General features: G+C 54.1%; 12 protein-coding genes and 2 long non-coding RNA genes across 14 annotated transcripts in view; 13 read left to right on the forward strand and 1 right to left on the reverse strand.

Annotated features, from left to right (window-relative positions):
- Positions 1-865: 865 nt before the first annotated feature.
- On the forward strand, positions 866-4,650 carry LOC135416749 (maestro heat-like repeat family member 5). The gene is made up of 11 exons (XM_064660069.1): positions 866-1,000; positions 1,221-1,408; positions 1,497-1,634; positions 1,761-1,875; positions 2,011-2,148; positions 2,404-2,580; positions 2,718-2,873; positions 3,031-3,132; positions 3,258-3,360; positions 3,612-3,656; positions 3,966-4,650. Exons 1-11 carry the CDS (start codon positions 866-868, stop codon positions 4,055-4,057), a joined length of 1,389 nt encoding a protein of 462 aa, XP_064516139.1. The 3' UTR covers positions 4,058-4,650.
- Positions 4,651-11,086: 6,436 nt separating this feature from the next.
- LOC135416750 (maestro heat-like repeat-containing protein family member 6) lies at positions 11,087-17,295 on the forward strand. Its single transcript, XM_064660070.1, has 19 exons — positions 11,087-11,095; positions 11,360-11,547; positions 11,636-11,773; positions 12,039-12,153; positions 12,214-12,462; positions 12,717-12,893; positions 13,048-13,185; positions 13,531-13,679; positions 13,956-14,103; positions 14,325-14,512; positions 14,601-14,738; positions 14,865-14,979; positions 15,115-15,252; positions 15,508-15,684; positions 15,822-15,977; positions 16,135-16,236; positions 16,363-16,465; positions 16,717-16,761; positions 17,075-17,295. Exons 1-19 carry the CDS (start codon positions 11,087-11,089, stop codon positions 17,164-17,166), a joined length of 2,565 nt encoding a protein of 854 aa, XP_064516140.1. The 3' UTR covers positions 17,167-17,295.
- An 8,717-nt stretch (positions 17,296-26,012) lies between these two features.
- Positions 26,013-30,615, forward strand: LOC135416410 (maestro heat-like repeat family member 5). Its single transcript, XM_064659541.1, has 13 exons — positions 26,013-26,139; positions 26,495-26,643; positions 26,920-27,067; positions 27,289-27,476; positions 27,565-27,702; positions 27,829-27,943; positions 28,079-28,216; positions 28,472-28,648; positions 28,786-28,941; positions 29,099-29,200; positions 29,326-29,428; positions 29,681-29,725; positions 30,037-30,615. The coding sequence occupies exons 1-13, from the start codon at positions 26,032-26,034 to the stop codon at positions 30,126-30,128; spliced, it is 1,659 nt and encodes a 552-aa protein (XP_064515611.1). The 5' UTR covers positions 26,013-26,031; the 3' UTR covers positions 30,129-30,615.
- A 3,789-nt stretch (positions 30,616-34,404) lies between these two features.
- Positions 34,405-63,649, forward strand: LOC135416751 (uncharacterized; the record flags this gene model as incomplete). The annotated part of the gene is made up of 6 exons (XM_064660071.1): positions 34,405-35,140; positions 35,382-35,446; positions 35,561-36,235; positions 62,778-62,914; positions 63,182-63,329; positions 63,551-63,649. Coding segments are annotated over exons 1-6 (1,230 nt in total), but the record flags the coding sequence as incomplete, so codon positions are not given.
- On the forward strand, positions 36,538-37,386 carry LOC135416412 (uncharacterized). The gene is made up of 3 exons (XR_010431572.1): positions 36,538-36,554; positions 36,826-36,973; positions 37,215-37,386. It is a non-coding gene; the product is annotated as an uncharacterized LOC135416412 (long non-coding RNA).
- LOC135416409 (maestro heat-like repeat family member 5) lies at positions 38,578-43,228 on the forward strand. Its single transcript, XM_064659540.1, has 14 exons — positions 38,578-38,748; positions 38,903-39,040; positions 39,386-39,534; positions 39,811-39,958; positions 40,179-40,366; positions 40,455-40,592; positions 40,719-40,833; positions 40,969-41,106; positions 41,362-41,538; positions 41,676-41,831; positions 41,989-42,090; positions 42,217-42,319; positions 42,570-42,614; positions 42,927-43,228. Exons 1-14 carry the CDS (start codon positions 38,644-38,646, stop codon positions 43,016-43,018), a joined length of 1,794 nt encoding a protein of 597 aa, XP_064515610.1. The 5' UTR covers positions 38,578-38,643; the 3' UTR covers positions 43,019-43,228.
- Positions 48,104-50,274, forward strand: LOC135416532 (uncharacterized). Its single transcript, XM_064659746.1, has 5 exons — positions 48,104-48,664; positions 48,907-48,971; positions 49,086-49,760; positions 49,943-50,079; positions 50,226-50,274. The coding sequence occupies exons 1-5, from the start codon at positions 48,559-48,561 to the stop codon at positions 50,272-50,274; spliced, it is 1,032 nt and encodes a 343-aa protein (XP_064515816.1). The 5' UTR covers positions 48,104-48,558.
- LOC135416408 (maestro heat-like repeat-containing protein family member 6) lies at positions 50,402-56,821 on the forward strand. The gene is made up of 19 exons (XM_064659539.1): positions 50,402-50,504; positions 50,731-50,918; positions 51,007-51,144; positions 51,418-51,532; positions 51,704-51,841; positions 52,097-52,273; positions 52,428-52,565; positions 52,911-53,059; positions 53,336-53,483; positions 53,705-53,892; positions 53,981-54,118; positions 54,245-54,359; positions 54,495-54,632; positions 54,888-55,064; positions 55,202-55,357; positions 55,515-55,616; positions 55,742-55,844; positions 56,097-56,141; positions 56,453-56,821. The coding sequence occupies exons 1-19, from the start codon at positions 50,436-50,438 to the stop codon at positions 56,542-56,544; spliced, it is 2,514 nt and encodes an 837-aa protein (XP_064515609.1). The 5' UTR covers positions 50,402-50,435; the 3' UTR covers positions 56,545-56,821.
- A 625-nt stretch (positions 63,650-64,274) lies between the features above and the next one.
- Positions 64,275-65,839, forward strand: LOC135416752 (uncharacterized). The gene is made up of 5 exons (XM_064660072.1): positions 64,275-64,352; positions 64,524-64,661; positions 64,916-65,092; positions 65,244-65,446; positions 65,737-65,839. Exons 1-5 carry the CDS (start codon positions 64,275-64,277, stop codon positions 65,837-65,839), a joined length of 699 nt encoding a protein of 232 aa, XP_064516142.1.
- LOC135416411 (maestro heat-like repeat family member 5) lies at positions 65,743-69,728 on the forward strand. Its single transcript, XM_064659542.1, has 12 exons — positions 65,743-65,873; positions 66,151-66,298; positions 66,520-66,707; positions 66,796-66,933; positions 67,060-67,174; positions 67,310-67,447; positions 67,702-67,878; positions 68,016-68,171; positions 68,329-68,430; positions 68,556-68,658; positions 68,910-68,954; positions 69,266-69,728. The coding sequence occupies exons 1-12, from the start codon at positions 65,839-65,841 to the stop codon at positions 69,355-69,357; spliced, it is 1,437 nt and encodes a 478-aa protein (XP_064515612.1). The 5' UTR covers positions 65,743-65,838; the 3' UTR covers positions 69,358-69,728.
- A 4,775-nt stretch (positions 69,729-74,503) lies between these two features.
- Positions 74,504-83,432, forward strand: LOC135416753 (maestro heat-like repeat-containing protein family member 6). The gene is made up of 15 exons (XM_064660073.1): positions 74,504-75,008; positions 75,251-75,315; positions 75,430-76,104; positions 76,286-76,422; positions 76,694-76,841; positions 77,083-77,270; positions 80,336-80,473; positions 80,600-80,714; positions 80,850-80,987; positions 81,243-81,419; positions 81,557-81,712; positions 81,870-81,971; positions 82,097-82,199; positions 82,450-82,494; positions 82,806-83,432. The coding sequence occupies exons 1-15, from the start codon at positions 74,903-74,905 to the stop codon at positions 82,895-82,897; spliced, it is 2,385 nt and encodes a 794-aa protein (XP_064516143.1). The 5' UTR covers positions 74,504-74,902; the 3' UTR covers positions 82,898-83,432.
- LOC135416413 (uncharacterized) lies at positions 79,371-80,095 on the forward strand. The gene is made up of 3 exons (XR_010431573.1): positions 79,371-79,413; positions 79,691-79,838; positions 80,060-80,095. It is a non-coding gene; the product is annotated as an uncharacterized LOC135416413 (long non-coding RNA).
- Positions 83,433-86,662: 3,230 nt separating the features above from the next.
- CCDC198 (coiled-coil domain containing 198) lies at positions 86,663-97,939 on the forward strand. The gene is made up of 6 exons (XM_064659543.1): positions 86,663-86,998; positions 90,275-90,351; positions 93,223-93,309; positions 94,323-94,421; positions 94,816-94,981; positions 97,184-97,939. Exons 1-6 carry the CDS (start codon positions 86,782-86,784, stop codon positions 97,426-97,428), a joined length of 891 nt encoding a protein of 296 aa, XP_064515613.1. The 5' UTR covers positions 86,663-86,781; the 3' UTR covers positions 97,429-97,939.
- A 19,199-nt stretch (positions 97,940-117,138) lies between these two features.
- The window catches only part of NAA30 (N-alpha-acetyltransferase 30, NatC catalytic subunit), an 18,144-nt gene continuing 171 nt past the window's right edge, over positions 117,139-135,111 (reverse strand). Inside the window, exons 2-5 of the mRNA XM_064659545.1 lie at positions 133,921-134,883; positions 126,472-126,595; positions 124,387-124,442; positions 117,139-117,509 (exon numbers count right to left, since the gene is read on the reverse strand). Of these exons, the coding sequence (XP_064515615.1) occupies positions 117,372-117,509; positions 124,387-124,442; positions 126,472-126,595; positions 133,921-134,880 (1,278 nt within the window). The 5' untranslated portion in view covers positions 134,881-134,883 and the 3' untranslated portion in view covers positions 117,139-117,371. The remainder of the gene's footprint in view (positions 117,510-124,386; positions 124,443-126,471; positions 126,596-133,920; positions 134,884-135,111) is intronic.

Raw genomic sequence — 135,111 nt, forward strand, 5'->3', positions numbered from 1 at the left:
GAGATGCAGATGCATCAGACCCTGGTGCTGTGGTTCTTCCTGCACTATGATGAGCACCAGTGCATGGCAGAGGTGAGCTCTTGTGGGCTCTGGGATCCCCGTGGCAGGGGCTGGGCTGCCTCCTGCCCTGGGGTTTTGTGGGGTCCAGACTCCTCCTGCCCAGGGACAAAGACCTGGCCACAGAAACTCAAGACAGCTGCCATTCCAGATTTTTATGGAGGGGAAAGGTGCCTCCAATCGGCAGCAAGTAAGCAGCCTGTGGCCAGGGCTCAAGTGCCCCAGGGGTCTCGTGGCCTCTCATGCCAGGTCTGCTGGCCCCTAAGCCTTTGAGGCCACACTGTGTGGTGGGAAGGGAAGCACTTCTTGGGGAAGCTGGGCAACCTGCTCCCTCTGGCACCTCTTCAGCTGTCCCCCACTGCCTCTCCAGGTGCCGACCATCGTGAGAGCCATGCACCAGTGCCTCACCTCCCACATGGCTCCAGGGGTCACGATGCACACCAACATCTGCAGGCTCGCTGAGGCACACCCACACAATGTGGTGATGACTCTCCTGCGCTGTGCCCCAGAGTGTGACAGGTACAGGGCCCAGCTGCCTTGCTGCCTCAGGGATCACCAACCCTTACAACCCCTCACCCTGGAGAGCCTGTCCCGTGTGGTCTGCCAGACAGATGGAGACTTCCAGGACGCTCAGGCCCCTCCATTTCCCAGCCTTGGCCTGTCAGCCCCCAATCCTACTGCCATGTGCCCTCCCTGCCCCTCAAGGCACTGTGGCTCTGTCACATGGGCCCCCACAGCTCCCCAAGCCATGGTGCCGAGCTGAGACCCCCCTGACCCAGAGCTCTGGCTCCACAGAGCTGCTGCTATGATGTGGAGAAGCATCGGCTCCTCAGCAAGAGCAGTGGAGAAGGTGCTGCCAGTACTGCTCCGAGTGATGGAGGATTGGCCAGTGCACGGAATGTCCACCTCTGATGGTGACAGCAGAGATGTCTTTGCCGTGACTGTGAGTTTCTAGAAGTGGCCTCTGCTCCTTCCCACGTCACCTCCCCCACCCCTGCATCTCCCTGCCTCAGGCCTTGGGCTACAAATGTAGCTGAGGGGCAGGTTCAGGGACACCAGGCTGGCTGCTCCCCCTGCCTCTCCCCGGCCTCTCCCTCCCACATTCAGGCCCTGACACATGGACCTCTTACACTGAGTGCTGTCTCCACGTGCTTTGATTGCAGGCAACCCTGGCACTGTGGCTGATCATCCAGGAGCCCAAGTGCCAGGATGCAGTGATGAATTACGTCCCCCGCCTGCTCATGGCTCTGCTGTTCCAAGTGTCCATGAGCACAGAGCAGGTGCCAGAAGAGGTGAACACCTTCTGGAGGGGATGCCTGGAGCAACACCGCCTCCCCACCCAGCCCAACAGGTGCTCCATCCCAGTCCTCTCTCCCTGCCATGCCCTTGGGGCTGGGGCCAGGGCTCCCAGCATGACCTGGCCTTTGCTCTGCACACAGGTTTTTGGTCCAGACCATCAAGGCCCTGCTGTGCCGGCTGCAGTGGGACAATGAGGTGGTGTCAGTGGAGCGCAAGTGTGGCTGGGACACGCTCCTCTGTGCTGACACCCAGCACTATGCAGTGGGGCTGCTGGCCAGGTGAGACACCCGCATCCCCACTGCCCCCGGCATCTCTGCCCTGGGCACGGGGCACCCCACACAGCCTGCTGGGGGAGCTTTGCCCACCCTGCTCAGGCTCCATGGTTCCTTCTTTCCCCCTGACAGGGAGATGCGCCACGTCTTGGTCCCTTTCTATTCCCTCATGGCAATCCACCTGCTGGGGCTGCTCAGCACTGAACACCCTCGTTGGGAGCTGCCTGCCCTGGCCTTCCTTGTGGAGGTGAGCCTGATGGCCAGCGCTGCCTGGCCTGCCTGCCTCCCCCTCTCTGCCCTCTGTGCTGCTGCCTGGGCCCAGCCCTGGCCAGCTCTGGGCTCCTGCTGCCCAGGCACCCCATCACTGCTCTCTGCCTTCCAGGTCCTGGACTTCCTGGACGAGAGTAAATGTCGTGACAGGGTCCTGCCCATCCTGTCGAGGAACCTGCAGAGCCAGTGCCCAGAGAGGCAGCGCCTGGCACTCAGAGGCCTCCTGGTGCTTGCTGTGGATCCCTCAATGGTGAGAAGGGGACACCTGGCTGAAGCCACATGGGTAACCTGGGGCTGGGGAAGGGAGGCGCTTGGGTTTGACTGTGCTTTGGGAGCTCTGACAGCTGCTCCCAGCTCTCCTGCCTCCCTCTCCAGCTGCCCAGGCCCTGTGGGACAGGCCTTTGGCCTCTGGGCCCTGTGGCAGCAGCGTGGGGTTGCACTGGCAGAGGGTTCTTGGTGGGGCAGCTGTTCAGGGCTTGACAGCACAGCACTGTGTTCCACACAGGCCGAAAGCATCTGCAGCCTGTCCCAACACCTCCTGGAGCTGCTGCCTGATGCAGATGGAGAGCTGGTCGTGATGACCCTCTCTGTGTTTGAGAGTGTGCTCCGGGATGAAGATATTCGGGCATTCATCTTCACTGCCCCCAAGCTGGCTGAGGCGCTCCGGACACTCTTTGACCATGTAAGGCTTTGTGCCCTCCACCTCCAGGCACTGAGTGCTACCAGGAAACTTTGCCCTGTGGATGTTCAGGCTTGTGCCTGTTCCTGGTGGGCCTGGAGCAGCCAGTGCTGAGGTCTTTTTCTCCTCTTTTGCCCCAGGACAACACCAACGTGCAGCTGCTCTCCATTCGCCTCTTCCGAGAGGTAATGGAGGTGCTGGCAGAAGAGGGAACACAGCTCTTTGAGACTCAGGTGCACCAGAGCCTGGTCCCACTGTTCATCCACGGGCATGACGAGAACCAGTGCGTGGCAGAGGTGAGCACTCGTGGGCTCTGGTGTCCCTGTGCACAAGGCTGGGCTGCCTCCTGCCCTGGAGCCTCAAGGGCTCCAGCCTCCTGCTGCCCTTGGAGCAGGGACACAGGGGCTGTGCCCTGGGCTGTGGTGCCATGTCCCACTCTCTGCTGCTCTGCAGGCCTCTCGGGAAGTGCTGCTTTGCGCTGCAAGGTTCCTCAAGAGAAGGGACCTGGAGAAGCTGCTGAGGAAAGAGCAGCACTTCAAGTTCTGCGATTGCCTGGTAAGGATGACCCCGAAGGCCCAGCCCCAGGCTGGACAAGCCCCAGGCCCCAATGCCCAGTGTGCGGGGCTGGGCCTGTGCCCCTGCCACTGCTGCAGCCACAGACACCCCCCTGCTCTCTGCAGATGGACAAGGACGTGAGCCGAAGGGCTGAACACCTGCAGCAGGCCCTGCCCTACCTGCAGAGCCCACAGCAGCCCCTGCGAGAGGCGGCCGTCAGGTTCATGGGTGAGCCACAAGCCCGCGGTCCCTCCCTCCCCACTGCAGCTTGGCCCCAGCCCCAGCTGCTCCAGAGGCAGCAGGATGTGGCCCAGGGATGTGCTGGGGAGCCCCGAGTGCCCTGGCGGCTGCTGCCGCCCTCTGCCAGCCACACCCTTGGGTGTCCCGATGCGGGAAGGCCCCGGCTCAGCCCTGCCAGGCCAGGAGGCCGTGGAGGGGTAGCTGTGCTGCTGGGGCCCTGACACGCTCTCTGTTCCCAGGGATTGCTGCCTGGCACATGCAAGACCTGCAGCTCCTCATGAGGGGTGAGTGAGGACAGTGGGCTCTCACTGGGGGCTGGCAGGGGAGTGCACAGACCCTGGGCAGGGAGCTGCAATCCCTGCCCTGCCTGCGCGGGGCTCTGCTCCCTGCACGGACAAGGGGCGCTGTGGGCAGAGCAGGGACACATTTCAGGGGCAGGGGGGATTGGGGGCCAGCACCTTCCCGCTCATCCTGTTGACCCCTGCTCCCTCCTGGCCACGGCAAGAACTGGCTGGGATGGCCCTGACAGGAGGGTCTCCTTGGGTTCCCGCACATCCAGGCTCTGACCGTGGCTCCGTTCCTCTCTCTTCCAGCCTTTGAAGCCATCAGCCAAGACGACTGCCCGTCCTACTGCACCATGCGGACTGAATTCTTGTCCGCTTTCAGACGGGCAGTAACAAAGTAATCTCCAGCCAGACAACCTGCGTCCCTCCAACAGCACCGGAAGACCAAGGGACGAGACCACTTCTCAGCGGAGCTGGAGATTCAGCTGATGCTGGGCCCAACTGAGCCAGCCGGCAAGGCCAGGCAGCTCCTGGCCTGCCCATCTCTACGGACAGCCCCTTCCCTTCCCAAACCATCCCTTCCCTTCCCAAACCTTCCCTTCCCTTCCCAAACCATCCCAATCCTTCCCAAACCTTCTCTTCCCTTCCCAAACCATCCCAAACATTCCCAAACCTTCTCTTCACTTCCCAAACCTCCCCTCCCCTTCCTTTCCTTTCCCTTCCCAAACCTTCCCTTCCCCTCCCAAACCATCCCAAACCTTCCCAAACCTTCTCTTCCCTTCCCAAACCATCCCAAACATTCCCAAACCTTCTCTTCCCTTCCCAAACCATCCCAAAAATTCCCAAACCTTCCCTTTCCTTCCCAAACCTACTCCTGCCCACACTTCATCCCTTCCTTTCCCCTTAGATTAATAAATATCAGCTCCCCTCCACCCCTTCCCTTCCCCTCCACCCCTTCCCTTCCCCTCCCTTCTCTTCCCTTCCTACCCCTAACCTTCCCAAACCTCCCCTCCACTCCCCTCTCCTCTTCCCCCCAAACCTTCTCTTCCCTCCCCTTCCCAAACCTTCCCTTCCCTTTCCAATCCTTCCCTTTCTAATCCTTCCCTTCCCTTACTGCCCCAAACCTTCCCAAACCTCCCCTCCCTTCCCCAAACCTTCTCTTCCCTCCCCTTCCCTTTCCAATCCTTCCCTTTCCATTCCTTCTCTTCCCTTCCCTAACCTTCCCTTCCCAAACCTTCCCTCCCTTTCCCTCCCCTCCCCTCTCCTCCCTTCCCCTCCCCTCCACATACCTTCCCAAACCTTCCTTCTCTCCCCTCCCCTTCCCAAACCTTCCTTCTCTCCCCTCCCCTTCCCAAACCTTCCCTTCCCAAACCTTCTCTTCCCTCCCCTCCCCTTCCCTTCTTCTGCCTACTCTTCATCCCTGCCTTTCCCATTACCTTAAGAAGCTTCAGCCCTCCCCTTACCCTTACATTAATAAACATCACCTTTCTCCCCCTGACCTGCATCTTTGTGGAACTCAATCGCCACAAACCTCAGCCCTGCAGCTCACGGGCCCGCTCCTGCCTTGCTTTTGCCCCTTGCCCCGTGGGCACACACACACAGGGACAAGGGCACTTCAGGCTGCCCCTGTCCCTGGGGTCTGGGACACATTTTAAACTGCTTTAGTACAAGTCCCACCAGCACTTGCTCTCCAGTGCCACGGGAGCCTGGCAAGCTGGGCACACACCCACTCAGCAAACCCCCACCAACTCTGCTCTGCCTCAGGCAACACCTCAGCTCAACCATTGCAGCTGGGCTGGGGCCCTTCTGTCCCACACTCACTCCCAGCACTGACTGTCTCAGAGACAACACCTTCAGGGCATCATCCTCAAGCCTATCCCAAGGGTACCTGAGTACTCCTGAACAACAACAAAAAGACCACCAATCTGCTCGACACCTATTCATCAACCCCTGCAAGCACCCCAAAGCACAAGCATCACACCTCAGCCACACACCCTGGCTGACAGCAGAAAGCACCAGCCATCTCCTTGCCATAGGATCAGGATGTTGATCTGTTCTCTACACACTCAGCTCTCCTTCCTCCTCACCTGATTTTATTGTGCTCGTTACCTGACCGCACACGCTGAGCTTCTTGGCCTCCAAATGTTTATAACCATCTTGGCCTCAAAAATTCTCATCTCCTCTGCACCTTCGCTCTTCAGAAGAAATACGGGGTTGTTTTCGGTTTATCTTTTTATTTTTTTTTTTTTCCGCCTAACTCCTACAAGCAAACTACTGTTTGGATCAATGGAATCATTTGCTCCTCCTTTACAGTCCTGGAAACAAAGGCCCAACTTTAGAGCCTGTACTCTTTTTCTCCCTTACCATAAGGGCTAAGGAGAGGACAAGCCCCCGCTCTGCCCGTCCCCTTCGGGAGCCTTCATTCCTTGCGAGAGGAGCCCGGCTCAGCTTCTCCCCCAGCACAAGCGGCTTCGAAGCTGTCCCGGGGGCCGGCGGAGCGGGCCGGGTGTGGGGCGGTGCCGGGCGAGGAGGAGCCGCGGGGACGGGCCCGGGCTGGGGACGGGCGGGCGCCCGGCTCGGCTCGCTGCCGTCCCGCCCCGCTTTAGCCCAGGCCCGGCCGGCAGGAGCCGGGAGCTGCCGCCGGGAGGAGCCGCTGCCCAGCCCCGAGAAGCGCGGCGGGGACACACAGCCGCTGCCAAGGCCGGGACAAACCTCCGCCCCGCCCGCCGGGCTCCAAACCCGCCGCTCCGCATCTCCCGGCCAGGGCTGAGCCTGCCCCTGCTCCGACCTGCGGCATCTCGGCGCCTGCACGGCCAGAGCGGTGACCCAGGGCAGCGCTGCCCCAGCCGCCCGCACGGAGGAGCACATCGGGATGGGCTGGCTCGGCCGCTGAAAACTTTCTTGGAACAGCTCTGCCGGTTGGGCATTAATGGCAGCTGATTACGGGTTTTGGCACTCGGCGTGCAGGCTTTGTTTTGGGGCGCGTTTCTTGGGGGCTTTGATGGCACCTAATAAAGTTGGAATGAAGAGAGTTGGAATTGCTTTGCAAAGTTCACAGCAAAATGGGGTGAACTGGGTAGGGAACAAGGAAGTCCTGCTTTCCCTGTGGCATTGTTTGGCTGACATGGTCGCAGAGAGGTTGCACTGCCTGACATGTGGTCTTTTGATTGTCCCCACTGCAGCTGGATGGTGCTTAGGCTGGCTGAGAGCTTGCAGACGTTTTTTGGTGTCTGATTCTTTCCCATTTTCTTTTCTTGTCATTTTCTAGACTACTCTTCTCACCTCAACCCTTCATCTTTCCCATTGTACTCATACCAGAGCAGAGTGACCCTGGTTTGCCACCCCCTTTCCTCCTTGCCCATGCTCTTTTCTTCTTCCAGAGCTCCAAGTTTTGCAGGAGCACCAAGCCAAGGCTCCTTCCAGCCTCAGACAGAGCAGGGGGCTTCCCATTGCCTCCTCTGGAGACAGCAGGTGGAACAGCTTCAGCAATGTTATCGTTCCTCACAGGGAAGCAACCCTTCTGCCAGAAAAACATGTAGAGTCTTTTAGCAGACTTCTGAGAGGGCTCCTTCCAAGGCTTTTAAGTTTCCTGGATCAGTCCCAATTAGCCAGAGAAAAGAAGTGTGGAAAATTTTTTGGAGCTCAGATAGGACAGGTCAGCCCAGGGAGGAACACAGGCTTCACCTTAGAAATTGCCAAAACATACAAAATCCAGCCACCACATGCTCCGAGATCTTGTGTCCAGCAGTGACCATCTCCAGACCTTTTAACAGCTTTTATGGCCAATTAAACACAGAGTCCTCCTTTCTCATCAAAGAGTTGAGGATTTAGTTCTTTGGGGGCTTTTGGATGAGAGAGGTGCTGGGGGTTGGGAGGGAGAGGGGTTGATGTTTCCTCCGAAATGCATTTTAGCACGAGCCGTGATCATTGTGGGTAGTTTTATTTTTCCCTGGTTTGAATATTCCTGCCTTCTTGGCTTCCTTCATCCCACAGCAGTGAGCTTGTCCAAAAGAAACATTTCTCTTTCTCCTCTGTGTATCTGCTCTCACTTCTGTGTCTTGTCACTCCTCTGCTATCACAACACCCACAAATGAAAAATCCCCTCATCTCCTCTCTCAAGAACATCACTAGTTGTCACTGGACATTTTAGTCCTCTCTCTCCTCCTTACTTAGAGCTGTCCCTTGGAGTCCATATGAAGCAGGGCAGAACCCACCCTGACCACCAGGGCCAACCCACAGTTCTTAGAAGACTTTACCAGGACTCCCTCATGGCTGCAGGCAAGATTTCAAGACAGCCTGAACTTTAAAGCACCTCACCCAAGTGTCCCTAGGATGAGTTGGAAAGCCTTAGAAAGGCTGGAGCACTTGCTCTCTCAACTCCAAATCATCCAATACAGATTTCAGTTTGTATTTTTGAGCCCTTCAAAACTTTCCTGGCCAGTCAGCTCTCTGCAGCAGAGGGAGGATCAGTGTTTTTGCAATATCCTCCCTTGTTTGGGGTGCTTTTGGAAGACTGAGGGAACTTTTATTCCTTGAGGACTTTTATCCCTTATCAGAACTATTCTATTCTTATCTCAGGTTTTTTTGCTTCTGTTTAGTTTTTGAAATTGACTCTCAATGGACCATTTGAAGGCAAATGAGTTGCTGCTGATTTCAGTGCAGCCGTGGCCAAAGGGGTCAGAGCAGCATTCGTGCCCTTGCCCACACGTTGCTCCTCTGTGTCACAGCCCCCTGTTCAGATGGCCACCAGCGAGGACTTCTCCCGAGGGGGCTCCTTCTGCTACCATGAGCAGGTGCAGGAGGGAAGTGTTTGCTCCTTTTTGGAGCCATTCCTAAAGTTCACATCCAGCTGTCTCAGATGCTTTAGGGAATGGATTCCTTCCAACTTGGGGCAGGTTGGCCAAGGTTGGGGGAGGCCTCAGGGCCCGTGGCAGTGTGTCACAGAGCCCTTTGTGACATGGTGACCGTCGCCAATGGGATGGGACAGGGCAGGGTGTCCAAGGGCCCTTTGTGACACATCCTGATATAGGTGTTGGGCGTCAACGCGGCCGCACCACAGTGCTCGGAGCACGCGTCTGGTCAGGACGGGACTGAGCGGTGCTGTGAGGAGTCTCCTCGCAGCCAACTCATTCGTTGCTGACCCGAAGCGATTCTGAGAGTTCTTTTTTGCGAAAGTTCCCTCGAGGCCAAACCCCAGGAGTTGGTGACCCGGAGGTTTTTCCGAGGCATCCACACTCCCTGTGGGAGTGGCCCTCGAGGCCAGGCCACGGGCCTTGGTGACCCGGAGCTTTTCTGGGCATCACCAGTGCCTGTGGAAGGTGCCTACGAGGCCGGACCACGGGACTTGGTCACCTGCAGTCCCTGTGGAAGGTGCCCTCGAGGCCAGACCACGGGACTTGGTCACCTGCAGTCCCTGTGGAAGGTGCCCTCGCGGCAATTTTTTGACATTTGCCCACCAGGGTTTTTTCTAAGGCATCTCTCGTGCAAGTTCCCTTGAGACCACACTGTGGGATGGCAGGGAGACGCTTCAGCCTGTTCAGGCTGTTCAGGAGGAAGAGGAACGGGAGAGGCCCTGGGGCGGCCCCAGCACAGCAAGCTGAGGAGCCCCTGCAGCAGGGTGAGTGCTGGAGCTGGGCCACAGGGCTGGTGGCTGCAGCCAGTTTGGCCCCTTCCTGTCCCCTGTGGGCACACCCAGAAAAAAAGGAGGGGGGAAGAGGGGCCCAGGCTGACCGCCCAGCATCCCTGCTCCATCCACTGGGCACCTCAGGGCCAGCCCTGCCTCTGGAGCACAGGGCTGGGCTGTGTTCCCTGGCCTCTCCTGCAGCCCCTCAGCTCTGCCTGCACTCCCTCTTTGACAGATCCAGGCCAGGACCGGACAGAGGAGCAGGACCGCCCCCATGGCCGCTTCCGCAGAGCAGTTCAGGTACCTGCAGCCATCCTCCCCTGGGCTGGGCCTGCTGTCCCTGCTCAGCCTGGCACTGCTGGTGGAACGCTCCCTCGGGCTTCCCTCTCTTCCCTGCCCTTTCTTCTCCTGCAGAGGTTGTTGAAAATCATGCGCATTCGGCGCAGAACACCCAGGAGCACACCACCCGAGCTCATGGCAGAGCCTGACACCAGGCCAGCTGAGCTCAAGGAGAAGACTGATGGCAGCACCGAGCCGATCGATCGCATGGCAACCTCTGACACCGCTGTGACCGAGGACACGGCCAACCCTGACACCACACTGGCCGATCTCATTGCGAAGGATGACACTGAACCCACTGATTGCAGAGTAAAGCCTGACACCACTTTGGCTGAAGATACAACCAGCTCTGACACCGCAGCCACTGATGTCATGGCCAAGGCCGACATGGCCCCGATGGCCATTGATGGCACATCACACTCTGAGGTGGCACCGATGGACGGCAAAGCAAAGCCTGACACCGCTTTGGCTGGTGACACAACCGGTTCCAACACCGATCTCGTGGCACAGGCTGACATCACACTGATGCCAACTGAGGGCACAGCAAGCTCTGATGAGGCACCGATGGATGGCACAGCAAACCCTGAGACTGCCATGACCGATGACACAACCAACACCGAAACCACAACAAGTGATCTCATCGCAGAGGGTGACGCCACGAGTGAGGGCATCGGAAACACTGACACCACACCAGCTGAGAGTGTGACCGATGCTCCCAATCTGCAGTTTTTGGAGGGGAAAGGTGTCTCCAGTTGGAAGCCAGTAAGCAGCCTGGGGCCAGGGTTTAAGTCCCCCAGGAGACTTGTGCCCTCTCAAGTTGGGTCCACTTGCCTTCTAAGGCTTTGAGGCCAGTAGAGTGTGGTGGGAAGGGAAGCACTTCTCAGGGAAGCTGGGCATCCTGCTCCCTCTTGCAGCTCCCCAACTCTCCTCCACTGCCTCTCCAGGTGCCGGCCATCGTTTGGTCCATCCACCACGACCTCACATTCCACGTGTCTCCTCACACTGACATCTGCAGGCTCGCTGAGGCACACCCACGTGATGTGGTGATGACTCTCCTGCGTTTGGCCCCAGAGTGTGACAGGTACAGGGCTCTGCTGCCTTGCTGGCTCAGGGATCACCAACCCTTACAACCCCTCATCCTGGAGAGTCTATCCCATGTGGTCTGCCAGACAGATGGAGACTTCCAGGACCCTTGGGCCCCTCCATTTCCCAGCCTGTCAGCCCCCAGTCCTACTGCCATGTGCCTTCCCTGCCCTTCAAGGCACCGTGGCTCTGTCACCTGGGCCCCCACAGCTCCCTAAGCCACAGTGCTGGGGCTGAGACCCCCCTGACCCAGAGCTCTGACTCCACAGAGCTGCTGCAATGATGTGGAGAAGCATCGGCTCCTCGGGAACAGCAGTGGAGAAGGTGCTGCCAGTACTGCTCCGTGTGATGGAGGATTGGCCAGTGCACGGAATGTCCACTTCCGATGGTGACAGTAGAGACGTTTTTGCCCTGGCTGTGAGTTTCTAGAAGTGGCCTTTTCTTCTCCCCACATCGCCTCTCCAGTGACTCTCCATCCTCCCCCACCCCTGCATCTCCCTGTCTCAGGCCTTGGGCTGCAAATCTGGCTGAGGGGCAGGTTCAGGGACAACAGACTGGCTGCTCCCCCTGCCTCTCCCCTGGCCTCTCCCTCCCACACTCAGGCCCTGACACATGGACCTCTCGCACTGAGCCCTGTCTCTGCGTGCTTTGATTGCAGGCAACCCTGGCACTGTGGCTGATCATCCAGGAGCCCAAGTGCCAGGATGCACTCATGAATTACATCCCCCGCCTGCTCGTGGCTCTGCTGTTCCAAGTGTCCATGAGCACAGAGCAGGTGCCAGAAGAGGTGAACAGCTTCTGGAGGGGATGCCTGGAGCAACATCGCCTCCCCACCCAGCCCAACAGGTGCTCCATCCCTGTCCTCTCTCCCTGCCATGCCCTTGGGGCTGGGGCCAGGGCTCCCAGCATGACCTGGCCTTTGCTCTGCACACAGGTTTTTGGTCCAGACCATCAAGGCCCTGCTGTGCCATCTGCCATGGGAGGATATTTGGATGGCAAGGAAGCGCAGGCTTGCCTGGGACCCACTCGTGAATTCTGACACCCATCACTATGCAGTGGGTCTGCATGTCAGGTGAGACAATCTTGTCCCTGCTGCTCCCATCATCTCTACCCAGGGCACGGGGCACTCCACACAGCTCCCGTGGGCGTGGGGCAAAGGGCCTTGGCCCCAAGGGATGGCCGAGCAGATTGCAAAAGGCTGCGGGAGGAGGAGGAGGAGCCCCATGCCATAGTGCCCACATCCCATCCTGAGCTGCTGGAGAAAGACCAGGACTCTGTGAGTCAGTACTGGGAGCTTTGCCCACCCTGCTCAGGCTCCATGCTTTTCCCCCTGACAGGGAGATGCGCCGCCAATTGATCCCCTCCCATTCCCCACTGGCAATCCACCTGCTGGGGCTGCTCAGCACTGAGGACCCCCGTTGGGAGCTGCCTGCCCTGGAGTTCCTTGTGGAGGTGAGCCCGATGGCCAGCGCTGCCTGGCCCTGCTGCCTCCCCCTCTCTGCCCTCTCACAGCCGCAGCTGCCCGGGACGGTGCCTGCGCCCTGTGCTGCTGCCTGGGCCCAGCCCTGGGCGGCTCTGGGCTCCTGCTGCCCGGGCACCCCGTCACTGCTCTCTGCCTTCCAGGTCCTGGACTATCTGGACGCAAGGAGATGTCACAGCAGTGTTGAGCAGATCCTGTCAAGGCACCTGCAGAGCCAGTGCCCAGAGAGACGTCGCCTGGCTCTCCGAGGCCGCATGGTGCTCTGGATGGATCTGTCAATGGTGAGAAGGGGACACACAGCTGAAGCCACATGGGCAGCCTGGGGCTGGGGAAGGCAGTCCCTTGGGCTTGGCTGGGCTTTGGAGCTCTGGATGCTCCTCCCAGCTCCCCTGCCTCCCTGTACAGCTGCACAGGCCCTGTGGGACAGGCCTTTGGCCTCTGGGCCCCGGGGCAGCAGCGTGGGGTTGCACTGCCAGAGAGCTGTTGGTGGGGCAGCTGTTCAGGGCTTGACAGCACAGCACTGTGTTCCACACAGGCCCAAAGCATCTGCAGCCTGTCTCAACACCTCCTGGAGCTGCTGCCTGATGAAGATGGAGAGCTGGTCGTGATGACCCTCTCTGTGTTTGTGAATATGCTCCGGGACAAAGACATGCAGGCATTCATCTCCACTGCCCCCAAGCTGGCTGAGGCGCTCCGGCCACTCTTTGACAACGTAAGGCTCTGTGCCCCCCAGCCACGGGCACTGGCTGCTGCCAGGAAACTTTGTGCCCTGTGGATGTTCAGGCCTGCGCCTGTATCTCATGGGCCTGTAGCATCCAGTGCTGAGGTCTTTTTCTCCTCTTTTTCTCCTCTGCACCCATGTGTAGCTGTCCTCCTTTTACTTCTTCCAAACGGTGATGGAGGTACTGGTGGAAGGGGGAACAAGGCCCTTGGAGATGCAGATGCATCAGACCCTGGTGCTGTGGTTCTTCCTGCACTATGATGAGCACCAGTGCGTGGCAGAGGTGAGCACTTGTGGGCTCTGGGGTCCCCGTGGCAGGGCCTGGGCTGCCTCCTGCCCTGGGGTTTTGTGGGCTCCAGACTCCTCCTGCCCAGGGACAAAGACCTGGCCACAGAAACTCAAGACAGCTGCCATTCCAGATTTTTATGGAGGGGAAGTGTGTCTGTAAGTAAGCAGCCTGTGGCCAGGGCTCAAGTGCCCCAGGGGTCTCGTGGCCTCTCATGCCAGGTCTGCTGGCCCCTAAGCCTTTGAGGCCACACTGTGTGGTGGGAAGGGAAGCACTTCTTGGGGAAGCTGGGCAACCTGCTCCCTCTGGCACCTCTTCAGCTGTCCCCCACTGCCTCTCCAGGTGCCGACCATCGTGAGATCCATGCACCAGTGCCTCACCTCCCACATGGCTCCAGGGATCACGATGCACACCAACATCTGCAGGCTCGCTGAGGCACACCCACGTGATGTGGTGATGACTCTCCTGCGCTGTGCCCCAGAGTGTGACAGGTACAGGGCCCAGCTGCCTTGCTGCCTCAGGGATCACCAACCCTTACAACCCCTCACCCTGGAGAGCCTGTCCCGTGTGGTCTGCCAGACAGATGGAGACTTCCAGGACGCTCAGGCCCCTCCATTTCCCAGCCTTGGCCTGTCAGCCCCCAATCCTACTGCCATGTGCCCTCCCTGCTCCTAGAGGCACTGTGGCTCTGTCACATGGGCCCCCACAGCTCCCCAAGCCATGGTGCCGAGCTGAGACCCCCCTGACCCAGAGCTCTGGCTCCACAGAGCTGCTGCTATGATGTGGAGAAGCATCGGCTCCTCAGCAAGAGCAGTGGAGAAGGTGCTGCCAGTACTGCTCCAAGTGATGGAGGATTGGCCAGTGCATGGAATGCCCACCTCCGATGGTGACAACAGAGATGTCTTTGCCGTGACTGTGAGTTTCTAGAAGTGGCCTCTGCTCCTTCCCACGTCACCTCCCCCACCCCTGCATCTCCCTGCCTCAGGCCTTGGGCTACAAATGTGGCTGAGGGGCAGGTTCAGGGGCACCAGGCAGGCTGCTCCCCCTGCCTCTCCCCTGCCCTCTCCCTCCCACATTCAGGCCCTGACACATGGACCTCTCGCACTGAGCCCTGTCTCCACGTGCTTTGATTGCAGGCAACCCTGGCACTGTGGCTGATCATCCAGGAGCCCAAGTGCCAGGATGCACTCATGAATTACGTCCCCCGCCTGCTCGGGGCTCTGCTGTTCCAAGTGTCCATGAGCACAGGGCAGGTGCCAGAAGAGGTGAACAGCTTCTGGAGGGGATGCCTGGAGCAACACCGCCTCCCCACCCAGCCCAACAGGTGCTCCATCCCTGTCCTCTCTCCCTGCCATGCCCTCGGGGCTGGGGCCAGGGCTCCCAGCATGACCTGGCCTTTGCTCTGCACACAGGTTTTTGGTCCAGACCATCAAGGCCCTGCTGTGCCGGCTGCAGTGGGACAATGAGGTGGTGTCAGTGGAGCGCAGGTGTGGCTGGGACACGCTCCTCTGTGCTGACACCCAGCACTATGCAGTGGGGCTGCTGGCCAGGTGACACACCCTCGTCCCCACTGCCCCCGGCATCTCTGGCCTGGGCACGGGGCACCCCACACAGCCTGCTGGGGGATCTTTGCCCACCCTGCTCAGGCTCCATGGTTCCTTCTTTCCCCCTGACAGGGAGATGCGCCACGTCTTGGTCCCTTTCTATTCCCCCATGGCAATCCACCTGCTGGGGCTGCTCAGCACTGAACACCCTCGTTGGGAGCTGCCTGCCCTGGCCTTCCTTGTGGAGGTGAGCCCGATGGCCAGCGCTGCCTGGCCTGCCTGCCTCCCCCTCTCTGCCCTCTGTGCTGCTGCCTGGGCCCAGCCCTGGCCAGCTCTGGGCTCCTGCTGCCCAGGCACCCCATCACTGCTCTCTGCCTTCCAGGTCCTGGACTTTCTGGATGGGAGTAAATGTCGTGACAGGGTCCTGCCCATCCTGTCGAGGAACCTGCAGAGCCAGTGCCCAGAGAGGCAGCGCCTGGCACTCAGAGGCCTCCTGGTGCTTGCTGTGGATCCCTCAATGGTGAGAAGGGGACACCTGGCTGAAGCCACACGGGCAGCCTGGGGCTGGGGAAGGGAGGCGTTTGGGTTTGACTGTGCTTTGGGAGCTCTGACAGCTGCTCCCAGCTCTCCTGCCTCCCTCTCCAGCTGCCCAGGCCCTGTGGGACAGGCCTTTGGCCTCTGGACCCTGGGGCAGCAGCGTGGGGTTGCACTGCCAGAGAGCTCTTGGTGGGGCAGCTGTTCAGGGCTTGACAGCACAGCACTGTGTTCCACACAGGCCAAAAGCATCTGCAGCCTGTCCCAACACCTCCTGGAGCTGCTGCGTGATGCAGATGGAGAGCTGGTCGTGATGACCCTCTCTGTGTTTGAGAGTGTGCTCCGGGATGAAGACATTCGGGCATTCATCTTCACTGCCCCCAAGCTGGCTGAGGCGCTCCGGACACTCTTTGACCATGTAAGGCTTTGGGCCCTCCACCTCCAGGCACTGAGTGCTGCCAGGAAACTTTGCCCTGTGGATGTTCAGGCCTGTGCCTGTACCTGGTGGGCCTGGAGCAGCCAGTGCTGAGGTCTTTTTCTCCTCTTTTGCCCCAGGACAACACCCACGTGCAGCTGCTCTCCATTCGCCTCTTCCGAGAGGTAATGGAGGTGCTGGCAGAAGAGGGAACACAGCTCTTGGAGACTCAGGTGCACCAGAGCCTGGTCCCACTCTTCATCCATGGGCATGACGAGAACCAGTGCGTGGCAGAGGTGAGCACTGCTGGGCTCTGGTGTCCCTGTGCAGAAGGCTGGGCTGCCTCCTGCCCTGGGGCCTCAAGGGCTCCTGCCTCCTGCTGCCCTTGGAGCAGGGACACAGGGGCTGTGCCCTGGGCTGTGGTACCATGTCCCGCTCTCTGCTGCTCTGCAGGCCTCTCGGGAAGTGCTGCTTTGCGCTGCCAGGTTCCTCAAGAGAAGGGACCTGGAGAAGCTGCTGAGGAAAGAGCAGCACTTCAAGTTCTGCGATTGCCTGGTAAGGATGACCCCAAAGATCCAGCCCCAGGCTGGACAAGCCCTCAGGCCCCAATGCCCAGTGTGCAGGGCTGGCCCTGTGCCCCTGCCACTGCTGCAGCCACAGACACCCCCCTGCTCTCTGCAGATGGACAAGGACGTGAGCCGAAGGGCTGAACACCTGCACCAGGCCCTGCCCTACCTGCAGAGCCCACAGCAGCCCCTGCGAGAGGCGGCCGTCAGGTTCATGGGTGAGCCACAAGCCCGCGGTCCCTCCCTCCCCACTGCAGCTCGGCCCCAGCCCCAGCTGCTCCAGTGGCAGCAGGATGTGGCCCAGGGATGTGCTGGGGAGCCCCGAGTGCCCTGGCGGCTGCTGCCGCCCTGTGCCAGCCACACCCTTGGGTGTCCCGATGCGGGAAGGCCCCGGCTCAGCCCTGCCAGGCCAGGAGGCCGTGGGGTGGTAGCTGTGCTGCTGGGGCCCTGACACACTCTCTGTTCCCAGGGATTGCTGCCTGGCACATGCAAGACCTGCAGCTCCTCATGAGGGGTGAGTGAGGACAGTGGGCTCTCACTGGGGGCTGGCAGGGGGGAACACAGACCCTGGGCAGGGAGCTGCAATCCCTGCCCTGCCTGCGCGGGGCTCTGCTCCCTGCACGGACAAGGGGCATTGTAGGCAGAGCAGGGACACATTTCAGGGTCACAGGGGGAGGACTGGGGGCCAGCACCTTCCCGCTCATCCTGTTGACCCCTGCTCCCTCCTGGCCACGGCAAGAACTGGCTGGGATGGCCCCGGCAGGAGGGTCTCCTTGGGTTCCCACACATCCAGGCTCTGACCGTGGCTCCGTTCCTCTCTCTTCCAGCCTTTGAAGCCATCAGCCAAGACGACTGCCCGTCCTACTGCACCATGCGGACTGAATTCTTGTCCGCTTTCAGACGGGCAGTAACAAAGTAATCTCCAGCCAGACAACCTGCGTCCCTCCAACAGCACCGGAAGACCAAGGGACGAGACCACTTCTCAGCGGAGCTGGAGATTCAGCTGATGCTGGGCCCAACTGAGCCAGCGGGCAAGGCCAGGCAGCTCCTGGCCTGCCCATCTCTACGGACAGCCCCTTCCCTTCCCTTCCCAAACCTTCCCTTCCCTTCCCAAACCTTTTCTCCCCTTCCCTCCCCTTCCCTTCCCAAACCATCCCAAACCTTCCCAAACCTTCTCTTCCCTTTCCAAACCATCCCAAACATTCCCAAACCTTCCCTTCCCTTCCCAAACCTTTTCTCCCCTTCCCTTCCCTTCCCAAACCATCCCAAACCTTCCCAAACCTTCTCTTCACTTCCCAAACCTCTCCTCCCCTTCCTTTTCTTTCCCTTCCCAAACCTTCCCTTCCCTTCCCAAACCATCTCAAACCTTCCCAAACCTTCTCTTCCCTTCCCAAACCATCCCAAACATTCTCAAACCTTCTCTTCCCTTCCCAAACCATCCCAAACATTCCCAAACCTTCCCTTTCCTTCCCAAACCTACTCCTGCCCACACTTCATCCCTTCCTTTCCCCTTAGATTAATAAATATCCGCTCCCCTCCACCCCTTCCCTTCCCCTCCACCCCTTCCCCTCCCTCCCCTTCCCTTCCTGCCCCAAACCTTCCCAAACCTCCCCTCCACTCCCCTCTCCTCTTCTCCCCAAACCTCCCCTCCACTCCCCTCTCCTCTTCTCCCCAAACCTTCTCTTCCCTCCCCTTCCCAAACCTTCCCTTCCCTTTCCAATCCTTCCCTTTCTAATCCTTCCCCTCCCTTACTGCCCCAAACCTTCCCAAACCTCCCCTCCCTTCCCCAAACCTTCTCTTCCCTCCCCTTCCCTTTCCAATCCTTCCCTTTCCAATCCTTCTCTTCCCTTCCCTTCCCAAACCTTCCCTCCCTTTCCCTCCCCCTCCCTCCCCTCCCCAACCCCTCCCCTTCCCAAACCTTCCCCTGCCCTGCCCTGCCCTGCCCTGCCCTCCCCTCCCCTCCCCTCCACATACCTTCCCAAACCTTCCTTCTCTCCCCTCCCCTTCCCAAACCTTCCCTTCCCAAACCTTCTCTTCCCTCCCCTCCCCTTCCCTTCTTCTGCCTACACTTCATCCCTCCCCTTCCCATTACCTTAAGAAGCTTCAGCCCTCCCCTTCCCCTTACATTAATAAACATCACCTTTCTCCCCCTGACCTGCATCTTTGTGGAACTCAATCGCCACAAACCTCAGCCCTGCAGCTCACGGGCCCGCTCTTGCCTTGCTTTTGCCCCTTGCCCCGTGGGCACACACACACAGGGACAAGGGCACTTCAGGCTGCCCCTGTCCCTGGGGCTCTGGCACACATTTAAAACTGCTTTAGCACAAGTCCCACCAGCACTTGCTCTCCAGTGCCACGGGAGCCTGGCAAGCTGGGCACACACCCACTCAGCAAACCCCCACCAACTCTGCTCTGCCTCAGGCAACACCTCAGCTCAACCATTGCAGCTGGGCTGGGGCCCTTCTGTCCCACACTCACTCCCAGCACTGACTCTCTCAGAGACAACACCTTCAGGGCATCAACCTCAAGCCTATCCCAAGGGTACCTGAGTTCTCCTGAACAACAACAAAAAGACCACCAATCTGCTCGACACCTATTCATCAACCCCTGCAAGCACCCCAAAGCACAAGCATCACACCTCAGCCACACACCCTGGCTGACAGCAGAAAGCACCAGCCATCTCCTTGCCATAGGATCAGGATGTTGATCTGTTCTCTACACACTCAGCTCTCCTTCCTCCTCACCTGATTTTATTGTGCTCATTACCTGACTGCACACACTGAGCTTCTTGGCCTCCAAATGTTTATAACCATCTTGGCCTCAAAAATTCTCATCTCCTCTGCACCTTCTCTATTCAGAAGAAATACGGGGTTGTTTTCGGTTTATCTTTTTTTTTTTTTTTCCGCCTAACTCTTACAAGCAAACTACTGTTTGGATCAATGGAATCATTTGCTCCTCCTTTACAGTCCTGGAAACAAAGGCACAACTTTAGAGCCTGTACTCTTTTTCTCCCTTACCATAAGGGCTAAGGAGAGGACAAGCCCCCGCTCTGCCCGTCCCCTTCGGGAGCCTTCATTCCTTGCGAGAGGAGCCCGGCTCAGTTTCTCCCCCGGAACAAGCGGCTTCGAAGCTGTCCCGGGGGCCGGCGGAGCGGGCCGGGTGTGGGGCGGTGCCGGGCGAGGAGGAGCCGCGGGGACGGGCCCGGGCTGGGGACGGGCGGGCGCCCGGCTCGGCTCGCTGCCGTCCCGCCCCGCTTTAGCCCAGGCCCGGCCGGCAGGAGCCGGGAGCTGCCGCCGGGAGGAGCCGCTGCCCAGCCCCGAGAAGCGCGGCGGGGACACACAGCCGCTGCCAAGGCCGGGACAAACCTCCGCCCCGCCCGCCGGGCTCCAAACCCGCCGCTCCGCATCTCCCGGCCAGGGCTGAGCCTGCCCCTGCTCCGACCTGCGGCATCTCGGCGCCTGCACGGCCAGAGCGGTGACCCAGGGCAGCGCTGCCCCAGCCGCCCGCACGGAGGAGCACATCGGGATGGGCTGGCTCGGCCGCTGAAAACTTTCTTGGAACAGCTCTGCCGGTTGGGCATTAATGGCAGCTGATTAAGGGTTTTGGCACTCGGCGTGCAGGTTTTGTTTTGGGGCGCGTTTCTTGGGGGCTTTGATGGCACCTAATAAAGTTGGAATGAAGAGAGTTGGAATTGCTTTGCAAAGTTCACAGCAAAATGGGGTGAACTGGGTAGGGAAAAAGGAAGTCCTGCTGTGTAGCTGACATCGTCCCAGTGAGGTTGCAATGCCTGAAATGTGGTCCTTTGAATGTCCCCACTGCAGCTGGATGGTGCCGAGGCTGGCTGAGAGCTTGCAGCCATTTTCTAGGCATGTGTTTCTTTCCTTTTTTCTTTTCTTCTCCTTTTCCAGACCAGTCTTCTCACCTCAACCCTTCATCTTTCCCATTGTACTCATACCAGAGCAGAGTGACCCTGGTTTGCCACCCCCTTTCCTCCTTGCCCCCTTGCCCATGCTCTTTTCTTCTTCCAGAGCTCCAAGTTTTGCAGGAGCACCGAGCCAAGGCTCCTTCCAGCCTCAGACAGAGCAGGGGGCTTCCCATTGCCTCCTCTGGAGACAGCAGGTGGAACAGCTTCAGCAATGTTATCGTTCCTCACAGGGAAGCAACCCTTCTGCCAGAAAAACTTGTAGAGTCTTTTAGCAGACTTCTGAGAGGGCTCCATCCCAGGCTTTTAAGTTTCCTGGATCATCCCAATTAGCCAGAGAAAAGAAGTGTGGAAAATTTTCTGGAGCTCAGATAGGACAGGTCAGCCCAGGGAGGAACACAGGCTTCACCTTAGAAATTGCCAAAACATACAAAATCCAGCCACCACACGCTCGGGGATCTTGTGTCCAGCAGTGACCATCTCCAGACCTTTTAACAGCTTTTATGGCCAATTAAACACAGTCCTCCTTTCTCATCAAAGAGTTGAGGATTTAGTTCTTTGGGGGCTTTTGGATGAGGGAGGTGCTGGGGGTTGGGAGGGAGGGGCATTGATGTTTCCTCTGAAATGCATTTTAGCACGAGCTGTGATAATTGTGGGTAGTTTTATTTTGCCCTGGTTTGAATATTCCTGCCTTCTTGGCTTTCTCCATCCCAGCAGTGAGCTTGTCCAAAAGAAACATTTCTCTTTCTCCTCTGTGTATCTGCTCTCACTTCTGTGTCTTGTCACTCCTCTGCTATCACAACACCCACAAATGAAAAATCCCCTCATCTCCTCTCTCAAGAACATCACTAGTTGTCACTGGACATTTTAGTCCTCTCTCTCCTCCTTACTTAGAGTTGTCCCTTGGAGTCCACAGGAACCAGGGCAGAACCCACCCTGACCACCAGGGCCAACCCACAGTTCTTAGAAGACTTTACCAGGACTCCCTCATGGCTGCAGGCAAGATTTCAAGACAGCCTGAACTTTAAAGCACCTCACCCAAGTGTCCCTAGGATGAGTTGGAAAGCCTTAGAAAGGCTGGAGCACTTGCTCTCTCAACTCCAAATCATCCAATACAGATTTCAGTTTGTATTTTCAAGCCCTGCAAAACTTTCCTGGCCAGTCAGCTCTCTGCAGCAGAGGGAGGATTAGTGTTTTTGCAATATCCTCCCTTGTTTGGGGTGCTTTTGGAAGACTGAGGGAACTTTTATTCCTTGAGGACTTTTATCCCTTATCAGAACTATTCTATTCTTATCCCAGGTTTTTTTGCTTCTGTTTAGTTTTTGAAATTGACTCTCAATGGACCATTTGAAGGCAAATAAGTTGCTGCTGATTTCAGTGCAGCCGTGGCCAAAGGGGTCAGAGCAGCTGCCCGTGGCAGTGTGTCACAGAGCCCTTTGTGACATGGTGACCGTCGCCAATGGGATGGGACAGGGCAGGGTGTCCAAGGGCCCTTTGTGACACATCCTGATATAGGTGTTGGGCGTCAACGCGGCCGCGCCACAGTGCTCGGAGCACGCGTCTGGTCAGGACGGGACTGAGCGGTGCTGTGAGGAGTCTCCTCGCAGCCAACTCGTTCGTTGCTGACCCGAAGCAATTCCGAGAGCTCTTTTTTGTGCAAGTTCCCTCGAGGCCAGACCCCAGGAGTTGGTGACCCGGAGGTTTTTCCGAGGCATCCACACTCCCTGTGGGAGTGGCCCTCGAGGCCAGGCCACGGGCCTTGGTGACCCAGAGCTTTTCTGGGCATCACCAGTGCCTGTGGAAGGTGCCCTCGAGGCCGGACCACGGGACTTGGTCACCTGCAGTCCCTGTGGAAGGTGTTCTCGAGGCCAGACCACGGGACTTGGTCACCTGCAGTCCCTGTGGAAGGTGCCTTTGAGGCCATTTTGTGAGATTTGCCCACCAGGGTATTTTCTAAGGCGTCTCTCGTGCAAGTTCCCTTGAGACCACACTGTGGGATGGCAGGGAGATGCTTCAGCCTGTTCAGGCTGTTCAGGAGGAAGAGGAACAGGAGAGGCCCTGGGGTGGCCCCAGCACAGCAAGCTGAGGAGCCCCAGCAGCAGGGTGAGTGCTGGAGCTGGGCCACAGGGCTGGTGGCTGCAGCCAGCTTGGCCCCTTCCTGTCCCCTGTGGACACGCACAGGGAAAGGGAAGGCGAAAGAGGGGCCACTGGGCACCCCAGGGCCGGCCCTGCCTCTGGAGTGCAGGGCTGGGCTGTGTTCCCTGGCGTCTCCTGCAGCCCCTCAGCTCTGCCTGCGCTCCCTCTTTGACAGATCCAGGCCAGGACCGGACAGAGGAGCAGGACCGCCCCCGTGGCCGCTTCCGCAGAGCAGTTCAGGTACCTGCAGCCATCCCCCCCTGGGCTGGGCCTGCTGTCCCTGCTCAGCCTGGCACTGCTGGTGGAACGCTCCCTCGGGCTTCCCTCTCTTCCCTGCCCTTTCTTCTCCTGCAGAGGTTGCTGAAAATCATGCGCATTCGGCGTAGAACACCCAGGACCACAGCACCTGAGCTCATGGCAGAGCCTGACACCAGGCCAGCTGAGCTCAAGGAAAAGCCTGAGGGCAGCACCGAGCCGACTGATCACATGGCAACCTCTGACACCGCTGTGACCGAGGACACGGCCAACCCTGACACCGCACTGGCCGATCTCATTGTGAAGGACATCACAGAACCCACTCATTGCACAACAGAGCCTGACACCGCTTTGGCTGAAGATACAACCAGCTTTGACACCGCAGCCACTGATGTCATGGCCAAGGCCGACATGGCCCCGATGGCCATTGATGGCACATCACATTCTGACGGGGCACCGATGGACGGCACAGCAAAGCCTGACACCGCATTGCCTGGTGACACAACCGGCTCCAACACTGATCTCGTGGCACAGGCTGACATCACCCCGATGCTGACTGAGGGCACAGCAAGCTCTGATGAGGCACCGATGGATGACACAGCAAACCCTGAGACTGCCATGACCGACGATGAAACCACAACAAGTGATCTCATGGCAGAGGGTGACACCACGAGTGAGGGCATCGGAAACACTGACACCACGCCAGCTGAGAGTGTGACTGATGCTCCCAATCTGCAGTTTTTGGAGGGCAAAGGTGTCTCCAGTTGGAAGCCAGTAAGCAGCCTGTGGCTAGGGTTTAAGTCCCCCAGGGGTCTCGTGGCCTCTCAAGCTGGGTCCGCTGGCCCCCTAAGCCTTTGAGGCCAGCAGAGTGTGGTGGGAAGGGAAGAACTTCTCGGGGAAGCTGGGCAACCTGCTCCCTCTGGCAGCTCCCCAACTCTCCTCCACTGCCTCTCCAGGTGCCGGCCATCGTTTGGTCCATCCACCACGACCTCACATTCCACGTGTCTCCACACACTGACATCTGCAGGCTCGCTGAGGCACACCCACGTGATGTGGTGATGACTCTCCTGCGCTGTGCCCCAGAGTGTGACAGGTACAGGGCTCTGCTGCCTTGCTGGCTCAGGGATCACCAACCCTTACAACCTATCACCCTGGAGAGACTGTCCCATATGGTCTGCCAGACAGATGGAGACTTCCAGGACTCTCAGGCCCCTCCATTTCCCAGCCTTGGCCTGTCAGCCCCCAGTCCTACTGCCATGTGCCTTCCCTGCCCCTCAAGGCACCGTAGTTCTGTCACCTGGGCTCCCACAGCTGCCCATGCCACGGCACTAGGGCTAAGACCCCCCTGACCCAGAGCTCTGACTCCACAGAGCTGCTGCAATGATGTGGAGAAGCATCAGCTCCTCAGGAACAGCAGTGGAGAAGGTGCTGCCAGTACTGCTCCAAGTGATGGAGGATTGGCCACTGCATGGAATGTCCACCTCTGATGGCGACAACAGAGACGTGTTTGCCCTGGCTGTGAGTTTCTAGAAGTGGCCTTTTCTCTTCCCCACATCGACTCTCCATCCTCCCCCACCACAGGGGGAGCCTCAGGCCTTGGGCTACAAATGTAGCTGAGGGGCAGGTTCAGGGACAACAGGCAGGCTGCTCCCCCTGCCTCTCCCCTGGCCTCTCCCTCCCACACTCGGGCCCTGACACATGGACCTCTCGCACTGAGCGCTGTCTCCACGTGCTTTGATTGCAGGCAACCCTGGCACTGTGGCTGATCATCCAGGAGCCCAAGTGCCAGGATGCAGTGATGAATTACATCCCCCGCCTGCTCGTGGCTCTGCTGTTCCAAGTGTCCATGAGCACAGAGCAGGTGCCAGAAGAGGTGAACACCTTCTGGAGGGGATGCCTGGAGCAACACCGCCTCCCCACCCAGCCCAACAGGTGCTCCATCCCTGTCCTCTCTCCCTGCCATGCCCTTGGGGCTGGGGCCAGGGCTCCCAGCATGACCTGGCCCTTGCTCTGCACACAGGTTCTTTGTAGAGACCATCAAGGCCCTGCTCTGCCATCTGCCATGGGAGAATATTTGGATGGCAAGGAAGCGCAGGCTTGCCTGGGACCCACTCGTGAATTCTGACACCCATCACTATGCAGTGGGTCTGCATGTCAGGTGAGACAACCTTGACCCCGCTGCCCCCATCATCTCTACCCAGGGCATGGGGCACTCCAAACAGCCCCCATGGGTGTAAAGCAGAGGGCCTTGGCCCCAAGGGATGGCCGAGCAGCTTGGAAGAGGCTGCGGGAGGTGGGTGCACAGGAGGAGCCACCTGCCGTAGTGCTCACATCCCATCCTGAGCTGCTGGAGAAAGACCAGGACTCTATGAGTCAGTGCTGGGAGAGCTTTGCCCACCCTGCTCAGGCTCCATGCTTTTCCCCCTGACAGGGAGATGCGCCGCCAATTGACCCCCTCCCATTCCCCACTGGCAATCCACCTGCTGGGGCTGCTCAGCACTGAGGACCCCCGTTGGGAGCTGCCTGCCCTGGAGTTCCTTGTGGAGGTGAGCCCGATGGCCAGCGCTGCCTGGCCCTGCTGCCTCCCCCTCTCTGCCCTCTCACAGCCGCAGCTGCCTGGGATGGTGCCTGTGCCCTGTGCTGCTGCCTGGGCCCAGCCCTGGGCGGCTCCACGCTCCTGCTACCCGGGCACCCCGTCACTGCTCTCTGCCTTCCAGGTCCTGGACTATCTGGACGCAAAGAGATGTCAGAGCAGTGTTGAGCAGATCCTGTCAAGGCACCTGCAGAGCCAGTGCTCAGAGAGACGTCGCCTGGCTCTCCGAGGCCGCATGGTGCTCTGGATGGATCTGTCAATGGTGAGAAGGGGACACACAGCTGAAGCCACACAGGCGGCCTGGGGCTGGGGAAGGCAGTCCCTTGGGCTTGGCTGGGCTTTGGCAGCTGTGGATGCTCCTCCCAGCTCTCCTGCCTCCCTGTACAGCTGCCCAGGCCCTGTGGGACAGGCCTTTGGCCTCTGGGCCCCGGGGCAGCAGCGTGGGGTTGCACTGCCAGAGAGCTGTTGGTGGGGCAGCTGTTCAGGGCTTGACAGCACAGCACTGTGTTCCACACAGGCCCAAAGCATCTGCAGCCTGTCTCAACACCTCCTGGAGCTGCTGCCTGATGAAGATGGAGAGCTGGTCGTGATGACCCTCTCTGTGTTTGTGAATATGCTCCGGGACAAAGACATTCGGGCACTCATCTCCACTGCCCCCAAGCTGGCTGAGGCGCTCCAACCACTCTTTGACAACGTAAGGCTCTGTACCCCCCAGCCACGGGCACTGGCTGCTGCCAGGAAACTTTGTGCTCTGTGGATGTTCAGGCCTGTGCCTGTTCCCGGTGGGTCTGGAGTATCCAGTGCTGAGGTCTTTTTCTCCTCTTTTTCTCCTCTGCACCCATTTGTAGCTGTCCTCCTTTTACTTCTTCCAAACTGTGATGGAGGTACTGGTGGAAGGGGGAACAAGGCCCTTGGAGATGCAGATGCATCAGACCCTGGTGCTGTGGTTCTTCCTGCAGTATGATGAGCACCAGTGCATGGCAGAGGTGAGCACTTGTGGGCTCTGGGGTCCCCGTGGCAGGGCCTGGGCTGCCTCCTGCCCTGGGGCTTCATGGGCTCCAGCCTCCTCCTGGCCAGGGACAAAGACCTGGCCACAGAAATTCAAGACAGCTCCCATTCCAGATACTTATAGAGGGGAAAGGTGTCTCCAATCAGCAGCAAGTAAGCAGCCTGTGGCCAGGGCTCAAGTGCCCCAGGGGTCTCGTGGCCTCTCATGCCAGGTCCGCTGGCCCCTAAGCCTTTGAGGCCACACTGTGTGGTGAGAAGGGAAGCACTTCTTGGGGAAGCTGGGCAACTTGTTCCCTCTGGCACCTCTTCAGCTGTCCCCCACTGCCTCTCCAGGTGCCGACCATCGTGAGATCCATGCACCAGTGCCTCACCTCCCACATGGCTCCAGGGATCACAATGCACACCAACATCTGCAGGCTCGCTGAGGCACACCCACGTGACGTGGTGATGACTCTCCTGCGCTGTGCCCCAGAGTGTGACAGGTACAGGGCCCAGCTGCCTTGCTGGCTCAGGGATCACCAATCCTTACAACCCATCACCCTGGAGAGCCTGTCCTGTGTGGTCTGCCAGACAGATGGAGACTTCCAGGACCCTTGGGCCCCTCCATTTCCCAGCCCTGGCCTATCAGCCCCCAATCCTGCTGCCATGTGCAATCCCTGCTCCTCAAGGCACTGTGGCTCTGTCACATGGGCCCCCACAGCTCCCCAAGCCATGGTGCCGAGCTGAGACCCCCCTGACCCAGAGCTCTGGCTCCACAGAGCTGCTACAATGATGTGGAGAAGCATCGGCTCCTCAGGAACAACAGTGGAGAAGGTGCTGCCAGTACTGCTCCACGTGATGGAGGATTGGCCAGTGCACGGAATGTCCACCTCCGATGGTGACAGCAGAGATGTCTTTGCCGTGACTGTGAGTTTCTAGAAGTGGTCTTTGCTCCTCCCCAAGTCACCTCCCTCACCACTGCATCTCCCTGCCTCAGGCCTTGGGCTACAAATGTGGCTGAGGGGCAGGTTCAGGGGCAACAGGCCGGCTGCTCCCCCTGCCTCTCCCCTGGCCTCTCCCTCCCACATTCAGGCCCTGACACATGGACCTCTCGCACTGAGCATTGTCTCCACGTGCTTTGATTGCAGGCAACCCTGGCACTGTGGCTGATCATCCAGGAGCCCAAGTGCCAGGATGCACTCATGAATTACGTCCCCCGCCTGCTCGGGGCTCTGCTGTTCCAAGTGTCCATGAGCACAGAGCAGGTGCCAGAAGAGGTGAACAGCTTCTGGAGGGGATGCCTGGAGGAACATCACCTTCCCACCCAGCCCAACAGGTGCTCCATCCCAGTCCTCTCTCCCTGCCATGCCCTTGGGGCTGGGGCCAGTTCTCCCAGCATGACCTGGCCTTTGCTCTGCACACAGGTTTTTGGTCCAGACCATCAAGGCCCTGCTGTGCCGGCTGCAGTGGGACAATGAGGTGGTGTCAGTGGAGCGCAAGTGTGGCTGGGACACGCTCCTCTGTGCTGACACCCAGCACTATGCAGTGGGGCTGCTGGCCAGGTGACACACCCTCGTCCCCACTGCCCCCGGCATCTCTGCCCTGGGCACGGGCCACCCCACACAGCCTGCTGGGGGAGCTTTGCCCACCCTGCTCAGGCTCCATGGTTCCTTCTTTCCCCCTGACAGGGAGATGCGCCACGTCTTGGTCCCTTTCTATTCCCTCATGGCAATCCACCTGCTGGGGCTGCTCAGCACTGAACACCCTCGTTGGGAGCTGCCTGCCCTGGCCTTCCTTGTGGAGGTGAGCGTGATGGCCAGCGCTGCCTGGCCCTGCTGCCTCCCCCTCTCTGCCCTCTGTGCTGCTGCCTGGGCCCAGCCCTGGCCAGCTCCCGGCTCCTGCTGCCCAGGCACGCCATCACTGCTCTCTGCCTTCCAGGTCCTGGACTTCCTGGACGAGAGTAAATGTCGTAACAGGGTCCTGCCCATCCTGTTGAGGAACCTGCAGAGCCAGTGCCCAGAGAGGCAGCGCCTGGCACTCAGAGGCCTCCTGGTGCTTGCTGTGGATCCCTCAATGGTGAGAAGGGGCCACCCGGCTGAAGCCTCACGGGCAGCCTGGGGCTGGGGAAGGGAGGCGCTTGGGTTTGGCTGGGCTTTGGCAGCTGTGGATGCTCCTCCCAGCTCTCCTGCCTCCCTCTTCTGCTGACCAGGCCCTGTGGGACAGGCCTTTGGCCTCTGGGCCCCGTGGCAGCAGCGTGGGGTTGCACTGCCAGAGAGCTGTTGGTGGGGCAGCTGTTCAGGGCTTGACAGCACAGCACTGTGTTCCACACAGGCCGAAAGCATCTGCAGCCTGTCCCAACATCTCCTGGAGCTGCTGCGTGATGCAGATGGAGAGCTGGTCGTGATGACCCTCTCTGTGTTTGAGAGTGTGCTCCGGGATGAAGATATTCGGGTATTCATCTCCACTGCCCCCAAGCTGGCTGAGGCGCTCCGGCCACTCTTTGACCATGTAAGGCTTTGTGCCCTCCACCTCCAGGCACTGAGTGCTGCCAGGAAACTTTGCCCTGTGGATGTTCAGGCTTGTGCCTGTTCCTGGTGGGCCTGGAGCAGCCAGTGCTGAGGTGTTTTTCTCCTCTTTTGCCCAAGGACAACACCAACGTGCAGCTGCTCTCCATTCGCCTCTTCCGAGAGCTGATGGAGGTGCTGGCAGAAGAGGGAACACAGCTCTTGGAGACTCAGGTGCACCAGAGCCTGGTCCCACTCTTCATCCATGGGCATGACGAGAACCAGTGCGTGGCAGAGGTGAGCACTCGTGGGCTCTGGTGGCCCTGTGCACAGGGCTGGGCTGCCTCCTGCCCTGGAGCCTCAAGGGCTCCAGCCTCCTCCTGGCCTTGGAGCAGGGACACAGGGGCTGTGCCCTGGGCTGTGGTGCCATGTCCCGCTCTCTGCTGCTCTGCAGGCCTCTCGGGAAGTGCTGCTTTGCGCTGCAAGGTTCCTCAAGAGAAGGGACCTGGAGAAGCTGCTGAGGAAAGAGCAGCACTTCAAGTTCTGTGATTGCCTGGTAAGGATGGCCCCGAAGGCCCAGCCCCAGGCTGGACAAGCCCCAGGCCCCAATGCCCAGTGTGCGGGGCTGGGCCTGTGCCCCTGCCACTGCTGCAGCCACAGACACCCCCCTGCTCTCTGCAGATGGACAAGGACGTGAGCCGAAGGGACGAGCACCTGCACCAGGCCCTGCCCTACCTCCAGAGCCCACAGCAGCCCCTGCGAGAGGCGGCCGTCAGGTTCATGGGTGAGCCACAAGCCCGCGGTCCCTCCCTCCCCACTGCAGCTCGGCCCCAGCCCCAGCTGCTCCAGCGGCAGCAGGATGTGGCCCAGGGATGTGCTGGGGAGCCCCGAGTGCCCTGGCAGCTGCTGCCGCCCTCTGCCAGCCACACCCTTGGGTGTCCTGATGTGGGAAGGCCCCGGGCTCAGCCCTGCCAGGCCAGGAGGCCGTGGGGGGGTAGCTGTGCTGCTGGGGCCCTGACACGCTCTCTGTTCCCAGGGATTGCTGCCTGGCACATGCAAGACCTGCAGCTCCTCATGAGGGGTGAGTGAGGACAGTGGGCTCTCACTGGGGGCTGGCAGGGGGGAGCACAGACCCTGGGCAGGGAGCTGCAATCCCTGCCCTGCCTGCGCGGGGCTCTGCTCCCTGCACGGACAAGGGGTGCTGTGGGCAGAGCAGGGACACATTTCAGGGGCAGGGGGAGGACTGGGGGCCAGCACCTTCCCGCTCATCCTGTTGACCCCTGCTCCCTCCTGGCCACGGCAAGAACTGGCTGGGATGGCCCCGACAGGAGGGTCTCCTTGGGTTCCCGCACATCCAGGCTCTGACCGTGGCTCCGTTCCTCTCTCTTCCAGCCTTTGAAGCCATCAGCCAAGACGACTGCCCGTCCTACTGCACCATGCGGACTGAATTCTTGTCCGCTTTCAGACGGGCAGTAACAAAGTAATCTCCAGCCAGACAACCTGCGTCCCTCCAACAGCACCGGAAGACCAAGGGACGAGACCACTTCTCAGCGGAGCTGGAGATTCAGCTGATGCTGGGCCCAACTGAGCCAGCCGGCAAGGCCAGGCAGCTCCTGGCCTGCCCATCTCTACGGACAGCCCCTTCCCTTCCCAAACCTTCCCAAACCTTCCCTTCCCTTCCCAAACCATCCCAATCCTTCCCAAACCTTCTCTTCCCTTCCCAAACCATCCCAAACATTCCCAAACCTTCTCTTCACTTCCCAAACCTCCCCTCCCCTTCCTTTCCTTTCCCTTCCCAAACCTTCCCTTCCCTTCCCTTCCCAAACCATCCCAAACATTCCCAAACATTCCCTTTCCTTCCCAAACCATCCCAAACATTCCCAAACCTTCTCTTCCCTTCCCAAACCATCCCAAACATTCCCAAACCTTCCCTTTCCTTCCCAAACCTACTCCTGCCCACACTTCATCCCTTCCTTTTCCCTTAGATTAATAAATATCAGCTCCCCTCCACCCCTTCCCTTCCCCTCCACCCCTTCCCTTCTCCTCTCTCCCCTTCCCTTCCTGCCCCTAACCTTCCCAAAACCCCCCTCCCCTCCCCTCTCCTCTCCTCTTCCCCCCAAACCTTCTCTTCCCTCCCCTTCCCAAACCTTCCCTTCCCTTTCCAATCCTTCCCTTTCCAATCCTTCCCAAACCTCCCCTTCCCTTACCGCCCCAAACCTTCTCCTCCCTCCCCAAACCTTCTCTTCCCTCCCCTTCCCTTTCCAATCCTTCCCTTCCCTTCCCTTCCCTTCCCTTCCCTCCCCTTCCCTTCCCTTCCCTTCCCTTCCCTTCCCTTCCCTTCCCTTCCCTTCCCTTCCCTTCCCTTCCCTTCCCTTCCCTTCCCTTCCCTTCCCTTCCCTTCCCTTCCCTTCCCTCGCCTCCCCTCCCCTCCCCTCCCCTGCCCTCCCCAAACCTTCCCAAACCTTCCTTCTCTCTCCTCCCCTTCCCAAACCTTCCCTTCCCAAACCTTCTCTTCCCTCCCCTCCCCTTCCCTTCTTCTACCTACACTTCATCCCTCCCTTTTCCATTACCTTAAGAAGCTTCAGCCCTCCCCTTCCCCTTACATTAATAAACATCACCTTTCTCCCCCTGACCTGCATCTTTGTGGAACTCAATCGCCACAAACCTCAGCCCTGCAGCTCACGGGCCCGCTCCTGCCTTGCTTTTGCCCCTTGCCCCGTGGGCACACACACACAGGGACAAGGGCACTTCAGGCTGCCCCTGTCCATGGGGCTCTGGGACACATTTTAAACTGCTTTAGCACAAGTCCCACCAGCACTTGCTCTCCAGTGCCACGGGAGCCTGGCAAGCTGGGCACACACCCACTCAGCAAACCCCCAGCAACTCTGCTCTGCCTCAGGCAACACCTCAGCTCAACCACTGCAGCTGGGCTGGGGCCCTTCTGTCCCACACTCACTCGCAGCACTGACTGTCTCAGAGACAACACCTTCAGGGCATCAACCTCAAGCCTATCCCAAGGGTACCTGAGTACTCCCCAACAACAACAAAAAGACCACCAATCTGCTCGACACCTATTCATCAACCCCTGCAAGCACCCCAAATCACAAGCATCAAACCTCACACACCCTGGCTGACAGCAGAAAGCACCAGCCATCTCCTTGCCATAGGATCAGGATGTTGATCTGTTCTCTACACACTCAGCTCTCCTTCCTCCTCACCTGATTTTATTCTGCTCATTACCTGACTGCACACGCTGAGCTTCTTGGCCTCCAAATGTTTATAACCATCTTGGCCTCAAAAATTCTCATCTCCTCTGCACCTTCTCTATTCAGAAGAAATACGGGGTTGTTTTCGGTTTATCTTTTTTTTTTTTTTTCCGCCTAACTCTTACAAGCAAACTACTGTTTGGATCAATGGAATCATTTGCTCCTCCTTTACAGTCCTGGAAACAAAGGCACAACTTTAGAGCCTGTACTCTTTTTCTCCCTTACCATAAGGGCTAAGGAGAGGACAAGCCCCTGCTCTGCCCGTCCCCTTCGGGAGCCTTCATTCCTTGCGAGAGGAGCCCGGCTCAGCTTCTCCCCCAGAACAGGCGGCTTCGAAGCTGTCCCGGGGGCCGGCGGAGCGGGCCGGGTGTGGGGCGGTGCCGGGCGAGGAGGAGCCGCGGGGACGGGCCCGGGCTGGGGACGGGCGGGCGCCCGGCTCGGCTCGCTGCCGTCCCGCCCCGCTTTAGCCCAGGCCCGGCCGGCAGGAGCCGGGAGCTGCCGCCGGGAGGAGCCGCTGCCCGGCCCCGAGAAGCGCGGCGGGGACACACAGCCGCTGCCAAGGCCGGGACAAACCTCCGCCCCGCCCGCCGGGCTCCAAACCCGCCGCTCCGCATCTCCCGGCCAGGGCTGAGCCTGCCCCTGCTCCGACCTGCGGCATCTCGGCGCCTGCACGGCCAGAGCGGTGACCCAGGGCAGCGCTGCCCCAGCCGCCCGCAGGGAGGAGCACATCGGGATGGGCTGGCTCGGCCTCTGAAAACTTCTTGGAACAGCTCTGCCGCTTGGGCATTAATGGCAGCTGATTAACGATTTTGGCACTCGGCGTGCAGGCTTTGTTTTGGGGCGCGTTTCTTGGGGGCTTTGATGGCACCTAATAAAGTTGGAATGAAGAGAGTTGGAATTGCTTTGCAAAGTTCACAGCAAAATGGGGTGAACTGGGTAGGGAACAAGGAAGTCCTGCTGTGTAGCTGACATCGTCCCAGTGAGGTTGCAATGCCTGAAATGTGGTCCTTTGAATGTCCCCACTGCAGCTGGATGGTGCCGAGGCTGGCTGAGAGCTTGCAGCCATTTTCTAGGCGTGTGTTTCTTTCCTTTTTTCTTTTCTTCTCCTTTTCCAGACCACTCTTCTCACCTCAACCCTTCATCTTTCCTATTCTACCCAGGCCAGAGCAGAGTGCCCCTGGTTTGCCACCCCCTTTTCCTCCTTTCCTCCTTGCCCATGCTCTTTTCTTCTTCCAGAGCTCCAAGTTTTGCAGGAGCACCGAGCCAAGGCTCCTTCCAGCCTCAGACAGAGCAGGGGGCTTCCCATTACCTCCTCTGGAGAGAGCAGGTGGAACAGCTTCAGCAATGTTATCGTTCCTCACAGGGAAGCAACCCTTCTGCCAGAAAAACTTGTAGAGTCTTTTAGCAGACTTCTGAGAGGGCTCCATCCCAGGCTTTTAAGTTTCCTGGATCATCCCAATTAGCCAGAGAAAAGAAGTGTGGAAAATTTTTTGGAGCTCAGATAGGACAGGTCAGCCCAGGGAGGAACACAGGCTTCACCTTAGAAATTGCCAAAACATACAAAATCCAGCCACCACATGCTCCGAGATCTTGTGTCCAGCAGTGACCATCTCCAGACCTTTTAACAGCTTTTATGGCCAATTAAACACAGTCCTCCTTTCTCATCAAAGAGTTGAGGATTTAGTTCTTTGGGGGCTTTTGGATGAGGGAGGTGCTGGGGGTTGGGAGGGAGGGGCATTGATGTTTCCTCCGAAATGCATTTTAGCACGAGCTGTGATAATTGTGGGTAGTTTTATTTTTCCCTGGTTTGAATATTCCTGCCTTCTTGGCTTTCTCCATCCCAGCAGTGAGCTTGTCCAAAAGAAACATTTCTCTTTCTCCTCTGTGTATCTGCTCTCACTTCTGTGTCTTGTCACTCCTCTGCTATCACAACACCCACAAATGAAAAATCCCTTCATCTCCTCTCTCAAGAACATCACTAGTTAGAGGACATTTTAGTCCTCTCTCTCCTCCTTACTTGGAGCTGTCCCTTGGAGTCCATATGAAGCAGGGCAGAACCCACCCTGACCACCAGGGCCAACCCACAGTTCTTAGAAGACTTTACCAGGACTCCCTCATGGCTGCAGGCAAGATTTCAAGACAGCCTGAACTTTAAAGCACCTCACCCAAGTGTCCCTAGGATGAGTTGGAAAGCCTTAGAAAGGCTGGAGCACTTGCTCTCTCAACTCCAAATCATCCAATACAGATTTCAGTTTGTATTTTCAAGCCCTGCAAAACTTTCCTGGCCAGTCAGCTCTCTGCACCAGAGGGAGGATTAGTGTTTTTGCAATATCCTCCCTTGTTTGGGGTGCTTTTGGAAGACTGAGGGAACTTTTATTCCTTGAGGACTTTTATCCCTTATCAGAACTATTCTATTCTTATCCCAGGTTTTTTTGCTTCTGTTTAGTTTTTGAAATTGACTCTCAATGGACCATTTGAAGGCAAATAAGTTGCTGCTGATTTCAGTGCAGCCGTGGCCAAAGGGGTCAGAGCAGCTGCCCATGGCAGTGTGTCACAGAGCCCTTTGTGACATGGTGACCGTCGCCAATGGGATGGGACAGGGCAGGGTGTCCAAGGGCCCTTTGTGACACATCCTGATATAGGTGTTGGGCGTCAACGCGGCCGCGCCACAGTGCTCGGAGCACGCGTCTGGTCAGGACGGGACTGAGCGGTGCTGTGAGGAGTCTCCTCGCAGCCAACTCATTCGTTGCTGACCCGAAGCATTTCCGAGAGCTCTTTTTTGCGAAAGTTCCCTCGAGGCCAAACCCCAGGAGTTGGTGACCCGGAGGTTTTTCCGAGGCATCCACACTCCCTGTGGGAGTGGCCCTCGAGGCCAGGCCACAGGCCTTGGTGACCCGGAGCTTTTCTGGGCATCACCAGTGCCTGTGGAAGGTGCCTACGAGGCCGGACCACGGGACTTGGTCACCTGCAGTCCCTGTGGAAGGTGCCCTCGAGGCCAGACCACGGGACTTGGTCACCTGCAGTCCCTGTGGAAGGTGCCCTCGCGGCAATTTTTTGACATTTGCCCACCAGGGTTTTTTCTAAGGCGTCTCTCGTGCAAGTTCCCTTGAGACCACACTGTGGGATGGCAGGGAGACGCTTCAGCCTGTTCAGGCTGTTCAGGAGGAAGAGGAACGGGAGAGGCCCTGGGGCGGCCCCAGCACAGCAAGCTGAGGAGCCCCTGCAGCAGGGTGAGTGCTGGAGCTGGGCCACAGGGCTGGTGGCTGCAGCCAGCTTGGCCCCTTCCTGTCCCCTGTGGACACGCTCAGGGAAAAAGGAGGGGGGAAGAGGGGCCCAGGCTGACCGCCCAGCATCCCTGCTCCATCCACTGGGCACCCCAGGGCCGACCCTGCCTCTGGAGCGCAGGGCTGGGCTGTGTTCCCTGGCCTCTCCTGCAGCCCCTCAGCTCTGCCTTCGCTCCCTCTTTGACAGATCCAGGCCAGGACCGGACAGAGGAGCAGGACCGCCCCCATGGCCGCTTCCGCAGAGCAGTTCAGGTACCTGCAGCCATCCCCCCCTGGGCTGGGCCTGCTGTCCCTGCTCCGCCTGGCACTGCTGGTGGAGCGCTCCCTCGGGCTTCCCTCTCTTCCCTGCCCTTTCTTCTGCTGCAGAGGTTGCTGAAAATCATGCGCATTCGGCGCAGAACACCCAGGAGCACACCACCTGAGCTCATGGCAGAGCCTGACACCAGGCCAGCTGAGCTCAAGGAGAAGACTGAGGGCAGCACCGAGCCGATCGATCGCATGGCAACCTCTGACACCGCTGTGACCGAGGACACGGCCAACCCTGACACCACACTGGCCGACCTCACCGCGAAGAATGACACCGAACCCACTCATTGCACAACAGAGCCTGACACCGCTTTGGCTGAAGATACAACCAGCTCTGACACCACAGCCACTGATGTCATGGCCAAGGCCGACATGGCCCCGATGGCCATTGATGGCACATCACACTCTGAAGTGGCACCGATGGACGGCACAGCAAAGCCTGACACCGCTTTGCCTGGTGACACAACCGGCTCCAACACCGATCTCGTGGCACAGGCTGACATCACCCCGATGCCGACTGAGGGCACAGCAAGCTCTGATGAGGCACTGATGGATGGCACAGCAAACCCTGAGACTGCCATGACCGATGCTGAAACCACAACAAGTGATCTCATCGCAGAGGGTGACGCCACGAGTGAGGGCATCGGAAACACTGACACCACGCCAGCTGAGAGTGTGACCGATGCTCCCAATCTGCAGTTTTTGGAGGGGAAAGGTGTCTCCAGTTGGAAGCCAGTAAGCAGCCTGTGGCCAGGGTTTAAGTCCCCCAGGAGACTTGTGCCCTCTCAAGTTGGGTCCACTTGCCTTCTAAGCCTTTGAGGCCAGCAGAGTGTGGTGGGAAGGGAAGAACTTCTCAGGGAAGCTGGGCAACCTGCTCCCTCTTGCAGCTCCCCAACTCTCCTCCACTGCCTCTCCAGGTGCCGGCCATCGTTTGGTCCATCCACCACGACCTCACATTCCACGTGTCTCCTCACACTGACATCTGCAGACTCGCTGAGGCACACCCACGTGATGTGGTGATGACTCTCCTGCGTTTGGCCCCAGAGTGTGACAGGTACAGGGCTCTGCTGCCTTGCTGGCTCAGGGATCACCAACCCTTACAACCCCTCATCCTGGAGAGTCTATCCCATGTGGTCTGCCAGACAGATGGAGACTTCCAGGACCCTTGGGCCCCTCCATTTCCCAGCCTGTCAGCCCCCAGTCCTACTGCCATGTGCCTTCCCTGCCCTTCAAGGCACCGTGGCTCTGTCACATGGGCTCCCACAGCTCCCTAAGCCACAGTGCTGGGGCTGAGACCCCCCTGACCCAGAGCTCTGACTCCACAGAGCTGCTGCAATGATGTGGAGAAGCATCGGCTCCTCGGGAACAGCAGTGGAGAAGGTGCTGCCAGTACTGCTCCGTGTGATGGAGGATTGGCCAGTGCACGGAATGTCCACCTCCGATGGCGACAGCAGAGACGTGTTTGCCCTGGCTGTGAGTTTCTAGAAGTGGCCTTTTCTTCTCCCCACATCGCCTCTCCAGTGACTCTCCATCCTCCCCCACCCCTGCATCTCCCTGTCTCAGGCCTTGGGCTGCAAATCTGGCTGAGGGGCAGGTTCAGGGACAACAGGCTGGCTGCTCCCCCTGCCTCTCCCCTGGCCTCTCCCTCCCACACTCGGGCCCTGACACATGGACCTCTTGCACTGAGCGTTGTCTCTGCGTGCTTTGATTGCAGGCAACCCTGGCACTGTGGCTGATCATCCAGGAGCCCAAGTGCCAGGATGCAGTGATGAATTACATCCCCCGCCTGCTCATGGCTCTGCTGTTCCAAGTGTCCATGAGCACAGAGCAGGTGCCAGAAGAGGTGAACAGCTTCTGGAGGGGATGCCTGGAGCAACATCGCCTCCCCACCCAGCCCAACAGGTGCTCCATCCCTGTCCTCTCTCCCTGCCATGCCCTTGGGGCTGGGGCCAGGGCTCCCAGCATGACCTGGCCTTTGCTCTGCACACAGGTTTTTGGTCCAGACCATCAAGGCCCTGCTCTGCCATCTGCCATGGGAGGATATTTGGATGGCAAGGAAGCGCAGGCTTGCCTGGGACCCACTCCTGAATTCTGACACCCATCACTATGCAGTGGGTCTGCATGTCAGGTGAGACAATCTTGTCCCTGCTGCTCCCATCATCTCTACCCAGGGCACGGGGCACTCCACACAGCTCCCATGGCCGTGGGGCAAAGGGCCTTGGCCCCAAGGGATGGCCGAGCAGATTGCAAAAGGCTGCGGGAGGAGGAGGAGGAGCCCCATGCCATAGTGCCCACATCCCATCCTGAGCTGCTGGAGAAAGACCAGGACTCTGTGAGTCAGTACTGGGAGCTTTGCCCACCCTGCTCAGGCTCCATGCTTTTCCCCCTGACAGGGAGATGCGCCGCCAATTGACCCCCTCCCATTCCCCACTGGCAATCCACCTGCTGGGGCTGCTCAGCACTGAGGACCCCCGTTGGGAGCTGCCTGCCCTGGAGTTCCTTGTGGAGGTGAGCCCGATGGCCAGCGCTGCCTGGCCCTGCTGCCTCCCCCTCTCTGCCCTCTCACAGCCGCAGCTGCCCGGGACGGTGCCTGTGCCCTGTGCTGCTGCCTGGGCCCAGCCCTGGGCAGCTCTGGGCTCCTGCTGCCCGGGCACCCCGTCACTGCTCTCTGCCTTCCAGGTCCTGGACTATCTGGACGCAAGGAGATGTCAGAGCAGTGTTGAGCAGATCCTGTCAAGGCACCTGCAGAGCCAGTGCCCAGAGAGACGTCGCCTGGCTCTCCGAGGCCGCATGGTGCTCTGGATGGATCTGTCAATGGTGAGAAGGGGACACACAGCTGAATCTACACGGGCAGCCTGGGGCTGGGGAAGGCAGTCCCTTGGGCTTGGCTGGGCTTTGGAACTCTGGATGCTCCTCCCAGCTCCCCTGCCTCCCTGTACAGCTGTCCGGGCCCTGTGGGACAGGCCTTTGGCCTCTGGTCCCTGGGGCAGCAGCGTGGGGTTGCACTGCCAGAGAGCTCTTGGTGGGGCAGCTGTTCAGGGTTTGACAGCACAGCACTGTGTTCCACACAGGCCAAAAGCATCTGCAGCCTGTCTCAACACCTCCTGGAGCTGCTGCCTGATGAAGATGGAGAGCTGGTCGTGATGACCCTCTCTGTGTTTGTGAATATGCTCCGGGACAAAGACATGCAGGCATTCATCTCCACTGCCCCCAAGCTGGCTGAGGTGCTCCAGCCACTCTTTGACAACGTAAGGCTCTGTACCCCCCAGCCACGGGCACTGGCTGCTGCCAGGAAACTTTGTGCCCTGTGGATGTTCAGGCCTGTGCCTGTTCCTGGTGGGCCTGGAGCATCCAGTGCTGAGGTCTTTTTCTCCTCTTTTTCTCCTCTGCACATACGTGCAGCTGTCCTCCTTTTGCTTCTTCCAAACGCTGATGGAGGTACTGGTGGAAGGGGGAACAAGGCCCTTGGAGATGCAGATGCATCAGACCCTGGTGCTGTGGTTCTTCCTGCAGTATGATGAGCACCAGTGCGTGGCAGAGGTGAGCACTTGTGGGCTCTGGGGTCCCCGTGGCAGGGGCTGGGCTGCCTCCTGCCCTGGGGTTTTGTGGGGTCCAGCCTCCTCCTGGCCAGGGACAAAGACCTGGCCACAGAAACTCAAGACAGCTGCCATTCCAGATTTTTATGGAGGGGAAGTGTGTCTGTAAGTAAGCAGCCTGTGGCCAGGGCTCAAGTGCCCCAGGGGTCTCGTGGCCTCTCATGCCAGGTCTGCTGGCCCCTAAGCCTTTGAGGCCACACTGTGTGGTGGGAAGGGAAGCACTTCTTGGGGAAGCTGGGCAACCTGCTCCCTCTGGCACCTCTTCAACTGTCCCCCACTGCCTCTCCAGGTGCCGACCATCGTGAGATCCATGCACCAGTGCCTCACCTCCCACATGGCTCCAGGGGTCACGATGCACACCAACATCTGCAGGCTCGCTGAGGCACACCCACGTGATGTGGTGATGACTCTCCTGCGCTGTGCCCCAGAGTGTGACAGGTACAGGGCCCAGCTGCCTTGCTGCCTCAGGGATCACCAACCCTTACAACCCCTCACCCTGGAGAGCCTGTCCTGTGTGGTCTGCCAGACAGATGGAGACTTCCAGGACCCTTGGGCCCCTCCATTTCCCAGCCTTGGCCTGTCAGCCCCCAATCCTACTGCCATGTGCCCTCCCTGCCCCTCAAGGCACTGTGGCTCTGTCACATGGGCCCCCACAGCTCCCCAAGCCATGGTGCCGAGCTGAGACCCCCCTGACCCAGAGCTCTGGCTCCACAGAGCTGCTGCAATGATGTGGAGAAGCATCGGCTCCTCAGCAAGAGCAGTGGAGAAGGTGCTGCCAGTACTGCTCCACGTGATGGAGGATTGGCCAGTGCACGGAATGTCCACCTCCGATGGTGACAGCAGAGATGTCTTTGCCGTGACTGTGAGTTTCTAGAAGTGGTCTTTGCTCCTCCCCAAGTCACCTCCCCCACCCCTGCATCTCCCTGCCTCAGGCCTTGGGCTACAAATGTAGCTGAGGGGCAGGTTCAGGGACAACAGGCTGGCTGCTCCCCCTGCCTCTCCCTGCCCTCTCCCTCCCACATTCAGGCCCTGACACATGGACCTCTCACACTGAGCGCTGTCTCCACGTGCTTTGATTGCAGGCAACCCTGGCACTGTGGCTGATCATCCAGGAGCCCAAGTGCCAGGATGCAGTGATGAATTACATCCCCCGCCTGCTCATGGCTCTGCTGTTCCAAGTGTCCATGAGCACAGGGCAGGTGCCAGAAGAGGTGAACACCTTCTGGAGGGGATGCCTGGAGCAACACCGTCTTCCCACCCAGCCCAACAGGTGCTCCATCCCTGTCCTCTCTCCCTGCCATGCCCTCGGGGCTGGGGCCAGGGCTCCCAGCATGACCTGGCCTTTGCTCTGCACACAGGTTTTTGGTCCAGACCATCAAGGCCCTGCTGTGCCGGCTGCAGTGGGACAATGAGGTGGTGTCAGTGGAGCGCAAGTGTGGCTGGGACACGCTCCTCTGTGCTGACACCCAGCACTATGCAGTGGGGCTGCTGGCCAGGTGAAACACCCTCGTCCCTACTGCCCCCGGCATCTCTGCCCTGGGCACGGGCCACCCCACACAGCCTGCTGGGGGAGCTTTGCCCACCCTGCTCAGGCTCCATGGTTCCTTCTTTCCCCCTGACAGGGAGATACGCCACGTCTTGGTCCCTTTCTATTCCCTCATGGCAATCCACCTGCTGGGGCTGCTCAGCACTGAACACCCTCGTTCGGAGCTGCCTGCCCTGGCCTTCCTTGTGGAGGTGAGCCTGATGGCCAGCGCTGCCTGGCCTGCCTGCCTCCCCCTCTCTGCCCTCTGTGCTGCTGCCTGGGCCCAGCCCTGGGCAGCTCCCGGCTCCTGCTGCCCAGGCACCCCGTCACTGCTCTCTGCCTTCCAGGTCCTGGACTTTCTGGATGGGAGTAAATGTCGTGACAGGATCCTGCCCATCCTGTCAAGGAACCTGCAGAGCCAGTGCCCAGAGAGGCAGCGCCTGGCACTCAGAGGCCTCCTGGTGCTTGCTGTGGATCCCTCAATGGTGAGAAGGGGACACCTGGCTGAAGCCACATGGGCAACCTGGGGCTGAGGAAGGGAGGCGCTTGGGTTTGACTGTGCTTTGGGAGCTCTGACAGCTGCTCCCAGCTCTCCTGCCTCCCTCTCCAGCTGCCCAGGCCCTGTGGGACAGGCCTTTGGCCTCTGGGCCCTGTGGCAGCAGCGTGGGGTTGCACTGCCAGAGGGCTCTTGGTGGGGCAGCTGTTCAGGGCTTGACAGCACAGCACTGTGTTCCACACAGGCCGAAAGCATCTGCAGCCTGTCCCAACACCTCCTGGAGCTGCTGCGTGATGCAGATGGAGAGCTGGTCGTGATGACCCTCTCTGTGTTTGAGAGTGTGCTCCGGGATGAAGATATTCGGGTATTCATCTCCACTGCCCCCAAGCTGGCTGAGGCGCTCCGGACACTCTTTGACCATGTAAGGCTTTGTGCCCTCCACCTCCAGGCACTGAGTGCTGCCAGGAAACTGTGCCCTGTGGATGTTCAGGCCTGTGCCTGTTCCTGGTGGATGTGGAGCATCCAGTGCTGAGGTCTTTTTCTCCTCTCTTGCCCCAGGACAACACCCACGTGCAGCTGCTCTCCATTCGCCTCTTCCGAGAGCTGATGGAGGCGCTGGCAGAAGAGGGAACACGGCTCTTGGAGACTCAGGTGCACCAGAGCCTGGTCCCACTCTTCATCCATGGGCATGACGAGAACCAGTGCGTGGCAGAGGTGAGCACTCGTGGGCTCTGGTGTCCCTGTGCACAAGGCTGGGCTGCCTCCTGCCCTGGGGCCTCAAGGGCTCCAGCCTCCTCCTGCCCTTGGAGCAGGGACACAGGGGCTGTGCCCTGGGCTGTGGTGCCATGTCCCGCTCTCTGCTGCTCTGCAGGCCTCTCGGGAAGTGCTGCTTTGCGCTGCAAGGTTCCTCAAGAGAAGGGACCTGGAGAAGCTGCTGAGGAAAGAGCAGCACTTCAAGTTCTGTGATTGCCTGGTAAGGATGTCCCCAAAGATCCAGCCCCAGGCTGGACAAGCCCCCAGGCCCCAATACCAAGTGTGCGGGGCTGGGCCTGTGCCCCTGCCACTGCTGCAGCCACAGACACCCCCCTGCTCTCTGCAGATGGACAAGGACGTGAGCCGAAGGGCTGAACACCTGCACCAGGCCCTGCCCTACCTCCAGAGCCCACAGCAGCCCCTGCGAGAGGCGGCCGTCAGGTTCATGGGTGAGCCACAAGCCCGCGGTCCCTCCCTCCCCACTGCAGCTCGGCCCCAGCCCTGGATGCTCCAGCGGCAGCAGGATGGGCCCAGGGATGTGCTGGGGAGCCCCGAGTGCCCTGGCGGCTGCTGCCGCCCTCTGCCAGCCACACCCTTGGGTGTCCCGATGCGGGAAGGCCCCGGCTCAGCCCTGCCAGGCCAGGAGGCCGTGGGGGGGTAGCTGTGCTGCTGGGGCCCTGACACGCTCTCTGTTCCCAGGGATTGCTGCCTGGCACATGCAAGACCTGCAGCTCCTCATGAGGGGTGAGTGAGGACAGTGGGCTCTCACTGGGGGCTGGCAGGGGAGAGCACAGACCCTGGGCATGGTGCTGCAATCCCTGCCCTGCCTGCGCGGGGCTCTGCTCCCTGCACGGACAAGGGGCGCTGTGGGCAGAGCAGGGACACATTTCAGGGGCACAGGGGGGAATTGGGGGCCAGCACCTTCCCGCTCATCCTGTTGACCCCTGCTCCCTCCTGGCCACGGCAAGAACTGGCTGGGATGGCCCTGACAGGAGGGTCTCCTTGGGTTCCCGCACATCCAGGCTCTGACCGTGGCTCCGTTCCTCTCTCTTCCAGCCTTTGAAGCCATCAGCCAAGACGACTGCCCGTCCTACTGCACCATGCGGACTGAATTCTTGTCCGCTTTCAGACGGGCAGTAACAAAGTAATCTCCAGCCAGACAACCTGCGTCCCTCCAACAGCACCGGAAGACCAAGGGACGAGACCACTTCTCAGCGGAGCTGGAGATTCAGCTGATGCTGGGCCCAACTGAGCCAGCCGGCAAGGCCAGGCAGCTCCTGGCCTGCCCATCTCTACGGACAGCCCCTTCCCTTCCCTTCCCAAACCTTCCCTTCCCTTCCCGAACCATCCCAATCCTTCCCAAACCTTCTCTTCCCTTCCCAAACCATCCCAAACATTCCCAAACCTTCTCTTCACTTCCCAAACCTCCCCTCCCCTTCCTTTCCTTTCCCTTCCCAAACCTTCCCTTCCCCTCCCAAACCATCCCAAACCTTCCCAAACCTTCTCTTCCCTTCCCCTCCCAAACCATCCCAAACCTTCCCAAACCTTCTCTTCCCTTCCCAAACCATCCTAAACATTCCCAAACCTTCCCTTTCCTTCCCAAACCCACTCCTGCCCACACTTCATCCCTTCCTTTCCCCTTAGATTAATAAATATCAGCTCCCCTCCACCCCTTCCCTTCCCCTCCACCCCTTCCCTTCTCCTCCCTCCCCTTCCCTTCCTGCCCCAAACCTTCCCAAACCTCCCCTCCACTCCCCTCTTCTCTTCCCCCCAAACCTTCTCTTCCCTCCCCTTCCCAAACCTTCCCAAACCTTCTCTTCCCTTCCCAAACCATCCCAAACATTCCCAAACCTTCTCTTCCCTTCCCAAACCATCCCAAACGTTCCCAAACCTTCCCTTTCCTTCCCAAACCTACTCCTGCCCACACTTCATCCCTTCCTTTCCCCTTAGATTAATAAATATCAGCTCCCCTCCACCCCTTCCCTTCCCCTCCACCCCTTCCCTTCCCCTCCCTCCCCTTCCCTTCCTGCCCCAAACCTTCCCAAACCTCCCCTCCACTCCCCTCTCCTCTTCCCCCCAAACCTTCTCTTCCCTCCCCTTCCCAAACCTTCCCTTCCCTTTCCAATCCTTCCCTTTCTAATCCTTCCCTTCCCGCCCCAAACCTTCCCAAACCTCCCCTCCCTTCCCCAAACCTTCTCTTCCCTCCCCTTCCCTTTCCAATCCTTCCCTTTCCATTCCTTCTCTTCCCTTCCCTAACCTTCCCTTCCCAAACCTTCCCTCCCTTTCCCTCCCCTCCCCTCCCCTTCCCTCCCCTTCCCTCCCCTCCCCTCCCCTCCGCTCCCCTCCCTTCCCTCCCCTCCCTTCCCTTTCCTTCCCCTCCCCTCCCTTCCCTTTCCTTCCCCTCCCCTCCCCTCCCTTCCCTTTCCTTCTCCTCCCCTCCCTTCCCTTCCCCTCCCTTCCCCTCCCCTCCCCTCCCCTCCCCTGCCCTGCCCTGCCCTCCCCTCCCCTCCCCTCCACATACCTTCCCAAACCTTCCTTCTCTCCCCTCCCCTTCCCAAACCTTCCCTTCCCAAACCTTCTCTTCCCTCCCCTCCCCTTCCCTTCTTCTACCTACACTTCATCCCTCCCTTTCCCATTACCTTAAGAAGCTTCAGCCCTCCCCTTCCCCTTACATTAATAAACATCACCTTTCTCCCCCTGACCTGCATCTTTGTGGAACTCAATCGCCACAAACCTCAGCCCTGCAGCTCACGGGCCCGCTCCTGCCTTGCTTTTGCCCCTTGCCCCGTGGACACACACACACAGGGACAAGGGCACTTCAGGCTGCCCCTGTCCCTGGGGCTCTGGGACACATTTAAAACTGCTTTAGCACAAGTCCCACCAGCACTTGCTCTCCAGTGCCACGGGAGCCTGGCAAGCTGGGCACACACCCACTCAGCAAACCCCCACCAACTCTGCTCTGCCTCAGGCAACACCTCAGCTCAACCACTGCAGCTGGGCTGGGGCCCTTCTGTCCCACACACACTCCCAGCACTGACTCTCTCAGAGACAACACCTTCAGGGCATCAACCTCAAGCCTACCCACAGGGTACCTGAGTACTCCCCAACAACAACAAAAAGACCACCAATCTGCTCGACACCTATTCATCAACCCCTGCAAGCACCCCAAAGCACAAGCATCACACCTCAGCCACACACCCTGGCTGACAGCAGAAAGCACCAGCCATCTCCTTGCCATAGGATCAGGATGTCGATCTGTTCTCTACACACTCAGCTCTCCTTCCTCCTCACCTGATTTTATTGTGCTCATTACCTGACTGCACACGCTGAGCTTCTTGGCCTCCAAATGTTTATAACTATCTTGGCCTCAAAAATTCTCATCTCCTCTGCACCTTCTCAGAAGAAATACGGGGTTGTTTTTGGTTTATCTTTTTTTTTTTTTTTTTTTTTTCCGCCTAACTCTTACAAGCAAACTACTGTTTGGATCAATGGAATCATTTGCTCCTCCTTTACAGTCCTGGAAACAAAGGCCCAACTTTAGAGCCTGTACTCTTTTTCTCCCTTACCATAGCGGCTAAGGAGAGGACAAGCCCCTGCTCTGCCCGTCCCCTTCGGGAGCCTTCATTCCTTGCGAGAGGAGCCCGGCTCAGCTTCTCCCCCAGCACAAGCGGCTTCGAAGCTGTCCCGGGGGCCGGCGGAGCGGGCCGGGTGTGGGGCGGTGCCGGGCGAGGAGGAGCCGCGGGGACGGGCCCGGGCTGGGGACGGGCGGGCGCCCGGCTCGGCTCGCTGCCGTCCCGCCCCGCTTTAGCCCAGGCCCGGCCGGCAGGAGCCGGGAGCTGCCGCCGGGAGGAGCCGCTGCCCGGCCCCGAGAAGCGCGGCGGGGACACACAGCCGCTGCCAAGGCCGGGACAAACCTCCGCCCCGCCCGCCGGGCTCCAAACCCGCCGCTCCGCATCTCCCGGCCAGGGCTGAGCCTGCCCCTGCTCCGACCTGCGGCATCTCGGCGCCTGCACGGCCAGAGCGGTGACCCAGGGCAGCGCTGCCCCAGCCGCCCGCAGGGAGGAGCACATCGGGATGGGCTGGCTCGGCCGCTGAAAACTTTCTTGGAACAGCTCTGCCGCTTGGGCATTAATGGCAGCTGATTAACGATTTTGGCACTCGGCGTGCAGGCTTTGTTTTGGGGCGCGTTTCTTGGGGGCTTTGATGGCACCTAATAAAGTTGGAATGAAGAGAGTTGGAATTGCTTTGCAAAGTTCACAGCAAAATGGGGTGAACTGGGTAGGGAACAAGGAAGTCCTGCTTTCCCTGTGGCACTGTTTGGCTGACATGGTCGCAGAGAGGTTGCACTGCCTGACATGTGGTCTTTTGATTGTCCCCACTGCAGCTGGATGGTGCCAAGGCTGGCTGAGAGCTTGCAGCCTTTTCTGGGCATGTGTTTCTTTCCTTTTTTTCTTTCCTTGTCCTTTTCCAGAGAGTGCCCCTTGTTTGCCACCCCTTTTCCTCCTTGCCCATGCTCTTTTCTTCTTCCAGAGCTCCAAGTTTTGCAGGAGCACCAAGCCAAGGCTCCTTCCAGCCTCAGACAGAGCAGGGGGCTTCCCACTGCCTCCTCTGGAGACAGCAGGTGGAACAGCTTCAGCAATGTTATCATTCCTCACAGGGAAGCAACCCTTCTGCCAGAAAAACTTGTAGAGTCCTTTAGCAGACTTCTGAGAGGGCTCCTTCCAAGGCTTATAAGTTTCCCTTATCTGTCCCTATTAGCCAGAGAAAAGAAGTGTGGAAGTTTTTTTGGAGCTCAGATGGGACAGGTCAGCCTGGGGAGGAACACAGGCTTCACCTTAGAAATTGCCAAAACATGCAAAATCCAGTCACCACATGCTTCGAGATCTTGTGTCCAGCAGTGACCAGCTCCAGACCTTTTAACAGCTTTTATGGCCAAGTAAACACAGAGTCCTCCTTTCTCATCAAAGATTTGAGGATTTAGTTCTTTGGGGGCTTTTGGATGAGGGAGGTGCTGGGGGTTGGGAGGGAGAGGCATTGATGTTTCTTCTGAAATGCATTTTAGCACGAGCTGTGATCATTGTGGGTAGTTTTATTTTTACCTAGTTTGAATATTCCTACATTCTTGGCTTCCTCCATGCCACAGCAGTGAGGTGGTCCAAAAGAAACATTTCTCTTTATCCTCTGCCTATCTATTCTCACTTCTGTGTCTTGTCACTCCTCTACTATCATGACACCCTCAAAAGAAAAAGCCCCTCATCTCCCTTCTCAAGAGCATCACTAGTTGTCACTTGGCACTTTTGTCCTCTCTCTCCTCCTTACTTAGAGCTGTCCCTTGGAGTCCACAGGAACCAGGGCAGAATCCACCCTGACCACCAGGGCCAACCCACAGTTCTTAGAAGACTTCACTAGGACTCCCTCATGGCTGCAGGCAAGATTTCAAGACAGTCTGAACTTTAAAGCACCCACATGAGTGTCCCTAGGATGAGTTGGAAAGCCTTAGAAAGGCTGGAGCACTTGCTCTCTCAACTCCAAATCATCCAAGTTGACTTTTTATTTTTGAGCCCTTCAAAACTTTCCTGGCCAGTCAGCTCTCTGCACCAGAGGGAGGATTAGTGTTTTTGCAATATCCTCCCTTGTTTGGGGTGCTTTTGGAAGACTGAGGGAACTTTTGTTCCTTGAGGGTTTTTATCCCTTGCCAGAATTATTCTATTCTTGTCCCTTAATAAAACACCCTTTGCAAACCAAACAATGCCAGGTTCTTTTGCTTCTGTTTAGTTTTTGAGATTGACTCTCAAAGGACCATCTGAAGGCAAATGAGTTGCTGCTGATTTCAGTGCAGCCGTGGCCAAAGGGGTCAGAGCAGCATTCGTGCCCTTGGCCACACGTTGCTCCTCTGTGTCACAGCCCCCTGTTTAGATGGCCACCAGCCAGGATTTCTCCCGAGGGGGCTCGTTCTGCTGCCATGTGCAGGTGCAGGAGGGGAGTGTTTGCTCCTTTTTGGAGCCATTCCTAAAGTTCACATCCAGCTGTCTCAGATGCTTTAGGGAATGGATTCCTTCCCAGCTGGGGCAGGTTGGCCAAGGTTGGGGGAGGCCTCAGGGCCCGTGGCAGTGTGTCGCAGGGCCTTTTGTGACACAGTGACCATCGTCAATGGGATGGGACAGGGCAGGGTGTCCAAGGGCCCTTTGTGACACATCCTGATATAGGTGTTGGGCGTCAACGCGGCCGCGCCACAGTGCTCGGAGCACGCGTCTGGTCAGGACGAGACTGAGCGGTGCTGTGAGGAGTCTCCTCGCAGCCAACTCGTTCGTTGCTGACCCGAAGCGATTCTGAGAGTTCTTTTTTTTGCAAGTTCCCTCGAGGCCAGACCCCAGGAGTTGGTGACCCGGAGGTTTTTCCGAGGCATCCACACTCCCTGTGGGAGTGGCCCTCGAGGCCAGGCCACGGGCCTTGGTGACCCAGAGCTTTTCTGGGCATCACCAGTGCCTGTGGAAGGTGCCTACGAGGCCGGACCACGGGACTTGGTCACCTGCAGTCCCTGTGGAAGGTGCCCTCGAGGCCAGACCACGGGACTTGGTCACCTGCAGTCCCTGTGGAAGGTGCCCTCGCGGCAATTTTTTGACATTTGCCCACCAGGGTTTTTTCTAAGGCGTCTCTCGTGCAAGTTCCCTTGAGACCACACTGTGGGATGGCAGGGAGACGCTTCAGCCTGTTCAGGCTGTTCAGGAGGAAGAGGAACGGGAGAGGCCCTGGGGCGGCCCCAGCACAGCAAGCTGAGGAGCCCCTGCAGCAGGGTGAGTGCTGGAGCTGGGCCACAGGGCTGGTGGCTGCAGCCAGCTTGGCCCCTTCCTGTCCCCTGTGGACACACCCAGAGAAAAAGGAGGGGGGAAGAGGGGCCAAGGCCACCCTCCTCAACATCCCTGCTCCATCCACTGGGCACGCCAGGGCCGGCCCTGCCTCTGGAGCGCAGGGCTGGGCTGTGTTCCCTGGCCTCTCCTGCAGCCCCTCAGCTCTGCCTGCGCTCCCTCTTTGACAGATCCAGGCCAGGACCGGACAGAGGAGCAGGACCGCCCCCGTGGCCGCTTCCGCAGAGCAGTTCAGGTACCTGCAGCCATCCTCCCCTGGGCTGGGCCTGCTGTCCCTGCTCAGCCTGGCACTGCTGGTGGAGCGCTCCCTCGGGCTTCCCTCTCTTCCCTGCCCTTTCTTCTCCTGCAGAGGTTGCTGAAAATCATGCGCATTCGGCGCAGAACACCCAGGACCACAGCACCGGAGCTCCTGGCAGAGCCTGACACCAGGCCAGATGAGCTCAAGGAGAAGACTGATGGCAGCACCGAGCCGATCGATCGCATGGCAACCTCTGACACCGCTGTGACCGAGGACACGGCCAACCCTGACACCGCACTGGCCGATCTCATTGTGAAGGACATCACAGAACCCACTCATTGCACAACAGAGCCTGACACCGCTTTGGCTGAAGATACAACCAGCTCTGACACCGCAGCCACTGATGTCATGGCCAAGGCCGACATGGCCCCGATGGCCATTGATGGCACATCACATTCTGACGTGGCACCGATGGACGGCACAGCAAAGCCTGACACCGCTTTGCCTGGTGACACAACCGGCTCCAACACCGATCTCGTGGTACAGGCTGACATCACCCCGATGCCAACTGAGGGCACAGCAAGCTCTGATGAGGCACCGATGGATGACACAGCAAACCCTGAGACTGCCATGACCGACGCTGAAACCACAACAAGTGATCTCATGGCAGAGGGTGACACCACGAGTGAGGGCATCGGAAACACTGACACCACGCCAGCTGAGAGTGTGACTGATGCTCCCAATCTGCAGTTTTTGGAGGGCAAAGGTGTCTCCAGTTGGAAGCCAGTAAGCAGCCTGTGGCCAGGGTTTAATTCCCCCAGGGGTCTTGTGGCCTCTCAAGCTGGGTCCGCTGGCCCCCTAAGCCTTTGAGGCCAGCAGAGTGTGGTGGGAAGGGAAGCACTTCTCGGGGAAGCTGGGCAACCTGCTCCCTCTGGCAGGTCCCCAACTCTTCTCCACTGCCTCTCCAGGTGCCGGCCATCGTTTGGTCCATCCACCACGACCTCACATTCCACGTGTCTCCACACACCAACATCTGCAGGCTCGCTGAGGCACACCCATGTGATGTGGTGATGACTCTCCTGCGCTGTGCCCCAGAGTGTGACAGGTACAGGGCCCAGCTGCCTTGCTGGCTCAGGGATCACCAACCCTTACAACCCATCACCCTGGAGAGACTGTCCCATGTGGTCTGCCAGACAGATGGAGACTTCCAGGACTCTCAGGCCCCTCCATTTCCCAGCCTTGGCCTGTCAGCCCCCAGTCCTACTGCCATGTGCCTTCCCTGCCCCTCAAGGCACCGTAGTTCTGTCACCTGGGCTCCCACAGCTGCCCATGCCACGGCACTAGGGCTAAGACCCCCCTGACCCAGAGCTCTGGCTCCACAGAGCTGCTGCTATGATGTGGAGAAGCATCGGCTCCTCAGCAAGAGCAGTGGAGAAGGTGCTGCCAGTACTGCTCCAAGTGATGGAGGATTGGCCAGTGCATGGAATGCCCACCTCCGATGGTGACAGCAGAGATGTCTTTGCCGTGACTGTGAGTTTCTAGAAGTGGCCTTTTCTCTTCCCCACATCGACTGTCCATCCTCCCCCACCACAGGAGGAGCCTCAGGCCTTGGGCTACAAATGTAGCTGAGGGGCAGGTTCAGGGACACCAGGCAGGCTGCTCCCCCTGCCTCTCCCCTGGCCTCTCCCTCCCACATTCAGGCCCTGACACATGGACCTCTCACACTGAGCACTGTCTCCATGTGCTTTGATTGCAGGCAACCCTGGCACTGTGGCTGATCATCCAGGAGCCCAAGTGCCAGGATGCAGTGATGAATTACATCCCCCGCCTGCTCGTGGCTCTGCTGTTCCAAGTGTCCATGAGCACAGAGCAGGTGCCAGAAGAGGTGAACAGCTTCTGGAGGGGATGCCTGGAGCAACACCGCCTCCCCACCCAGCCCAACAGGTGCTCCATCCCTGTCCTCTCTCCCTGCCATGCCCTTGGGGCTGGGGCCAGGGCTCCCAGCATGACCTGGCCCTTGCTCTGCACACAGGTTCTTGGTAGAGACCATCAAGGCCCTGCTCTGCCATCTGCCATGGGAGAATATTTGGATGGCAAGGAAGCGCAGGCTTGCCTGGGACCCACTCGTGAATTCTGACACCCATCACTATGCAGTGGGTCTGCATGTCAGGTGAGACAATCTTGTCCCTGCTGCTCCCATCATCTCTACCCAGGGCATGGGGCACTCCAAACAGCCCCCATGGGTGTAAAGCAGAGGGCCTTGGCCCCAAGGGATGGCCGAGCAGCTTGGAAGAGGCTGCGGGAGGTGGGTGCACAGGAGGAGCCACCTGCCGTAGTGCTCACATCCCATCCTGAGCTGCTGGAGAAAGACCAGGACTCTGTGAGTCAGTGCTGGGAGAGCTTTGCCCACCCTGCTCAGGCTCCATGCTTTTCCCCCTGACAGGGAGATGCGCCGCCAATTGACCCCCTCCCATTCCCCACTGGCAATCCACCTGCTGGGGCTGCTCAGCACTGAGGACCCCCGTTGGGAGCTGCCTGCCCTGGAGTTCCTTGTGGAGGTGAGCCCGATGGCCAGCGCTGCCTGGCCCTGCTGCCTCCCCCTCTCTGCCCTCTGGCAGCCGCAGCTGCCCAGGACGGTGCCTGTGCCCTGTGCTGCTGCCTGGGCCCAGCCCTGGGCAGCTCCAGGCTCCTGCTGCCCGGGCACCCCGTCACTGCTCTCTGCCTTCCAGGTCCTGGACTATCTGGACGCAAAGAGATGTCACAGCAGTGTTGAGCAGATCCTGTCAAGGCACCTGCAGAGTGAGTGCCCAGAGAGACGTCGCCTGGCTCTCCGAGGCCGCATGGTGCTCTGGATGGATCTGTCAATGGTGAGAAGGGGACACACAGCTGAAGCCACATGGGCAGCCTGGGGCTGGGGAAGGCAGTCCCTTGGGCTTGGCTGGGCTTTGGCAGCTGTGGCAGCTGCTCCCAGCACTCCTGCCTCCCTGTTCTGCTGCCCGGGCCCTGTGGGACAGGCCTTTGGCCTCTGGGCCCCGGGGCAGCAGCGTGGGGTTGCACTGCCAGAGAGCTCTTGGTGGGGCAGCTGTTCAGGGCTTGACAGCACAGCACTGTGTTCCACACAGGCCCAAAGCATCTGCAGCCTGTCTCAACACCTCCTGGAGCTGCTGCCTGATGAAGATGGAGAGCTGGTCGTGATGACCCTCTCTGTGTTTGTGAATATGCTCCGGGACAAAGACATGCAGGCATTCATCTCCACTGCCCCCAAGCTGGCTGAGGCGCTCCGGCCACTCTTTGACAACGTAAGGCTCTGTGCCCCCCAGCCACGGGCACTGGCTGCTGCCAGGAAACTTTGTGCCCTGTGGATGTTCAGGCCTGTGCCTGTTCCTGGTGGGCCTGGAGCATCCAGTGCTGAGGTGTTTTTCTCCTCTTTTTCTCCTCTGCACCCATTTGTAGCTGTCCTCCTTTCGCTTCTTCCAAACTGTGATGGAGGTACTGGTGGAAGGGGGAACAAGGCCCTTGGAGATGCAGATGCATCAGACCCTGGTGCTGTGGTTCTTCCTGCACTATGATGAGCACCAGTGCGTGGCAGAGGTGAGCACTTGTGGGCTCTGGGGTCCCCATGGCGGGGGCTGGGCTGCCTCCTGCCCTGGGGTTTTGTGGGCTCCAGACTCCTCCTGGCCAGGGACAAAGACCTGGCCACAGAAACTCAAGACAGCTGCCATTCCAGATTTTTATGGAGGGGAAGTGTGTCTGTAAGTAAGCAGCCTGTGGCCAGGGCTCAAGTGCCCCAGGGGTCTCGTGGCCTCTCATGCCAGGTCTGCTGGCCCCTAAGCCTTTGAGGCCACACTGTGTGGTGGGAAGGGAAGCACTTCTTGGGGAAGCTGGGCAACCTGCTCCCTCTGGCACCTCTTCAGCTGTCCCCCACTGCCTCTTCAGGTGCCGACCATCGTGAGATCCATGCACCAGTGCCTCACCTCCCACATGGCTCCAGGGGTCACGATGCACACCAACATCTGCAGGCTCGCTGAGGCACACCCACGTGACGTGGTGATGACTCTCCTGCGCTGTGCCCCAGAGTGTGACAGGTACAGGGCCCAGCTGCCTTGCTGCCTCAGGGATCACCAACCCTTACAACCCCTCACCCTGGAGAGCCTGTCCCGTGTGGTCTGCCAGACAGATGGAGACTTCCAGGACCCTTGGGCCCCTCCATTTCCCAGCCTTGGCCTGTCAGCCCCCAATCCTACTGCCATGTGCCCTCCCTGCTCCTAGAGGCACTGTGGCTCTGTCACATGGGCCACCACAGCTCCCCAAGCCATGGTGCCGAGCTGAGACCCCCCTGACCCAGAGCTCTGGCTCCACAGAGCTGCTGCTATGATGTGGAGAAGCATCGGCTCCTCGGGAACAACAGTGGAGAAGGTGCTGCCAGTACTGCTCCACGTGATGGAGGATTGGCCAGTGCATGGAATGTCCACCTCCGATGGTGACAGCAGAGATGTCTTTGCCGTGACTGTGAGTTTCTAGAAGTGGCCTCTGCTCCTTCCCACGTCACCTCCCCCACCCCTGCATCTCCCTGCCTCAGGCCTTGGGCTACAAATGTGGCTGAGGGGCAGGTTCAGGGGCACCAGGCAGGCTGCTCCCCCTGCCTCTCCCCTGGCCTCTCCCTCCCACATTCAGGCCCTGACACATGGACCTCTCACACTGAGCGCTGTCTCCACGTGCTTTGATTGCAGGCAACCCTGGCACTGTGGCTGATCATCCAGGAGCCCAAGTGCCAGGATGCAGTGATGAATTACATCCCCCGCCTGCTCATGGCTCTGCTGTTCCAAGTGTCCATGAGCACAGAGCAGGTGCCAGAAGAGGTGAACAGCTTCTGGAGGGGATGCCTGGAGCAACACCGCCTCCCCACCCAGCCCAACAGGTGCTCCATCCCTGTCCTCTCTCCCTGCCATGCCCTTGGGGCTGGGGCCAGGGCTCCCAGCATGACCTGGCCTTTGCTCTGCACACAGGTTTTTGGTCCAGACCATCAAGGCCCTGCTGTGCCGGCTGCAGTGGGACAATGAGGTGGTGTCAGTGGAGCGCAGGTGTGGCTGGGACACGCTCCTCTGTGCTGACACCCAGCACTATGCAGTGGGGCTGCTGGCCAGGTGACACACCCTCGTCCCCACTGCCCCCGGCATCTCTGCCCTGGGCACGGGGCACCCCACAGAGCCTGCTGGGGGAGCTTTGCCCACCCTGCTCAGGCTCCATGGTTCCTTCTTTCCCCCTGACAGGGAGATGCGCCACGTCTTGGTCCCTTTCTATTCCCTCATGGCAATCCACCTGCTGGGGCTGCTCAGCACTGAACACCCTCGTTGGGAGCTGCCTGCCCTGGCCTTCCTTGTGGAGGTGAGCCTGATGGCCAGCGCTGCCTGGCCTGCCTGCCTCCCCCTCTCTGCCCTCTGTGCTGCTGCCTGGGCCCAGCCCTGGGCAGCTCCGGGCTCCTGCTGCCCAGGCACCCCGTCACTGCTCTCTGCCTTCCAGGTCCTGGACTTTCTGGATGGGAGTAAATGTCGTGACAGGGTCCTGCCCATCCTGTCGAGGAACCTGCAGAGCCAGTGCCCAGAGAGGCAGCGCCTGGCACTCAGAGGCCTCCTGGTGCTTGCTGTGGATCCCTCAATGGTGAGAAGGGGACACCTGGCTGAAGCCACATGGGTAACCTGGGGCTGGGGAAGGGAGGCGCTTGGGTTTGACTGTGCTTTGGGAGCTCTGACAGCTGCTCCCAGCTCTCCTGCCTCCCTCTCCAGCTGCCCAGGCCCTGTGGGACAGGCCTTTGGCCTCTGGGCCCTGTGGCAGCAGCGTGGGGTTGCACTGGCAGAGGGTTCTTGGTGGGGCAGCTGTTCAGGGCTTGACAGCACAGCACTGTGTTCCACACAGGCCGAAAGCATCTGCAGCCTGTCCCAACACCTCCTGGAGCTGCTGCCTGATGCAGATGGAGAGCTGGTCGTGATGACCCTCTCTGTGTTTGAGAGTGTGCTCCGGGATGAAGATATTCGGGCATTCATCTCCACTGCCCCCAAGCTGGCTGAGGCGCTCCGGACACTCTTTGACCATGTAAGGCTTTGTGCCCTCCACCTCCAGGCACTGAGTGCTACCAGGAAACTTTGCCCTGTGGATGTTCAGGCTTGTGCCTGTTCCTGGTGGGCCTGGAGCAGCCAGTGCTGAGGTCTTTTTCTCCTCTTTTGCCCCAGGACAACACCCACGTGCAGCTGCTCTCCATTCGCCTCTTCCGAGAGGTAATGGAGGTGCTGGCAGAAGAGGGAACACAGCTCTTGGAGACTCAGGTGCACCAGAGCCTGGTCCCACTCTTCATCCATGGGCATGACGAGAACCAGTGCGTGGCAGAGGTGAGCACTCCTGGGCTCTGGTGTCCCTGTGCACAGGGCTGGGCTGCCTCCTGCCCTGGAGCCTCAAGGGCTCCAGCCTCCTCCTGGCCTTGGAGCAGGGACACAGGGGCTGTGCCCTGGGCTGTGGTGCCATGTCCCGCTCTCTGCTGCTCTGCAGGCCTCTCGGGAAGTGCTGCTTTGCGCTGCAAGGTTCCTCAAGAGAAGGGACCTGGAGAAGCTGCTGAGGAAAGAGCAGCACTTCAAGTTCTGTGATTGCCTGGTAAGGATGACCCCAAAGATCCAGCCCCAGGCTGGACAAGCCCCAGGCCCCAATACCCAGTGTGCGGGGCTGGGCCTGTGCCCCTGCCACTGCTGCAGCCACAGACACCCCCCTGCTCTCTGCAGATGGACAAGGACGTGAGCCGAAGGGCTGAACACCTGCACCAGGCCCTGCCCTACCTGCAGAGCCCACAGCAGCCCCTGCGAGAGGCGGCCGTCAGGTTCATGGGTGAGCCACAAGCCCGCGGTCCCTCCCTCCCCACTGCAGCTCGGCCCCAGCCCCAGCTGCTCCAGAGGCAGCAGGATGTGGCCCAGGGATGTGCTGGGGAGCCCCGAGTGCCCTGGCGGCTGCTGCCGCCCTCTGCCAGCCACACCCTTGGGTGTCCCGATGCGGGAAGGCCCCGGCTCAGCCCTGCCAGGCCAGGAGGCCGTGGGGGGGGTAGCTGTGCTGCTGGGGCCCTGACACGCTCTCTGTTCCCAGGGATTGCTGCCTGGCACATGCAAGACCTGCAGCTCCTCATGAGGGGTGAGTGAGGACAGTGGGCTCTCACTGGGGGCTGGCAGGGGGGAGCACAGACCCTGGGCAGGGAGCTGCAATCCCTGCCCTGCCTGCGCGGGGCTCTGCTCCCTGCACGGACAAGGGGCACTGTGGGCAGAGCAGGGACACATTTCAGGGGCACAGGGGGGATTGGGGGCCAGCACCTTCCCGCTCATCCTGTTGACCCCTGCTCCCTCCTGGCCACAGCAAGAACTGGCTGGGATGGCCCTGACAGGAGGGTCTCCTTGGGTTCCCACACACCCAGGCTCTGACTGTGGCTCCGTTCCTCTCTCTTCCAGCCTTTGAAGCCATCAGCCAAGACGACTGCCCGTCCTACTGCACCATGCGGACTGAATTCTTGTCCGCTTTCAGACGGGCAGTAACAAAGTAATCTCCAGCCAGACAACCTGCGTCCCTCCAACAGCACCGGAAGACCAAGGGACGAGACCACTTCTCAGCGGAGCTGGAGATTCAGCTGATGCTGGGCCCAACTGAGCCAGCCGGCAAGGCCAGGCAGCTCCTGGCCTGCCCATCTCTACGGACAGCCCCTTCCCTTCCCTTCCCAAACCTTCCCTTCCCTTCCCAAACCATCCCAATCCTTCCCAAACCTTCTCTTCCCTTCCCAAACCATCCCAAACATTCCCAAACCTTCTCTTCACTTCCCAAACCTCCCCTCCCCTTCCTTTCCTTTCCCTTCCCAAACCTTCTCTTCCCCTCCCAAACCATCCCAAACCTTCCCAAACCTTCTCTTCCCTTCCCAAACCATCCCAAACATTCCCAAACCTTCTCTTCCCTTCCCAAACCATCCCAAAAATTCCCAAACCTTCCCTTTCCTTCCCAAACCTACTCCTGCCCACACTTCATCCCTTCCTTTCCCCTTAGATTAATAAATATCAGCTCCCCTCCACCCCTTCCCTTCCCCTCCACCCCTTCCCTTCCCCTCCCTCCCCTTCCCTTCCTGCCCCTAACCTTCCCAAACCTCCCCTCCACTCCCCTCTCCTCTTCCCCCCAAACCTTCTCTTCCCTCCCCTTCCCAAACCTTCCCTTCCCTTTCCAATCCTTCCCTTTCTAATCCTTCCCTTCCCTTACTGCCCCAAACCTTCCCAAACCTCCCCTCCCTTCCCCAAACCTTCTCTTCCCTCCCCTTCCCTTTCCAATCCTTCCCTTTCCATTCCTTCTCTTCCCTTCCCTAACCTTCCCTTCCCAAACCTTCCCTCCCTTTCCCTCCCCTCCCCTCTCCTCCCCTCCCCTCCCCTCCACATACCTTCCCAAACCTTCCTTCTCTCCCCTCCCCTTCCCAAACCTTCCTTCTCTCCCCTCCCCTTCCCAAACCTTCCCTTCCCAAACCTTCTCTTCCCTCCCCTCCCCTTCCCTTCTTCTGCCTACTCTTCATCCCTCCCTTTCCCATTACCTTAACAAGCTTCAGCCCTCCCCTTCCCCTTACATTAATAAACATCACCTTTCTCCCCCTGACCTGCATCTTTGTGCAACTCAATCGCCACAAACCTCAGCCCTGCAGCTCACGGGCCCGCTCCTGCCTTGCTTTTGCCCCTTGCCCCGTGGGCACACACACACAGGGACAAGGGCACTTCAGGCTGCCCCTGTCCCTGGGGCTCTGGGACACATTTAAAACTGCTTTAGCACAAGTCCCACCAGCACTTGCTCTCCAGTGCCACGGGAGCCTGGCAAGCTGGGCACACACCCACTCAGCAAACCCCCACCAACTCTGCTCTGCCTCAGGCAACACCTCAGCTCAACCACTGCAGCTGGGCTGGGGCCCTTCTGTCCCACACTCACTCCCAGCACTGACTGTCTCAGAGACAACACCTTCAGGGCATCATCCTCAAGCCTATCCCAAGGGTACCTGAGTACTCCCCAACAACAACAAAAAGACCACCAATCTGCTCGACACCTATTCATCAACCCCTGCAAGCACCCCAAAGCACAAGCATCACACCTCAGTCACACACCCTGGCTGACAGCAGAAAGCACCAGCCATCTCCTTGCCATAGGATCAGGATGTCGATCTGTTCTCTACACACTCAGCTCTTCTTCCTCCTCACCTGATTTTATTGTGCTCATTACCTGACTGCACACGCTGAGCTTCTTGGCCCCCAAATGTTTATAACTATCTTGGCCTCAAAAATTCTCATCTCCTCTGCACCTTCTCAGAAGAAATACGGGGTTGTTTTCGGTTTATCTTTTTTTTTTTTTCCACCTAACTCTTACAAGCAAACTACTGTTTGGATCAATGGAATCATTTGCTCCGCCTTTACAGTCCTTGAAACAAAGGCACAACTTTAGAGCCTGTACTCTTTTTCTCCCTTACCATAAGGGCTAAGGAGAGGACAAGCCCCTGCTCTGCCCGTCCCCTTCGGGAGCCTTCATTCCTTGCGAGAGGAGCCCGGCTCAGCTTCTCCCCCGGAACAAGCGGCTTCGAAGCTGTCCCGGGGGCCGGCGGAGCGGGCCGGGTGTGGGGCGGTGCCGGGCGAGGAGGAGCCGCGGGGACGGGCCCGGGCTGGGGACGGGCGGGCGCCCGGCTCGGCTCGCTGCCGTCCCGCCCCGCTTTAGCCCAGGCCCGGCCGGCAGGAGCCGGGAGCTGCCGCCGGGAGGAGCCGCTGCCCGGCCCCGAGAAGCGCGGCGGGGACACACAGCCGCTGCCAAGGCCGGGACAAACCTCCGCCCCGCCCGCCGGGCTCCAAACCCGCCGCTCCGCATCTCCCGGCCAGGGCTGAGCCTGCCCCTGCTCCGACCTGCGGCATCTCGGCGCCTGCACGGCCAGAGCGGTGACCCAGGGCAGCGCTGCCCCAGCCGCCCGCAGGGAGGAGCACATCGGGATGGGCTGGCTCGGCCTCTGAAAACTTTCTTGGAACAGCTCTGCCGCTTGGGCATTAATGGCAGCTGATTAACGATTTTGGCACTCGGCGTGCAGGCTTTGTTTTGGGGCGCGTTTCTTGGGGGCTTTGATGGCACCTAATAAAGTTGGAATGAAGAGAGTTGGAATTGCTTTGCAAAGTTCACAGCAAAAGGGGGTGAACTGGGTAGGGAACAAGGACGTCCTGCTTTCCCTGTGGCATTGTTTGGCTGACATCGTCCCAGTGAGGTTGCACTGCCTGAGATGTGGTCCTTTGAACGACCCCACCAGAGCTGGATGGTGCCGAGGCTGGCTGAGAGCTTGCAGCCATTTTCTAGGCGTGTGTTTCTTTCCTTTTTTCTTTTCTTCTCCTTTTCCAGACCACTCTTCTCACCTCAACCCTTCATCTTTCCTATTCTACCCAGGCCAGAGCAGAGTGCCCCTGGTTTGCCACCCCCTTTCCTCCTTGCCCCCTTGCCCATGCTCTTTTCTTCTTCCAGAGCTCCAAGTTTTGCAGGAGCACCGAGCCAAGGCTCCTTCCAGCCTCAGACAGAGCAGGGGGCTTCCCATTGCCTCCTCTGGAGACAGCAGGTGGAACAGCTTCAGCAATGTTATCATTCCTCACAGGGAAGCAACCCTTCTGCCAGAAAAACTTGTAGAGTCTTTTAGCAGACTTCTGAGAGGGCTCCATCCCAGGCTTTTAAGTTTCCTGGATCATCCCAATTAGCCAGAGAAAAGAAGTGTGGAAAATTTTTTGGAGCTCAGATAGGACAGGTCAGCCGAGGGAGGAACACAGGCTTCACCTTAGAAATTGCCAAAACATACAAAATCCAGCCACCACACGCTCGGGGATCTTGTGTCCAGCAGCGACCATCTCCAGACCTTTTAACAGCTTTTATGGCCAATTAAACACAGTCCTCCTTTCTCATCAAAGAGTTGAGGATTTAGTTCTTTGGGGGCTTTTGGATGAGGGAGGTGCTGGGGGTTGGGAGGGAGGGGCATTGATGTTTCCTCTGAAATGCATTTTAGCACGAGCTGTGATAATTGTGGGTAGTTTTATTTTTCCCTGGTTTGAATATTCCTGCCTTCTTGGCTTTCTCCATCCCAGCAGTGAGCTTGCCCAAAAGAAACATTTCTTTTTCTCCTCTGTGTATCTGCTCTCACTTCTGTGTCTTGTCACTCCTCTGCTATCACAACACCCACAAATGAAAAATCCCCTCATCTCCTCTCTCGAGAACATCACTAGTTGTCACTGGACATTTTAGTCCTCTCTCTCCTCCTTACTTAGAGCTGTCCCTTGGAGTCCATAAGAAGCAGGGCAGAACCCACCCTGACCACCAGGGCCAACCCACAGTTCATAGAAGACTTTACCAGGACTCCCTCATGGCTGCCGGCAAGATTTCAAGACAGCCTGAACTTTAAAGCACCTCACCTGAGTGTCCCTAGGATGAGTTGGAAAGCCTTAGAAAGGCTGGAGCACTTGCTCTCTCAACTCCAAATCATCCAATGCAGATTTCAGTTTGTATTTTCAAGCCCTGCAAAACTTTCCTGGCCAGTCAGCTCTCTGCACCAGAGGGAGGATCAGTGTTTTTGCAATATCCTCCCTTGTTTGGGGTGCTTTTGGAAGACTGAGGGAACTTTTATTCCTTGAGGACTTTTATCCCTTATCAGAACTATTCTATTCTTGTCCCAGGTTTTTTGCTTCTGTTTAGTTTTTGAGATTGACTCTCAATGGACCATTTGAAGGCAAATGAGTTGCTGCTGATTTCAGTGCAGCCGTGGCCAAAGGGGTCAGAGCAGCTGCCTGTGGCAGTGTGTCACAGAGCCCTTTGTGACATGGTGGCCGTCGCCAATGGGATGGGACAGGGCAGGGTGTCCAAGGGCCCTTTGTGACACATCCTGATATAGGTGTTGGGCGTCAACGCGGCCGCGCCACAGTGCTCGGAGCACGCGTCTGGTCAGGACGGGACTGAGCGGTGCTGTGAGGAGTCTCCTCGCAGCCAACTCGTTCGTTGCTGACCCGAAGCAATTCCGAGAGCTCTTTTTTTTGCAAGTTCCCTCGAGGCCAGACCCCAGGAGTTGGTGACCCGGAGGTTTTTCCGAGGCATCCACACTCCCTGTGGGCGTGGCCCTCGAGGCCAGGCCACAGGCCTTGGTGACCCAGAGCTTTTCTGGGCATCACCAGTGCCTGTGGAAGGTGCCCTCGAGGCCGGACCACGGGACTTGATCACCTGCAGTCCCTGTGGAAGGTGCCCTCGAGGCCAGACCACGGGACTTGGTCACCTGCAGTCCCTGTGGAAGGTGCCCTCGCGGCAATTTTTTGACATTTGCCCACCAGGGTTTTTTCTAAGGCGTCTCTCGTGCAAGTTCCCTTGAGACCACACTGTGGGATGGCAGGGAGACGCTTCAGCCTGTTCAGGCTGTTCAGGAGGAAGAACAGGAGAGGCCCTGGGGCGGCCCCAGCACAGCAAGCTGAGGAGCCCCTGCAGCAGGGTGAGTGCTGGAGCTGGGCCACAGGGCTGGTGGCTGCAGCCAGCTTGGCCCCTTCCTGTCCCCTGTGGGCACAACCAGAGAAAAAGGAGGGGGGAAGAGGGGCCAAGGCCACCCTCCTCAACATCCCTGCTCCATCCACTGGGCACCCCAGGGCTGGCCCTGCCTCTGGAGCGCAGGGCTGGGCTGTGTTCCCTGGCCTCTCCTGCAGCCCCTCAGCTCTGCCTGCCCTCCCTCTTTGACAGATCCAGGCCAGGACCGGACAGAGGAGCAGGACCGCCCCCATGGCCGCTTCCGCAGAGCAGTTCAGGTACCTGCAGCCATCCCCCCCTGGGCTGGGCCTGCTGTCCCTGCTCAGCCTGGCACTGCTGGTGGAGCGCTCCCTCGGGCTTCCCTCTCTTCCCTGCCCTTTCTTCTCCTGCAGAGGTTGCTGAAAATCATGCGCATTCGGCGTAGAACACCCAGGACCACAGCACCTGAGCTCATGGCAGAGCCTGACACCAGGCCAGCTGAGCTCAAGGAGAAGCCTGAGGGCAGCACCGAGCCGATCGATTGCATGGCAACCTCCGACACCGCTGTGACCGAGGACACGGCCAACCCTGACACTGCACTGGCCGACCTCACCGCAAAGAATGACACCGAACCCACTCATTGCACAACAGAGCCTGACACCGCTTTGGCTGAAGATACAACCAGCTCTGACACCGCAGCCACTGATGTCATGGCCAAGGCCGACATGGCGCTGATGGCCATTGATGGCACATCACACTCTGACGGGGCACCAATGGACGGCAAAGCAAAGCCTGACACCACTTTGCCTGGTGACACAATCGGCTCCAACACCGATCTCGTGGCACAGGCTGACATCACCCCGATGCCCACTGAGGGCACAGCAAGCTCTGATGAGGCACCGATGGATGACGCAGCAAACCCTGAGACTGCCATGACCGACACTGAAACCACAACAAGTGATCTCATGGCAGAGGGTGACACCACGAGTGAGGGCATCAGAAACACTGACACCACGCCAGCTGAGAGTGTGACTGATGCTCCCAATCTGCAGTTTTTGGAGGGCAAAGGTGTCTCCAGTTGGAAGCCAGTAAGCAGCCTGTGGCCAGGGTTTAAGTCCCCAGGGGTCTCGTGGCCTCTGAAGCTGGGTCCACTGGCCCCCTAAGCCTTTGAGGCCAGCAGAGTGTGGTGGGAAGGGAAGAACTTCTCGGGGAAGCTGGGCAACCTGCTCCCCCTGGCAGCTCCCCAACTCTCCTCCACTGCCTCTCCAGGTGCCGGCCATCGTTTGGTCCATCCACCACGACCTCACATTCCACGGGTCTCCTCACACTGACATCTGCAGGCTCGCTGAGGCACACCCACGTGATGTGGTGATGACTCTCCTGCGCTGTGCCCCAGAGTGTGACAGGTACAGGGCCCAGCTGCCTTGCTGGCTCAGGGATCACCAACCCTTACAACCCCTCATCCTGGAGAGCCTGTCCCATATGGTCTGCCAGGCAGATGGAGACTTCCAGGACCCTTGGGCCACTCCATTTCCCAGCCCTGGCCCCGATCCTGCTGCCATGTGCCTTCCCTGCCCCTCAAGGCACTGTGGCTCTGTCACATGGGCCCCCACAACTGACCATGCCACGGCCCTGGGGCTGAGACCCCCATGACCCATATTCTGGCTCCACAGAGCTGCTGCAATGATGTGGAGAAGCATTGGCTCCTCAGCAAGAGCAGTGGAGAAGGTGCTGCCAGTACTGCTCCAAGTGATGGAGGATTGGCCAGTGCATGGAATGTCCACCTCCGATGGCGACAACAGAGATGTCTTTGCTCTGGCTGTGAGTTTCTAGAAGTGGCCTCTGCTCCTTCCCACGTTACCTCCCCCACCCCTGCATCTCCCTGCCTCAGGCCTTGGGCTACAAATGTGGCTGAGGGGCAGGTTCAGGGGCAACAGGCAGGCTGCTCCCCCTGCCTCTCCCCTGGCCTCTCCCTCCCACATTCAGGCCCTGACACATGGACCTCTCGCACTGAGCGCTGTCTCCACGTGCTTTGATTGCAGGCAACCCTGGCACTGTGGCTGATCATCCAGGAGCCCAAGTGCCAGGATGCACTCATGAATTACATCCCCCGCCTGCTCGTGGCTCTGCTGTTCCAAGTGTCCATAAGCACAGAGCAGGTGCCAGAAGAGGTGAACAGCTTCTGGAGGGGATGCCTGGAGCAACATCGCCTCCCCACCCAGCCCAACAGGTGCTCCATCCCTGTCCTGTCTCCCTGCCATGCCCTTGGGGCTTGGGCCAGTGTTCCCAGCATGACCTGATCTTTACTCTGCAAACAGCTTTCTGGTACAGACTATCAAGGTCGTGCTCTGCCATCTGCCATGGGAGGATATTTTGATGGCAAGGAAGCGCAGGCTTGCCTGGGACCCACTCGTGAGTTCTGACACCCATCACTATGCAGTGGGTCTGCATGTCAGGTGAGACAATCTTGTCCCTGCTGCTCCCATCGTCTCTACCCAGGGCACGGGGCACCCCACACAGCTCCCGTGGGCGTGGGGCAAAGGGCCTTGGCCCCAAGGGATGGCCGAGCAGCTTGGAAAAGGCTGCGGGAGATGGGTTCACAGAAGGAGCCCCCTGCCATAGTGCCCACATCCCATCCTGAGCTGCTGGGAAAAGACCAGGACTCTGTGAGTCAGTGCTGGGAGAGCTTTGCCCACCCTGCTCAGGCTCCATGCTTTTCCCCCTGACAGGGAGATGCGCCGCCAATTGACCCCCTCCCATTCCCTCATGGCAATCCACCTGCTGGGGCTGCTCAGCACTGAGGACCCCCGTTGGGAGCTGCCTGCCCTGGAGTTCCTTGTGGAGGTGAGCCCGATGGCGAACGCTGCCTTGCCCACCTGCCTCCCCCTCTCTGCCCTCTCACAGCCGCAGCTGCCCGGGACGGTGCCTGTGCCCTGTGCTGCTGCCTGGGCCCAGCCCTGGGCGGCTCTGGGCTCCTGCTGCCCGGGCACCCCGTCACTGCTCTCTGCCTTCCAGGTCCTGGACTATCTGGACGCAAGGAGATGTCACAGCAGTGTTGAGCAGATCCTGTCAAGGCACCTGCAGAGCCAGTGCCCAGAGAGACGTCGCCTGGCTCTCCGAGGCCGCATGGTGCTCTGGATGGATCTGTCAATGGTGAGAAGGGGACACCTGGCTGAAGCCACATGGGCAGCCTGGGGCTGGGGAAGGCAGTCCCTTGGGCTTGGCTGGGCTTTGGCAGGTGTGGCAGCTGCTCCCAGCTCTCCTGCCTCCCTCTCCAGCTGCACAGGCCCTGTGGGACAGGCCTTTGGCCTCTGGGCCCGGGGCAGCAGCATGGGGTTGCACTGCCAGAGAGCTCTTGGTGGGGCAGCTGTTCAGGGCTTGACAGCACAGCACTGTGTTCCACACAGGCCCAAAGCATCTGCAGCCTGTCTCAACACCTCCTGGAGCTGCTGCCTGATGAAGATGGAGAGCTGGTCGTGATGACCCTCTCTGTGTTTGTGAATATGCTCCGGGACAAAGACATTCGGGCACTCATCTCCACTGCCCCCAAGCTGGCTGAGGCGCTCCGGCCACTCTTTGAAAACGTAAGGCTCTGTGCCCCCCAGCCACGGGTACTGGCTGCCCCCAGGAAACTTTGTGCTCTGTGGATGTTCAGGCCTGTGCCTGAACATGGGCCTGGAGCATCCAGTGCTGAGGTCTTTTTCTCCTCTTTTTCTCCTCTGCACCCATTTGTAGCTGTCCTCCTTTCGCTTCTTCCAAACTGTGATGGAGGTACTGGTGGAAGGGGGAACACAGCCCTTGGAGATGCAGATGCATCAGACCCTGGTGCTGTGGTTCTTCCTGCAGTATGATGAGCACCAGTGCGTGGCAGAGGTGAGCACTTGTGGGCTCTGGGGTCCCCGTGGCAGGGGCTGGGCTGCCTCCTGCCCTGGGGTTTTGTGGGGTCCAGCCTCCTCCTGGCCAGGGACAAAGACCTGGCCACAGAAATTCAAGACAGCTGCCATTCCAGATATTTATAGAGGGGAAAGGTGCCTCCAATCAGCAGCAAGTAAGCAGCCTGTGGCCAGGGCTCAAGTGCCCCAGGGGTCTCGTGGCCTCTCATGCCAGGTCCGCTGGCCCCTAAGCCTTTGAGGCCACACTGTGTGGTGGGAAGGGAAGCACTTCTTGGGGAAGCTGGGCAACCTGCTCCCTCTGGCACCTCTTCAGCTGTCCCCCACTGCCTCTCCAGGTGCCGGCCATCGTTTGGTCCATCCACCACGACCTCACATTCCACGTGTCTCCACACACTGACATCTGCAGGCTCGCTGAGGCACACCCACGTGATGTGGTGATGACTCTCCTGCGCTGTGCCCCAGAGTGTGACAGGTACAGGGCCCAGCTGCCTTGCTGGCTCAGGGATCACCAACCCTTACAACCCCTCACCCTGGAGAGCCTGTCCCATGTGGTCTGCCAGGCAGATGGAGACTTCCAGGACCCTTGGGCCCCTCCATTTCCCAGCCCTGGCCTATCATCCCCCAATCCTGCTGCCATGTGCCTTCCCTGCCCCTCAAGGCACTGTGGCTCTGTCACATGGGCCCCCAAAACTGACCAGGCCACGGCCCTGGGGCTGAGACCCCCCTGACCCAGAGCTCTGGCTCCACAGAGCTGCTGCTATGATGTGGAGAAGCATCGGCTCCTCAAGAACAACAGTGGAGAAGGTGCTGTCAGTACTGCTCCAAGTGATGGAGGATTGGCCAGTGCATGGAATGCCCACCTCCGATGGTGACAGCAGAGATGTCTTTGCCGTGACTGTGAGTTTCTAGAAGTGGTCTTTGCTCCTCCCCAAGTCACCTCCCCCACCACTGCATCTCCCTGCCTCAGGCCTTGGGCTACAAATGTGGCTGAGGGGCAGGTTCAGGGGCACCAGGCAGGCTGCTCCCCCTGCCTCTCCCCTGGCCTCTCCCTCCCACATTCAGGCCCTGACACATGGACCTCTCGCACTGAGCGCTGTCTCCACGTGCTTTGATTGCAGGCAACCCTGGCACTGTGGCTGATCATCCAGGAGCCCAAGTGCCAGGATGCAGTGATGAATTACGTCCCCCGCCTGCTCATGGCTCTGCTGTTCCAAGTGTCCATGAGCACAGAGCAGGTGCCAGAAGAGGTGAACAGCTTCTGGAGGGGATGCCTGGAGCAACACCGCCTCCCCACCCAGCCCAACAGGTGCTCCATCCCAGTCCTCTCTCCCTGCCATGCCCTTGGGGCTGGGGCCAGTTCTCCCAGCCTGACCTGGCCTTTGCTCTGCACACAGGTTTTTGGTCCAGACCATCAAGGCCCTGCTGTGCCGGCTGCAGTGGGACAATGAGGTGGTGTCAGTGGAGCGCAGGTGTGGCTGGGACACGCTCCTCTGTGCTGACACCCAGCACTATGCAGTGGGGCTGCTGGCCAGGTGACACACCCTCGTCCCCACTGCCCCCGGCATCTCTGCCCTGGGCACGGGCCACCCCACACAGCCTGCTGGGGGAGCTTTGCCCACCCTGCTCAGGCTCCATGGTTCCTTCTTTCCCCCTGACAGGGAGATGCGCCACGTCTTGGTCCCTTTCTATTCCCTCATGGCAATCCACCTGCTGGGGCTGCTCAGCACTCAGGACCCCCGTTGGGAGCTGCCTGCCCTGGCCTTCCTTGTGGAGGTGAGCCCGATGGCCAGCGCTGCCTGGCCTGCCTGCCTCCCCCTCTCTGCCCTCTGTGCTGCTGCCTGGGCCCAGCCCTGGCCAGCTCCGGGCTCCTGCTGCCCAGGCACCCCGTCACTGCTCTCTGCCTTCCAGGTCCTGGACTTCCTGGACGAGAGTAAATGTCGTGACAGGGTCCTGCCCATCCTGTCGAGGAACCTGCAGAGCCAGTTCCCAGAGAGGCAGCGCCTGGCACTCAGAGGCCTCCTGGTGCTTGCTGTGGATCCCTCAATGGTGAGAAGGGGCCACCCGGCTGAAGCCTCATGGGCAGCCTGGGGCAGGGAAGGGAGGCGCTTGGGTTTGGCTGGGCTTTGGCAGCTGTGGCAGCTGCTCCCAGCTCTCCTGCCTCCCTGTACAGCTGTACAGGCCCTGTGGGACAGGCCTATGGCCTCTGGGCCCTGTGGCAGCAGCGTGGGGTTGCACTGCCAGAGGGCTCTTGGTGGGGCAGCTGTTCAGGGCTTGACAGCACAGCACTGTGTTCCACACAGGCCGAAAGCATCTGCAGCCTGTCCCAACATCTCCTGGAGCTGCTGCGTGATGAAGATGGAGAGCTGGTCGTGATGACCCTCTCTGTGTTTGAGAGTGTGCTCCGGGATGAAGATATTCAGGCATTCATCTCCACTGCCCCCAAGCTGGCTGAGGCGCTCCGGACACTCTTTGACCATGTAAGGCTTTGTGCCCTCCACCTCCAGGCACTGAGTGGTACCAGGAAACTTTGCCCTGTGGATGTTCAGGCTTGTGCCTGTACCTGGTGGGCCTGGAGCAGCCAGTGCTGAGGTCTTTTTCTCCTCTTTTGCCCCAGGACAACACCCATGTGCAGCTGCTCTCCATTCGCCTCTTCCGAGAGGTAATGGAGGTGCTGGCAGAAGAGGGAACAAAGCTCTTGGAGACTCAGGTGCACCAGAGCCTGGTCCCACTCTTCATCCATGGGCATGACGAGAACCAGTGCGTGGCAGAGGTGAGCACTCGTGGGCTCTGGTGGCCCTGTGCACAGGGCTGGGCTGCCTCCTGCCCTGGGGCCTCAAGGGCTCCAGCCTCCTGCTGGCCTTGGAGCAGGGACACAGGGGCTGTGCCCTGGGCTGTGGTGCCATGTCCCACTCTCTGCTGCTCTGCAGGCCTCTCGGGAAGTGCTGCTTTGCGCTGCCAGGTTCCTCAAGAGAAGGGACCTGGAGAAGCTGCTGAGGAAAGAGCAGCACTTCAAGTTCTGCGATTGCCTGGTAAGGATGTCCCCAAAGATCCAGCCCCAGGCTGGACAAGCCCCAGGCCCCAATGCCCAGTGTGCGGGGCTGGCCCTGTGCCCCTGCCACTGCTGCAGCCACAGACACCCCCCTGCTCTCTGCAGATGGACAAGGACGTGAGCCGAAGGGCTGAACACCTGCACCAGGCCCTGCCCTACCTCCAGAGCCCACAGCAGCCCCTGCGAGAGGCGGCCGTCAGGTTCATGGGTGAGCCACAAGCCCGCGGTCCCTCCCTCCCCACTGCAGCTCGGCCCCAGCCCCAGCTGCTCCAGAGGCAGCAGGATGTGGCCCAGGGATGTGCTGGGGAGCCCCGAGTGCCCTGGCGGCTGCTGCCGCCCTGTGCCAGCCACACCCTTGGGTGTCCCGATGCGGGAAGGCCCCGGCTCAGCCCTGCCAGGCCAGGAGGCCGTGGAGGGGTAGCTGTGCTGCTGGGGCCCTGACACGCTCTCTGTTCCCAGGGATTGCTGCCTGGCACATGCAAGACCTGCAGCTCCTCATGAGGGGTGAGTGAGGACAGTGGGCTCTCACTGGGGGCTGGCAGGGGAGTGCACCGACCCTGGGCAGGGAGCTGCAATCCCTGCCCTGCCTGCGCGGGGCTCTGCTCCCTGCACGGACAAGGGGCGCTGTGGGCAGAGCAGGGACACATTTCAGGGTCACAGGGGGAATTGGGGGCCAGCACCTTCCCGCTCATCCTGTTGACCCCTGCTCCCTCCTGGCCACGGCAAGAACTGGCTGGGATGGCCCCGACAGGAGGGTCTCCTTGGGTTCCCGCACATCCAGGCTCTGACCGTGGCTCCGTTCCTCTCTCTTCCAGCCTTTGAAGCCATCAGCCAAGACGACTGCCCGTCCTACTGCACCATGCGGACTGAATTCTTGTCCGCTTTCAGACGGGCAGTAACAAAGTAATCTCCAGCCAGACAACCTGCGTCCCTCCAACAGCACCGGAAGACCAAGGGACGAGACCACTTCTCAGCGGAGCTGGAGATTCAGCTGATGCTGGGCCCAACTGAGCCAGCCGGCAAGGCCAGGCAGATCCTGGCCTGCCCATCTCTACGGACAGCCCCTTCCCTTCCCTTCCCTTCCCTTCCCTTCCCTTCCCTTCCCTTCCCTTCCCTTCCCTTCCCTTCCCTTCCCTTCCCTTCCCTTCCCTTCCCAAACCTTCCCAAACCTTCCCAAACCTTCCCAAACCTTCCCAAACCTTCCCTTCCCAAACCTTCCCAAACCTTCCCAAACCTTCCCTTCCCTTCCCAAACCTTCCCTTCCCTTCCCAAACCTTCCCTTCCCTTCCCAAACCTTCCCTTCCGAAACCTTCCCAAACCTTCCCAAACCTTCCCTTCCCAAACCTTCCCTTCCCTTCCCAAACCTTCCCTTCCCTTCCCAAACCTTCCCTTCCCTTCCCAAACCTTCCCTTCCCAAACCTTCCCAAACCTTCCCAAACCTTCCCTTCCCAAACCTTCCCTTCCCAAACCTTCCCTTCCCTTCCCAAACCATCCCAATCCTTCCCAAACCTTCTCTTCCCTTCCCAAACCATCCCAAACATTCCCAAACCTTCTCTTCCCTTCCCAAACCATCCTAAACATTCCCAAACCTTCCCTTTCCTTCTCAAACCTACTCCTGCCCACACTTCATCCCTTCCTTTCCCCTTAGATTAATAAATATCAGCTCCCCTCCACCCCTTCCCTTCCCCTCCACCCCTTCCCTTCCCCTCCCTCCCCTTCCCTTCCTGCCCCAAACCTTCCCAAACCTCCCCTCCACTCCCCTCTTCTCTTCCCCCCAAACCTTCTCTTCCCTCCCCTTCCCAAACCTTCTCTTCCCTTCCCAAACCATCCCAAACATTCCCAAACCTTCCCTTTCCTTCCCAAACCTACTCCTGCCCACACTTCAGCCCTTCCTTTTCCCTTAGATTAATAAATATCAGCTCCCCTCCACCCCTTCTCTTCCCCTCCACCCCTTCCCTTCTCCCCTCTCCCCTTCCCTTACCGCCCCAATCCTTCCCAAACCTCCCCTCCCCTCCCCTCTCCTCTTCCCCCCAAACCTTCTCTTCCCTCCCCTTCCCAAACCTTCCCTTCCCTTTCCAATCCTTCCCTTTCTAATCCTTCCCTTCCCTTCCCTTCCCTTACTGCCCCAAACCTTCCCAAACCTCCCCTCCCTTCCCCAAACCTTCTCTTCCCTCCCCTTCCCTTTCCAATCCTTCCCTTTCCATTCCTTCTCTTCCCTTCCCTAACCTTCCCTTCCCAAACCTTCCCTCCCTTTCCCTCCCCTCCCCTCCCCTCCCTTCCCCTTCCCTCCCCTCCACATACCTTCCCAAACCTTCCTTCTCTCCCCTCCCCTTCCCAAACCTTCCCTTCCCAAACCTTCTCTTCCCTCCCCTCCCCTTCCCTTCTTCTGCCTACTCTTCATCCCTGCCTTTCCCATTACCTTAAGAAGCTTCAGCCCTCCCCTTCCCCTTACATTAATAAACATCACCTTTCTCCCCCTGACCTGCATCTTTGTGGAACTCAATCGCCACAAACCTCAGCCCTGCAGCTCACGGGCCCGCTCCTGCCTTGCTTTTGCCCCTTGCCCCGTGGGCACACACACACAGGGACAAGGGCACTTCAGGCTGCCCCTGTCCCTGGGGCTCTGGGACACATTTTAAACTGCTTTAGCACAAGTCCCACCAGCACTTGCTCTCCAGTGCCACAGCGAGCCTGGCAAGCTGGGCACACACCCACTCAGCAAACCCCCACCAACTCTGCTCTGCCTCAGGCAACACCTCAGCTCAATCACTGCAGCTGGGCTGGGGCCCTTCTGTCCCACACTCACTCCCAGCACTGACTGTCTCAGAGACAACACCTTCAGGGCATCATCCTCAAGCCTATCCCAAGGGTACCTGAGAACTCCCCAACAACAACAAAAAGACCACCAATCTGCTCGACACCTATTCATCAACCCCTGCAAGCACCCCAAAGCACAAGCATCACACCTCAGCCACACACCCTGGCTGACAGCAGAAAGCACCAGCCATCTCCTTGCCATAGGATCAGGATGTTGATCTGTTCTCTACACACTCAGCTCTCCTTCCTCCTCACCTGATTTTATTGTGCTCGTTACCTGACCGCACACGCTGAGCTTCTTGGCCTCCAAATGTTTATAACCATCTTGGCCTCAAAAATTCTCATCTCCTCTGCACCTTCGCTCTTCAGAAGAAATACGGGGTTGTTTTCGGTTTATCTTTTTTTTTTTTTTTTTTCCGCCTAACTCCTACAAGCAAACTACTGTTTGGATCAATGGAATCATTTGCTCCGCCTTTACAGTCCTGGAAACAAAGGCCCAACTTTAGAGCCTGTACTCTTTTTCTCCCTTACCATAAGGGCTAAGGAGAGGACAAGCCCCTGCTCTGCCCGTCCCCTTCGGGAGCCTTCATTCCTTGCGAGAGGAGCCCGGCTCAGCTTCTCCCCCAGCACAAGCGGCTTCGAAGCTGTCCCGGGGGCCGGCGGAGCGGGCCGGGTGTGGGGCGGTGCCGGGCGAGGAGGAGCCGCGGGGACGGGCCCGGGCTGGGGACGGGCGGGCGCCCGGCTCGGCTCGCTGCCGTCCCGCCCCGCTTTAGCCCAGGCCCGGCCGGCAGGAGCCGGGAGCTGCCGCCGGGAGGAGCCGCTGCCCAGCCCCGAGAAGCGCGGCGGGGACACACAGCCGCTGCCAAGGCCGGGACAAACCTCCGCCCCGCCCGCCGGGCTCCAACCCCGCCGCTCCGCATCTCCCGGCCAGGGCTGAGCCTGCCCCTGCTCCGACCTGCGGCATCTCGGCGCCTGCACGGCCAGAGCGGTGACCCAGGGCAGCGCTGCCCCAGCCGCCCGCACGGAGGAGCACATCGGGATGGGCTGGCTCGGCCGCTGAAAATTTTATTGGAACAGCTCTGCCGGTTGGGCATTAATGGCAGCTGATTAAGGGTTTTGGCACTCGGCGTGCAGGCTTTGTTTTGGGGCGCGTTTCTTGGGGGCTTTGATGGCACCTAATAAAGTTGGAATGAAGAGAGTTGGAATTGCTTTGCAAAGTTCACAGCAAAATGGGGTAAACTGGGTAGGGAACAAGGAAGTCCTGCTTTCCCTGTGGCATTGTTTGGCTGACATGGTCGCAGAGAGGTTGCACTGCCTGACATGTGGTCTTTTGATTGTCCCCACTGCAGCTGGATGGTGCTTAGGCTGGCTGAGAGCTTGCAGCCGTTTTTTGGTGTCTGATTCTTTCCCATTTTCTTTTCTTGTCATTTTCTAGACTACTCTTCTCACCTCAACCCTTCATCTTTCCCATTGTACTCATACCAGAGCAGAGTGACCCTGGTTTGCCACCCCCTTTCCTCCTTGCCCATGCTCTTTTCTTCTTCCAGAGCTCCAAGTTTTGCAGGAGCACCAAGCCAAGGCTCCTTCCAGCCTCAGACAGAGCAGGGGGCTTCCCATTGCCTCCTCTGGAGACAGCAGGTGGAACAGCTTCAGCAATGTTATCGTTCCTCACAGGGAAGCAACCCTTCTGCCAGAAAAACATGTAGAGTCTTTTAGCAGACTTCTGAGAGGGCTCCATCCCAGGCTTTTAAGTTTCCTGGATCATCCCAATTAGCTAGAGAAAAGAAGTGTGGAAAATTTTTTGGAGCTCAGATAGGACAGGTCAGCCGAGGGAGGAACACAGGCTTCACCTTAGAAATTACCAAAACATACAAAATCCAGCCACCACACGCTCGGGGATCTTGTGTCCAGCAGCGACCATCTCCAGACCTTTTAACAGCTTTTATGGCCAATTAAACACAGTCCTCCTTTCTCATCAAAGAGTTGAGGATTTAGTTCTTTGGGGGCTTTTGGATGAGGGAGGTGCTGGGGGTTGGGAGGGAGGGGCATTGATGTTTCCTCTGAAATGCATTTTAGCACGAGCTGTGATAATTGTGGGTAGTTTTATTTTGCCCTGGTTTGAATATTCCTGCCTTCTTGGCTTTCTCCATGCCCAGCAGTGAGCTTGTCCAAAAGAAACATTTCTCTTTCTCCTCTGTGTATCTGCTCTCACTTCTGTGTCTTGTCACTCCTCTGCTATCACAACACCCACAAATGAAAAATCCCCTCATCTCCTCTCTCAAGAACATCACTAGTTGTCACTGGACATTTTAGTCCTCTCTCTCCTCCTTACTTAGAGCTGTCCCTTGGAGTCCACAGGAACCAGGGCAGAACCCACCCTGACCACCAGGAGTAACCCACAGTTCTTAGAAGACTTTACCAGGACTCCCTCATGGCTGCAGGCAAGATTTCAAGACAGCCTGAACTTTAAAGCACCTCACCCGAGTGTCCCTAGGATGAGTTGGAAAGCCTTAGAAAGGCTGGAGCACTTGCTCTCTCAACTCCAAATCATCCAATACAGATTTCAGTTTGTATTTTCGAGCCCTTCAAAACTTTCCTGGCCCGTCCCCACTCTGCAGCAGAGGAAGGATCAGTGTTTTTGCAATACCCTCCCTTGTTTGGGGTGCTTTTGGAAGACTGAGGGAACTTTTATTCCTTGAGGACTTTTATCCCTTATCAGAACAACTCTATTCTTATCCCTTAATAAAAAACCCTTTGCAAACCAAACAGTGCCAGGTTTTTTTGCTTCTGTTTAGTTTTTGAGATTGACTCAATGGACCATCTGAAGCCAAATGAGTTGCTGCTGATTTCAGTGCAGCCGTGGTCAAAGGGGTCAGAGCAGCATTCGTGCCCTTGCCCACACGTTGCTCCTCTGTGTCACAGCCCCCTGTTCAGATGGCCACCAGCGAGGACTTCTCCCGAGGGGGCTCCTTCTGCTGCCATGAGCAGGTGCAGGAGGGGAGTGTTTGCTCCTTTTTGGAGCCATTCCTAAAGTTCACATCCAGCTGTCTCAGATGCTTTAGGGAATGCATTCCTTCCAACCTGGGGCAAGTTGGCCAAGGTTGGGGGAGGCCTCAGGGCCCGTGTCTGTGTGTCACAGGGCCCTTTGTGACACGGTGACCGTCGTCAATGGGATGGGACAGGGCAGGGTGTCCAAGGGCCCTTTGTGACACATCCTGATATAGGTGTTGGGCGTCAACGCGGCCGCGCCACAGTGCTCGGAGCACGCGTCTGGTCAGGACGGGACTGAGCGGTGCTGTGAGGAGTCTCCTCGCAGCCAACTCATTCGTTGCTGACCCGAAGCGATTCTGAGAGTTCTTTTTTTTGCAAGTTCCCTCGAGGCCAGACCCCAGGAGTTGGTGACCCGGAGGTTTTTCCGAGGCATCCACACTCCCTGTGGGAGTGGCCCTCGAGGCCAGGCCACGGGCCTTGGTCACCTGCAGTCCCTGTGGAAGGTGCCCTCGAGGCCAGACCACGGGACTTGGTCACCTGCAGTCCCTGTGGAAGGTGCCCTCGCGGCAATTTTTTGACATTTGCCCACCAGGGTTTTTTCTAAGGCGTCTCTCGTGCAAGTTCCCTTGAGACCACACTGTGGGATGGCAGGGAGACGCTTCAGCCTGTTCAGGTTGTTCAGGAGGAAGAGGAACGGGAGAGGCCCTGGGGCGGCCCCAGCACAGCAAGCTGAGGAGCCCCAGCAGCAGGGTGAGTGCTGGAGCTGGGCCACAGGGCTGGTGGCTGCAGCCAGCTTGGCCCCTTCCTGTCCCCTGTGGACACGCTCAGGGAAAAAGGAGGGGGGAAGAGGGGCCAAGGCCACCATCCTCAACATCCCTGCTCCATCCACTGGGCACCCCAGGGCTGGCCCTGCCTCTGGAGCGCAGGGCTGGGCTGTGTTCCCTGGCCTCTCCTGCAGCCCCTCAGCTCTGCCTGCCCTCCCTCTTTGACAGATCCAGGCCAGGACCGGACAGAGGAGCAGGACCGCCCCCGTGGCCGCTTCCGCAGAGCAGTTCAGGTACCTGCAGCCATCCCCCCCTGGGCTGGGCCTGCTGTCCCTGCTCAGCCTGGCACTGCTGGTGGAACGCTCCCTCGGGCTTCCCTCTCTTCCCTGCCCTTTCTTCTGCTGCAGAGGTTGCTGAAAATCATGCGCATTCGGCGCAGAACACCCAGGAGCACACCACCCGAGCTCATGGCAGAGCCTGACACCAGGCCAGCTGAGCTCAAGGAGAAGACTGATGGCAGCACCGAGCTGATCAATCGCATGGCAACCTCTGACACCGCTGTGACCGAGGACACGGCCAACCCTGACACCACACTGGCCGATCTCATTGTGAAGGACATCACAGAACCCACTGATTGCAGAGTAAAGCCTGACAACACTTTGGCTGAAGATACAACCAGCTTTGACACCGCAGCCACTGATGTCATGGCCAAGGCCGACATGGCGCCCATGGCCATTGATGGCACATCACACTCTGAGGTGGCACCGATGGACGGCACAGCAAAGCCTGACACCGCTTTGCCTGGTGACAAAACCGGCTCCAACATTGATCTCGTGGCACAGGCTGACATCACCCCGATGCCGACTGAGGGCACAGCAAGCTCTGATGAGGTACCGATGGATGACGCAGCAAACCCTGAGACTGCCATGACCGACGCTGAAACCACAACAAGTGATCTCATGGCAGAGGGTGACACCACGAGTGAGGGCATCGGAAACACTGACACCACGCCAGCTGAGAGTGTGACTGATGCTCCCAATGTGCAGTTTTTGGAGGGCAAAGGTGTCTCCAGTTGGAAGCCAGTAAGCAGCCTGTGGCCAGGGTTTAAGTCCCCCGGGGTCTCGTGGCCTCTCGAGCCGGGTCCGCTGGCCCCCTAAGACTTTGAGGCCAGCAGAGTGTGGTGGGAAGGGAAGCACTTCTCGGGGAAGCTGGGCAACCTGCTCACTCTGGCAGCTCCCCAGCTCTCCTCCACTGCCTCTCCAGGTGCCGGCCATCGTTTGGTCCATCCACCACGACCTCACATTCCACGTGTCTCCACACACTGACATCTGCAGGCTCGCTGAGGCACACCCACGTGATGTGGTGATGACTCTCCTGCGCTGTGCCCCAGAGTGTGACAGGTACAGGGCCCAGCTGCCTTGCTGGCTCAGGGATCACCAACCCTTACAACCCCTCATCCTGGAGAGCCTGTCCCATGTGGTCTGCCAGATAGATGGAGACTTCCAGGATGCTCAGGCCCCTCCATTTCCCAGCCTGTCAGCCCCCAATCCTACTGCCATGTGCCCTCCCTGCCTTTCAAGGCACCGTGGCTCTGTCACCTCGGTCACCACAGCTCCCTAAGCCACAGTGCCAGGACTGAGACCCCCCTGACGCAGAGCTCTGGCTCCACAGAGCTGCTGCAATGATGTGGAGAAGCATCGGCTCCTCAGGAAGAGCAGTGGAGAAGGTGCTGCCAGTACTGCTCCGCGTGATGGAGGATTGGCCAGTGCATGGAATGCCCACCTCCGATGGCGACAACAGAGACGTGTTTGCCCTGGCTGTGAGTTTCTAGAAGTGGCCTTTTCTCCTCCTCACATCACCTCTCCCGTGGCTCTCCATCCTCCCCCACCCCTGCATCTCCCTGCCTCAGGCCTTGGGCTGCAAATGTGGCTGAGGGGCAGGTTCAGGGACAACAGGCCGGCTGCTCCCCCTGCCTCTCCCCTGGCCTCTTCCTCCCACATTCAGGCCCTGACACATGGACCTCTCACACTGAGCGCTGTCTCCACGTGCTTTGATTGCAGGCAACCCTGGCACTGTGGCTGATCATCCAGGAGCCCAAGTGCCAGGATGCAGTGATGAATTACATCCCCCGCCTGCTCGTGGCTCTGCTGTTCCAAGTGTCCATGAGCACAGAGCAGGTGCCAGAAGAGGTGAACAGCTTCTGGAGGGGATGCCTGGAGCAACACCGCCTCCCCACCCAGCCCAACAGGTGCTCCATCCCAGTCCTCTCTCCCTGCCATGCCCTCGGGGCTGGGGCCAGGGCTCCCAGCATGACCTGGCCTTTGCTCTGCACACAGGTTCTTGGTCCAGACCATCAAGGCCGTGCTCTGCCATCTGCCATGGGAGGATATTTTGATGGCAAGGAAGCGCAGGCTTGCCTGGGACCCACTCCTGAATTCCGACACCCATCACTATGCAGTGGGTCTGCATGTCAGGTGAGACAATTTTGTCCCTGCTGCTCCCATCATCTCTACCCAGGGCACGGGGCACCCCACACAGCTCCCGTGGGCGTGGGGCAAAGGGCCTTGGCCCCAAGGGATGGCCGAGCAGCTTGGAAAAGGCTGCGGGAGACGGGTTCACAGAAGGAGCCACCTGCCGTAGTGCTCACATCCCATCCTGACCTGCTGGAGAAAGACCAGGACTTTGTGAGTCAGTACTGGGAGCTTTGTCCACCCTGCTCAGGCTCCATGCTTTTCCCCCTGACAGGGAGATGCGCCGCCAATTGACCCCCTCCCATTCCCCACTGGCAATCCACCTGCTGGGGCTGCTCAGCACTGAGGACCCCCGTTGGGAGCTGCCTGCCCTGGAGTTCCTTGTGGAGGTGAGCCCGATGGCGAGCACTGCCTGGCCCTGCTGCCTCCCCCTCTCTGCCCTCTGGCAGCCGCAGCTGCCCAGGACGGTGCCTGTGCCCTGTGCTGCTGCCTGGGCCCAGCCCTGGGCAGCTCCAGGCTCCTGCTGCCCGGGCACCCTGTCACTGCTCTCTGCCTTCCAGGTCCTGGACTATCTGGACGCAAGGAGATGTCACAGCAGTGTTGAGCAGATCCTGTCAAGGCACCTGCAGAGCCAGTGCCCAGAGAGACGTCGCCTGGCTCTCCGAGGCCGCATGGTGCTCTGGATGGATCTGTCAGTGGTGAGAAGGGGACACCCAGTTGAAGCCACATGGGCAGCCTGGGGCTGGGGAAGGCAGTCCCTTGGGCTTGGCTGGGCTTTGGAGCTCTGGATGCTCCTCCCAGCTCTCCTGCCTCCCTGTACAGCTGCCCAGGCCCTGTGGGACAGGCCTTTGGCCTCCGGTCCCCGGGGCAGCAGCGTGGGGTTGCACTGCCAGAGAGCTCTTGGTGGGGCAGCTGTTCAGGGCTTGACAGCACAGCACTGTGTTCCACACAGGCCAAAAGCATCTGCAGCCTGTCTCAACACCTCCTGGAGCTGCTGCCTGAGGAAGATGGAGAGCTGGTCGTGATGACCCTCTCTGTGTTTGTGAATATGCTCCGGGACAAAGACATTCGGGCACTCATCTCCACTGCCCCCAAGCTGGCTGAGGCGCTCCAACCACTCTTTGACAACGTAAGGCTTTGTGTCCCCAGTCCACGGGCACTGGCTGCTGCCAGGAAACTTTGTGCTCTGTGGATGTTCAGGCCTGCGCCTGTATCTCATGGGCCTGGAGCATCCAGTGCTGAGGTCTTTTTCTCCTCTTTTTCTCCTCTGCACCCATTTGTAGCTGTCCTCCTTTTACTTCTTCCAAACTGTGATGGAGGTACTGGTGGAAGGGGGAACAAGGCCCTTGGAGATGCAGATGCATCAGACCCTGGTGCTGTGGTTCTTCCTGCACTATGATGAGCACCAGTGCGTGGCAGAGGTGAGCACTTGTGGGCTCTGGGGTCCCCGTGGCAGGGGCTGCCTCCTGCCCTGGGGTTTTGTGGGGTCCAGCCTCCTCCTGGCCAGGGACAAAGACCTGGCCACAGAAATTCAAGACAGCTCCCATTCCAGATATTTATAGAGGGGAAAGGTGTCTCCAATCAGCAGCAAGTAAGCAGCCTGTGGCCAGGGCTCAAGTGCCCCAGGGGTCTCGTGGCCTCTCATGCCAGGTCCGCTGGCCCCTAAGCCTTTGAGGCCACACTGTGTGGTGGGAAGGGAAGCACTTCTTGGGGAAGCTGGGCAACCTGCTCCCTCTGGCACCTCTTCAACTGTCCCCCACTGCCTCTCCAGGTGCCGACCATCGTGAGATCCATGCACCAGTGCCTCACCTCCCACATGGCTCCAGGGATCACGATGCACACCAACATCTGCAGGCTCGCTGAGGCACACCCACACAATGTGGTGATGACTCTCCTGCGCTGTGCCCCAGAGTGTGACAGGTACAGGGCCCAGCTGTCTTGCTGGCTCAGGGATCACCATATCTTACAACCCCTCACCCTGGAGAGCCTGTCCCATGTGGTCTGCCAGGCAGATGGAGACTTCCAGGACCCTTGGGCCACTCCATTTCCCAGCCTTGGCCTGTCAGCCCCCGATCCTGCTGCCATGTGCCTTCCCTGCCCCTCAAGGCACTGTGGCTCTGTCACATGGGCCCCCAAAACTGACCAGGCCACGGCCCTGGGGCTGAGACCCCCCTGACCCAGAGCTCTGGCTCCACAGAGCTGCTGCTATGATGTGGAGAAGCATCGGCTCCTCGGGAACAGCAGTGGAGAAGGTGCTGCCAGTACTGCTCCGAGTGATGGAGGATTGGCCAGTGCATGGAATGTCCACCTCCGATGGTGACAGCAGAGATGTCTTTGCCGTGACTGTGAGTTTCTAGAAGTGGTCTTTGCTCCTCCCCAAGTCACCTCCCCCACCCCTGCATCTCCCTGCCTCAGGCCTTGGGCTACAAATGTGGCTGAGGGGCAGGTTCAGGGACAACAGGCAGGCTGCTCCCCCTGCCTCTCCCCTGGCCTCTCCCTCCCACATTCAGGCCCTGACACATGGACCCCTCGCACTGAGCCCTGTCTCCACGTGCTTTGATTGCAGGCAACCCTGGCACTGTGGCTGATCATCCAGGAGCCCAGGTGCCAGGACGCACTCATGAATTACGTCCCCCGCCTGCTCATGGCTCTGCTGTTCCAAGTGTCCATGAGCACAGAGCAGGTGCCAGAAGAGGTGAACAGCTTCTGGAGGGGATGCCTGGAGCAACACCGCCTCCCCACCCAGCCCAACAGGTGCTCCATCCCAGTCCTCTCTCCCTGCCATGCCCTCGGGGCTGGGGCCAGGGCTCCCAGCATGACCTGGCCTTTGCTCTGCACACAGGTTTTTGGTCCAGACCATCAAGGCCCTGCTGTGCCGGCTGCAGTGGGACAATGAGGTGGTGTCAGTGGAGCGCAGGTGTGGCTGGGACACGCTCCTCTGTGCTGACACCCAGCACTATGCAGTGGGGCTGCTGGCCAGGTGAGACACCCTCGTCCCCACTGCCCCCGGCATCTCTGCCCTGGGCACGGGCCACCCCACACAGCCTGCTGGGAGAGCTTTGCCCACCCTGCTCAGGCTCCATGGTTCCTTCTTTCCCCCTGACAGGGAGATGCGCCACGTCTTGGTCCCTTTCTATTCCCCCATGGCAATCCACCTGCTGGGGCTGCTCAGCACTGAACACCCTCGTTGGGAGCTGCCTGCCCTGGCCTTCCTTGTGGAGGTGAGCCTGATGGCCAGCGCTGCCTGGCCTGCCTGCCTCCCCCTCTCTGCCCTCTGTGCTGCTGCCTGGGCCCAGCCCTGGGCAGCTCCCGGCTCCTGCTGCCCAGGCACCCCATCACTGCTCTCTGCCTTCCAGGTCCTGGACTTTCTGGATGGGAGTAAATGTCGTGACAGGGTCCTGCCCATCCTGTTGAGGAACCTGCAGAGCCAGTGCCCAGAGAGGCAGCGCCTGGCACTCAGAGGCCTCCTGGTGCTTGCTGTGGATCCCTCAATGGTGAGAAGGGGACACCTGGCTGAAGCCACATGGGCAACCTGGGGCTGGGGAAGGGAGGCGCTTGGGTTTGGCTGGGCTTTGGGAGCTGTGGATGCTCCTCCCAGCTCTCCTGCCTCCCTCTTCTGCTGTCCAGGCCCTGTGGGACAGGCCTTTGGCCTCTGGACCCTGGGGCAGCAGCGTGGGGTTGCACTGCCAGAGAGCTGTTGGTGGGGCAGCTGTTCAGGTCTTGACAGCACAGCACTGTGTTCCACACAGGCCGAAAGCATCTGCAGCCTGTCCCAACACCTCCTGGAGCTGCTGCCTGATGCAGATGGAGAGCTGGTTGTGATGACCCTCTCTGTGTTTGAGAGTGTGCTCCGGGATGAAGATATTCGGGCATTCATCTTCACTGCCCCCAAGCTGGCTGAGGCGCTCCGGACACTCTTTGACAATGTAAGGCTTTGTGCCCTCCACCTCCAGGCACTGAGTGCTGCCATGAAACTTTGCCCTGTGGATGTTCAGGCCTGTGCCTGTACCTGGTGGGCCTGGAGCAGCTAGTGCTGAGGTCTTTTTATCCTCTTTTGCCCCAGGACAACACCCATGTGCAGCTGCTCTCCATTCGCCTCTTCCGAGAGGTAATGGAGGTGCTGGCAGAAGAGGGAACACAGCTCTTGGAGACTCAGGTGCACCAGAGCCTGGTCCCACTCTTCATCCATGGGCATGACGAGAACCAGTGCGTGGCAGAGGTGAGCACTCGTGGGCTCTGGTGTCCCTGTGCACAAGGCTGGGCTGCCTCCTGCCCTGGAGCCTCAAGGGCTCCAGCCTCCTGCTGGCCTTGGAGCAGGGACACAGGGGCTGTGCCCTGGGCTGTGGTGCCATGTCCCACTCTCTGCTGCTCTGCAGGCCTCTCGGGAAGTGCTGCTTTGCGCTGCCAGGTTCCTCAAGAGAAGGGACCTGGAGAAGCTGCTGAGGAAAGAGCAGCACTTCAAGTTCTGCGATTGCCTGGTAAGGATGACCCCAAAGATCCAGCCCCAGGCTGGACAAGCCCCAGGCCCCAGTACCCAGTGTGCAGGGCTGGCCCTGTGCCCCTGCCACTGCTGCAGCCACAGACACCCCCCTGCTCTCTGCAGATGGACAAGGACGTGAGCCGAAGGGCTGAACACCTGCACCAGGCCCTGCCCTACCTCCAGAGCCCACAGCAGCCCCTGCGAGAGGCGGCCGTCAGGTTCATGGGTGAGCCACAAGCCCGCGGTCCCTCCCTCCCCACTGCAGCTCGGCCCCAGCCCCAGCTGCTCCAGCAGCAGCAGGATGGGCACAGGGATGTGCTGGGGAGCCCCGAGTGCCCTGGCAGCTGCTGCTGCCCTCTGCCAGCCACACCCTTGGGTGTCCCGATGCGGGAAGGCCCCGGCTCAGCCCTGCCAGGCCAGGAGGCCGTGGGGGGGTAGCTGTGCTGCTGGGGCCCTGACACGCTCTCTGTTCCCAGGGATTGCTGCCTGGCACATGCAAGACCTGCAGCTCCTCATGAGGGGTGAGTGAGGACAGTGGGCTCTCACTGGGGACTGGCAGGGGGGAGCACAGACCCTGGGCAGGGAGCTGCAATCCCTGCCCTGCATGCGCGGGGCTCTGCTCCCTGCACGGACAAGGGGTGCTGTGGGCAGAGCAGGGACACATTTCAGGGGCAGGGGGAGGACTGGGGGCCAGCACCTTCCCGCTCATCCTGTTGACCCCTGCTCCCTCCTGGCCACGGCAAGAACTGGCTGGGATGGCCCCGACAGGAGGGTCTCCTTGGGTTCCCGCACATCCAGGCTCTGACCGTGGCTCCGTTCCTCTCTCTTCCAGCCTTTGAAGCCATCAGCCAAGACGACTGCCCGTCCTACTGCACCATGCGGACTGAATTCTTGTCCGCTTTCAGACGGGCAGTAACAAAGTAATCTCCAGCCAGACAACCTGCGTCCCTCCAACAGCACCGGAAGACCAAGGGACGAGACCACTTCTCAGCGGAGCTGGAGATTCAGCTGATGCTGGGCCCAACTGAGCCAGCCGGCAAGGCCAGGCAGCTCCTGGCCTGCCCATCTCCATGGACAGCCCCTTCCCTTCCCTTCTCTCCCCTTCCCTTCCCAAACCATCCCAAACCTTCCCAAACCTTCTCTTCCCTTTCCAAACCATCCCAAACATTCCCAAACCTTCCCTTCCCTTCCCAAACCTTTTCTCCCCTTCCCTTCCCTTCCCAAACCATCCCAAACCTTCCCAAACCTTCTCTTCCCTTCCCAAACCATCCCAAACCTTCCCAAACCTTCTCTTCCCTTCCCAAACCATCCCAAACCTTCCCAAACCTTCTCTTCCCTTCCCAAACCATCCCAAACATTCCCAAACCTTCTCTTCCCTTCCCAAACCATCCCAAACATTCCCAAACCTTTTCTTCCCTTCCCAAACCATCCCAAACCTTCCCAAACCTTCTCTTCCCTTCCCAAACCATCCCAAACCTTCCCAAACCTTCTCTTCACTTCCCAAACTTCCCCTCCCCTTCCTTTCCTTTCCCTTCCCAAACCTTCTCTTCCCTTCCCAAACCATCCCAAACATTCCCAAACCTTCTCTTCCCTTCCCAAACCATCCCAAACATTCCCAAACCTTCCCTTTCCTTCCCAAACCTTCTCCTGCCCACACTTCATCCCTTCCTTTTCCCTTAGATTAATAAATATCAGCTCCCCTCAACCCCTTCCCTTCCCCTCCACCCCTTCCCTTCCCCCCACTGCCCTTCCCTTTCTGCCCCAAAGCTTCCCAAACCTCCCCTCCTCTCCACTCCCCTCTCCTCTTCTCCCCAAACCTTCTCTTCCCTCCCCTTCCCAAACTTTCCATTCCCTTCCCTTCTCAAACCTTCCCAAACCTTCCCTTCCCAAATCTTTCCAAACCTTCCCTTCCCAAATCTTTCCAAACCTTCCCCTGTCCACACTTCATCCCTCCCTTTCCCCTTAGCTTAAGAAGATTCATCCTTCCCCTTCCCCTTAGATTAATATCAGCTCCCCTCCCATCCCCTCCTTCCCCTCTCTCCCCTTTCCTTCCCTCCCCAAACCTTCCCCCCTCTCCCTTCCCCTCCCCAAATCTTCCCTTCCCTCCACTTCCCTCCCCTCCCCTCCTCTCCTCTCCCCTCCCCAAACCTTCCCAAACCTTCCCTTCCCTCCCCTCCCCTTGCCAAACCTTCCCAAACTTTCTCTTCCCTCCCCTTCCCTTCTCTTGCCCACACTTCATCCCTCCCTTTCCCATTAGCTTAACAAGCTTCATCCCTCCCCTTCCCCTTACATTAATAAACATCTGCTTTCTCCCCCTGACCTGTATCTTTGTGGAACTCAATTGCCACAAACCTCAGCCCTGCAGCTCACGGGCCCGCTCCTGCCTTGCTTTTGCCCCTTGCCCCGTGGGCACACACACACAGGGACAAGGGCACTTCAGGCTGCAAAAGGCTCTGTCCTGAAGGGCCACTTCCACAACATTAAGTGCACTTAAAGATCTTGCTGGACACTGTTAAGGGATTGAAAATTATAAATTCTGTATTTGGTTTATTGTCATTGTATGGTTTTGTATAGGTTATACCTTTTTATGTGATTCTTGTGTTCTGATTGGTTGATGCATATTTATGTTTTTTTTTCCTTATATGGTCATAATTTGCAAGCTCCGCCGGAACCCCACCTTCTGTTCCAGTGCCTTCCCTACCCATGTTATTTAAGGCTGGAGCCCTTTTGTCCAGTGCTCTTTTTGTTCCTCCCTTTAGGCCATTCAGTTTTACCCCACTTTTATAATAAAGTCGCCTTACCAGTCGCACCCCGAAAAGCTGTGGAGGTGTTTATTCAAGCATCGACCTCCACAGGACACACTGGTCTGAACCTGGAAAACACACTTGGAGCAACAGGAGCTAGAGCTGGAGTGCCTGTTCTGAAAGGACCAGAAGGAATTCAGCCTTGCTGGGCTGTCTTAGGCGTGCGCTGGTGTTCCCCAAGGAAACTATAGATTGGAGTAAGCCCTTTGGAGGCAAGGGGCTTGCTTCTTGAAAAAAGTGCTTCCCAAAAAGTTCCCAGTGAGGTAGCTACAAATGTCTCCCTCTAGCTCTCTGCGGTTCTTTCACACCTTGTGTCCCGTGGCACCCGGGAGAGGGGCGGGGGAAGGGGGAAGGCTGTGAACATCAGGCTTGGGTTCTGCCTGTACCTGCAGAGACCAACCAAGCAGCTGCCAGCAGGGTCTGTTACCCACCTTTCAGCAGAGGTGTGAGCAGGAACATCTCTCTGCAGCCGAGAGCCCCAAGGCTCTTGCAGAGAGCTGGGAATTAATTAAAAGGCCTTTATCCACACCTTGTGCCCTGTGTGACCTGATGTAAAGCAAAATCACGAGTCATGACGGTGCTTTGTGAGTGAAAACATGAACTGGTTGGATTGTTCCAGGGATGAATAGGTCCTTCTGGAAGGTACTACCCCTGGCCAGTGTCATTTTGCAGCTCAAAACCTCACCATTTCCATCCGAGGGAGAGCTGAGGGATTCACCCATGGGTTTATTGGCCACAAGTGCCGGACGCTTGGCTCTGCCATGACCCTTACTTCCCCATGTAACTCTTCTCCTGGAACTTCTGTCCCACTGGAAAAGCCAAAATAGGCTCCAATCACTGCAAACCTCCACAGGATTACTCCAGGAATCCCTGTGGGATAAGCCCCCACTAAATGAACCCTGTCTCTGGTGACATTTTGAGCTCCGCCTCACACTTTTGGTGTTTTCTGGTTCCCAGGTGTTTCACATCTGAGCTCACAGGTGCCCTGACCTCCTCCCACAACCCTACTCCTGCCACAAAACCCACCGTGCACTACCAATCTTCTTTCATTAATGATCCTCTCTACCTATTTTCTGACCACTCCATTTTGGAAATGAGTTTTTCCTACAGCTCTGAGGGGATTCTGCCCTCAGAACCCTCTCATACACCTTGGGAGCATATGGAGAAGGGCAGGTCTTTCCCTTATGCCCAAATCCCGCTGCCTTTGGCCCAAATCCTGCAGCAACTCCAGAACATCACTCTCAGTGTAGGAAGAAATTCTTGCCTGTGAGGGTGGGGAGGCCCTGGCACAGGTTGCCCAGAGAACTGTGGTTGCCCCATCCCTGGAAGTGTTCCAGGCCATGTTGGATGGGGCTTGGAGCAACCTGATCTAGTGGAAGGTGTCCCTCCCCATGGCAGGGGTTGGAACTGGATGAACTTTAAGGTCCCTTCCAACCCAAGCCATTCTGGGACTCTATGATTCTATGAACTACAGAATATGATTTACTTTTGCCAGCATTCCCAGGTGAGTTTGTGCTAAAGATTCATTTTTTCCAGCAGTATCCCCAGCCAGCAGGAACAAGAGTGGAGGATGCTCCTGGGCCAGCCCCTGTTCCCATGCAGGAAGGCTACTTCTCCCCTGCAGGTGGGAGATGCTTTAACCCTTCTGGTGCTCCAAGGATTGAATTTCCTTCCAAGACCTGGAGATTTAGCAAAAGAGCTGCCTGTAGAAATACCTCCAGTCAGACAATGGCCCTGGTTAAAAATCACTTGTAGGTAAAAACAAAGCTTTCCCAGGGCTTAGTGTTGGCTCCCTGGAGTGAGTTCCCCTTCTATGTCAGCAGCAGGCTCCTCTCATCCCTGCAGGGGAATGGCTGGGGACAGGTCAATGTTTAACCCAGCCAGGAAGGATGTGTGGAGCCAGCAGGGAGTTGCCAAGGCTCTGCAATCACTCACAAAGATCCCTCCATGTTCAGGGAGGACGGTGCATGAAGATTTCCTTCCCTTTCAAAGCCCCCGTGCAAAATGGGCCTGAGCTCTTCCAAGGCACATCCCAAGGTGACCAAGGTGGCACCGATGCGCTCCGCAGAGGACCTGCCTTCTCTCTCTGCCCTGCACCGGCTCCCCAGTGTGCCAGGACAGCCCAGCCTGCATCCATCAGACATGGAAAAGTGGGGAAAACCCATCTTCCACCTGGAACTTCCACCTCTCCGGGAGACCTGGTACGGGAGAGCCTCTTCAGGTAAGGAGGTCGTGGCTGGAATATCGTGAACTAGTGACATCAGCTGGGACTGTGGGTTTGCCCACTGCAATGTGGGGTGGGTGTAGGTGTGTGCACAGGCTGTTCTGCATCTGCTTTTGGCCATTTCCAGGACATTTAGCTTTTGGAAAACTCGTTCCCCCTCCTCCCACCTCCCCTCCACTCCATGGCCTGTTTTGGAAAGTGTCTCACTCACCAGATCCCAGGCTCCTTGCTCCCACCACTCATATCCCAAGGAACAGCCCAACTCCCCAGCACAGACCTGGCACATGATGACACCCACTTGTGTCCAAGCAAGCCCTTGTCCAGCTACCCTGTAACTCCCATCATACACCTTCCTGCTCACTTGCCACTGCTGGACATATCATTAGCATTAACCTAAGTAGAACGAGATTCTGGACTGTGTGCTCAGCAGGTAAAATGGCATTACAGTAAATGCCAGCCCTGTCCTGTATGGGGCTGATTTGCCAAGCCAGGAGCAGAGGAAGGCAGACAGTGTGGCTGCTGTGTTTTCCTACAAAGAGCACCATGCAGCCTTTAAACTCCCTCTGTACCCAAACCATTCCTGGAGGTAAGGAGGGAGGTTTGCATCCATCTGGAAGTGGATGTGTAGCTCTCTAGGTTGAGCTGGGTGGTGACAAACATTTCCCACAGCTGTTTTAGGTGAGTGTAGCGAGGAACTTCCATGAAAACCAGCGGAGTTTGAGGAAGGGCGATGCAGAGGAAGGAGGATCCGCAGCCCTGGCATCCTCCTCCCCGCTTTTCCATTCCCAAAAATCAATTCCTGACACACTTTGAGTGGCCTTAAGAACTGCTGCCTCACAAGGGACTGGATATTTCCTTCAGGATCGTTCATCAAGAGGCATCAGGAAACTGTGAAAGCAAATAAATCTCTGGCATGATAGTAATGACATTCCCGGAACTGAGGTCTTGGGGAGAATACAGATCAGATCTGGCTGTACCATAGCAGGTTTCAAGTACTTCATGATTGCAAGAGCAACTAAAATATTCCTATTCTGGAAAATTATTGTCACTGGGCATTTAACAAGTGCTTGTTAAAAATGTGCATTTTACAAAAATCTCCAACCCTTCCCCCCCCCCCCCCAACAGATGCCATTTTTCATAACTTTTTGTTTTCAGAAATAAGAACTGTATGCTCAGGAGGACTTGAGCGATGTATTAGCACAAGCTCCTGTCTAAATAACCAAAGACAATTCCAAGAGAATAGATTTTATTTGGTTTGTGAGGGTTCAGCTTGGCTTGTGTTAAATCCAGATTCCCCCAGAGGGGAGAACCTGCTGCTGCTAAAGTGCAAGGTTGAAAAACAGGAGTCACAAGGATGCCTTCAGCTAGGGCTTGGTGCTGTTCCCTGCCCCAGGATTGAGCAGGTTGAGGGACAACAAGCCCTTGGCCTCAAGTTCTGTATCTGTAGAGGCTAAGGACAAGTCTCCTAGAAGACACATGCACAGGTAGGATGGGAGGGAACAATTAAAAAAAAAAAACAGAGACACCCATAGCCTCATAAGGGAGAAATAACTTCCCAAAAGCTGTAACCTTCACCAGAACAAGCTTCTCCCAAGTCCCAGACCCTTCCCTGTGCCATATCCAATTTCTCAGCACCATGAGCTGCCTCCTGAAAAATTTTCCTTAGATTTCCCCCTTAGAAATTCCCTATGTGCTCATTTGCCCTGCAAACAGAGGCAATGACTCATTAACCCCCTCTTGCCCTGTCAGGCTGCTCTTTCAGTGAGTGTTCCACCAACAGCTGAAGTTTGTGTCCAGAGGAGCCTCCTGCACTGGAAATTTTCACTTCAGGCTCCCATTCCTGTCTGTGCAGAGCAGCTGCAGCTTCACCCTGTGGTTAATCATTGTCAGGGCTCTGCAGCCCAGAAAACGTTTATCTGATGGAGCCACTATATCCTCCCATACCTCAACACCCTCACAGTAAGAAATTCCTGACTGTGAGGGTGGTGAGGCCCTGGCACAGGTTGCCCAGAGAAGCTGTGGCTGCCCCATCCCTGGGAGTGTTCAAGGCCAGGTTGGACAGGGCTTGGAGCAACCTGATCTAGTGGAAGGTGTCCCTGCCCATGGCAGGGGGTTGGAACGCGATGCTCTTTAAGGCCCCTTTCAACCCAAACCATTCCATGATTCTATGATCACCTTCTCTCTCTTCTCCAAAAGCCCAGCTTGGTGATCTTCCATGAGGCTCATAGATGTCCCCCGTAAGCTGACCTCCAAAGTATTATTTTTCTTGTTAAATATAACTGTTAAATTTGGCATCATCTATAATGTAATTCCTGCACTGCATCCCCAACTCTTCTCCCCTGTGGCCAATCTCGGGGCTCCCACCACGTGGAAGCAGGTGCTGTTCAGCAACACCTCTCTCAACTCCGTGTATAAAATGGAATTTAAACACTTCAAAACAGTTTTTTTGGGGGAGAACAGGTGGGATAAACAGATAAACTGTTTTGTAAAAGAAATACTTACTGCACAATCAAGTGTTTATTTGCGCAAGAACAAAAGAGGCAGTGGTGTCCACCTGGGAGCACCAGGGCAGAACAGGCCCAAGTCAGGATCACATCCAGGCCTCAGCAAAAGCGCTGCTTTAATAACTAACAGAGGATCACTGGTGTGTAACACGTTATTCTGGGCTGATTTCCAGGGTCTGTGACCATACCACTTGTCTGACCACAGCCCTCTAACTCCTGCATCACTGGCTGCTGTAGCCCAGCTCTGCCATGGTCAGTAAATCATCAGAGGTATTTCTCAGTCCCACCAAAAAATAATAGTAATAAATCTCAGGAGCTGAGCAGCAAGAAAAAAAAAAACCAAACTGCTGCCTGTGCCCGATTTTTACAGGGCAAGAAGTGAGGAAGCAGCAGAGCTCAGGGGTTTCTTGGCCAGCTGATGTTCACGAGCCATGGGAGGAGCAGAGAACCCTTGATCACACAGGGGACCCAGGGGCTGGGAGAGGCCCCAGGAGACACAAGGGTGGTTGTGGTCACATGCAGGATGCATGAGAGGTTGTAGAGGGAAGTTGGAGAGGTACATGGCAGATATTTGTTTAAAATCACAGGCATAGGTGCATCCACTTTATTTCTTCAGCTAATAGAATACTCCATGTGTTACTGGAGTGAGCAGAGAGAGAATTTAGTGGGACATGCCAACCAAAAAGAAGGGCAGAAAGCTATTGCTGAGTACATCTAAGCAGCTGATGACCACCCAAAAATAACTTCATCTATTTCTTTAATCTTTAAGGGCCCCTCTCTTTCAACACCATGCCCGAAAAGGAAGGAACCAGCATCATTAAGCAGCACCCGCCTCGAAGACCTCAAGTAAGGCGAGTTTGAGAAACTCCTCAGGAGCTGCTCTGATTGACCCCTTGATGTGGGCTTTCTGGGGACATGGGCATCCCTAGATGAGCTTTATGTGCTATGGAGACACCCATCAAGGACACATGAGATCACCTCTGCTGTGATGTCCCACTTTCCTTTGGGGTGTCCCGGTACCTGAAGCTGAGTCCTGGTGCTCCCAGGGGGGCAAATGTGGTCAACAGTCAACACAGAGCCCTTTGCAGAAGGGATCCAAATTGCATTACGCGGGACTGATTTTGGCTCTTCAGCCCAAGTATCCCATAAAGGTCTGGCACCAGCTTAGGGGCCAAGAGTCAGGTAAAGCAGAGAGGCAGGTAAAGCAGACAGACATGCTTTGCAGTAAGGGATGCTGAGAGAGGAATTATTTTAGGTTTCAAGAACTGCTATGACTGCTCTGTCCCTGCACACACTCCCCTCAATTTCCCCATCCTGCATTTCCCAGATTCATTCCTCCCCAAGGCCTGAAACCCATGACTCTACCTTACCTGGCAATCAGGTTTTTCCTCCACGCAAGGGTTACCACGACATAACTAAAGCTCAGAAATATCTTCTATCTTTATTTCTATCTTAATTTCTGTTTATCCCTGTGCTTGGCACTGGTTAGGTTGCAGCTCAAATCCTGTGTTTGGTCATGGGCAGGGACACCTTCCACTAGACCAGGTTGCTCCAAGCCCCGTCCAAGCTGGCCTTGAACACTTCCAGAGATGGGGCATTGATGGCTTCTCTGGACAACCTGTGCCAGGGCCTCACTACCCTCACAGGCAAGAATTTCTTCTTAAAATCTAATCTGAACCTGCTTGGAGCAACCTGGACTAGTAGAAGGTGTCCCTGCCCATGGCTGGATGTCAGAACTAGATGGTCTTTAGGGTCCCTTCCAACCTAAAGCTTTTAAGAACTTCATGATTCTATGAACAGCAAACTTGCTGGAGCAGGGGTGCTTTGCTTGAGCCTTCCTTGCTTTGAATAAAGTCTTTTTAATATAGTAAAGAACAGAAGAGCCACCAGGCAGGGTCAGTTAAACCCCTCCAACTCGAGGCCGTGGCTCTGGCTGACACTGGTGGCTTCAGAGAGCAGAGGTGGCACCAGCTGTTGAATAAGTCGTCCCTGGATTTGGTGGGAGGACGTGACAGCAGCACCTGAAGTGAGCCCAGCTACACCCTGAGAACTGTTGTGCAGAATCACAGCCTCCTTTAGGAATCTCCTACCAGCAGGGAATTTTTAGTCACTGATCCTGTTTCTATCATGGCAGTACTTAAGCTGTTATTAAAACACTGTTAATACTCGATGCAGGACAAAGACACTGTGAGTCCTACCCTGTACTTGTGCCATTGCTCTTAGGGAGTGTGCACAGCACCAGCAAAAGCCCTTTTTCCTGTGGGAATATCTTCAAAGGCAGTGCAGCAGGATGGTGTGGCCTTCTCAAGGACTTTTAGAGGATTTCAGTCAGAGAGTATTTCCAGAAAAAAAGCCGGTGAGGTTCACAAAAGCTAAAGAAAAGAGTCAATTTTCCCGCCAGGGACACAATCCAAAATCCTGGAGCTTGGCTTCCCCACCAGCAGCAGGGACATGAGTAGGATGTAGGAGATTATTTGCCTCCATCCACCCCACGCTGATGGATCCTTGGTGGCATCCAGGAGCGAGGCACAGCCCGGACTGCAGTTTGTGGTGTCACATGCTGCCATCTAGTGTCGTTCGTTAAGCTTCATGTTCAGTTTTGTGGGGTTTTTGGTGCTAAGCGACGTTTGAACTTCGGGCCTGACGAGTTCCCCCTTTATGTGACATTGCTGACTTCTTTTCTCCTGCGTTTTCATGGATTTAGAGGATGCTTCAAAATTACAGTTCAGGCTTTGGCAGCAGTTCAGTGCAGATGCTCAGAGACATGTCACCATTTACTGGACACTAATTCATAATCAAGGAGTTAATGATGTCCCAAATAAACTGTAAGCTGGGTCTTACTGTCAAAGTCTTTGATTATGCTCCCCTTAATTTTTATGGAAGCTATCCTGAGCTCCCATTCTAGAAGGGGACACTAGAAAGAGTGAAATCAACATCCCTGGAAGTGTTCAAAGTGTGTAGTTGTGGCACTTAGGGACATGGTTTAGTGATGGACCTGGCAGCGCTGGGTTAATGGCTGGACTTGATGATCTTAGAGGTTCTTTCTTATCCTGATGTTTCTGTGAATACCATGACATAAAAAGACTCAGTACCATCTCATAGTTTGAAATTATTTAAAAAGGCATCTTAGCTCCTCAAGATAAAAATCCATGCTCAGAGCAACCTGTAGAGCAAGTCTCTGCCCACTTCCACCCCCACTAGGAAAGGCATATTGTACCATACACAGTTCTGCAAAGAAAGGTCTTACCTAGGCCAACATAAAAAATACTGCTTAGACAGAGGGAACGATGCTCTGGCTCTCATACAACTGGGATCTGCCATTGGGTGACCTGATAGGATACTTTAGATTAAATTATGGCACCTCTCCATGCTCCAGCTCTGCCATGAACAGTGTGAGCTGTGGTTTGTCTTCACTCTGGTCTTGGATGGAGCCTTCAGTGATGTTGAGGCTCAAAGAGAAACACCCACAGGGATGAAACTAATGTCAGACTGGGCTTTTGCTGCTTTGACTGTGATGTAAGAGACTTCCATGGAGAGTTTTGTCCTCTCCTGAAGGGCCAAAGGAGATGTTCACCTCCCTGAGATGCCAAACTCCTTCCTGTATCCCAAGCAGACAGGCCAGAATTGGAGCTGGCAAAATGTCAGGGTAGTTTCATATCAGGTTTCATGATTCTGTGGAATGAGCAATGCTAAATATTATAAATATTGGACTTGTAGAGGCTTGAACCTGCCATCCCTCCGCAAGCAATCGCTCCTGTGAAGCCCTGGAGTCAGCGAGGAGTGGCTGCAAGCCCAAAACCAAAGGTAAGCACATGAGTTTGTGCCCATGCACAGGCCACTCCTGGCTGCAGAATCGTTTCCCTTATAGTTTGGGCACCCCAAAGGGCAGAAGTTGGTGTTTTACACTGTTTGTGCTCCCGTCTCTGGCTGAGACACCGGTGTGTGGGTGAAAGGATCCAAAATAAGGGGAAAGTTTCTGAATTTCCAGCATGACAGTTCCCTGGATGAGGTGGACCTGCTGAGACAGGATATTACATATTTTTGAGGCTAAAAGTGTGAGGACCACCCTTTTTAGTGGCTGGGTAACTTGAACACCCTGCAGTCAGTGGGGAGAAGGGAGAGACCTTATTGCTCTCTACAATTCCCTGGAAGGAGGGTGGAGCCAGGTGGGGATTGGGCTCTGCTCCCAGGTAATAAGTGGCAGGATGAGAGGAAATGGCCTCAAATTGTGCCAGGGGAGGTTTATATTAGATCTGGGGGAAAACTCCTTCACTGAAAGAATTGTCAGGCATTAGAACAGGCTGCCCAGGGGAGTGGTGGAGTCACCATCCCTGGAAGTGTTCAAAAAATGTGTGGATATGGCACAGGAGGACATGGTTTAGTGCTGGGTTTGGAAGTGTGGGGTTAATGGCTGGACTCAATTATTTTACAGACCTTTTCCAACCTTAACAACTCCATAAGTCCATGATTTTAAGGCTACAAGTCTTATGTACTGTAAACACCCCCTGCAACCCCAAACATCCAAAAGTGGTTCTTCCCTTTGGATCATGAGATAATCTTGGAGAACTGACTCAACGAGGTAACACCTCGGGGGGCAGAAACACTTATGCATTGTTTTAATGAAGTTTTTTCCCTCATGCCCCAGAGCTGTGAGATAAACTGCAAGTGCAGTGGAAATCTGGGATAAATTTCTGCAAGTTGGCTACGCAGGGAGATCGTTTATCCAGGAGCGCCCGAGGGGGTTGTGAGCTGGTGGCTCTTCCTCCCTCTTTCAGAAAGTGCAGGTGTATTTATTTACATCTTTAAACACATGGTAGGTGCTGGAGAAGAGGGGGCAAAGCCTGAATCACCTCCCTGGCAGGAGACAGCACTTACACAAGCTTCAGATGCTGGACTTGACCCGCAAGCGACGAGAGGTAATGCCGAGATGGATTTGGGGAGGGGATGGGGCTGTCTCTCCCAAGGACCAGGAGACCTAAAGCCTCTTACTGGGAAGGTAAAATGAAGATTTCCCAGTGTCTTAGGCAGAGGAGAGGTGGAAAGCATCATCAGGGCCCCTGTGATCAGTAATTACCTCCGATTTTTCCAACGCTTTGGCCTCATTTGGCCATGACTCCTGGAGAAACCAAAAATCTCTGTCCTGGTCATGTTGTGTCACGTGCCCAGTTTGGCAAATACCATTTTCTTGGGTTAAACTCCTCGACTGTGCAGTTATTCCCAGGGCCAACCCCCCAATGCTGCTCCACGTCAAGATGTTAAAACGTCTTCGCTCCTCTGCTGTTTGTGTTAATGACTCGTTTGCAAACCCAGGCGGAGCTGAAGCGAAATCTCCACAGGGAGGCAAAAGCCAGTAAACAAAAAATCAAGGAATTCAGCCCGATGGACATTCTTGACACTCTCCAGAGAAGCAACAGCAATGAAAGCCGAGGCCTTGTCCCTGCTGAGCACAATCAGCGTTTTCACGGAGACGACCATGGTGAGTAGAATAATTTTCCAAGGAGCTGTAAAACTCACCAGCCTCTTACATGTCATCAAAGAGGTTTCCCTATGGAAGATGCTTCCATTGCTCCATCTCCTGCAGTGACAGATGCAGGTTCAAAGGACTGGAGGAGGAAGGCTGGGAGATGTGTTTTTAAGACAAAGCATTGGGATGCCTCGGAGAGGTCGCAGGGCTCTGGGCTGTTTCTCTGACAGCATCCAAACAGACCCAAGTGGATGTGGATTAAAAACCATGGACAAGGCAGAGAGGTATAAACTCGAAGTCCTTAGGGCCAGGCCCCTGTAGGAGCAGGTTCCCACTGTCAGGAGAGTCTTACTTGTCCCATATGTCCCCTGTACAGCAAACTGGGTGTGAGAACAGAGGGTGTCCCTGGGATCCAACATCCTTAGAGAGTCAGGACATCCATCAGGAAAAAGCATCCCAGGATGCTGGATGGGTGAACATACAAAGAAATAAAATGGGAAACAGTTGGAAAACAACCCTTACACCAGTTTTGGCCCCCTGCCATCTGCCCCCAGCATAGGACACCTCCTGCTCCAGCCTGGGCTGTGCACAGGTGGACATGGCCTGTGACAATGTCACAGTGGTCACTGTGGCAGGGTTGAAAGTTGCTGATTAAAACATGCCCTGCCAACTCTCCTTTGAGATGTGAGTGACTCTGGGGAGCTGCAGCCAAGCCCCAGCCCCACCCTGCCCCAGTGACAGCCCTGTGCCAGCTGTCATTCCTGGAGGGATCACAGGGCTGAACCACTGGCAGCTGAGGTCAGTGCTGGGTACACAACTGTGTGGTGCCCTGGCAAAATATATCAGGGCACATGGTGCAAACACTCAGCTCATATCTTCATCTGGGGTCAAGCAGGGTGGCCTTCAGAAGAGCTTGTCTGCTGCACCAGGTTGGGTACAGCTCAGTGCTTTCTGCTCTGGAGAAAGGAATTATGATACTCCCTTGCAGCAAAGGGGAAACCTGGATGATTTGAGGTCACCAGTTGTTTTCAGGGACCTTGTGAGATTGTTTTTAGGGAGAGCAGTCAGCCTTGTCTCTACCCCTTGGCGTGCCTGAAGGACTGAGGGGAGACCTCACGGCAGCCTGCAGCTTCCTCACAAGGAGAAGCAGAGGGGCAGCACCATCTCTGCTCTCTGTGGCCAGTCACAGGACCCGAGGGAAGGGCTGGAGCTGTGTCAGGGCAGGTTTAGTTTGGATATCAGGAGAGGTTTTTCACCCAGAGGGTGGCTGGGCACCAGAACAGGCTCCCCAGGGAAGTGGTTGCAGCCTCAAAGCTGACAGAGCTCAAGAAGCATTTGGGCAACACTCTCAGGCACACAGTGGGATTCTTGGTGTTTTCCTGTGTGAGGCCAGGAGTTGAACTCGATGATCCTCGTGGGCCCCTTCCAACTCAGCATATTCTATGATTCCCTGATATTTTGGGGTGTCTTCCCTGTCAGAGCACCCTTGGGAACACTGGGAAGCTCAAACTAGGCTCAGCAGGAGAAAGAACTGGAAAATGAGCCTCTTTAGCAGCAGCTGCCAGAGAGCTGCTCCTGGCTTTACCCCTGCATGGTCCACCAACCTGTTGCATCCACATGCACAGTGGAGCCTCTGGACTCCTGCCATCCTCAGAAGACCATGGGGTAAATATTATAATCACTCAGGTTAATCACTATTTAGGGTTGGCTTTTTATGCAGAAACTGCTTCCCACTGTCCCTTAGGAAGGGGAAAGCGAAATGAGTCCCGTCCACCACTTCAGACTGACATCCAGACACGAGCCCTGTTCTGCTTTGCTTGCACGTGACAACCGTTGGCACAGGCTGGAAATGTACCACTGAGGGTAAAAGTGCTTAAGTCAGTGAAAAACTTATCTGGAGGTGAACTTTCACCAGGAGAAAGGGGAACAGGCTTGGCTTCCTATTCCCTTGTGTTTCTTCACCTCAGCTCTCTTCTCCCTGGGGATAAAGCCATGTTGCCTCCCGCCAGACTCTATAACCTCTCCCAGTATAATCCTGAGTGAATTCTACCTCACTCTGCCCAGCCCTGAGCAGGGGGTCTGGTCTTACAGGGCATCTCTCAGGATCTTCTTTACCTGCCTCCAGCAGCCCATAGCCATCTCCAGCTAAACTCCAGGTGCCTTGAGGACGCAGCTCAGCAAACATATGATGTTTGATTTTTTTCTCTCCCCAAGGAAACACGTGGGGTGAAGGACTCTCCAGACAACGTGATGGAGCTGAACTGTCTCCAGGCAGAAGAGGGAAGGTCGACCTGTGGTTCTGCAGGGAGCCCCGGACGAGGGATCTGTTCTGGGACACCTCCAGCACAGGGTCTGAGGAGTGGGAAAGGGAAGAGAGGATTCACCGCAAACCTGCACTTGTGAGGACCAAGACGGAGAGAGTTTCCCTCTTTGATGACTTCTTTGACAGGGATTTCTAGTGGCACAGCTTGGGGTGAGAGGGATGTGGTGAAGAAACAAGTCCCAGCTCTGGTGGGACTGGAATTCCCCCCCACAGATGGATGGACTGAGGGTGGAGACACAGTGCTGGCTGTAAGTGGCACTTCTGGGAGCACAGGCCAGGGGAAAGGACAGCTGGAAACGAGGAGGTCACTGATGTGGAGCAAATAATGACTGTCTGGTTTGTGTGGCTGCACCAAAATATCTGGGGGAAAATGCCCTGGACAGAGCAGCAATGAACTGGGGGTAGAGAGAGGAGGAGGATGGCAAAAAAAAAAAAAAAAAAAAAAAACAGAACCTGGAAAAAATTCTGGGTTAACCCTAAATATTAAATTCCAACTGAAATTAAGTGTTTCACTTGCTTTTGGGTCACTCAGTCTTTCTGTTTAAGTTGGGTTGAACTTTTTCTAAACCACAAAACCCAGTTCAAAAAGCAAGTTAAAATGATTTACTCATGAAGTCTTTAAAATAAATATTTTGGCATTTCTAAAACTTCTTTTTTGACTTTTTTTTTTCCTCTCCTGTACCAGACACAGAAATACTTGTACTTTCTTCAGTATCGACCTTCAGTTTTGTACTATTCTGAAAAATCCAGTTTTGGTTCACTTCTTTTCTGTCAAAGAGGTTCTTGCGGTTTCCATCTCACATGAACAGTATTTTTAATTAAATTATCTGCTTTTCCTTGTAAAATAATTCGTTATCTGAGAGGAAACTTCCCCCAGTTCTCCTGTCTCCTGTCTGGTTGTCCCTGTAGGTCCATCATTTCATTTTTCAAGCCAGGACACCCAGAATAACTAGATCTGGAGTCAGTTCTCAGTTATCCAGGACAAGCAGGGCTTGGACAGCTCAGGACAGATGAAGCTTGTCCTGCATCGCTGTCCCAAACCTGTGCTACCTCCCACAAAGCTGTTGTGGTGTGTCTGCTTCGCATCCTCAGCTTCCTGGCTTACATAGCCAGGAAAAGAGCAGGAGACACATTTTTACACTTATTTAAGGGAATGAGACACCCGTGGCTGACTCAGTTTCAGCACTATTTAGCTTTATGGAAAATCCCAGGCAGAGCAGGAGCTGGAAATCACAGGCAAAGCCACAAACCAAAGCTGGAGCCTCCAGCCCAGCATTGAACTCCTCTATTGTGATTTCACCTCCTCTTGACATCAGGGAATGTGTGGCCCATGGCAAGATGTCTACAGCTTCATGGGAAAACCTCCTCTTTGGAAAAATCCCACACAGCGTGTGAGATTCCGCTGAAAAAAGCAAGAAAAACAAACCCCAACACAGGGAAGGAGGAGGAAGAGGAATTATTTTAATTAGGAAGAAGAGCTGCTCATGGCTAATGAGTCCATGTCTGGAGCCTGTGTGTTTTAAAAATGCCCTGAGAATTTTGCTGATAGACACAGTCATCGTGTGTGAGCTGGAAATATCGTGAGAGCTTTGAGTTCGACGCTGAGGATGTGCTGAAAAGGTCAATGATTTAATGGGCTGGAACAATTAATCTGGCACTTGTCTATACACCTGTTCTCTTAATGATGTGACACATCTCCCTTCTGTGTTCCCATCTGTCAACAATTAAGCTATAATTGGTGGAAATGCAATTTATCTCAGATAGAGCTGATTAGTTTTCCAATAATCATGTTGCCAGCCTTGGGGAAGAGTGCTGCCCACGGAGAAGTGCCTGTGGACCAGTCGATCCATATCCCAGACTGCACAAAGAGGAGACTCTGAGCATTAATTTATCAATCTACAATGGGCAGAGTTTGCTCTTACAGAGGCAGTAAAATCAGCAAACCCGCTTCCATTACAGGGGAATAGCTTCACACTGCCAGAGGGCAGGGTTAGATGGGATATGGGGAAGAAATTCCTGGCTATGAGGGTGGTGAGGCCCTGGCACAGGTTGCCCAGAGAAGCTGTGGCTGCCCCATCTCTGGAAGTGTTCCAGGCCAGGTTGGACAGGGCTTGGAGCAACCTGGTCTAGTGCAAGGTGTCCCTGCCCATGGCAGGGGGTGGAACTTGATAGTCTTTAAGGTCCCTTCCAACCCAAAATATTCTGTGATTCTGTGAAATACTTCTGGTGCTCAAAATTGTTTGGCCATGCTGTTCTTGACTGTATTAATTCATCACAACTTGTAGAGAGGCAGGGTGCAACTCATCCTCTTCCCATGTTTTCTAACATCCTTCCAGATGCTGGAAATGAAAATGTTTTCTTTGTTACTAAGTATGAAACTTGTGTTTTTCCACAAATTGCAGGAGATTAAAACAACCCTCAGCCTTACACAACTGGTGTTCTGCAACTCATCAAGGAAGACTTCACAGAGCTGTTTTCCTCTGAATAGTTCCCAATCCCAAATGCTGGATATTAGCTCATCATTGGAGGGCTGAGTGATGTTAATCAGCTTTAGAGAGGAGGAAACTTGCCACTCACCATTTCTGGGCACACACAGCTTCGGTCCCAGTCACACACCACAGAAACCAGTCTGTGTTTTAGCAGAGCCCCTCACCTTGACCCCCATGTGCCTCCCTGGGGAGGGAGAGGCTGGAGCACTGCTGCATCCTGGCTGCAGGAATACGTGTGGGATGAGTTTTAAAGGATAACAATGAGGAAACTTGCACAGGGTTTCATTTTGGTGGTGGGGAGCAATGTGCAGGCAGAGGAGGAAGAGCCAAGAGGGAAGGTTTCTGAGCAGGGAAGTGGAGTGAGGTCTGTCTAACCTAATTCTGGCTACCTCAGGGCTGTGAAGATGATATAAACCAGTCACTGTGCTGTTAGAGCTGGGAAGAGGAGTCATGGGTATCTCCAGGGGTTACATTTCTCCCTGTCTATCCTGGGATGGGGTGAGTTACCTGCTGGCTGAAAAAGGTGTTTTGGTTGCTCTCACACCACTCAAAGCCTTTAGGCAAGGCTGGACCCCTCCTGCAGGTTAAATGTGTCCCCACAGAGGAGCTGTGCTGAGGCAGAAGCTGCTCAGCCCGGATTCAGCACCTTCAGAAAATTCCCATGATCAGTTTTCACCAAAATGACAAAGAATGGAGATTTTATGCAGTTAACGATGTGGATATGGGCATGAGCAAATGGCACAGCCCAGAAGAAAGGGGAGATGTAGGTCAGATAGATCCCTGCCCCACAGCACAAGGACATCTGATCTTCCCAGGGAAATGGTTCTAGGATGTTTTCATTGCTGCAAACACGGCCAGAGCAAACCAAGTTCCTCCAGCTCAGGATTAGCTGAACCGGTTCTGCTGAAGTGTTAAATCAAAATGATAATGCTCAGCCCGAAGTCAGCACCAGCCTGGCAAAATCATTAGCAATTAAATGTACAATTCATGAGAGGAAATGCCAATGAATCCTCCTTCTGTATTTTAAAAAGCAGCCAGGGCTGCTGCAATATCTCTGTTACTGTTCCTGAGAAAAAAAACGTTATTTAATTACACTTAGTGAGGTGTTAGGTAAACAAAGCTGAACAAAGCCATGCTGTAACTGGATCTCATTGACTAGTCTGGATTAATGGGATTTTCTAACCTTCCTGGTGCTCTGTCCCACCTGGTGCTCAGAGTATTTGACTTCCTCAGGAATTCGAGTCTTCACCATCACATACATCCTCCTTCCCTAGCACACACACACACACACACATTCAAAAGCAGAGAAAAACCCCACCATCTAAGCCACTGGGGTGTATCCAGTAACCTTATTAAACCCTTTATCTGCCCTGCCTCAGGGGAAGGTGTGTGACAGGCCGCTGGGATTGCCTCAATCTGCTTACACAAAGCTGCAGAGAAAAGCACCCGAGAACACCGACTCCAGCAGCTCCCTTTCAGGCTGTACAGGAAGATTAAAGTCTTATCAGCAGCTTGAAAAAAAACCAAGCATGGCACGTTTTGGTTTGTCTCACCGGTATCCTCAGACTGTGGTAGCACAGCCCTAAACCTGTTGTTTTCCAATGTTCTTACAGCTTCCAGCTTTCTTTAAATAATTCCTGAGCAAGGTCAAGAGGTGGAAAAAGGGTCCCCAGATGAATTAAGAGGAAGGAGGCAGCTCCTGTTTCTCTCTGAGCCTCTTTACCTGCCCTTGATACTGGATTCTGGGATGCCCTTCCTTCCCAGCAGTGCTGGTGTTGTCTCTGTCCCGGAGAGAACATCCACCTCTGCCAATGCCACAGAGCTGCCCACAGATCCCTCCTGTTCTTGCAGAGGTAGGAAAAAGGGTTGTAGCTTTTTGCCACCTACTGACATGTTTGGGAACGGCTCATCCAGTGAATTCCTGCAGGAAGGCTCAGTCATGCGCTGGCTCTGGCTGATGGTGCATCCAGGATGGGTTGAGTGGGAGATGAAAATAAAACCAGGAGTAAATATGGCACTTGGCAAACTGACAGGAGAGCATCACCTATTTCATGGAATCATAGAATATCCTGAGTTGGAAGGGACCCACGAGGATCACCAAAGTCCAGCTCCTGGAGCTGCACAGGACCACCCCAACAATCCCACCCTGTGCCTGAGAGCGTTGTCCAAACACTCCTTGATCTCTGTCAGGTTTGGGGCCATGATCACTTCCCTGGGGAGCCTGTTCCTGTGCCCAGCCATACTTTGGATGAAAAACCTTTTCCTAATATCCAACTTAAACCTTCCCTGACACAGCTTCATTCAATTCCCTCTGGTCCAATATTTGAGCAGTTAGTCCTTGCTATAATTCCCTCTTTGTTTCAGCACCTCTTTCCACAGAGCAGGAGCATGGGAGAAATCATGCATCTCTCTTGCAAAACAAAGCCTTGCTTCCCTTCTCTTCTATCTTGCCCCAGTTCATCCATTTTTTCCCCTTTCTCCTAACCTAAAATTCCCTGCCTGTCTTTCACCCTTACCCAAGGGACCATCTTAGCTCTGCTGAAGGCTTCTGCTCAGAGGCCAGGAGGTCCTTGCAGGACCCTGCTCATGGCTTAAGCTTCATTTCAATCCTGTTTCAAGGGCTTAGGCAGGGCACAGAGCCAACAGTGTTAACTCATTGCTCAGAGTGGAGGGGTGAACTCACTGCTCCGTGGGGGAGACGACCACACAATGCCCACGTCTCCGGCCAGTGATGATGGACAACTGCTCCAGGAGAAAAGAGGAGCAAGAAAGCACCAGTTTTGCAGCCACCCCTTGCAGAAACACACTTTTAATTAAATACTGAGGAACAACAAGTTGCCTCTTACCTGTGGTCACTTAATCCCAGCCCCAAACAGCACCCAAAGGCAACCAGCATGACTCAGGACTTGGGTCTGAGCTTAAAATTCGGGCAGTTGTTTAACACACAGCCCCCCCTCCTTCAGTTTAGCCAGGCTGACCTAAAAATACAAGTTTTGCCACACAAAGATCCCTTTGAGACTTGTTGGAGCTGATCTTTTTCTCAGTGCTCCTCTTGAAAGAAAGCTACTACACGAGGACCGTGAGCCCATTGCTGCTGTGGTGTGATGGGGATTGATAAAATAATACACTTAAAGCTTTTTTTTTTTCAAGGTCATATGGAGAATTAGCATACAGTGCTGACACAGTTCAGCATCCAAACTTGGATGCTTCAAGGAGGAGGTATTATTTCGAGCAAAATTAATTTTATATGAAACGTGTCTATAGGTCTTTGCAAAATATACTTTAAAAATTGTGCTTTTCCCTAAGAATTTTTCACTCTAAAAAAAAGAAAAAGAAAAGAAAGAAACCAAAAAAGCCATCAAGATTAAGGGCAGGGTTTGGGATTGGGACTCTTCACTGGTTTTCATTTATTGAAATCCCACTTTTCAGCCACAACAACTTATTGACGCTATTTTTGTAAAGATAATTTGCAACAGTGATCTGGTGAGATTTTACTAAACATAATCACAAAAATGTGGCAGAAAGTATTGTCCTAAAGTTAAAGCAGAAAAACAGGGAAAACAACCAGGAATCCCTTCTATCTCTAAACCCAATTTTCGTAGCATCCTTTGCTTTCAACTTTTATTTTTAATTTTCTCACTCCCAAGGCTCCTCAGATCCACTTTGTGGTTGCAAGGAGGAGGTCTGGAACTGGAAAATAAACCCCAAAAAAGCAAAGATTAAAATTTTCCTGCAGACCCTAAATCTTTTTTTTTTTGCTGTGAAACCAAACTGCCTGTCCCCTTTATGAAGCCAAGGACGAGGAGCTGGGCACATCCCACTGCTGCTCTGGGTTTGGTGTCTACTTCCTTCGTCCTTTGGGCATGTTACATTGCTTTGCCCTCATTTATTTTTTTTCCTCCTCCCTCCCATCTTTCCAAAGAAGGTGATACTTAATTAATGACCCCCAGGGATCTCGTGCAGCTGAGTTAATACTCAGAAATTTGCTTTGAAGGCAGCCAGGCTTGCACAGGTTCTAAGGACAGAGGGATCCTCCCTTTCCAACTCCCCACACGATGCTTTTGGCCCTGGGAGCCCACTCTGACCTTCCCCTGGCAGGGACTGGTCCTGCCCAGGTGTTTGCAGCCTCTCCCACCACGGCTCTGACCCTGGCACTACAACAAGTGGAGCCCTTTTTCCATGCTTAAGCAAACAGATTTCCCATTGAGATCTAATATCTTGGAAACATGGAATCATTTAGGTTGGAAAAGCCCTCTAAGGTCACCGAGTCCAACCATTCCCCCAGCACTGCCAAGGCCACCACTGACCCACGTTCACAAGTGCCACATCCACACAGCTTTTAAATCCCTGCAGGGATGGGGGCTCCACCACTGCCCTGGGCAGCTGTGCCAGGCCTTGATGACCCTTTGGGCGAGGAAATTTTTCCTGCTATCCAATCTAAACCTCCTGTGGTGCAACTTGAGGCTGTTTCCTCTTGTCCTGTCACTTGGGAGAAGAGAGCAACCCTCTCCTGGCTACACCCTCCTTTATATGTAGGGATGGCTTCAGGCATAGATGGAATAAGACAACTCTTACAGCAAAAGTGTGGTGAGGAGGTAAAGCCACCATGGTCAGTTTAGGCATGTTTAGATATTGGGAAGGAATTCCTGGCTGTGAGGGTGGTGAGGCCCTGGCACAGGTTGCCCAGAGAAGCTGTGGCTGCCCCGTCCCTGGAAGTGTCCAAGGCCAGGTTGGACAGGGCTTGGAGCAACCTGGGATAGTGGAAGGTGGCCCAGCCCATGGAACATGATGATCTTGAAGGCCTCTTCCAACCCAAACCATTCTGTGACTCTACAAAACACTTCAACCTCTCTGGGGTTTTACTCCAGCCAGTGATACTGAGACACTGTTTCATCAGGTCCCTCCTCACAGCTTCCATCCTGTTTAAAGCCCTCTTACAGCAAAGACTTGGCTGAACATCCACCAGCCTGTCATGCTGGGAGGTCACTAATGATGTGCAAGAGCAGGAAGGAGCTTTATGGCCTTGTGGGAGCACCTGGATTGTAGGGATTGGTGGTGGACCTGATGGATCTGTCAGCCCATGATGGTGGCAGAGGGATTCCCTTCAAGTGAAGCAGAGGAGCCCATGATTTTGCAGCTCTAGAATTGTGTTTGGTCTCCTCTCTGTAGCACTGTGGCTTCCACAGAAAGATGTCACTTCTGGACAGGGGAGCTGAGAGACCTGGGACATGCATCTTCACCTGCCACAGGAACACAAATGTTCAGCTGAACGTAATAAAAGGTTAGCCAAAATTTTTGCTCCTTTTATGTGATGCACTGATGAGTTTTCTGATCCAGGTGTTTAAATTATAGGAGTGCAGTCTTCATCTGGGTCAGAAGGAAAAAAGTAGTTACAAAACACTAAAAAAAGGGGAAAAAACATATTATAAAAAAATCAAAACCAGAGAACACCGCTAAATATCTGTCTGAGTTGGAATTAGGCAGCTGCAGAGAGGGAAAAGGCTTTTGTTTACTGGCAAGAAAAGTCATGTCAGTGGCTATGATGGAAATAGTTAAAACAGGTGAGGTCTCACCTCTTCATTTCCCAGCTTTCAAGTGCTTTGATTCTGTACCTGATGTTCTAGTTAAGCACAATAAGGCCTGCCTTTGTGCTCACACCAGGCATTGGAGAGGGGCACTGAGATCTGGAGCAGGGAGTGAATCCCTGCTAACAAAAACCTCCACGGGAAAACATTGCTCTTAACCCAGATGTGTCCAGATTCAGGCTCCCTACTAAGAAAATAAGACCTGCCTGTGACAACCCTTCCTATTTGCTTTGCTTGTTTGTACAGATTGAAGTAACTGGAGCCTCTCTGCTCTGGAGACAGGCTGGGAGAGCTGGGGATGCTCAGCCTGGGGAAGGGAAGGCTCCAGGGAGACCTGAGAGCCCCTTCCAGTGCCTAAAGGGGCTCCAAGAAAGCTGGAGAGAGACTTTGGACAAGGGCCTGGAGAGACAGGACAAGGGGAATGGCTTCACATTGACAGAGGGTAGGGACTGGATATTGGGAAGAAATTCTTGGCAGTGAGGGTGGGGAGACCCTGGCACAGGTTGCCCAGAGAAGCTGTGGCTGCCCCATCCCTGGAAGAGTTCAAGGCCAGGTTGGATGGGGCTTGGAGCAATCTGGGCTAGTGGAAGGTGCTCCTGCTCGTGGCAGGGGGTGGAATGAAATGGTCTTTAAGGTCCCTCCCAACCCAAACCATTCTGGGATCCTATGCAGCCCTTTGCCTTTGGGGTTCAAGGGACTGATGGTCATTAAGGGCTGTTTCTGAAACCGTGGTGCTTTTACAGTGAAGGTTTTCTAAAATCAGGGGGAAGGGCATTATAAAATTTGGCTCAACGTGCGAAAGCACTTCTAATCAGTTGGCTTCTGTCATGAGAAAAATAATGAAATGCTTTTAGGGCAATGTTTGCCCTGAAGTTACTTCCCTCCAGTGGCAGATTTTGCCAACCATCTGCAGATTCTCCTGCTGGACCACAGCGATGAGTCAGGTACAAAGTTGAGCCTCACCCTGCTCACCCTGGGGACTTCCACTCCTGCAGGGATGCCTCCAGCCACTGCCACCAGCTCCCGTGCCCAGGGCTATCATCTCCATCCTTCCCTAATGGCCTGCTTTGATGTCCAAGTGTAACATGATTCCACAGTGCTGATTTCATTGATTATCATACAAATCACGCCTGGATGCTTCCTGCAATTAATCATCCTCTTGGCACATTTCTAAGAGCTCAAGAAAGATGATGTTTGGTGGTTTGTTTTTTGTTTGTTGGTTTGGTTTTTTAAAAAAAAGACAAAGATCTCAGATAGAAAAACAAAGCAAACAACCACCCCCAAACACGTGAACAACATCGGCTCAGGTTTTTTGCTGATGCTTTTTTCATAGCACAGAAAGCACCACCACCTTCCTGCTGTCAGGAGAAAGGTGTTGTTACTTCAGTGACCAAATAAATGCACGTGAAGCTCCTGACCTTGAGGAAATGTCCTTGATTTCAGGGGATAGCCAGTAACCCAACACCCGGAGAAGCAGCACATTACCCACACAATTAAAGCCTGTTAACATGAGACCCAGCCTTTCCTCCTAGATGGATATCTGGGGTTAAATGTGCTGGAAGAGCAGGAGAGCAAAGCCTGGAGCTTTCCTCCCATCCCCTGAGGTGACAGTATCTGAGGCTGGTCAGCCTCTGAGCAGGTTCCCAACCTGCAGCACCTTCTGCTGCAGCAACACATTTACTAAAGGTTTACAAGTCGTAGCCCCTCAGTTATTTATAGCCAAAGGATTCCTCTCCATAATGTTTCTTCAGAGAAGCACATGGAATTGGGCTCAATTTCCCTTCAGAGGCCTCTTGAGGGACTTGAGCACTGTATTTCAGGATGAAGCTGATGAGGTAAAGCTGTAGTCACTGTGAAGGCTCAGAGGGATCCCTGAGCTTCCACCTCCTTGAGATGCTTTGGAGTGGACACAGCTGGCTCAGAGGGATGCAGCCCACACCTCCTACCTGCAGGAGAAAGAGCTCTTGCACAAATTTTCATTAATTTTTCCCACCTCAGTGACTGGTCAGAAGTGAACAATAACCCCAAAAGTGTTCTTGAGACAGAAAAAAGCTGAACTGAAAGGAAACAAGGGGGGGGGTGTTCAAATGGTAAAGTAGGATTTATCATTTGAGGTTTCCCTGGTAAAGCTTAATCTTATTTACCAAGAAGGATTTAGCAGGTGTGATTAATTCCCTGCTCTTAAACATGAAAACATTTATCTGCCTGCTTAGACCATCCCAGTGGAGGCTCAGCTCTCTGCAACAGGTCAGAGCACACCTGTAGAAGGATGTGATCATTCTCTGGCCACGTGCAAGTCAGGGATGTGGGGGACACAAAACCTGGAAGCAATTTCTTAAGAAGTCTCTCTGCTTTCCTGCTCCTCTGGGAGACTCCTTGCTGTCACACTGTGCTGGAGGCAAAAAAGGTTAATTAGAGGGGGCTGGAAACCCAGAGGCTGAAGGGCAGATAGTTTTGTTCCTAGAGGAGGTGGACACAGGAACAGGGTTTAACCTGGGTTATTTTATAACTGAGTTTAAAGCTACTCCATGGGAATACATCCAGGGAGGGCGGTCAGTGCTGCCAGTGTTTAGCTGAGAGCTGAATTGACTCTGGAGGAGGTTTCTCATGATGCCAGAGCTGCTCTCTTGGTTCACCATAGCCAATATAGGGAGGTTCACCTCTCCCTTCCTCTGTTGCCAGCCTTTTCTCCACTGGCTGAATCTTTCTGGGAGCTGGTTCAGTTTGCCAGCCTGGCAGAAATACCCCACAAGATGGATATCCTTGCTGAGGGACACAATCTTCTTGGAGGAGGGCTGCAGCCAGGACTGCTTTTCCCCCCTGTGTCTGTTTTTCCACAGAGTCTGGTGGCTTGTTCTGCACCAAGAGTCTAATTTTTTTTTTAGTTAGTCTTCCTGCCGTCACCTCTCAACCTGTTCAGGCACACACAGCCCCTCAGTTAAATTATGTGCTGCCCTTTCAGTGCAGACCCTCCTGAACTCTCTTCAACAAGCATTGAGTTGTCATGCTCTGCACTCACAGCTTATCTGCAAAATTCCCCTCCCAGGCAGCCGGTGTTCCCCTCCCTGTGCATGCAGGAGACATGGGAGACACTTCACCAGCTCCACACCCCTGATTTCCCACCCCTGTCACCTTCTTCTCCTCCTAATCCCTCCCCAGCCCCTGTCCCTTTTCCCCACACCTGTGTTACCCCCACCTCAAGCACTTACTGTCAGGGAAGAATCTGTTTCGCCAGGTTTGGTTTAACCCAAGTGTGTAAAGCACATAAAAATAAGGGACTTACCTGCCCTTGCTCTCCGTGCTCTGCCCCGTGGTGCTGCCTCATCCACCAGCACATCCTTACCTACCTGCTTTTCCCCTTATTTTCCATTAAAAACCAAGCAGAGATTAGACCTGTGTACCATAACCTTCTCTTGCCTCATTTCTATGTAAAGCTCTTATCAGTAGCTGCTGCTGCAGATTATTCCCCCAACACAGACGAGTGGGATCGCACAGGCAGTGGGGGAACAGGCTCCCAGCAGAATCCAGGCACGGCACAGACACTCCAGGTCTTCGGAAAGCAGCCTGGTAGTACTTGGTGAACCAGATAAAGAGCAGCGTGGGGCACAGCCACAGGAGCCAGCAGAGTGCAAAGCAGCTGGAGGCTTTACAGAGCCTCTCAGAAAGGAGAAAAACCTTGAACTGTGGCGAGTTCTGACTTTGGAAGGTGCCCAGGTGGTAACGTGGGAGCAAAACCTGGGTACCCTGAATGAAACATCTCTCTTGAAAAGACAAACCCTTTGTGTGGGGTCTGTATCCCGAGATTTTTGAGTGGCCACCGTGAATTCAGGGTGAGGATGTGGAAAATCATAGAATCTGTCAGGTTGGAAAAGCCCTCTAAGATTGAGTCCAACCATTCCCCCAGCACTGCCAAGGCCACCACTAACCCATGTTCCCAAGGCCACATCCACATGGCTTTTAAATCCCTGCAGGGATGGGGACCCCACCACTGCCCTGGGCAGCTGTGCCAGTGCCTGACCATCCCTCCAGAGAAGGAATTTTCACTGGTATCCAACCTAAACCTCCACTGGCACAACTTGAGGCTGCTTCCTCTTGTCCTGTCACTTGTTCCCTGGGAGATGAGACCAGGAGAATTCTGAAGCCCCCAGCCTTGCACCCACATGTTTACAGCCCAACCAATGCCAACCCTACTCCCCATCCCTGCTGCAACACCTTCAGCACCTGGCTCTGTCGGAAAATTGGAGAAATCTCCTGCTGTAAAACAGGAATAAATGGGGAAACTGGCCAAAAAAAAACACGTGGGGATATGACTGGGTGTAATTTCAAGGCCAGGGGGTCCTTCTGCCCTTTGTGCAGCCACATCCCAGGGCAGGGTGACAGCCAGGACGGCTGTGATGGGAACAGGGATTTAAAAGTGCCAACTAAAGCTATTGCTTGGTCCAGAAAGGCTTCAGAGAGTTGCCTGGGCTGAGGCAGCTTCTCATGTAGCTGCTATTTCAGAAGACCACTAAAGGATGGGTTGCTCTACTACTGTTTTCTTAGCTGGAACCTGCTGTGGTTCATCATTTTCCTCTGGAGTCCCAGTTTTAAAGAAAAATTTGGTTTCTGTTTGGCAAAGTGAGGTGGTCTAAGCCTCAAGTCCCAGCTGAGTCACAGGAGTCAGAGGCCCCATCCTGTGTCAGGACCAGCTTTAAGGATTAATCCCCGTGGCTGCATAAAGTCCCCAGCAAAACTGCTTTGGCCCAAGTCCCTGAGGTCAGGCTCCTGTAATACCCAAGTGCTGATAAATGGTAACTCCCAAACCAAATCCTTGCTTTGCCCTTTTTCCTGCATTTATCCCACCATGTGACCCCGTGTTTTGAGCACACAGCTCCTGGTTTAAGTCACGTAATCACAGAATTGATTTTTTTTCTCGTGGCTTTCCTGAGGATACACCCCCACAGCACGTCCCAAGCCTCCAAACTGTACAAGACTCAGACAACCCATGTACTCCAAGGGTGTGATGACAGCACCTGCCTCTGAAGAAGCAGTTCTGATTTCCAGAGTTCGTGTATCCGAAGGATTCCAGCACACCCAGCCTCTCCTGACTCAGTTTGTCCCTTTTCCTCCCTGCCTGAGCACTGCAGTTCTTTCCTACCTGCCCTGAACCTGCTGTCTGGTGCCAACTGCATCCCAGTGAATGCACAGCTGTCCCAAGCTCCTTGCCCATGGACGAGGTGGGATGGATGCTCACTGCACTGTCTGCAGGGATCTGTCCCTGCACAGACACAGAGAGAACTTCCAAAAGCACCAGCAGACAACAGGGAATACTTTGGAAGCAACTCCGTGTAATCCAGCCCCACCAATCCCACTGGATTTCTGATCAGAAAGGTGTTTGGGCAGAAGGGTGTTTTGGGCCTGGATACAACCAGAAGAAACCTCAGAAAATCTCTGCGTTTCAAGGATTAGACATTTGCAGCTTAAAGAAATTTAAATCTCCCTGGAAACTATTTACCCAAGGAAACTTCCCCACAGTAATACCTTCTTTCGATGTCAAAACAGCTCGAAAATAAAAGTTTGCCAAGCTGGAGCAGGGGTGGAAGAGGGATGAAGCTGGCAAAAGATCATTAAAAAGATATTTTAAAAATGTTTTTTCCAGATCTTTGATTTTTTTATTTCCATGCTTGGAAGCATTTACTAAGCTCTTTAGCTGGTGAGCAAAAAAATGGGAAAGTCACTCCCAGGATCTGCGAGAGAAAAAGGGCTCTTTCTGTAGGTTTCAAAATGTTCCTGGGATTTTGAGGCTGGAAAAGTTTTCTGAGGGCACTTCTTCCGAAGGACTTTCCAAGGACACGCAGTATACTGCAAAAAAATCTCACAGAGAGCTACAGAATTCCTATTAAAGAGAGAGAAAAGCTATTTCCACACAGACAGAGCCAAAATATTGAAATTTGACATTTCGATAAATATATTTTTGGCCTATTTTGACAGAGTACAGAGGGCTGAGAGTACTGGGACCCCAGAGCAGCCCAATGTAAGGCAGCACCTCTGTAAAGGTCCTCTACATATTCCATTTGTCAGGTTAGAAACGAAACCATTGGAGCAGTGGCTGGTTCATTGGCAGGGAATCGCCTGCTTTGCAATTTTCCCTCCGATAAAACAACAACAACAAAAAAAAAAACCTCCAAGGAGAACACTTTCTCTTTTTTAATCATATCCAGGCCTGTTTCCTGTAATGAAGAACTCCTTTGCCAGCCCCAAGAGAGCAGTCCTTTGACTGTCACTCTCAGACAGTGAGATAAAAATCTCTATTTGCAGAAAACGACTCCGACTGCCATTTGTGGCTTGAACCGCTTCCCAATTTACTCACTTCTGGAGGCTGTTTACACTTTCAGACAGCCCAGCTCACTCATCCCTGACAAGCTCAGTTTATTGCCGTAAAAAATGCAGCTCTGTGCCAGCCTCGGGAGAGACTTCGGACCTAAGGCCACCGAGAGGCTTTGGGATCAAGTCACTCGTGTGAAAAAACGGGGGGGGAAATAAATCCTTTTTTCTGGTGAATTGCATCACTGACCAGCAGCACTAGGGCTGAACCTGAAACTGCCATTCCTTCCCTGGAAAGCTGCAGGACCCCCGGATCAGCATGGAGAGGGAGATGAAGGAAAGGAGGGAGAGGAGGGTGAGGAACACCCCTAATTTGGCTGAAGAGCAGCTGGTTTTCTTCTCGACATAATGAGCTCCTCCAGCAGACCCTCCTGCTCCGAGTCAAGGAGGTTGGAGCACACTCAGAGCAACTCAGAAGTGACACATCAACCCCTCTCATCCAATGCATCAAACTCTGAGGGCTCATTTGTTTTTTCTTGCCAATATTAAAGACAAATTTTGATTTAGACTAAGAGCCTTTCCCATCCCTGGGGAGGGATCCGTGGCAACACAAGAGAGTATTCAATTAGTTGTCTTCTCTAAATCACTCATGGAAAGGAGTTTGTCCACGTGGACAGAGCATGGATTAGCAGAGTACTATGTGGAAGGGACTGCATGGCATAATATAATAAATATAATATAAAATTTGTCCAGGAGTTGGACTTCAATGATCCGTTTGAGTTCCTTCCAACTCAGAATATTCTCTGTTTCTATATTATAGTAATTAAATATCAGTAACAATTTCAGCTTTGCATAAGTCTTTCTTACCTTAGCAATGCTGCTGAGTCACTTTTTCATCCTTCATCTTATTAGGAAAAAAAAAAAGGAAGCAGCAGGTGGTATCTGAGTAGAAACCATTTCATATTAAGCTCCATATTCAATATTTAGTCATTGTCTTTTCTTTGTCACCTTCTCCCAGTCTTCAGCACCCAAAGTGTTCAATTCAGTAGAATGGATTTTTTCTGCTTTTGCCTTTTTTTTTAAGAAAATCCCCAAAATTAAGGCATTAGCTGGTGCAGAAATAGGAAAAACCACTATCACAAAAGTCAAAAAACCATTTTGGACAATTTTTTTGTAGCTCTTTGGGTTGTTTACATTGACGGATTATTTCAGATTTCCAGGATGGAACTTCTGGTTGATGCAGAGCTGGAATTTAAATCTGCATCCCCCACCTGGAGATTATGTGTTCCAGCCACCTGCCAAGGGCCAAACATTTGGAGAATCATCATTAGAATAACAGAATCACAGAATGGTTTGGCTTGGAAGGGATCTTAACAACCATCCAGTTCCACCTCCTGCCACAGGCAGGGACACCTTCCACTACCCCAGGTTGCTCCAAGCCCTGTCCAACCTGGCCTTGGACACTTCCAGGGATCCAGAGGCAGCCACAGCTTCTCTGGGCAACCTGTGCCAGGGCCTCCCCACCCTCCCAGCCAAGAATTTCTTCCCAATATCCCATCTAACCCTGCCCTCTGTCACTTTGAAACCATTCTCCCCTCGTCCTGTCACTCCAGGCCCTTGTTCAAAGCCCCTCTCCAGCTCTCTTGGAGCCCCTTTAGGCACTGGGAGCTGTAAGGAATCAGAAAACAAACTGGAAGAAAAGACCTGGAGCTCCTGGCAGATGGCCAGCTCTCTCCAGCAGAAGTTGGGTACAGCTTTCAGTGACCTGCACACTTCTCACACAGCCAGCCAGGCATGAATGAACCTTGCTGGCAAATTCTCGGGTTTTAGGAGCCTGGATATAATGGTAGAGGGAATAAAGCACGAAGGATTTTCAAAACCCACAGGTTCCCCTGTATGCTTTTAAGAGAGAGTTCTCAACTCTTGCTTATTGCAACTGAAACAATGACCCCCCACTCCTTACCTTCCAGGAGAGTCCAGAGTGACAGAGGTAGTCATGACTTAATGGTCACGATAAAAGGGCCCATTTTAGTTCAGCTGTGACACTGATGTTCAGATAAATGATGTTCAAGGTGCTCCCAACACAGGCACAGTAATGATTCAATCAAGTAGCAATAAACAATTTTCTCTTGTAAAAATTTTTTTCACCTTTCCTAATCATAGAATCCTGGAATGGTTTGGGGTGGAAGGGACCTTAAAAGACCATCTTGTTCCAACCCCCTGCCATGGGCAGGGACACCTTCCACTAGGCCAGGTTGCTGCAGCCTGACCTTGAGCAAACGTGTATTTGTATTTTGCAGACAAAGCAAAACAATCATTAGAACATTCCCATTCAAAAGGAAATAGATAAACAACTTAACCATTTATTTGACTGCATTGTATTTAGACAACTTGTACATTTCATAACCCCACTGTTTTTGTTCTCATCAAAAAGGATAAAGGGACAGAAGAATATAATCCACTCAAAACAGCAGTCCAGTATTTTGAGATACACTTGCTCTTCTCATAGATGCCCACCCGATACCTGAACTCCAATATAGCTTGTAATGTTTATACAAGACCTGAATTTTTTCCAACACAGCACTGAGTTGTAGCAACGTCTTGCAGTGCCCTGAAAAATAGTTTGTGACGTACGATGTGACGCCAATTCCGTGATGCCTTGAAGGTGATGAACCTGATTTCTTAAAGAAAAACAACATAATGCAAACATCCAGACTGACATGTCAGCCAGTAGCAACATTTGGGCAAATTTAAATATAAAAGCAATCCACTCCTTCGTTAAGATTTGTCAATGCAAAAGGCGAGGGGGGAGAGGACTGTGTTTTAGCAACAGACAGGAGAAATAACCAACTTTTCCTTGCCCGATTCCTTCTGAAAAGCTGTTTGCAAATTCAGGACTTCCCACTTGATATCCCAATCCCAAGCAACACAGAGAACAGATCTGTTTAGTACGACCCAACACATGCAGCTCCAGTGTCTTCGGCGGTGAACTGTGTGTGACACAGCAGCGATGGCAGAACCTTTCAGGCCATGTGCCCTTTGGAAAAAGAAGGGGAGACCTGCACCTACTTCGTGCAGTATTTTCAAAACATGCACGGCAACAGCTACTTCTTACAATAAACAACCAGAATTGTATTTGAAGTTTGCTCAGGGAGGATGGTTTTGGCAGCGAGAAGCGATTTCAGTTCACTTCTAAGCCGGCTTTTGAATGTGAAGACACCCACAGCTTAAATATTAACCAATAGAAAAACTTGCCTGTCTGGCTTTTCAGATTTAAGCATCAGCAGACACACAAGACAGCCCAGTTTGGAATTTGTGATACAAGTCCAACAGATGCTTGCAAGGGATGAAACCTCCCTCATCTGTCTCCTCAGCTCAAGCCACCCAGAGCTGTCGCTACATCCTGGACCACGGCTGAGAGAAACCTGACTCGACTGATTCCTTACCAACATTTAAGTCTTAACAATGATGAAAACTCCTGAAAAGCCATCCAGAAAAACTGGCAAAGCTGAGGGATGGGGGTAATAAAAGGTTTTTATCATGTCACAAGGCAGCAGTGGCAACATACAGGCTTTATGTTGACATGTCCTGGGAGTGACAGACTCCACTTTACAACTCTTGGTTCTGGGCACCCTTTTAAATATGAGTTTTCTTTACTGAGGGGAACAAGCCTCCTCGAAAGCACAGATGGTGTCTACAAGCAGAAAACTCAGAAGGGCCAATTTCCATTAAAAATCTTTATTTTCAAATACAACTCATGATTTGTACATGGTAAGAAACGTCCATCACCATGTGCGATTGGTCTGTGCAAAAGGCGGCTTTGCTTTGAATCCAGTTTTTCCTGCACAGGGCTCTTTTTCCAAATGTTACTGGAGGTAGGGGTTCTGTTGGTTTTGTTTTTTAAGCGTACAGTAATTAGCAAAAAGGACAAAAAAAAAGAAAAAAAGAAAAAACAACCCCCGTGACTCAAACCAAACCCTAAAGGTAAAACCAAAAAAGTGTAGTAAGGCAAAGCTGAAGAGTTCGCTCGACTCCAGAGGATTCACTGAGAGTTCATCCTTTCCATCCCTGCACGGGCCATTTCCTTAAGAGTTGGAATCCATGATCCTTGTGGGTCCCTTCCAACTCAGAATATCCTGTGGTATCTGGGATTACAGAGGTGTTTCTGTAAGTCAACTAATACCTTGGGAAAAAAAAACCCCAAGAAAACAACCCGACCCAACTGATTCATAGAGCTGGGCTGTGGAATCACATGGAACAAGAAAGCCTCGACACCTAATTACTGAAAAAAACTGATGGGTGTTATAAAACTTCTGTGAGCCCAATTAAAGAGAGGGGGGGAAAAAAAATAGAGAAAAAACAGAGCAAGAGCAAATGGGAGAAAGAGAGAAAGGGAGACAGAATTCCTTCCCCGCTGCTTTGATTTTGGAGGGGAAAAAAATCCCCCAATAATTTAGCTCATGTAAGTTTAGAGAAAATGAGAGCAGCTAAAAATGCATACGATACACCTTGAAATTTATTTCCAAGACCAAGAACCAAAGATTGAAGCATTTTAGAACACTGAAGCAAAGCAATCTGAAAAGAAAAAAAAAATTTGTTCCGACTATCTTAAAATAGCTGTTTTTCAGAGCTTCTAGCAATAATTTCGATTAAATAAAAATCATACCAATTTACATTAATTTTCTATATCTTCTTTTAAAAGTCCCTCACTCTTTTAATGAAAAAAGTGCATCCAAACCCAGCAGAGACTCACTGGTGCCATCAAGTTCTCTTTTAGCAGCTACCCAAGGTTTTCAAAATAGCTCACACTTCTTGCTAGAAGAAGGGCCTTCCAAACCCTCGACTGGGAGAAGTATCCAAATTATAAAAATCTGAAATAATTTATTATCAAATCCAGAATTTAAATAAAAGCAAAATTTGTTGGTTTTTTTTTTTCCTTGCAAAGACAATTGAAGAAAGCAAAAGAATAAAAGCATGCATTCCAAACTTAGAGGTGAAGACAAATATACTTATCTATACAGGCACTGGCAGACGCAATTTAATGGTTACTGTTACTCGTTGTAACACACACCCCACCCTACAATACATGTTTTCATTCACTAATCACTGAGGTACCAATATTTAAGAATGGAAAAAAATTCAATATTGAAAAATAAAACCTAAAATTGAAGCCTTTCTTTTTTTTTTTTTCTTCTTCTTCCCCAGAAAACTATGGCAATTTCAGTATGAAATGTTAGTATGCTTATAGAATTTTACAATCTACGTTGGCTTTTTTTTGTGTGTGTGTGTGGTTTGTGGGGTTTTTGTTTGGGTTTTTTTTTTGTTTTTTTTTTTGAATTTTCTGGAACCAAAAGTGGCTTTCCCATACAGGTTCTGTGTATGTCAAGACAGTCAGTAATTGCAAATGAATGAACATTATCTTGGCTATCAACTGGCACATCTCTGGCTGGTACCAAAAGGACTCGGGAGTCGGAAAGAACCGGCTTTAATTCGGAACAAACGCGCCATGCCAAAGTGCAACGAAAATGTGCGACACTCAATGGGACACTGACAGGTTTTTGTTTTTTTTTTTTTTTTTTTTAAGAGCTGCATGGGAATCACTAAGTCCACCTGCAAAGCAATTTTGGGAACAAATTGCTTGGCATGCAAAGGCCGACTCTGCGCTGCCGGGGCCGGCGGTCGCTCCCGTGGGATGGGCTCTCCTAACGCAGCCATAGTTTCAGACGCAGTGCATCAACTCCGTTTAAATAGTATCTGAACAGCCTCTTGTCTCGCACAAAACCAAGGTTTTCATAAAGTTTCAAAGCAGACTTATTTGTGATTTCTGTTTCCAATACGACCTTGAAGGGGAAAGAAAGAAAAAAAAAGGAAGAAAAGGAGCAGCGTTAGCTGAGTAGGTCGTGTTAGTTCAGTAAGCAAATGCAAATATACGACTACTGAACCCATTTCAAAGGTTTTATTTAAAGGTACCTTTATGAGCAATGAGTGGAATTGATTCCTTCTTACACTCTTACTTAATGAAGCAATATTTCCACATTAAGCTTCCCATCCCCACACTGGAGCTTCCCACATTTTAAAAAAACAGCAGTTAAACAACAACTGTAATTGTAAACAACATGTCGAGATTTTAGTTCTTGGCTGCAAACAGAGTTTCAGTTCACCACCTAATAATTGGGGTAAAGAACACCATCAACAAATAAATCCCAAACAACCTCCATCTCCCAACATTCCCCCTCTCAAAAAAAACCCACCCAAAATCCAAGCAACCACAGGTGAAGGTCCAAAACGTACTCTGAATGAGCAACTGAACCTCTGCACGTTACAAAAACTTGGCATAGGAGGATTTGTTTATTTATTTAATATCTTTGACCTCTAAATCGTTAGATTTAGATAAAAGCTTCATATTGATACCAGCTGTCAGATCCAATGTTTGCAAGGAGTACTGGCTCTCAACACAAGTATCACAGAATGGTCTGTGTTGGAAGGGACCTTAAAGATCATCCCATTCCAACCCCCTACCACAGGCAGGGACACCTTCACTAGACCAGGTTGCTCAGGGTCCCATCCAACCTGGGTACCAACAAATACCCCAAACAAATCAGAGTGCACACCAGGAAGAAAGAGCATCTTTTCCCATCTTTTTCCACCCCGTGTTGTGAGATCCCAGTTGCAAGAACATCTGTCAGTAATAACTCAGACCAAAACCAAGTAGAAGTGTAGCCCAAATTAAGCAAAGACCTGAAATTGCCCCAGAAGTCTCAAATGCAGGTAAAAACTACACTGGCATTAACAAGAAGTTATTTAATAAACTCAAGTATCTCCCTCTGAATTTTCTCCCTCTTTCCTTCACGTGCACTGGACAGAGCTCTGCCACAACTAGTGATCCCAAACCCACTCCACATAATAAAAACTTGCTCTGCCTCTTTACTGCTGTCCTCCAGCTCATCTCTTTAAGGATTCTGCTCCTAAGGACAGGTCCTGGTTGCACAAGAACACAGGTTGAACTAATAATGTGACTCAATTCCATACATCCCCATGGCAATGAACATCCACACATTAAACAGGAGCTGATGGTCACTGTGGAAGGAGCACAGAATGGAAATACAGGACCACAATTTCAGCCTGGATTAAGTCAATCTGCTTTCTGGCCTCTGTGTCCCCCACTGCCTCCAGGCACACATTCCCATTCCCCCTCATGTCTCCTGCCAGCTCTCCAGGCTGGTTGCTGAGCTCCTTCCAAAGCCACCTGGCACAAAACCTTTCCTTTTTCTCTCCATGGGGTTTGTTTCCTGCAGCCTGAGGAGCAGCTACACCGGTGTGAAAGAGGGAGGCAGGCAGTGCCTGCACTGGTCACCTCCACTGAGATTTGAAAATCCATTTGATGTATATATTTGACTCAAGTTTCAAGCCGCTCTAACCACATTCCAATGGATTATTCCACCTGTGCTGCTCAGTCTGAGGATGTTGAAAGAACAATAAACAACCCACTGAACAATGTAAGACTTGGCAGTAGTTCGTTTTACAAAAAGGAACTAGAGTCACACATTAAAATATTAATCATCAGAGTTCTTAAATTACAGCAGGGCAGAGTTGTACACTTAAGACAACCTAATTCAATTCTTAGTCTTGTGGCAAGAATTAGAGATTGAATTTCTCTAGCTGGTACTTCACAGAGCACTACTATCAAGTCTTGTGACCTGATGGAGTACTCAACATCCTTATCCATTACAGTGGATAATAACTATTCATTTATAACTAATAATGGAAGCACAATAATTTTCCTGGAGAGTGCTATTTTCTACACATTGTACGGCTCCTTAATTCAAATTAAAAACAGAATATTAATGCCAGAGAGGAAATCTGACCCATGTAAATCCACCATGCAGAGGATTATTGGAATTCTTAGCTACAAATGGCATTCTCTCCCCAAAGTTTAGTAACCTGGCACAGTGATATAACAAATCTCTATTCAACTGCAAGCTCCAACACCTTGCAATGCTAAAACCCTTCCAACACTGCAGGTGATTGAACTGAAGGGAGTGGTTAAATGTTGAAATACAGGTTTGTTGGAATCCCACTACCTGAGTGAATGCTCATCTTGAAAGCAAATGCAGGAGATTTGCTCTGGTATTTCTAAGGAAATCTCAGCACAATGAAAAGCAATTCCCTGACCTCAACATGCTGCAGCTAAAGACAGGTTTCTATTACCTAAACGGGAAACACGGGCATATTTTATTCAAATTTCATTAGCTTTGTTTGGTGAAGAATGCACCTCTTCCTGTGTGAGATTTTCAATCAAGCTCCAAACCCTCAATCACTACATTTATTTCTGCTCTTCTGGGGTCGATTCTGTTGTACTCATAAGCCTGTTAAATCTCTGATAGCACAATCACATCCCCCCCTGGAGAGCAGCAAAGGATTGCATTTAACAGCATTTTCTGCTCAAGTTGCAGCTTTCTGAAGGTTGTTACTTTCTCTTTTATCTTAAATTTCATAAACCTTTTAGCTCAACTATCTAATTTTAACTGGGTTTAGAAGCAAGAAATGTTCTATACTGAGAGTGGAGTGCAATGTTTCTTGCTACTACACTTTCATAGCTTGAATTTATTCCTAAGCTGAAGATAATTGGAGTGGTGAAGCTTTCTTGCTTCTTCAGTTCAAACTCTGAATGAATTTAAGTTTAAAAACCAAGGCATGGAAAGGATACAGCCAAACCAAATAAGCAAATGAAGGAAGTGCTCCCAGCACTCCCTATTCTTACTTTCAAGTCTGACATATCATCAGACTCAAGTTATGGGGGCTTGTCCAGTGTCCTTAATCAATTTAAAACTGCCTTAACTTTTAAAGAAAGGCAGTACCCAAAATACAACACTTCATACCTTAGACGATTTATAGATTAAGGAAAAACTAAAATATTAATAATGTAATGATTTTAAATAGGATTCTATAAAAATACACATTTAATTTTTACTAGTGTGGTACTGAATTAGAAAGACACCAGTGTCAACATATCACTGGTGTGGTCAAAAAAAGTCACTTCAAATCAACCTAAAGTTTCCATAGGAATTCAGAATTCCTTTTCATGCTCTACATTTTGCTTAAAAAAAACCAAACAAAAAGCTTTTAGGAGTCCCACTTACAAGGGTCTTACTTTTTATTAGTTAGCAGTTGCATGGTACATTATTTCAGTAATATGAGGTGAGTGAATTGTATGCAGATTAGTCTGTCATTTGTTACAGATGGAAAACCTACATATGAATGAACAACTCCTCCTTTCTAATTGTAATTAAGGGATGTAACAATTCCACAGGAAGCTCTTCAGCAGCACAATTTTGGAAAATTGCCTGTCAGTAAAAAACTAAGGAAATGTACAAAAAGCAGGCAGACAGCACCTTGCTGCAGTCAACATACACTTTCCCTTTTTTAAACTGGGAGAAAAATCTTTTCACAGCTTTGGGGCTGGGGGTGAAACTATTCCCCTTCACCTGATTGACTTCCATAGTTCACCTTTCCTAAGCAACCAGCCTGTGGTTATCCTAAATCACTGTGGCCTGTTGGAAACTCAGGGTGTTGGGAGTTCACTACCCCAAATATTAGAAATCATTAACATCAAATGCCCGAGAAAATCACAAAGGCAAAAAAAAAAATAATAAAACCCAAAGATCCCTAAGTTTTGTTTGTAATGTTATATCCAGACACTCCAGCTCGAAGCAGGCTGCACTTTCTTCAGGCTTGAAGGTTATTTCTAGTTCACCCACCCACCCCCAACCTCAGATCACTTCCCTGGTTTCTATTCTAATGTAGGCCAGGGGCAGCTCCATGGGCAGCTCCTCCCCTCCACACGGATTCCATTCCAGCCAATTCACCTCCTCACTTACTCACCCCACTCAGAGAAACCACCCCTGTGCAAGGATATTGCCTCAGCTTTGAGGGATGGAGCCCAGCACAAACTGCCTCTCAGGCACTGCCTGACCACAGCAGCTCACACTGTAAATCACTTGTTCCACAGGCCTGCCTTAGTTTATTCCCAGTAAAATTGCTTACAGGAAGAAAAAAAAAAAACAACCAAATGTCCTTAATTGCTAAAATATTGGAATATCACTAAAATATTTGAAATGACAAATCACTACTGATGTGTGGCAAGATTTTCATCCGTGGTGTTGTATAAATCCTTAATTTTTTCAGGACTCAATGGTGATACCTCAAAAGTCCAATTTATGATACTCTGAAGAGTAACACACTGAACATTTATCAGATTCTACACCATAAGTTATTAAAGTTGAGTCTATTTACTGCATCTATTCCATAATTAGATTGAAGGGAAGAGTTTCCAAGCAGCCTTTGGAAATCTTTCATGACACCCACAGCTGCATATTTATGTTTTTAATCCTATTCCAAGCAGGTTTTAGAAAATAGCTTTTTTATTTTGAACTCCAGTTCATCTTATCTCAAGTAGCAGCATCTTTTTATTTCCACCATGCTTCTGATTTCATTAAAAGATGTAAGAAAATACCTTAAGAGCAGCAGGGATGATTAAACTATTTACACACCTCACAGAGACAAATTACTGTGATGCACAACTTCATGTTTGATCAGCTTTAAGCATCAATTAGCTAGAAACTGAACTCCTGAAAATTGTTGTAAAAAATGGTGAGGGCAAGAGTTGGACAGAGATTTTTAATGGGTGGCTTGTTGGATTTTTCAGATTGTGGTCATGACTGAAAACTCAAGTGGTACAAGCAACCACCACCATTATTTTGCACTATGTGTATGTGGAGGAAGCCCATACTTGGTGGCAAATTTAAAAAAAACCATGAAAACATTGGCTGTTTGGCTGTGGATAACCTGTATGTGGAAAAGAACACAGATATAATAAATCAGTGTGGATGTGCCTCTGTTGGTGGTGTAGAACATCAATAAAATCCTCTGCCTGCACTCCACGCTCCAAAATTGAGTTCCAAATTCTGCACCAGCACAAGACTCAGCTGATGCAGAAGCCCCCAAAAAGCAGGACATGAGTTTGGAATCGTCTTCCCACAAACAGGGTTACAGATTCCAAACTGGAAGTGAACCATGACTGCACCCACAGCACACACTTCAAGGAGTTTGAATTGTAGGGCCTTCAATTAAAGGGAACATGAACAGTATCTGAGAAATGCCCTCTGCCCCTAATCCAGAGCATTTATACAGCACCAGAGATGAAAATCTGTGACTAAGACTTAATGAGGCCTCACTGTAGACCAGCCTGCAACCCTTAGCACATTTACTGTATTTTTATGAAGATAAAAGCAGCTTAGAAATGAAGGTACATGAGAAGTAGCACACACAAATTCAGAAATCAGACAGTAATTACTGCAACTCAGAGCTTGAGCAGAAACAGCCAGTTCTACTCCTGACTCTCTAACAACAGTGGGCAATTCACTTCTCTGCATCTCAATATTCCAGCTGTGATGTGGACACTAGTCCTCAGTTATTTAGCCATTTTTTTAAATCTTGAATGCTCTAGCAGCAGCAAATCAACTCAAAACCACAGTGGAAAGCAACGGGGAAAACAAGCAAACCAACCTTTTTTTGATTAGTTCTCTGTAGTAAGTAGTAAAAGAGGTTACAGCAAGTGTTACATAGCATGAGAGAAGCAACAAGCCAAAACAAAGAACTTTAAAGAATTACAGGCTGAACTGTATTGCCCCAGCACGACATCAATTAGACAGGGGGGGGGGGAAAAGACACCAGTAAGTAGAGTCATGAAGGAATCTGAGGGGAAGAAAAATAACCACGATGAATGAAGTCAGAACACATCCAGGGATGCTACAAGAGGCAACAAGTGGAAAAACAAACAGGAGTATGTGCCCAGAAGTCCTGTGACACAAACTGTAGCTTTGCATAAGAAACTTCACCACAGGGCAGGGGGACAATTGAGGGAGCAGTTGAAAGGAGATAACAGAGAGATCAAAGGCTCCTTAACTGTGACACACTGAAACGACCCAGGGTGAGCACTTGTCAGGAACAAGGCAACAATTGCATTGTGCCCAGGAGATGGGAGTCAAAGGGACAGATAACCTGATTAAGGAGGATGGATGTAGGGAGAGCTCCTCACAAGTTAAACATGGTGCATAGAGACAGACAGTTTCTTTATATATATATAGAGAGAGAGAAAAAGAGTAGGGACTGTAATGTGGTAAAAGACTAACAACATTTAGGCCAGAGAAAGTTTGACAGTCGCTTTCCTTCCAAGTTTTTGTTGACATGCTAAATCACTCCAGCTCTGTTTGTGCTACCTAATAAGCTGTGCAGTGTCAGAACAGGCTGATGACTGATCAAGCCACACCGCAGCACCACAGCACACACTGTTCCAGGGGCAGGGCTACACACAGCACCACCTTACACTGCTCAGCAGCTCCTTACACTGCAGCCCGTGGAGGAAAATGTGCCTGGGAGGGAAGGCTGAGGCAGCTTCGCAAAGTAAAACAAAACCTGAAACGCTGAATTCCAGCACTTATGATAAATTTAGAAAATCCATCTCCTATTTGCGCCATTTCTTTTTTCTTTTATTCTGAGGAACTTCTTACCAAGTTTGCCACCTTTTATTATAAAGAACTCCTTACCATTTCTCACCTAAAAAAAGTCCTGTGGAAGAAAAACCTGTGAAACCAATCCACACATAGAGGAATGCAAACCATTTACATTATGAAAGTTTTTGATTTAGAAAAATCTTACCTCGTCACAATCTCCTTCAACCATAGCATAAATAGCTTTCTTAACCAAGTTTGTACCTGAAATACAGATTTCAGTAAGTGTCAGAGTTGCAGTGCAAAAAAAAAATGCTGGTTTATATATGACTGTGTGCTACCTACATGACATGACACCTGGGGAAGGCAGGGAGGAAAATAAGAACACAAGAAGTTGCAGTCAAGCTGCAGCCTCGAGTCTGAACAATAAAATAATCCTTGAAGTTATCCAGAGACTCAGCTTAAGTGCAAGATTCTTCTAACACGAGGATATTAGAAACAGGCTGCTATGCTTAACACAGTGTTATATATAGCCTTCCAAGATGTGATTCATTCCTTTTTGTTGCATTTAAAGGCAAAATCTGCTGGCGTGCAGTTGAAGGACATTCATCTTCCAAGGGAATTTCCTCTTACTAAAACAAATACTTCTATTAGTAACAGAACTTATGAAACCACTTTTCTTGTGGCTCACTCCCCTCTGGATTTGCTAGGATCTAATAATACTGTTGAAGCCCATCCCTTCCCCTCAGTCAAGCATTAATTTAATTTTTTTATCATTATTTTTCATCTATTTCACAACAGTTCTACAGATGTAATATCCCTACCTGTCTGTAGAATTGGGGTGAAATTGAAAGTTGATTTCAAAGTTATTAGTAGAAAAAACTGCTGTTCAATGAAATTGCATAAATCTCACTTCCATAAGAAGGCTAAGGAAAAGGAAAAAAAACCCCAAGGAATCTAGGGAATGTTGGAAAGTATTCTCAAAACTTTAATCAATTAAGATTTTTCATTGAACATATGATAAAACTGTACTACATTTAAAGCAGATCTTCAGATTAGCAGCACACTTTGAGAAACAGCAAGGTGGCAAATGTAGGAAAAAGTCAACATATATAATGCTAAAGTAAGCAAGGTTTTAAAGATAAATTCTATTTATACAATTCTAACATAACCAACTGACTAAAGGGAGGGAAAAATCTTGCAGAGATCTTCATCATAACAGCATTAGCTCTTATTTACTTATGAATCCAAGCACCTGCAATTAAATTATGGCAGACTCCTTCATGACTCAGCTAAAAGCAAAGGAGAGACAGTGATTCCTCAGTATCCTTCTCCCTCTGCTCCACTACAGAAACCAACAATGGCTTTTGAATTTGCACTGGAGAGAAAAAAAACCTGTACACGCTTGAACAGTCATGAAAATACATATACTGCAAGTTTCTTGAAGGTTATTTTTTGAAGAGAGCAAACACAGTGGTACATTCTGCAATGTATCACTGTATTTTTCAATTGGAAGTAATTTTCTGTCCTTAATCACAGAAGTATGAGCTGTTCAGTGTACATGAGTGGTGAAGCACATTTTAAGCTTTAAAGCTGACGTCCGTGTTTTAAGTTAAAAACATGTTCCAAAATGTAATTTCACAATAACCAGCACAAAAAAATTAAGTTCCATAAGAACAAATCTTTAATTAAGCCAACCTGGATAACTGGTGTCAGAATGAAAATCCCTTCATCGGGGCAAAACTGATTAATGAGGGAGGGCAAACTCCCTGCCAAGAGTGATTTCTTTACCATGGAACTCCCCAACAGAACAGATCTCCATTTCAATCATGCAAGTAACAATACACAGCTATTTTTCTTCACTTATTAATGCAATAATGAGCTCCATACAATTCTCCCCAACGGGCAATATATGCATAATTTATAGGGAGAAGCCAGGGAATAAGTTCACTGAAAAGAAGAGCCTGAACACAACATGGAAATACAGTGATGAGGGCACACATAAAAACACAAAGCAATTCCCACTGGTGTTACTTGACAGGGGTAATAGGCAGAGGTCAGGGGCTGCTGCCTGCCTCTCTTTTTAGCTTTATCATATCCCAGGTGTGAACCTCAAAGGGCATCTCAGGTTATTTTAACAAAATCAGAGAGGCCACGGGGGAGCTCGTGCGGTTGAGTAAGTCGGGGATGACAGACAGACAAACCACCAGTTCAGCTCAAATCTTCGTGACAGCTACAGTTATCCCAAAGACAGGATTTGAATAAGAACAAAAAAAAAAGGCTTTTTTCTTACCAATTCCTTTTCTTCTGTATTTGGAATCCACTGCTAACATGGCTATATAACCTCTGCGGAACATCTTTTTGTGCATATCCAGCTTGCAGACGATGGCACCTACACACTCCTCCCCTACCATGGCCTTAAAGACAAACAGACATTCTCAGTTTGGCATCTCCAGTGCCACCAAAAGCAGCAAACCAAGTTCATTTTTTTAAGTGAAACAGCCACAAAAAACTCATTTCTATAAAAAGGCTACGAAAAGATAGCGAAATGAATTTTAGAAATATCTCAAAAAATATTAATATCAGTAAAAGACTTTTATTTCTTTATTACATTCCAGTAAACTTAAAATTAACAACCAGTGAATTGTCCTGGAGAGAACCACATTTCACAAAGTCTACAGGCAAGAACATGTGTGATTGAAAGGGGAAATAAATAAAATAAAATACCAGGTTAAAGCATAAATCACCCTTTCACATGGGCTTCTGCAGAGGGGGAAAAAAGTCCATTCCTATTTTATACTGATCTGAATTTTCCTGTATGAGGGCTGTGGTAGATAACATGCTTAATTTTTGTCTGGTTTTAATGTCAAGGCCACAAAGGATCGGGGAAAAGTGTTGCTGCATTTAATCTTTGGAAAGGGTAGTTTTCAGTCATCTGACACCAGAGGACAAACAAAAAAGCACAGTTAATTTCACACACTTTTAACTATTCAGAGGTTTCATTTGTTAAGAGCTGTGCACTGGCAGTTAATCCCAATGGCATTGTCTCAGGATCTGTGGTCAAGGAGATGTAGTCACTCTGAAATATCAAGAAAAACCCCAAAAAGAAAAGAACCCAAACACTATCCAAGCACTTGCCCTGTGTTCAGCAGAATTTTACCATGAAATAGAAAAAGAAAAACTGAGTGATGAGCACGAGGGATTAATGACATTATAACCTGCAGCAGTAACACCGAGCAATGCTCAGAGCAGGACAGCATCCAAGGGGAGGAGGAATTCCTGGGCACTCAGAAAAGATGGGCAGACATAAAAAGAAACTCCTAACTGTACACAGGGGTGTCTAAAGGGATGCACAGACAGACCTGTGTCTGCAGGGGGAACCAGCCTTGGGCTCAAGTGCAGCAGCTAAACCGGGACTACAGCACATGATTGGCACAAGCATGTGCTGGCACAGAGTCTGGATAATTCAAGTTTACAAGTGTAACACAAGCCAAATAAAAAACACTTGCTAGAGCCAGTGTTGCCAGGGCTCAGAGCAGCCCACCTGTGAACCCAGAGCTCCTAAGTCTAAACTGTATAGTCTCCAAACACCTGAACCTTTTTGTACACAGCTTTGTGGGGTGAAACTCCCACAGACAGAAGGTTCCTTCATGCAGGTTGTCCTGCAGGCTCACACACACAGGCTCTTCACCCCAAAAAGAATAATGTCTTGGAGCATCTCCACCTGGATGGTGGGTTATTAACCAAGTTAGCAACTAGGAACTGTATCAAAGGTGAAATGAAGCAGCCCAAAAATGTACAAGCTGCAGTTCCAAAGCCCTATGATACAGCATGATCTTAACTCCATTTCTAATAGAGCTGAAGCAAATATAATTATCGCTAAGTTTTTATTTGGCAGGAAAACACGTTTTTAGCAGTATCCAAGAACAACCCTGAGCAATCTAACAAGTGATTGTTTAAAACAACAAACAAAAGCTGTAGCATGATCTAACTGGACTGAAATACCCTAAGCAGCCCTTCATTTGTTCCAAAACACAGTTTATTCCACAGAAAAGAGAAGCTGTACTTATACTAGAACTGTGTATGCAAAGTTTCAGCTCAAGGCAAGTTCTGTATCTCGGCTCAGACCTGAGAAAACCAGGGAGTTAAATAAAGAGTATCTTCAGCCAGACTGCTCAGAACATTGCTATAATTATGCAGACTACCTAGATGTAATCTTATACCTCACCAAAAAAAAAAAAAAAAAGCACACCACAAACCAGCATGTTATAGTTATGCTTTGCCCTCAAGTGAACACGTGCAAACTGTTGATCCTGACAGTTACGTGGAGAATTTTTAAGATTTTTTTTCTTTTTACACACTTCAAGAGTAGTGACAATCTGGACACTCTGCATATCTGTGTTCTTGCTTGTTTAGGGCACTTTTCAGGAACGTTCTGTTCATGAATCATATATTTAAAATGCTAAATGAACAGCAAAGAACTTTGGTTTAGTAATCAAAGAAGCAAATACCCACTGGTTTTACCACTGCTGCCAGAGAGCTGAATAAAGAATGACTTTGTTACCAGTTCCCCAAACACTTCAACCTATTTCTCTGTCTTCAGGCAGGTAAATCTGGCAGTAAATCTATGGCTGTTCCACCCACAGAGGGAGTGCTGCATTTCCACCTCAATTTGAGGGGGTTTTTTTGTTGCCTTCTCTCTCCTTTCTCCTTCTCTCCAACCTTCTGCAGAGCTGGAAATGAACCTCAACTGTGATGTGAAGCTTCGTAATTAATTTCCTGAGGAAAGTTAAACTGTGTAAATAAAAAAAAACCAGACTGAAATAGGGAGAGTGAGAAGGAGAGAAAAAAAGTAGCTCCCACACAACACCATTTATGAAGAGATAACCATGGGCCAAATTTTCTTTTCACGTATGAGAGGAGTTCTAAATGTAAGAGTTCCTACGAACAGCATCGAGCCCAAGTCACTATTATATATCATAAAACCCACAGAGTACTATAACATCTACTTCAATCCTAAATTATTAGTAGCAGGATTAACATACATGAATCCAAATCCAGTATTTGCATCAACTTTGTGCCTATGAATAAGTTTAAATGTTTAAAACAAACTAGATTTTAATATACTGGAAGAGTTAGTACAGAAACGTCTGTAAATCAGCAAGAACATAACTTGTCACAAAATCAATCAATTTGTACTAATTTCATTAGCAAAGATGGCATTAAGTCTTTCAAACTCAGAGTATGCATTTAATACCCAGATCCTGGGACTTCTGTTCCTATTTAAAGAAGATTAAAACAAGCAACTGGCCCCAAATGGGAAGTATTTTAAATACTTTACAACTCAAACACGGTAGAACCTGCACTACTGCACCACATTTTCCTTTCACACCTGCACCAAAATCCATCCCTAAGTATCCCAGACATAGCTCTGTAAGGACTGGCTTACATTTAGGGATCATGTTACTGAATGCCATTAGAGGATACATTCAGGCTAATGGATTTAACCCCGGGTCTGGCACTTCAGGCAGAGCTCTTCCCGAAACTGGGCAAATAACTCCATCCCTCTGCTCCCACTCCACAAAACTGGAAACCAGTAATTTCCTCCTCCCATGCAAGGGACTCCTTCTCCCACTGCTGGAATAACCACACTGGCTCCTGTTCCCTGCTCAGGTGCTGCAGTGACTGGAGTTTTCACAAAGCCACCAGCAGCCTGTATCTTAAACCATGATCACTCCTAAAAACAAACTGGAATACAGAGTTTGCAAACTGGGAATGAATCCTATAAAACTTCTCCCTACATCTGCCACGTCTGACTTCTCAGACACCCTCCCAACTTTTCCAGTTTTCCTTTCATGCCCCAGGTTTTCCACGACTGAAAAACAGGGATGGCGCCTCACCAGTCTTAATTTCAACACTAAGTACACTGGGACTCTCAAATAAAATCCAATTTAAAGAAAAAAAATGCAAAGCATTAACATAAAACAAGATCTTAACTGCAGTCATTTAGGATTTGCAACACATCTAAAACCACTTACATGGAATTAATAGGTTATTTTTAAACTTGTGAAAGTTTAAATTATAAATGCTGCTATAGCTGGTGGTAAAGCTAAGAATCCAATAAAAGCACAGATTTTCCAGATTTTTCTTAAAAGGCAGCTGAATGGTGCAGTGAATTACAGGAGAGGTTACAGCACTCAGCCAGAGCTCAGCTTTTATTACATCCTGCCTTATCCAAACTCTGGCACAGAGCAAGGTTTCCTAAGCTCACCTCTCCCACGCTGAAGGATTTGGAGAACAATTTTCTGAAATATTTAATATACCAGTTTTAAATACAGGTTTGAGAACTTTCACACTGCTAAGACTAGAAGCTGCAAAATAAACCCACTTTAAAAGGAAGCTACAACTTTGAAAGTGCATTTACAATCATTGTGGGGACAAAGATGTGGTGACGCTTAAAAATACTCCAAGTGAAAGACAAGATCCCCCTTTCCCCTGTCAGTTTTTGGCAGAGGACTGGTTATCATGGGTAATTTGAAAATCAACTGGGCTGACAGAGCTCCTGGGAATAAGTAAAAACCAGGTATTTACAGAGCACCCACACCTAACACACAGTGCAAACCTGCTCTCCCAAAGACAGGTGAAACCTGAGTTTAAACAGACAGTTGGAGGTTCTCAGAATCACAGAATGGTTTGGGATGGGAGAGGCCTTAAAGACCATCTAGTTCCAAATCCCTGCCATGGACAGGGACACCTTCCACTAGAGATTTATAGAAGAGAAAGTTATTAACTTGCAACAGCTCAGTTGCTGCAGTGCTAGCCCTGAAGTCAAGAAAAGTTACCCAGGCAAATCTGACATTAAAATTAACAGGGTTTTAAGATTCCCAGTATCTCCATGTCCTTTTAAAGTGGAATATGAACTTCTTTGAGTGTACAGTTAGGAAGTGGTTTGATCCAGCACACTGATGACCAATTAGCACTGGTCCTGTGCCTTTCCCCCCCAGCTGTGCATCCTCACCTCTTCTCCTGCTCCAGGGCCTGGGACATCCTACATTAATATATTTGGAGCTCTAAACCCAGAGAACATGACCCTAAAACATATATAAACATACACACTTATAAAAATATTGTGGTGGGAGGGCTATCTTGGCTTCCCAAATCAGAGAAACACAAGGGCTAGCACAAGCCAGGAAGAGGGAGTTGAACAGAAAGGAAAACATGTGGCACTTTGGGTTGCACCAGCCACTAAAGCAATATTGCAACTTGCTGAGTTTTGGCTTGGCCTTTAGAAGTTTCCAACCCAGGAGATAAAAATCACCAGGAATAAAGTTAATAATGCCCCCAGAAAATAGGTTTGCATTGTCACGATAGGAAAATGATGGTCCACTGCATAAAACATCAGCAAGGGCCAAATGCTGATTATTTCTGGAAAACACACATCCCATCTCCAATCTCAGTGGATTTGTACTTTCCCCTCACAGGGAGGGAAAAGGAAAGGTGCCCATGGAACACAATGAAGACAGGTGAGGATGTACTGGAAGATTTTAAAAATGGTGATGGTGAAATTCAGCAAAAGAATTGACTGAACCCTTACAGATCTTTTTTCAAATACAATCAAATCACAGGCCAAGCCCTTTTCCCAAGACAATCAAAACCCAACTAAAACCTGAAGCCAGAAGAGAGTGAGGCCACAAGGCATTAAAGACAAATGATTCTGTGAGATCAGGCACTAAGCTTCTCGTTCACTATCCTGACACTCCTCCTGGTAATTGGAATATGCAGTCCCTGACTGAAGATAAATATTTTAAAGGGACTTAGCAGTAGTTCAGGAATCCATTAACTGCAGGGGCAAGTTAAATATTATAGAAGATAAAGTCTTCAAGAAAACCTCTAAAAAACAAACCTTAAAAACACTAAAACCAGTCACAAAACACCTCCATGAAACTTGACTCAGCAAACTGCAAGACTTTCCAATTATTAAGCAGATGACAATTTGCAAGTTTTAGACACTCACAGCCATATATTCTTCTCTACAGTTTTATGTACTTTACATTGTGCCCATCTTTCTAAAAAGAATGGCAAATACACTGAGTTCAGGAAAAGTTTTGTTGACTCTTTGAGGCTGTCAAAAAGATGAAACTGTCACTACAAAACAAGCTGAAGACACTTTCTCTTCCTTGAGTGATATCTCATTCTTTGAATGCACTTATTAGAAATCATCTGTTTTAGTGCTCTGTCAAACAACTTGTCATTGCTCTTTTCATAACAAAATTCTTCAGTTATTCCCTGACAAAAAAAACCCCATAATGATTTAAAATCTAAACAAGTGCACTGTGATCTCAGAGTATCCAACATTGCCAGTGATACACTTGATGCTCCAAGTGTGGACTTTTGCAGCTCAGGAGCATTTTTCTCTCAGTAAGAGGTAAATCAGTCACACACAGAGCTCAGTGCTTGAAAAGCACCACTGTGCTCTGCTCAGCATCCTTCTAATGGCAAACATGACTTTGCATCCAACAATGCTCTCCAATATTTTCATATTCTGTTGTGTTCCAGAAGGTAATGCTTTGCTCAACTTCCTATAAGCCTACTGTGTTCCCTCTGCAGGGTTTTAAGAAGCACAACTCTGAAAATCCTCCTATAAATCATACAAATCCTCCTATAAATTATACCAGATCCTAAACCAAGAACATTCAGGAAGTTTAGGGCCAGATGGGCTCCATTAACCTCACCTCCTCTACTCGCTCTATCAAAATTTCACAGAGATACCCCTGAACTGGAGGGTGTCCTGGCTCTGGGTAAACCAGACCTTTCAGAGAGGTGTCCAGCCTTGATTAAAACATCAAGGGCTAAGAATTCATCATTTACCTTACCAAGGAAGTGCCACACACTCCCCAAAACGTTCTGTTGTGCAGATGTAAGTGTACATATGAGTAAATCAAACACAGCTAAGCTCTTCCTATGCCCAGACACCCCTCAGGCCAACTTATGCTCACTTTCTTACCCTTGTGGATGAATTATCATCCTAAAAGCAGCTGAGACACAAGAAGTGCTAAACGTTTAGGAAGGCAGAGGGAGGGGCAGCTAAACCAATCTTTCAGTAGTGCAGCAGGAAGAACGTAAAACTAAATAGATTGTTAGTACAGGGAGACAATCTGAGCAACACGAGGATTTCTGTGAGCACTATCACACCTGTAAAAGCAACACAGCTGGACTTGTCTTTGTCAAAGTAAGCTCACGGATCAAAAAGTCTGCTAAGCCTTTCACAGTTCCTCTCCACCTACCACTTACCATTTATGTGCCAGCCCTGCTTTAGTCAGTTTTAAAGCCATTGTGCAAGAATCACTAAGCAGTTGTTGTAAGGCATTAGTGGACTAAGTACTTTCTTTTTCAAATCCAAACCCAGGAACTGAGAGAGAATAATAAAATGAGCTACCAAAGGTCACAAAAGTCAATGTCAAAACCCCGATTAGAAGCCTTGGATTTCTGGATCCCAGCCCTGTGCTCAAACCCTTTCCTCACCACTTAAGACACGTGTTAACAAACGCAGGATCTTGGGGCATTGCTTTACTTACACATGCACAGGTCACCGGGGGACAGGTACTTCCACAACAGCTTGGTTTTATCCACAAAGAGATTATTTAAAGTATTTCCACAAACCCTTCCATCCTCTCCTCCCCAGCCCCAAACCACTCCCAACTCCTGCCCTCCCTGCCACCCCCGCCTCCCCTCGAGCACTTACCAAAAAGCAAAGTTGTGGCCAGTTGTGGATAAAATACCTATAAGTGTAAATGGAGTAGGGTTCAGACAGATCTTTGGTGATCAGTCTCATGATATCGGGCATCTGCAGCTCTGACTCGTACTGGACGTATCGTATCGTTAGGTCCTCCTCGGGCTGACAGTCCGTTCCCGAGCCTTTCAAACTGCAGGCAGCCGCTAAGGACCCGGAGAGGAGCTGCAGGGACTCCTCCTCCTCCTCCCCTCCTTCATCCCCCTCCTCCTGCTCTTCCTCCTCCAAGCCAGTCTCTCCCGCCAGCCCATTGCGGGCTGCAGTCTTAGCAGCAGCAGCGGCGGTCGCGGTGGTGGCAGCAGGCTGGCTCCTGTCCCCTTTTCCAGGGGGGGAAGCAGCAGGAGGAGGAGAGGGTGCAGTCCTTCCCTGGGGAGGGAGGTGGTTGGCGTGGGGGGCCGAGCAGGGCGCCGCGGCGGGGGCGGCGGCGGGGGGCGGCTGCTGCTGCTGTCCCGAGCCCATTGTTTTGCTGGCTCGCTTGTTCTCCAGCCCCTCGGGGGCCGCCGCGGCCTCCGCGCCCAGGATCTTGCCCTTGAGGGAGGCCCGCAGGTGCCGCAGCTCGGGGCTGATGAGGCCGTTGAGCTGGTGGTTGTGGTGCGGGGGGTGGTGGTGGCGGTGGTGGTGCCGGTGCTGCGGGGCCCCCTTGTCGCCGCTTCCTCCTCCTCCTCCTCCTCGCTGCTGCTCCCGCTCCCGGCCGCCCGCGGGTCCCTCCTCTTCCTCCTCCTCCTCCTCCTCTTCGGCCTCCTCGTCCTGGGCGCCGGTGCAGGCGGCGGCGGCGGCGGCATAGGAGGCGGCGGCGGCAGCGGAGGAGGAGGAGGAAGCGGCCCCCCCTCCTCCTCCTCCCGCGGGGAAGGGGGAGAGCGTGTCCCCCTGCGGGGACAGGACGCTGCTAGGCCCCGGCGGAACCTCGGCCATGTCCTACGGGAGAGACCGACACAAACTCACCGGGGAGGAGGAGGGGGCGGCGGCGGGGGGCGCCAGGCCGAGCAGGGGAGACGGGGAATGGGGGAAAGGGGGGGCGCGGCGGCCTCACGGGCCGCGCTCGGCGGGGAGCGCGGAGCGGAGGGGGGGGGGGCGCGAACAAAGGCACGCGCGGTGCCCGGGCCGCGCCTCGCCGCCCCGCCAGCGCCTGTGCGGGCCGCCCCG

The sequence above is a fragment of the Pseudopipra pipra genome, chromosome 6 (assembly GCF_036250125.1).
Source record: "Pseudopipra pipra isolate bDixPip1 chromosome 6, bDixPip1.hap1, whole genome shotgun sequence".
Classification (NCBI taxonomy): Eukaryota; Metazoa; Chordata; class Aves; order Passeriformes; family Pipridae; genus Pseudopipra; species Pseudopipra pipra.

Bases quoted from the DNA above. Each gene is read 5' to 3' on its own strand.
- LOC135416408 (XM_064659539.1), top strand. From the start codon at position 50,436: ATGGAGGATTGGCCAGTGCATGGAATGCCCACCTCCGATGGTGACAGC. The intron at 53,060-53,335 runs GTACAGGGCCCA...CTGGCTCCACAG, and splicing joins TGTGCCCCAGAGTGTGACAG to AGCTGCTGCTATGATGTGGA. The intron at 54,119-54,244 runs GTGACACACCCT...TCCCCCTGACAG, and splicing joins GCAGTGGGGCTGCTGGCCAG to GGAGATGCGCCACGTCTTGG.
- LOC135416409 (XM_064659540.1), top strand. From the start codon at position 38,644: ATGACCCTCTCTGTGTTTGTGAATATGCTCCGGGACAAAGACATGCAG. The intron at 38,749-38,902 runs GTAAGGCTCTGT...ACATACGTGCAG, and splicing joins TCCAGCCACTCTTTGACAAC to CTGTCCTCCTTTTGCTTCTT. The intron at 41,832-41,988 runs GTGAGCACTCGT...GCTGCTCTGCAG, and splicing joins AGAACCAGTGCGTGGCAGAG to GCCTCTCGGGAAGTGCTGCT.
- LOC135416752 (XM_064660072.1), top strand. From the start codon at position 64,275: ATGGCAATCCACCTGCTGGGGCTGCTCAGCACTGAGGACCCCCGTTGG. The intron at 64,353-64,523 runs GTGAGCCCGATG...TCTGCCTTCCAG, and splicing joins CCCTGGAGTTCCTTGTGGAG to GTCCTGGACTATCTGGACGC. The intron at 65,447-65,736 runs GTGGGGTCCAGC...CTGCCTCTCCAG, and splicing joins GCCTCCTGCCCTGGGGTTTT to GTGCCGGCCATCGTTTGGTC.
- LOC135416750 (XM_064660070.1), top strand. The intron at 13,680-13,955 runs GTACAGGGCCCA...CTGGCTCCACAG, and splicing joins TGTGCCCCAGAGTGTGACAG to AGCTGCTGCTATGATGTGGA. The intron at 16,466-16,716 runs GTGAGCCACAAG...CTCTGTTCCCAG, and splicing joins GGCGGCCGTCAGGTTCATGG to GGATTGCTGCCTGGCACATG.
- LOC135416753 (XM_064660073.1), top strand. From the start codon at position 74,903: ATGGCAGGGAGACGCTTCAGCCTGTTCAGGTTGTTCAGGAGGAAGAGG. The intron at 80,474-80,599 runs GTGAGACACCCT...TCCCCCTGACAG, and splicing joins GCAGTGGGGCTGCTGGCCAG to GGAGATGCGCCACGTCTTGG. The intron at 81,420-81,556 runs GTAAGGCTTTGT...CTTTTGCCCCAG, and splicing joins TCCGGACACTCTTTGACAAT to GACAACACCCATGTGCAGCT.
- LOC135416410 (XM_064659541.1), top strand. From the start codon at position 26,032: ATGGAGGTACTGGTGGAAGGGGGAACAAGGCCCTTGGAGATGCAGATG. The intron at 27,477-27,564 runs GTGCTCCATCCC...CTCTGCACACAG, and splicing joins CTTCCCACCCAGCCCAACAG to GTTTTTGGTCCAGACCATCA. The intron at 27,703-27,828 runs GTGACACACCCT...TCCCCCTGACAG, and splicing joins GCAGTGGGGCTGCTGGCCAG to GGAGATGCGCCACGTCTTGG.
- LOC135416411 (XM_064659542.1), top strand. From the start codon at position 65,839: ATGACTCTCCTGCGCTGTGCCCCAGAGTGTGACAG. The intron at 65,874-66,150 runs GTACAGGGCCCA...CTGGCTCCACAG, and splicing joins TGTGCCCCAGAGTGTGACAG to AGCTGCTGCTATGATGTGGA. The intron at 68,659-68,909 runs GTGAGCCACAAG...CTCTGTTCCCAG, and splicing joins GGCGGCCGTCAGGTTCATGG to GGATTGCTGCCTGGCACATG.
- LOC135416749 (XM_064660069.1), top strand. From the start codon at position 866: ATGTGGAGAAGCATCGGCTCCTCAGCAAGAGCAGTGGAGAAGGTGCTG. The intron at 1,001-1,220 runs GTGAGTTTCTAG...CTTTGATTGCAG, and splicing joins GAGATGTCTTTGCCGTGACT to GCAACCCTGGCACTGTGGCT. The intron at 1,635-1,760 runs GTGAGACACCCG...TCCCCCTGACAG, and splicing joins GCAGTGGGGCTGCTGGCCAG to GGAGATGCGCCACGTCTTGG.
- CCDC198 (XM_064659543.1), top strand. From the start codon at position 86,782: ATGGGCCTGAGCTCTTCCAAGGCACATCCCAAGGTGACCAAGGTGGCA. The intron at 86,999-90,274 runs GTAAGGAGGTCG...TTAATCTTTAAG, and splicing joins GTACGGGAGAGCCTCTTCAG to GGCCCCTCTCTTTCAACACC. The intron at 94,982-97,183 runs GTGAGTAGAATA...TCTCTCCCCAAG, and splicing joins TTTTCACGGAGACGACCATG to GAAACACGTGGGGTGAAGGA.
- LOC135416532 (XM_064659746.1), top strand. From the start codon at position 48,559: ATGGCAGGGAGACGCTTCAGCCTGTTCAGGCTGTTCAGGAGGAAGAGG. The intron at 48,972-49,085 runs GTACCTGCAGCC...CTTCTCCTGCAG, and splicing joins GCTTCCGCAGAGCAGTTCAG to AGGTTGCTGAAAATCATGCG. The intron at 49,761-49,942 runs GTAAGCAGCCTG...CTGCCTCTCCAG, and splicing joins GTGTCTCCAGTTGGAAGCCA to GTGCCGGCCATCGTTTGGTC.